The sequence below is a fragment of the Protomyctophum parallelum genome, assembly GCF_964188405.1.
Source record: "Protomyctophum parallelum genome assembly, chromosome: 3".
NCBI lineage: Eukaryota > Metazoa > Chordata > Actinopteri > Myctophiformes > Myctophidae > Protomyctophum > Protomyctophum parallelum.
This window is the reverse complement of record NC_139698.1, coordinates 9841997-9986175: the sequence shown is the minus strand read 5'-3', so window position 1 is coordinate 9986175 and position 144179 is coordinate 9841997. Positions and strand designations below refer to the sequence as shown.

The window sequence follows — 144179 nt, the reverse complement described above, 5'->3', positions numbered from 1 at the left end:
CCGTCCCTTGCACAAAACATTTTCAGACGGGGCGTCCAGATATCAATTTGAGGGTCCTTGACACGAAGTTTGAGAACTATTGATTTAGACAGATTGGCTGAAGCTGGTTCAGCTGGTGTGCAATTGGTTTGAGGGAGGTCTGGGAGGAGGGCACTGTAAAAAAAAAAATCATCTGTGGTGAATTTAGACATGTTTATCTCTATGAAGTGAACTTAACCCATTCTGACCGGGCACCCATTTTGGTGTCGGCATCATGTCGTGCTTTAGCTATTTAAAAATAGCAGATCTACAAGCTCATATCGCGCCACCGAGTGGCGCGATACGAGCTTGTAGGTCTGCTATTTTTGAAAAAAATCGAAGAGCGACTGACATTTTTTAGAATCTGATCTCAGGTCAGAATGGGTTCATCAGACCAGTGTGTGTCCGGCGGAAACCTCGTATGAATCTGATGTGCACGCTCTCAGAGTTACATTGACACTGGGGGTTTTAGAGTCTGTGGGTTAACTTCCCAGTGTTCTTGAGCAGGCGCTGAATGCATAACGGGCTACAAAGGGCACAGCCTTGCATGTGGAGGTCAGCCAGCAGATACACAATTTCCCTTTGCATGTCAATATATCATATCGTTGCTGTCGAGCAGAAACCTATTATCTCCATATTTTAACCCATTTAAATCGAAATATATTTTGTAAGTATTCTGAAAGAATATATATTCAAAGATTTGTGCCGCGTTTTTACGATTTTTCAAAAATAGCAGACCTACAAGCTCGTAGCGCGCCACTCGGTGGCGCGCTATGAGCTTGTAGATCTGCTATTTTTCAACACTAAAAGGGGTTCCAGTTTCTTTTGGTAAATCAACACCCTACTTGATTCATACTACATCGTCACACAAAAGCATCAAAGGTATAGCAGATCTGCAAGCTCTAAACCTGCCGCGAATCGACCCGTTTAGATTTTTTTTATCCTGAAAACGAACAGTTGAGGTTTCCACTCGACAGAAGATATCAATAAATCAGGGACCATGAAATAGAACTATGAAAATTATAGGGATGCACGATTCTGTAGAGGAACCCTTTTTGGTGTCTCAAGCATTATCTTATACTTTAGCTATTGAAAAATAGCAGATCTACGTTCAACCGGCATCTGGAATATCGGCCTTATAGAAATGCAATATCGTATCGAAACAGACAATTATCATATATTGGGGTTTAGCTGATATTACATTTTATAATATTTATGTTTGAATGAACACGTATCTCGCGATGATGAAGGCTTCAGATGCAATCATTGTTTTCCGGGGATGGAATTAAGTAAGTGAAGTCTTGAAATTGAAATTGAAATTGGGGGACTGGAACAGTATAAAAATGAATCTGATAAATGGGTACTCTCTCCTGACTGGCTGGCATTCTGCCCCCTACAGTACCTGAAAATGTGTTTTCTGTTTATTTAAGATTCGGAGAGACAATAGCAATGATTTTTGTTTTAACCAAACAATATCACTATACCGTACGTTGTTGGAACTAATGTGCATCACTATAGGCCTAATAAATCAGGTTAAGTCTGTACCTGCACCCAGAATCACACTTACTGCATACATGGAAGCAAATGGACCACCTGCTTCCATTTGAACACTCTCAGAGTTAAATGAACACTGAGGATTTTAACTGTGCAGCCTCATCAATCCACCACGGCTCAAGATCTCTCGATCTCTCTCTCTCTCTCTCTCAGACAAGCAAGGAGAGAGAGAGAGAGACAGGCAAGGAAAGAGACAGAATGGCAAGGAGAGAGAGAGACAGACATGAGGCGGGGTCTGGGCATAACCACACACACACCCACCAGTTCCCACTGCATGGGCCAGAGAGGGTCGTTGAAGGTGAGGGCGTGGTCAGTCATCTGCTCCTCAGCAGCTCGCCTGTCACTCACGTCCTGTGTCCTCTGGGGACCTGCACACACAAACACAATGTGTGTGTGAGTGAGTGCGCCGCGCCACACACACACACACACACACACACACACACACACACACACACACACACACACACACAGTCACACACACACACAGCTACCAGGAAGTCCCCAGTCCCCAACCAATGGTGAAAGGCCTCCCACAATCCCCCCCCCCCCCCCCCCCCCTCTCTCTCTGTAGCGATGTGTAATAGCACCGGTGCAGATTTCCATATGATTACCATATCATTAGCATAACATTATGGTAGGCCAGCTTCGGCGTGCAGTCTGTGTGTGTGTGTGTGTGTGTGTGTGTGTGTGTGTGTGTGTGTGTGTGTGTAGGGCTCCTCCAGGCCTCTGAATACATGTTACATTCTCTGACTCTCACTGCTTGGTGAAAACCACCAACGTAAATGTACCTTTTTATCACAACATCTTGGAGGCAAATGTTGGTACTCTTTACTCCACTAGAATTAGTATTATGACAGCGGTTAGTTACTAGTTAAGAGGTTCCTTTCAACATAAAAAAAAAAAAATAGGACAAATAGCAGATCTACATGCTGACATTGCGACGCTTATAGAGCCTAAAGGACTAAAGGACTCTTTTGTACATCAGTCTGTCCTGCTTTTAAACCAACATCGTTAAACCAGAGGATGTGTTCTTGTTCCTGTCCGTTTCTGTGATTTGTGTCCTGTAATGTCTATCATTTTGTAATGTAATGTGTCGGAGTCACGTGACGCAAGGGACAGGATGGCTGCTTGAACCTCGTGCTCCGGTAACACGGCTGGATTAATCCTTTAAAACTATATTTTTCAGAGTACACTTTCCGTACAATAGGGAGTTTACAGTTCAGTATTTAGTTTGGCAACTTTAAGTCTTTATCATGAGTCCTAAGAAGAAGCAGGGCCCGCGGGATACTAAGTCCAGTTCAGCGTCTGCTCCGCGCACACAGAGCCCAGAAATGGAGGACGCCGACAGTCACAAAGATTCAGCAAGTGAGGAGGAGACAGCTGGGGGAATTACGAACCAAACTCTTTTCGACATGTAATGTAATATGTCTATGTCTTGTCTGTATCTTGAATGGTGACGTCATGGACGCAAAACTAACTAATTCCAGTGCAAGCTGACAATAAAGTAGTATCGTATCGTAGTGACATGAGCGTGATGACTGATACACGAAACATACCTAAACATACCTTAACCACTACCTCAGTGACTCACTCATCATTATTTTATACTGCAGACATTTCAAAAAGCTCATTATTACTTGGTCGGCCAATCCAATCAGGGATTGTGTATTTTTACTGGCGTCGCTTGGCCAATCAGTTGGCAGCTTGTTGCTTATGTCGGTGGCCCCCCTCGACGGATTGGATTGGCTCCGTAGGTTGTCGCAAATTATATAGGGAACGTAATATATTCCGAACATTTGTAATGGATTTATATAGACATAATTCAGAAGTTTCAATGACTTGATTCATCTTTGTTATATTTTATAGAGGGAGGGACAGTACGTTAACAAGAGTCGGAGATAAGTTGCGCACTCTGCTCGCGTACAAGTAGGCCATTCATGGCCAACTTGTGTGGGAAGCGCAAGTTGGCAGCTCGACAGGTTTGACACATATAGAAGAAATTGAATACTTTTGGTATACTGAAAGTATATTTTCATGCCAAATTAATATATGCCTGCACTTTTACTCGGGTAAAAAAAAATGAATACAGTTCATTTACTCTGTGGAATACTGGAATTACTACTTTTATTTGCTGGTAAGTAACTTCTTCCACCGCTGCTCTATCGCCTTTTCTTCCCCTTGGCCACTAGCCTGACCTAAGCAGAGACATTTCTGGCCTAGATGGGAGGGTCGCGTCTCAGAAAAGCGCGCACCCTGATTGGATCTCATCGATCTGTCCGTCACCCCCGGCCCCTCCTCTCCCCCCTAGTGCAGCGCTACGTCACATAATTTAGAGCGACGCCCACCCGGAAGGGTTGACTCCCACTTTTAGACTGGTTCAGCCCACGGCTTTTTCCAGGCTTTCATCTTTCGCGCAGACGAAATGAAAGCCTGGCTATCGAGGCTACTTGGCCACTAAAGGCTCTCTCTCTCTCTCTCTCTGAAAAGGTGTGCGATGCTATTCTGCATATATATATACATACTAGTACGTGTATGTATAATATGGAGCGTATGTATATGTATATAATTATGTATAATTATATATACACTCCACATAATTACACACATTATGTATATAGACTGTTACAAAGGGGTAAGGATTGATACAGCGACACAGGAGAAGCAGAGAGAGAGAGAGAGAGAGAGAGAGAGAGAGAGAGAGAGAGAGAGAGAGAGAGAGATCAGGAGAGAGAGAGAGAGAGAGAGAGAGAGAGAGAGAGAGAGAGAGAGCACAGTGTGACTCATGGCTCACTGCAGTATATAATACAGCACTCAGACATGTGTAGGAACAACAGAATGCACACGTGTCATGTATTGTACAGTCGAATCCTTATAGCGTTCCTTTAACCATCTGTCACTTTGTACTGAGGGTGTATGACCCATTCTGACCTGAGATCAGATTCCAAAAATGTCTTCTACATCCTGACAGTTTTCGGAAAAAGCTATGTTTCTATGTCAGTGGTTCTTCGATTTTTCAAAAAATAGCAGACCTACAAGCTCGTTGGCGCGCTTATGAGCTTGTAGATCAGCTATTTTTCAATAGCTAAAGTATGTAAAAAGGTCCCACCCAAAATGGGATAATATGGAACCAAATGATACACCCTCAGAGTTAATTGGAGCAAGAATTGACAGGATTTCTTATTTTTTGCCGTACGTGTGCATTGGTTCTTAAAGTGGGGCTCTGGGGGATTTCCAGGGGAGTCTCCAGCAAAATGTGTAAAATACAGCATCACAATCATTGAATAGTTGTATCCATATTTGATTATACATCGTCATTTTTCGTCATTAAAAGTCCATAGACTTGGCTGCCGTATGACAGCATTTCCGAAAACCAGAACCCTCAAATATAGAACAGACAAAGCGTGGCACAAAATAAATAATTTTGACATTTTTAACACAAATCTCTCTCAGCTACAGATAGCAGAAACTCTACCGCCCGCTCCGTCGAGGCACACACAAACAAACAAGCCCTAATACCACCACTTTCACTGTACCTGTGTCAGACAACTTTATTATTTGTCTGATACAGGTACAGTGAAATTATCATGATGGCACTGGCAGAATGGCAGCACACCCAGACCTTTCCTGGTGGCCTGCCGCCTATTGGCCTGCATGCCTGAACAATCTTTTGTTTTTGTTTTTTATCATGGCGGCCCCCTACGGTCACAGCCCACCAGGAATATGCCCGGTACGTCCTGTGGCCAGTCCAGCCCTGTGTCCCTGTCTGTCCAGCTCTGTGTCCCTGTCTGTCCAGCCCTGTCTCCCTGTCTGTCCAGCCCTGTCTCCCTGTCTGTCCAGCCCTGTCTCCCCGTCTGTCCAGCCCTGTGTCCCTGTCTGTCCAGCCCTGTGTCCCTGTCTGTCCAGCCCTGTGTCCCTGTCTGTCCAGCCCTGTGTCCCTGTCTGTCCAGCCCTGTGTCCCTGTCTGTCCAGCCCTGTCTCCCTGTCTGTCCAGCCCTGTGTCCCTGTCTGTCCAGCCCTGTCTCCCTGTCTGTCCAGCCCTGTCTCCCTGTCTGTCCAGCCCTGTCTCCCTGTCTGTCCAGCCCTGTCTCCCTGTCTGTCCAGCCCTGTCTCCCTGTCTGTCCAGCCCTGTCTCCCCGTCTGTCCAGCCCTGTCTCCCTGTCTGTCCAGCCCTGTGTCCCTGTCTGTCCAGCCCTGTCTCCCTGTCTGTCCAGCCCTGTGTCCCTGTCTGTCCAGCCCTGTCTCCCTGTCTGTCCAGCCCTGTCTCCCCGTCTGTCCAGCCCTGTGTCCCTGTCTGTCCAGCCCTGTCTCCCTGTCTGTCCAGCCCTGTCTCCCTGTCTGTCCAGCCCTGTCTCCCCGTCTGTCCAGCCCTGTCTCCCTGCCTGTCCAGCCCTGTGTCCCTGTCTGTCCAGCCCTGTGTCCCTGTCTGTCCAGCCCTGTGTCCCACTGTCTGTCCAGCCCTGTGTCCCCGTCTGTCCAGCCCTCCTGTCTCCCTGTCTGTCCAGCTCTTTAACAGAAAATACATTTCCAGGTAGGTAACACGTTTTCAACCAATCAGGAGACCACTTGTTTGATCTATATCGTGTCTGAGTTCTCTATCCTGATTGGATAAAATTGGTATCCCCGACATGAAAATGCATTTTCTGTTCAATAACAAGTTGGAGAGACATGGAGACTCCTGTTACTGAACAAACATTCTATAGAAATGAGTACTATCACAATATAGAGCTTTTGAATGCTTATTTTAACCAACAGAAAATCACTTACCCTACCTTAAACTGTTTTATAGCCAAAAGAGTTTTTCTTATGATCTCGTCAGGAAGAAAAGTTATTCAAATTCTGAAGCAACAATAATTAAAACATTGATGTCTGTCAGTGTGAGTGGAACTTAAAAAAAGGTAGACCTAAAAAAGTGAAACGTTATCAATCAGCGTCAGTTACTGAAGGATACCGTGTCATGCTGACTTAAACCATTCTGACCTGAGATCAGATTCATACGAGGTTTCCACTGGACACACACTGGTCTGATTAACCCATTCTGACCTGAGATCAGATTCTAAAAATGTCAGTCGTTCTTCGATTTTTCAAAAATAGCAGACCTACAAGCTCGTATCGCGCCACTCGGTGGCGCGATATGAGCTTGTAGATCTGCTATTTTTAAATAGCTAAAGCACGACATGATGCTGACACCAAAATGGGTTCCTGTTCAGAATGACTTAAATGGGAAATTGTGTGGATTTTCCCCCCTTTTTTCTAAAAACTGCGTTCCCATAGACCGCATAAGCCAGCGCAATTTTCATTTCCAGTTTTATTTTTTTCGTTTTATTTAATCGCATCGCAACCGAGTGCGTACAGAACACAGTTGTGAACCCAATTGATATTAAAAAAGGCGTGAAAAGGCGATCTCGGTGCCGAGTGAGTTAATCATATTAATTACGTTGAGGATCTGTGCATGATGGATAAAAAGGAAACAACTAGTTGATCATTTTGTTTACGGAAAACAAAATTATATAAACAAAGTTATTAAAGTATATTGAATTAATTTTCTACTGTACTAGCGTTGACTCTACTGTACTAGCGTTGAGCCCTGAGGGACTACGTGGTTATCACATTCTGTACGGGAACCCTTTTTGGTGTTTCAAGCATTAACTTATACTTTAGCCATTGAAAAATAGCAGATCTACAAGCTCATAGCCCGGCACCGAGTGCCGCACCATGAGCTTGTAGATCAGCTATTTTTGAAAAATCTTGAACATGTGGCGCAAATCTTTGAATGTATATTCTTTCGGAGCGAACGTTTTTAACTCAAATCTTTGCTTCTGGGGGTTCCCTGGAACAACATATTTTCAGATGGGGGTCCGTGGCCAATTACATAAAATATTTGGGGTCCTTGACATGTCATTGACATGGTGAAGGCTTATGTTCCAGTATAACTCACTGCTTTCAGTAGTGTTGTTGTGGTGGTGTCTGCTGCTGATAGACGCCCGTTTGTCTCTGTAGTGACTGTGCTGCCTCTGGGCCCACCGCACCTGTGATACACACACACACACACACAAGCACAAATACATCAGATAATAGACCTTTATCGATCCTGTGGGGGCTGCCAGAGGCAGCACGGCAGTTAAGTTACAGTAAAGACTAAGTCGTAAAGTATATTGTGAGGTACGGTCAGTCGTAGGAAGAAAACATCACACAAAAAGAGAACCACCAAATGATGAAATAATATGACAGCATATCGTCGTCTGTGTCGGGTGGAAAGCTGTCCAAAACTGTATACTAACTTTTGTATTTGTATTTATTTATTCAGCACAGTATAAAAACAATACAGTGAACATAACATAAATATAAGAAGGGTAAAGTGCTAGGCTGAGGCAAAAAAGCCCAAGGGGCTAATACGAGGCATCTACCTACACAATGAAATATAGTGTATCCAGAATACAACAAAACTAAAAACATGATTTGAATACTTGGTAATCTACAGTACAGAACTTTCTTCTGTGTTGCTTTAAAGAGCTATTTATAGAGGACACCGGAAGAGAATTTCCCATTCATTTTTCCATAGATATTTCAGAAAGTATTTATTTAGAGACTTTGGGCCGAAGAAAATATTATAAAGAAGAAAGAAAGTGTATACACAGTGTTGTACAATGCCCCTTTTTTCTTCTTTCCAATTATTTATTTGGCCCAAACAACAATAATTGTGTTTATTGTCATGATTTTTGCCAGGAGCTGAGTTGGCTTAATTTGTCCGAGGCTTAAAAGACCGGGCACCCATTTTGGTGTCAGCATCATGTTATGCTTTAGCTATTTAAAAATAGCAGATCTACAAGCTCATATCGCGCCACCGAGTGGCGCGATACGAGCTTGTAGGTCTGCTATTTTTGAAAAATCGAAGAGCGACTGACATTTTTAGAATCTGATCTCAGGTCAGAATGGGTTCATCAGACCAGTGTGTGTCCAGTGGAAACCTCGTATGAATATGATCTCAAGTCAGAATGGAAATAAATAAATAATTTGTGAAACGTCTATGGAAAAAAATGAATGGGAAATTCTCTTCCGGTGTCCTGCATCATGGTCATTGTGAAAGAGGGCAGGACTGCGTGGCTCTCTGCCCTGCCTGTCTATCTGTCCCAAAGGGGGCAGGACTGCGTGGCTCTCTGCCCTGCCTGTCTATCCGTCCCATTGTCCTGGGATAAAAGGACCACCTCAGACAGAAACACGTATGCACCTCAACACGGCAGACACACAGTATACTGTACTTATAGCACTACACTTCTTTCACTGCACACTGCTTTGATCTGATAAGGAGCTGGTCCTAGAGAAAATGGCCTCAGTAAATCAGACAAAAGAGCACGCACACACCAGTGCCACCATGGTGCTCACAAATTTAAATTGAAGTGGAGGGGGTTGGAAATAAATAGCGTTCAGGGCCGTCGGTGGTCTTTTATGTCCTGAAAGCCTTGCTGCTTTATTCCCCTTTATGTTCTTCAATTAGACTCAATTAACAGGAGCAGGTCGGAGACGAGGCGAGGGAGAGCGACACACATGGAGGGGAGCTGTTAAGCTGTATAAACACACTGCATGTATCTAGATGGCAACAACAACAACAAACATTAGATTTATTGCTTCTCTAGTAAAATGCAGCCTGTTTCATGATGAAAAACCTATCAAATACATCAACAATCTTGGACTGTATACCTGCTGCTGATGTGTGAGAGAGGCTGGGAGCACAAAGTATGCAACAGAGAGTCTTTTAACCCTGTTAATGAACACATTGATGTTGAAATGTAATACTGAACTGAAATGTGAGGAGCACAACCACTTTTTTCCCCACATTAGAAAAGCATTAAATGCTGTGCCGTGGCTCAGCAGTCCAGGCACCTTGGCTGGTAATCCAGTCTGGCAGTGTGCCGCGGGTTCGACTCCCGATCCCGACGGCCTTTACTGCATTACTGCCATTTCCTGTAAGCCTACCGTCTGTCCCTCCATAAAAAATATAAAATAAAAGGCGAAAGCCACAACAACAAAAAAAGAAAGAAAAGCATTAAATGCCGGGCATGAGAGTCCTGTGTAGTGTGCCTGACACAACTTCAGTGATTAGAAATACATATTATACACAGTGGTCCAAAGTAAATACATTTACTCAGTCTCAAGAACTGTGCTAAAGTCAAATATTGGTATTTCCATTGTATGATTTATTATTCTATACTCTATACTACTTTTTACTTCACTAGAACAATTTGTCAGCTTTAGTTACTTAGATTTGTATCATTATCATCTATTCAAAAATAGGCGATCTACAAGCTTATAAGTGTCTTGTACTTTTACTCAAGTAGATTTCACCCAAAAAAATGAAAAAATAAAAAATCACCAGGAGGCCACAATAACCCACCTGACCTGGCGGAGACTGAGCAGCCACCGGGCACCCGTCGCGGTCATCCAATTAGTGGCTTACCGTAGGAAAGCGACATAAAATATATAAAAAAAAAACATCTGCATAAATTCAAGGCTTCATGGGGTGTGTAATTAATAATATTTTAGTACTATTTTGGGTGAACTATTCCTATAAATGAAAACTCTTCTCCCACCACCGGCCCCTGGTTATAGATTACACAAACACACTTGACTAACACAAACGACAAACAACACAGTACCTTGCAGGCCATGCACACACACACACACACACACACACACACACACACACACACACACACCCCCCCCCCCCCCCCCCCCCCCCCCTGCGTTTCTATACGTTGCCATAAACAGCCGGAGCACCCATGAGCAGAGATAATGGGGATTTGATTGGACGTGTGGCGGTGTACCTCGCACCTCCCCTTCAGTGGAGGAGCAGCCAGGACATGCTGATCAATACACATGATAGGGAGCTAATCGCTCTCTGTCAAAGCGGGCCCTGCCAGCTACTAATGGCACACACTCACTGGGGAACGTGTGTATGTGCGTGTGTGTGCGCGTGCATGCGTGCTCACTTGTATTCCTATTCTTCTGAGGGCCAAATGTCCCCACAGCCAAAAATAATATTTTTAGAGTTAAGATTACATTACACACCAGGAGCGACGTGAACAAATGATGAGATTATTTCACATGATGAGACCTTTATTTTGGCGACGCCTCATTCATACAGGTTGATGACTTTGTACGCTCCGAGAAATCGACCTCGTGTCAGAAGATAATCACGTCGCTTCATCACCTCGTCATAATCGTGCTCAGTGCGTGCACGTTAATGTGAATTCATCGCGGAAGGTAGAATAGATGTTAGGTTTAGGAGTTAGGATTGCAGTTGTGCCTTATATTTAGTCACAAATACAAGCTTCGTCCGTTATAAAATGTATGTCCTAAAATGTTGACGTCCTCACAAGTAGGTCATATAGCAATAGTGTGCGCGTGTGTGTGTGTGTGTGTGTGTGTGTGTGTGTCTTAATGGCAGATTGAGGCTCTTTAGGGAAGCTCGCTCAAGGTTGGGCTCAGGGGATGAGGGGCAATTGACCACACTGTCTGTGACACTGACCCCTCCTCTGTCTGCGCATTCATCATCCAGCCATGACAGGCAGGCTGCGCACGCATGCGCATGCACGCACCGACACACGCAGCAGTAAAAAGTGTAGGCTACACACAAATACAGGACAAAAGAAAACTGCAAGATATGCACACAATTGCAGAGCAGGAAACTCAGTGGCACGCATGCACGCACACGCACACACACGCACACATTTTTTTGCAATTCCTTTTTTACACTTTCAGAGTCAGTGCTGCCAGATGTACGATAATGATCATAGTTGTACGATAGTTTGACCCTCTGCATGATGTGCGTTCAACAATGACAAACATGCCTAAATGTACCATCATTTCACCACCATTATTTTGCCATATCATAAAAAGGTGCGTCGATTTATCAAAATTCCCTGGCTGCTGAGTCGGTATCCGGTTTGGCTTTTCACAATGCGGATTGAGAAACTTAAAACTGATCCCAGATCTGTACTTTAAGGCATGAAAACACTGGTTCATTAAGACTCTTCAGCTCAGATTGACCATTACCATTTATTGCAAAGCTATTGCATTTAGTATGGCGGTGTGTCTCTGCTCATGAGATATCAGATTATCTGTTTACGGAGACACATGTCTGATATCACATTTGTATCTCAGATTTTCTGTGCACCGAGACACATCTCTGATATCAGACTTTATATCTCAAATTATCTATGCATCGAGACACAGCTCTTATATAATATCACAACAACACACGCTGTTAATAGCAGACTCAAATGTGCACTTGCAGTTTGGGCAAATCCAAAGCAAACTCCACATGCCCCAGCATTATATTTCCCTGCCATAGTCTCAACCCCTAACCCCTGTGTCGGATCGGTAGTTAGACTGGCATATCCGCCGATATGACCCCGACGTGACCAAAAAGGGCCGATACCGATACAGTATCGGGACATCTCTAAACATAACCAAAAGGGATTTACGAGCATGAGCAACTATAGCACAAAAACAAAAGAAAATTACACACGGCAGACAGACTATACAAACGTGACAAAAGCCATCTCATGAAACAGCGAATAAAGGAAGTAACAGAAGGTAACTTGACGGAAGCAACAACATTCCCTCAGTGGACGGTTCAATACAATGTGAGCCATTGTGATGGAAATAAGTCTGCATATAAACACAAAGATGGCCACCTGAACCTGACATCTCTCTGCTCACAATGAATCCACGGCCAGATGGGGAGATAAACAGGGGGGGGGAGAGAGGGAGAGAGAGAGAGCAAGAGAGAGGGAGAGAGAAAGTGGTGGTCAAAAATGAAAGGGAGGAATCAAAGTACTGTAATTGAAAAGTGTCTCTCTACCCCCCCCCCCCCCCTCCCCTCCCCCCCACAAAAATAACAATGCTGTGAACAGATCGAGGGAAGGGAAGAAAAGGGTGAATAGTGAAAGACAGCATGAGACACTCTGAGGGAGAGAGAGAGGTAATGATGAGAGCAACAGACGAGAGAATGAGCCAGGGAGAGAGAGAGAGACACACAAACAAGCACGAGAATGAAAGATAGAAGTGTGTGTGTGTGTGTGTGTGTGTGTGTGTGTGTGTGTGTGTGTGTGTGTGTGTGTGTGTGTGTGTTTTTCTATAGTGTAGACACTAGCATCAAGCAGGTTTTTGCATAGCCCATGTGCTGGAGAGTTAGTGTCGAAATGACCAGTAATTGCTCCCAATGTGTAGGATGGTGCCTTGCATGGTTTCCATCTCATCGGTCTATGAATGTGTGTGTGTGTGTGTGTGTGTGTGTGTGTGTGTGTGTGTGTGTGTGTGTGTGAATGAATGGGTGAATGCAATGCACAATCTATGTAAAGAGCTTTGGATAAAAGCAGAGCTAAATGCACCATTTTGCTGCAGGGTTGGGGGATCCTTTTAGGATTTTAAACGATTCCAATTTCCTTAAGAATTCCCTCTTAACGACCGACTCCTTTACAGGTTCCCTTTGACGATTGTCATGTATTTCAAATATCCATCCATACATCCATATTCAACTGCTTATCTGTAGTCGGGTCGTGGGGGCAACAGCTCCACCAGAGTGCTCCAAACTTATATTATTTCTTTATTTTTGTTAAACACAGATTCAATCATACTGTACAACATGGTGCGTTGCATAAATGTTATTGCAATCGTATGGCGGAACTTTCAAGTCTGACAGGAAACGGGCCCCGTTTCCACCAAAATAACATTTAATTCTTAAGGTTCATTCTTGGAACTTTGGTGCTTTCACGGAACCGGCGGCCATTATTTTGAGTTCCAGGGTTCTGAACCAATTCCTTTTCAGTGTAAACACTCTGAACTGGTTCAACATTAGTCGGGAAACAAAGGAACCAAACTGGTTCAACCCCGGTGGAAAAGGAGCCACAGACTGAGGCTCCGGAAACCGGTTCCAACTGGGATGGATTCCGGTTCCTCAATGCACACTCTGGCCCCTTTTCCACCGGTTGGGAACCGGTTCAGTTCTTTTTGGATCTTATAGTCCATGAGCCAGCTAGAGCTCCAAAATTGGAATGTTAATTATGAATTGAGTGTGCAAAAACCATACCCAACAGACAATTGTTTCATATCAAGTAAATTAATACATGATAACCCTTCCAGAGTAGTAGCTTTTTCATATTTATCACACATGTTGTTGTGTGTGCGATAGGTGAATAGGTGAAAATACCACCACCATGAAACTCATAATTACCATGAAACTTCCCCAGTTGATTACTTACACGAGACGATGATTTATTGTATTACAAGTTTTCTGAAATTGTACATTTAAATATATGCGAAATCGGCATTATATAGGGGGAAAAGAATCACAAAATATATAAGCTACTACTATGGAAGGGTTATATTAATTTACTTATATTGACCCTATAAACAATTCATTATAACATTCAAATTGTGGAGCTCTGGCTCATTGACTAAGAACCAAAAATAACCCAACCCAACATTCACAACCGGTGGAAAAGGGACCTCTGTGCCCCTCATGTGCACAGATGCATGCAAACATGGCCCCTGCCTTCCTGTGAGTGAGTGAGTGAGTGAGTGAGTGAGTGAGGCAGGCAGGTGGAGGGCACAGCAGACAGCTGCATCTGTGTGATAGGAGGGGAGCAGACGCCCGGAGTTGCCCAGATATCAGCACTGACATTTCGGGCTCCGCTGCCCTCCTACACCCCCATCACCCCCACCCCCACCCACCCACCCCTGGGAAGGAGACGGCTAGCGGAGCCCTCCTGTCAATCAGACGTGCTCTTGTCACTTGGATGGAGCCTGGGCCTGGGCCCATGCAGGCTGTCTGCCTGGGCCCATTATAACAATGAGTGGTTGGAGCCTGGGCCTGGGCCCATGCAGGCTGTCTGCCTGGGCCCGTTATAACAACGAGTGGATGGAGCCTGGGCCTGGGCCCATGCAGGCTGTCTGCCTGGGCCCATTATAACAATGAGTGGATGGAGCCTGGGCCTGGGCCCATGCAGGCTGTCTGCCTGGGCCCGTTATAACAACGAGTGGATGGAGCCTGGGCCTGGGCCCATGCAGGCTGTCTGCCTGGGCCCGTTATAACAACGAGTGGTTGGAGCCTGGGCCTGGGCCCATGCAGGCTGTCTGCCTGGGCCCATTATAACAACGAGTGGATGGAGCCTGGGCCTGGGCCCATGCAGGCTGTCTGCCTGGGCCCATTGTAACAACGAGTGGATGGAGCCTGGGCCTGGGCCCATTGTAACAACGAGTGGATGGAGCCTGGGCCTGGGCCCATGCAGGCTGTCTGCCTGGGCCCATTATAACAACGAGTGGGCGCCGTTTACAGCCGCACGTCACGCCACGGCACGCCAACCTGCTCGCCTGGACGCACCGCTGAACCCTATCTGGACTCTGTCCTCTCCTCTCTACCTTCTGATCTCACTCTCTCTCTCTCTCTGTGTGTATCGCCCTCCGCCTCTTCATTCAATCTCTCTCCTCTGCTGCCATCAGCAGCCAGGCTGATAGAGAGAGAGAGCTAAAGAGAGAGAGAGAGCTAGAGAGCTAGATAGAGATATGACTGGGCAGAAGTCAAATGAGTACAAGATAGAAATACAGACGGAATGGGTATAAGACCCTGGCAGAGAGAGAGAGAGAGAGAGAGAGAGAGGATTAGATTGCCCTGAGACTTGGACATATATAGTGAGGGATTTGGATATCGTCGTAATATAACACAGCAGAGTGTTGTCAGGCGATGCGCCGCATTATGAGCTTATGCAGATTGCCAACTGTCACTATTTTTCTTTTATGAAAAAGTGTATTATCGAAATATATCGATATTCATGTAGGCTATTCGTAGAGAGAGAGAGAGGGACAGGGAGAGGGGGGGCTAAGAGAGAGAGTGGCCAAGACAGAGAGACAGAGAGGGTCCAACAGAGTGAGAGGCCAAGCGAGACAGAGCAGGGAGAAGAGGAGAGTTGAGATACAGCCTAACCCTCTCGCCTCTTCTTTCACACACCTCCTGGCCTCTCCCCCCTCCTCCTCCTCCATCCGTCCCTGATGCCCCCCCTCCCCTCCCCTCCCCTCACCCCTCCACCTCCACCACCCCCCCCATCTGTGCGGCTGTGCTCCATTGTGTCAGCCTTCAGAAGTGCTCTGTTTGAGTGGCAGGCCGTCACAGATCAGCTCTCCGCTAAAGCGGGCCTGGCAGGCCAGGGTGACGGGGCCAGGAAGGGATCTAAGTGGGTTTATCAGCACTTCTTAACCCACTCTGGACGGGAACCGCTTTTGGTGTTTAAAAGCATTATGTTATACTTTAAATATTGAAAAATAGCAGATCTACAAGCTCATAGCGCGGCACCGAGTGCCGCGCTACGAGCTTGTAGGTCTGCTATTTTTTGAAAAATCGTGAAAATGTCGCGCAAATTTGGAATATATATTCTTTTAGAGCGAATGTTATTTTTTTTATAACTTTATTTATAAGATTTTCAATTTTTTTAGACAAACAACCCCACATATACCCCACCCTCCCCGGTTCCATCACAAAACAAGAGAGCGAACGTTTTTAACGGCCAAATACATATAATGTTGGGGCTCGTGACATGAAATAGTTAGAGAACCACTGATATAGAAACATGAGTTCAAGTCCGTTGCTCTCCCCAGGTTGGCGGAGGGTGTGTAGAGCCCAGGATCACATTAGATAATTGACACAGGGGTGAAAAATGGGCTACAAAATCGTGGGATAAAAATTATATTTATATATAAAAAAAAGAAACATGGGGTTTTCAGGAAACGGTCAGGATTTAGAAGACGTCAGGCCTAAATGGATTAACGCCTCCCCGGCTCCCCGACACAAAGGAGAGGGGTATTAAACATCTAAAGTAAACCAAAAAAGCGTGAAAGCTCCTTATAGGGCCGCCGGATTGCGGATGTGACTGGAGTCTTAAAAAAAATGAAAAATGAAATGGAAAAAAAATAATAAGTAAAGGAAATAAAATAACACAAGCAAGCATGCACACACACACACACACACACACACACACACACACACACACACACACACACACACACACACACACACACACACACACACACACACACACACACACACACACACACACACACACACACACACACACACACACACACACACACACACACACACACACACACACACACACACACACACACAGTAAAGAATGTCGTTTCTATAATATTCCAATGTCAGTCAGAAGGGAGAGATAAGAGAAAAAAAGTAGAGAGAGAACAAGAACAGCAGCAAGCATCTCCAGAAGCCAACCTACAGAGCTAAACATTAGATATCTAAATGTTATACTACATCTAATACTACTACAATCTTTAGCCTATAAGGCTAAAGATTGTTTTCTCCGTCTCTGTGTCTTATTAACAAGACTATAGTTCAAAAGGGAGTTCCAGGGAATCCTGCAGCTAAATGATAGTTAGGAACCAAATTGACCCTTATGGGTCTGTATCTGAGAGAATAGGGTCCATTTGGTTCCATGTGTACACTCAGAATTAAATTAAGTTTAATTTGACATTTAATGTTATAATTCAGGTCAAACTGGGGGCCCTAGAGCCTCTTCTCTTATGGGGGTCCTTGGCATATATTTTCAAATGGGGGGTCCGCAGGCTAATGAGTATCATTTTGGGGGTCCTTGACATGAAAAGGTTTGAGAACCATTGGACTAGAGGACAACATGTGACCAGATTTGACTGAGAGCCCGCCATCGCGCAAACTTTTCACCAGAGGAGAAAAACGTCTTTAATTTTTTCAAAATGAGTTAATAGCACAGGCAAACTCTTCACATACTAACTAGAGCATGTCTGAAATAAGTGTCGGAGCTGAAATCGACATGTAAATATGAAATAAATGCTTACATGACTGCCTGCCTAAATATGTCCCAAACCGCCCCCTGGTCTCCACCGCCGGCCTGCTCGCTTTGCCCAAAAAAATGGCAACAAAAAAATACGGGGAAGCAGCTTTTTGCTTCTACGGGCCGTCGGCATGGAACAAGCTCCCACTGTACCTTCGTCAGGCAGCCTCTGTAGACATTTTTAAAGCTCAGCTCAAGACCCACTTCTACAACATTGCCTTTAATTGATCTTTTATTTTTTATTTTTCATGTCCTCACTGTACTGCATTACTGCTTGTTTTTTAATGTCGTTGCCTTGCTTTTCTTTTATTCTCCATTGTTCTGTAAAGCACTTTGAGCTGCATTTCATGTCATGAAAGGTGCTATACAAATAAAGTTTTATTGTCTCCACCAGGCCGAAGGCATGTGGGGAGAGTATGTTTTGCACTCCGTCCGTCCGCGTGTCCGTCCGTGTGTCCGTCCGTCCGTGTGTCCGTCCGTCTGTCCGTGAGCAGCTAATCTCGGCCACCGTTAACCCGGTCGATGCCAAATTTTGCACACACACTCCCTGGATGCCAACGATGAACCTCTGCCCCAAACTTTCCAGAACGGCCTGTTATAGCGCCACCAGGAGGCCGCTTTGTGCAAAACAAGTTTTTGCACAGTACACCTACAGATTTTGTCCAAACATCACGCAAATTGGTACACAGTCTCTCTAGAGCCATTCAACGAAACCGCTCTTTCACATTTCTCAGACTCCATCCTGATTGGTTAAGATTGGCTTCCAAAGTTCACAGGAGTGCTCAGTTTCAAACAAAATGCTGCAAATCATGAACACATCGCGTGATTTCCGTGAAATTGTGCACCCACATTCCCACTAGGCCGAGGACAAAATGCCACATGAACAATTTCAACTCAGACTCAAGGTGGCGCTATAACTGGCCGAAAAGTGCTTTTACCTCTAACTGCACGGATCTGTGGATAACTTTGTATGCCAACTCCCTAGAGGCCAAGGAAAAACCTTTGCCTGGAATTTTTCACATCTGCTCTTTATAGCGCCACCAGGAGGCCGACATATGTAAAACACATTTTCTATTATTACTCCTTTTATCCAAATTTCACGCAAATCGGTATACACTATCTCCATAGTCATGTGATCAACACGGAGCGGCACCATTTCCCATCTTCCATCCTGATTGGCTAAGATTGGCTTCCAAAGCTCACACGATTCGTCCATTTCCAAAAAAGGCCACAAATCACAAACACAGTGTGCAATTTCCGTTAAATTATACACGCACATTTTCACTAGGCCGAGGACGACATGCCACAATTTTTTCCTCAAAATCAGCCTCACGGTGGCGCTATAACAGGCCAATTCCTGTTTTTAGCTATAACTGCATCGATCTGTATACAACTTATGTATGCACACATGGAAAAACATTGTACCTGCATCCCTCCAACACGAACCTCCGGCCCAAATCTTCCTCAACAGCCTGTTATAGCGCCACCATGAGGCCACAACCTGACCTGCCCTGGTGGAGACCTGTGCCGATTAAACATGTAGCTAGGTGTAATGTTAGAGACCACAGAAGTGAACCTTTCAAGCCTGTTTTCTCAACTCACTGTTTTCTGCAAGACATTACTCTATAAGCCATATCTCCAAAACCGGTGGGTCAAACTGAACAACCCAATATGTCAATTTGAAGTTATGATTCCCTGCTTTCATATTATGACATGAAAAAACGAAAATTCAAAAAAATCCAATGGCAGTCCCTCAGTAGTCACAAATGGATACAGGAAGGCGCAACACTCTGCTAGTATGAGCTCATATCAGGACAAAACTCACTTTATACACATTATGAATGAAAGGTCATCGTCGTCTAATAGTCCAATCTTGACGTTCTTCTTTGACCAGATCAGGATGTACTCTCGCTCTCTTTCTCTCTCTCTACATTTCTCTTCATCTCTTGGGCACATGCTGTCCAGAGTATAGACGCAATACACAGTTACAACTATATCCAAACTGATGACAATAATTGTTGTGGGGGTTTCTTGCGATTATGAAAAGGCATGGGGCTAGGTGTGTGTGTGCGTGCGTGCGTGCATGGGTGGGTGGGTGCGTGCGTGCGCGATTCTCTTACTTTGGATCGAACCTGGGAGGATGATTGCTCTGCGATTGGCTATAGTTTGTAGTTACACCAACCCCAGACATTGTGTTATATAGCTGGTCCTGCTGTTGCTGTCCAGCTAAAAACTACTCCATGACTTTGCATTAGGAACATTGCCGTGTGTGTGTGTGTGTGTGTGTGTGTGTGTGTGTGTGTGTGTGTGTGTGTGTGTGTGTGTGCGTGATTAAAGTACACTAGCAGTTCCCCGTGGGTATATGTCAGACGGGGTCAGTGTCTGAGGCGTTTAACAAAGGTCAGTGAGGACTTCAGTCAGAAGGGAACTTGTATGCCTCCCTGTGTGTGTGTGTGTGTGTGTGTGTGTGTGTGTGTGTGTGTGTGTGCTGCTATGACGTGCACGTGAGCAACTGTTTGGCCAAACAAACTCCCAAGATGCGTCTAAGAAGGGTATGAAAGGACACAGAGAGGGAGAGAGGGAGATCAACTGTGTGTGAGACAGAGAGGAGAGAGTGAGGGGGTGGAGGGCAGAGGTGGAAGAAGTACTCAGATTTTAGCTTGTGGAGCAAGCTGGTCTATATTCAGACGCTGCACTAGCTAGTAGGGATGGCTTTAAGCCAATGTGCGCGCAATGCCTTCCCATACTCTGAAAGGGGCGTTAAGACTTCCGGCCACAAAATTCAGCGCAACCCTCGCTAACTTACCGTCACCAACTTACAGTGTAGTTATACTACTCACTACTACCACTCACTACTTTTCACCCAACAGTAACAGTAACAAACATTTTCAAATAATTGTATTGAGAGTACCAGTAAGACGCCTGAGGGCGAGAAGGCCATATATGGAGCGTGTCTTGATTGTACAGGGTTTGATGAGGTCAGATCAACATATGGAATGTCAGAACAGGTCAGCTCCATATATGGAGATCTAAGGGTGGCAGCAGGGGCAGTGTCTTGAGTGTACAGGGTTTGATGAGGGCCCAGGTAGGGCTGGGCCTTAATTTTCGGGCCTGTTGAGAACTCCAGTTTTCGCCGACTGCCGGGCGCAGCTGCACTAATAACATTGGGGCAGGCCCGTCTAGAGTTTAAATGGACAGGTGTCAGTCAAAACGGAGACATCAAAGAGGAAGGATGGATGGGGCAGGATCAACATATGGAATGTCAGAACAGATTATGACATAGATCCATATACTAATATTGATGACATCAGGGATCTCCATATTTGGGCTTAATTGCGACAGCAGGTCACATTTACTATGATCCCTGATTTACTATCACCCCTGATGATGTCATAGTGATGTCACGAGACCTGGGCACAATATATGGGAGCTCTCCCCATGTATGGGGATTTTGAGTGACACACGGACGGACAAAAAACTCACGGTTCCATATAGTTAACTGTGACCTTCGGTCGCGACAAAGTGCAATATTTACCTCTGAGATGTATAGTGGAGTAGAAGTTAAAGATGTTATAAGCAATATGTCAATATGTCAACATTTGAATGATCTTTTTGGAATTCAGACAGCCAGCAATGGGTAAAACGCTCGCAAAACAAATTGTCTCTGCATGCATGTGACACATCTAGGGTCGCAATCGGCATTCAAAGATTTTCCTAGAAGCTTTGTCATTGGTCAATTTGCCTGTCTACTTCCTGATTGGTTAGTCAACATCTTTGAATGCAGATTGTGGCCCCTACATGTGTCACAGAGACTACATTGTTTTTGGGACCGTTTTACTCACTGTCTGAATACCAACAAAAAAAATGGGTCATTAAAATGTTGACATATTATTGCTTATAGCTACTTTAAGTAAAAGTATCTAAAAATGTTACTTAAAAATGTACTTTTCACCACTAATGGATAGGGACTCTGGAGGCAGGTAAAGAGAGATGGAGAGAGAGAGACCATAGAGGAGAGGAGAGAGAGAGAGTGATCTTACTGTGTTCAGTGTCACATAGACATGTGCACTCTGAACACTGGGGAACGAGAAAAGAGATTTTGTGGATTTATAGAAGGATGTGTATTATCATCTCTGCTGGGTGGAAACCTCATATGTCCAAAACTCTTATTTTTCAGGATTCAAATAAAAAAAAATGCAAAAGTAGCAGATCTACATAAAGAATCATTTCGTGCAATGTTTCGAGCTTGTGGATCTGCTACTTTTGATGCTTTATTTTTGTGTGACGACGTAGTGTGATCAAGTAGGGCAAAAAACACGATAAAAACACAAAGTTAGAATATGGAGATACAGGGTTTCTGCCGGCCAAACGATATGTATACCACGTGTGATTGTGCGCATATAGTGTAGCCTGTGCAGAGGCACAGGCTGTGTATGCGTGTGTGCGTGCTTGTGTGCGTGCGGACGCATTTAAGCGTTTGTGTTAAGGCCTTATCGGCGTGTAGTCTCAGAGCCCTCAGATGTCTCTGCCGAGCTGTTTTCCACAGCCTCTGTAATTATGTAATTAGCAGTGCGATTAACACAATGGCTAATTGTTGCTTTGCCGAGAGAGAGGCTGCATGGGTCGGGATTACATGGTGGCAAAACCTACACTTTCCCCCCCGAGAAATCACAATGGACCTCTATTCAATCTCTCTCTCCTTCATGAACAATGTGTAGCTGTGGACCGTTCCATTCCTCCACGCGTGTGGGCTTCAGTCTGATCTCCTCCCCATATGGATAATAGTCTCAGCTCAGCTTGTGTTTATGGTGACTGACCAACAGATCAGAACGAGTTGTATGTACATATTGTAAGTTCAAAACCTTTACTTTTCAGGAAAGGGGGGCAAAAAGGAACATGTGCAGCGGTACACATAATGGGTGAGCCAGTGCACATGCGTCATCAACAACTGCATGCGAGGCACGTTTGTGTACCAAGAGCTGAATTGACAGGAATTTAGAGAATCCACACATTCTGGTGAACGTCCGGTAAGTATAGACTTAGGAATAAAACTAGTGTTGACTAATCATTACAAGTGGCTCTTATTTTGAAGAGGGAGTCAGATAGAGGAAGTCCGTTCCGGTTGTAAACAAGCTCCCATGACAGGCTTTCCCCTTTATTTTATATTTTTTATAGAGGGACAGACAGTAGTAGTCTGACAGGAAATGGGGAAGAGAGAGATGGGGGTGTGACATGCAGTAAAGGCCGTCGGGATCGGGAGTTGAACCCGCGGCACACTGCCAGGCTCGGGCTACCGGCCAAGGTGCCTGGACCGCTGAGCCAAGGCCCAGGCCTGGACCACTGAGCCAAGGCCCAGGCCTCGACCGCTGAGCCACGGCCCAGGCCTGGACCGCTGAGCCACGGCCCAGGCCTGGACCGCTGAGCCACGGCCCAGGCCTGGACCGCTGAGCCACGGCCAAGGTGCCTGGACCGCTGAGCCACGGCCCAGGCCTGGACCGCTGAGCCACGGCCCAGGCCTGGACCGCTGAGCCACGGCCCAGGCTTGGACCGCTGAGCCATGGCCCAGGCCTGGCCGCCATGACAACTTTGAAGTTGTTTTCATGCCGTTCAGAGCGCTAGTCGCTAACCCACATTAGCGACCATATTTTACAATATGAAAAACATGCATCTGCCAGCCATGCACTTAAACAATGTACACACTTTGGAATTTACATTAAACATGGAACCTCTGGAGCATTAGGCGAGTAATTGATGTTATCTGTGTTGGATCACCTTAGTATAGGATACGGCTGCAGACAGAGTTCATGTGCTATCTCTTGCTGGATAAAGTAACATTGTGACGTCCAGGCTTTCCATGGCAACGTGCACGTGGTGGAAAGTAACTAAGTACATTTACGTACTGTACTTAAGTACAATTTTGAAGTATTTGTATCAATTTCCAATACCTTTACTTCTACTGTACTACAGTACGTCAAGAGGCAAATATTGTATTTTTACTGCACTACATTTATTTGAAAACTTTAGTTATTAGTTAGTTACATTTTCATTATTATTACAAAACATAACATTAACAATACATTAACCACTTCAGCCCTATATATACATTTTGGCCATTTGAAAATAGCCGATCTACAAGCTCACAATGCGTCGCAATGCGACGCATTGTGAGCTTGTAGATCGGCTATTTTCAATCGATTTTCATATTTGAAAACGTGTGAAACGGGACATTCTGCGTAATGACTATACTTTCTACTATCATTTGCAGGAATTGATACTTTTACTTGAGTAAGAGTAAAAGTACTATTTTCCAACACTGGTATAATGTGAGGTTAATATAATGTAACGATGCCCAGCCAGATGCCATAATACCAGGCAGTACCTAATACAGTATAGTACAGTATACAGTACATAATACCAGGCAGTATACCTGATGCAACCCGGGGAAAAGAACCAGCCTGGTTCTCTTCTATAAGCAGGGCGAGGAGGAGGGGGACTGTAGTCGGACATGGGTGGGTGGGAACACACTGTAGCACACAGGCGTTTGTTTGGCAGGAGGCCAACTATCGTAGCTAGCACACTAATTGCGTTTGCCCCGCGCACAACCCCTCCGTAAATAAAAGTCTTCCATAAACCTATTAGAATATTGACTGTTTTCAACCGCCACCCCCCCAAAAGAATGCAATTAAAAGGCATGCTATTAGGGGCAGATTGGTGGAGGCGTATGTGGGACGTGATCCACGCGAACCGAGGGACGCTCTGTAATCGGGTTAACGTGAGCGATGTCGGGACAGTGTTTCCTTGGTTCTGAACTAAAGCTCTCACTAGGCGGGATTAGTCCACTCACATGAACCAGCGTAGACAGAGAACACACACCTCAATCGGAAAGGCAATTAAGAGCTCATTTAGAGTTAGACCGCTGCCACAGCCCCCCCACCACCACCCCCCTCCTTCCTTCATTTATAGTCCGTTGTATGACGGTGTTGCACGTTTGGGGTTGGGATCCTTATACGTAGGATTTTAATGATTCAGGTTCCTTAACGATTCCCTCTTAAAGGTATATTCAGTGATTTCACTCAAAAAACCTTAGGTTTCGTTTTTGGCTGGGACCTAAGCCTTTCATCCAATCAGGATAGAGAGCCAAAAACGAAACCTAAGGTTTTTTGACCCTAACTGCATGGGGACAGGGAGGAACTCCTTATATGGTCAGCACACTCTATAGTAGAGAGGATTATCACAACAAAACAAAAATATAAGTGATATTTGAATTAAGTGAAATCACTGAATATACCTTTAAGAGTCCGATTACGAAACAGTTCCTTCTATTGATATAATTTTGGCCAAAGTCTTAAAATATTATCCATCAGCCTTCATTAAAGTTTTTGATAGAAACAAATTCAACCATACGGTACTAAAGGTAGTGTAGATCATAGACTGTAAAAAATATGGACACAGCGTTCTCCGGGTCTAACATGAACGTAACATGAAGCCTGTCAGTCCTTGTATTGTAAGTCGCCATCTTTCTAGATCCGTTTTGGCCCAGCTGGCCCATTGGCTGGCCCAGACAACGAGGCGGGACTTCCCCCCTTCTTCTCCGTTGGTTTTTATTTTGACTCGAGTGGGAGGGGAATCCCGATCATAGACTGTAACGGTAGCCACGACCCTCAGAACATACGCGACTTTATGGTCATTTTAATTAATGGGACCATAATTTTCCCAAAAGAATATTATGACATTAGAAATGAGACTTTAAAGGTATATTCAGTGATTTCACTCAAAAAACCTTAGGTTTCGTTTTTGGCCTGGGACCCAGCCTTTCGTCCAATCAGGATAGAGAGTCAAAAACGAAACTTAAGGTTTTTTGACCCCCAGGGGTTAACTGGGGACAGGGAGGAACTCCTTATATGGTCAGCACACTCTATAGTAGGGAGGACTATCACAACAAAACAAAATAATAAGTGATATTTGAATTAAGTGAAATCACTGAATATACCTTTAAACTAGTGACTGGAAGCAGAAAGTATTCATGACCATGTTTATTAAGGTAATACAGTCTAGGTGAAGTTGGGCTCAAATACATGGACTTCTATGGGGCTATGGGTTTCTTTGGGTCCAATGACAGGCCATTATATGAACTTTCAGGAAATCCCGATTTCCTCAGTGGCTTCACATAATATCTGTCTGACTGCCCCCCTGGTGTAGATACAGTATTGCATACATACTATTGTCGTGGTTCTCAAAGTGAGGTCCAGGGACCCCTCTGGGTTACTCGAGAGGGTTCCAAATGGACCCTTACTGGTCTGTAACTCTGAGGGCTTACAAATGGAACCAAACAAACCTGCTCTCAGTGTTATGGTCCTTGAAGGTAAAAAGGTTTGAGAACCACTGGCTATTGTAATTGTATAGCAGTGTACACACACCAGCTCTGACAGTGTGATGAACCGGTTCCAAAAAACGGTTCCAATTTAATGTCATGGAACCGGTTCCGGTTCCTCCATGTTGGATCAAGTTCCAAAATCCCAACCTATAGTTGTGTACCAAAAATAGCAGATCTACAAGCTAGTCTACTCACATGAGCCAACAGTAAACAGTCACAGTCCTCAGCAGAAAGGCAATTAAGGGTTAATCCATACTGGACAATGTTTCTCTACAATGTTCTATTCATTTATGCTCTGACAAAACAATTGCAGATTTGAATGGCTGCATGTGTTCGGCTATAGGTTAAATTGGACCACACAGGGCTCTGTACTCTAGTCTGTACTTTTTCCAACGTCTACACCAGATCTGTTCGCCAAAAATAGCCAAGCTTGTAGATCTGCTATATTTGCTCCCTCAGAATACGGATGCTGGGGTTCTAAGTGAGAGAGCCACCACAGCTGGTGAAATTTGTGGCCTAATTGTGTAGAAGCAACGTCCAACTATGCAATTGTTCATTATCCCACGAGATTATTTGTGCAATCCATTAAATGAGGGATTCATTATCAAATATGGTACTTTTTTTTTACACTGCACATTCATTTTCACCTAAAGTTACGATGGTAGAAAAGTAATTAAAGTTACAGTTTAATGAAATCATGAACCACACATGGAGTCACTGGAAATTGCGCATAAATTACTTCAATTAATCACACACACACACACACACACACACACACACACACACACACACACACACACACACACACACACACACACACACACACACACACACACACACACACACACACACACACACACACACACACACACACACACACACACACACACACACACACACCTTTTCTATAATACTACTCTCTCTTTCTCTCAAATCACACATGCAAAGACAGCGCACATACACTTATGTCTGTGTGCGTGCAGGTACATTCATGAAGATTATTTTATGAAATTATTGATCTTGTTTTTATAAATTAAATCAATTAGTTCAATTAACTGTTACTCCCCAATTCCATAATGCTAAAGTGAATCTTATCTGTAAGCTCATGTGCTTGTGTTTGTATTAATTATTATAATATAATAGCAGATCTACAAGCTCACAACACAACACATCGCATCGCGTTGTAAGCTATTCCCAAATAGCAGACGTTAATAGATGTGCTCACGAGGTCGCTTCTGCTTTCATTAGGTTGCTTATTTCTCTCGCAAACTCTGGCAACACTGCTGCTGCTGGTCTGCTGCCTGGGTCATCATGGTTTGGTAAAAGGCCAGAGGCTCCACAGAGGGACTGGTAGAGGGACTGGTACACTCTAGTCAAAGGACAGAGCAGCTGAATGCCAATAGAAATACATGTAGCTGAGCTCATGTATCTCAATTTAAAATGTAGGCATTTAGCAGACAATCTTATACAGGGTGCCGTAGGATGAGCAAGGTAAACACCACAGCATCCAATGCAAAGAGTAAAACAGGATGACCGCAGGACGCAGGTACAGTATAAGCCAAGAACCTCGACTTAGCATCAGTCTAAAAACTGGTGGTTCTCAAAAATGATTTATTTCAAGGACTGTGTGAACAAAAAGGTCATTTTGCACACTAGGGCAGGCACGTAGATGAGGAGCAGGCAACCAGTGCATGAGACAGGGAAGAAATGGAGACCCCGCACACTGTCTTCACTCACAGCAAACAAGCAGTTTATTACAACGTTTAGGTCTAAACATCCTTCATCAGGTACCAGGTGGTACCAGGCTGAAGTGAAGACAGTGTGCGGAATCTCCGTTTTCCCCCCTTTCCTTATTTCAAGGACCCCCATAACTATAGACTATAGAGCGTGTAACAAAATGGAACCATAAGGGTCCAATTGGTTCCATTTTGTCACACTCTCAAGCGTCATGGAGACCCGTTAAGGGTCCAATTAATTTGGAGGAACTGTGAGGATCCCCTAGACCTCACTTTGAGAACCACTGGTCTAAGCAGTAATACAGTACAGTCCTATACTGTAACTGTGTGTCACTTCCCCTCCACAGAGAGACTGGAAGAGCACTCTAGTCAAGGGACAAGGGACAGCGCTGCACGTACCGTCCCCGTCCCCCCCACACGCGCACACACACAGTCTTTGCCCTGTGCTGTCATGGGATGTCACCGCGGGTGACAGTTTCCCTGGCAACGGAGCTGGGCGAGGAGGCTGCAGCATGCTCCGAGGGTTATGCAGAACGGTTTTGGCGAGGAGGAGGAGGAGGAGGAGGAGGAGGGGGAGGAGGCACAAACGGGTGCCTGGGGGGAACTGGGGTCCACAGAAGCAAGGTAAACATCCCCTCAGCTCTGTCGCACACAGACACACACACACGTTTGTATTCATATACTTGTGAGGACATAAACGTTTTGGAACGGCAACTTCACGAATGGCATTAGTATATTTATTTATATTTTTTGCCATTTTGAACCCAGACCTGGAAACCTGAGTTTAATTACGTGCCTTGTATCACGCACCCAAGACCGCTCACAACACGCAGTGCTGGTGCTTGGTGGATCGGCTGCGCAACAGCAAAACGCACACACGTATAAATCAACCCCCGAGTCTAAAAATCTATACAACCACATAACAACCATTTTACTAGTGAGGACCAGGGACATTCCTCACAATCACAAAGTCTATTCCTCTAGCGGATTCGAGTGAAAATCAACCGATAATCATCAGTAGGTTATTATATCACTCGAAGGCTCGCCTGGAGCCGACTGGCTGTGATTAGGAAACGCGGAGACGTCCGACGTGGCGTTGGTCGCGTTGTCCGACTACTACTAACACTAACCATAAATCTATAACCCTATATAACTCTAATCCTATCCCTTACCCCAAAATCAGTCTTAACCGGCCACGTAAGTTCCCTAACCTCATATCAGTCTTACTCTTAACCGGCCATGTAAGTCCCCTAACCTCATATCAGTCTTACTCTTAACCGGCCATGTAAGTCCCCTAACCTCATATCAGTCTTACTCTTAACCGGCCATGTAAGTCCCCTAACCTCATATCAGTCTTAACCGGCCACGTAAGTCCCCTAACCTCATATCAGTCTTAACCTGCCACGTAAGTCCCCTAACCTCATATCAGTCTTAACCGGCCACGTAAGTCCCCTAACCTCATATCAGTCTTAACCGGCCATGTAAGTCCCCTAACCTCATATCAGTCTTACTCTTAACCGGCCATGTAAGTCCCCTAACCTCATATCAGTTTTAACCGGCCATGTAAGTCCCCTAACCTCATATCAGTCTTACTCTTAACCGGCCATGTAAGTCCCCTAACCTCATATCAGTTTTAACCGGCCATGTAAGTCCCCTAACCTCATATCAGTTTTAACCGGCCATGTAAGTCCCCTAACCTCATATCAGTCTTAACCGGCCACGTAAGTCCCCTAACCTCATATCAGTCTTAACCGGCCATGTAAGTCCCCTAACCTCATATCAGTCTTACTCTTAACCGGCCATGTAAGTCCCCTAACCTCATATCAGTCTTAACCGGCCACGTAAGTCCCCTAACCTCATATCAGTCTTAACCGGCCATGTAAGTCCCCTAACCTCATATCAGTCTTACTCTTAACCGGCCACATAAGTCCCCTAACCTCATATCAGTCTTAACCAGCCATGTAAGTCCCCTAACCTCATATCAGTCGTAACCTGCCACGTAAGTCCCCTAACCTCATATCAGTCTTAACCGGCCACGTAAGTCCCCTAACCTCATATCAGTCGTAACCGGCCATGTAAGTCCCCTAACCTCATATCAGTCTTAACCGGCCACGTAAGTCCCCTAACCTCATATCAGTCTTAACCGGCCACGTAAGTCCCCTAACCTCATATCAGTCTTAACCGGCCACGTAAGTCCCCTAACCTCATATCAGTCTTAACCAGCCACATAAGTCCCCTAACCTCATATCAGTCTTAACCGGCCACGTAAGTCCCCTAACCTCATATCAGTCTTAACTGGCCACGTAAGTCCCCTAACCTCATATCAGTCTTAACCGGCCACGTAAGTCCCCTAACCTCATATCAGTCTTAACCGGCCACGTAAGTCCCCTAACCTCATATCAGTCTTAACCAGCCACGTAAGTCCCCTAACCTCATATCAGTCTTAACCAGCCATGTAAGTCCCCTAACCTCATATCAGTCTTAACCGGCCACGTAAGTCCCCTAACCTCATATCAGTCTTAACCGGCCACGTAAGTCCCCTAACCTCATATCAGTCTTAACTGGCCACGTAAGTCCCCTAAACTCATATCAGTCTTAACCGGCCACGTAAGTTCCCTAACCTCATATCAGTCGTAACCTGCCACGTAAGTCCCCTAACCTCATATCAGTCTTAACCGGCCATGTAAGTCCCCTAACCTCATATCAGTCTTAACCGGCCACGTAAGTCCCCTAACCTCATATCAGTCGTAACCGGCCACGTAAGTCCCCTAACCTCATATCAGTCTTAACCGGCCACGTAAGTCCCCTAACCTCATATCAGTCTTAACCGGCCACGTAAGTCCCCTAACCTCATATCAGTCTTAACCATAGACTGTAAAAAATATGGACAAAGCGTTCCCCGGGTCTAACATGAACGTAAAATGAAGCCTGAAATCCCTTGCATTCTAATGCACTGTAAGTCGCCATCTTTCTAGATCCGTTTTAGCCCAGCTGGCCATTGGCTGGCCCAGACAACGAGGCGGGACTTCCCCCCTTCTTCTCCGTTGGTTTTTATTTTGACTCGAGTGGGAGGGGAATCCCGATCATAGACTGTAACGGTAGCCACGCCCCTCAGAACATGCGCGACTTTATGGTAATTTTTTTAATAAATGGGACCATAATTTTCCAAAAAGAATATTATGACATTAGAAATTAGACTTTAAACTAGTGACTGGAAGCAGAAAGTATTCATGACCATGTTTATTAAGGTAATACAGTCAGTCTAGGTGAAGTTGGGCCAAAATACATGGGCCTCTATGGAGCTATGGGGCTTTTTGGGTCCAGTCCAGCGCCACAACAGGCCATTATATGAACTACCGATTTCAAATGAGGCTTCACGAAATATCTGGCTGACTGCCCCCCTGGTCTTAACCAGCCATGTAAGTCAGTTTCACAACGTTTTAGCTTCGGCGCCAGTAATTCCACTTCTGTGTTCCCTAATCGCAGCCAGTATACATGCAGTAGGTCCAGGCGAGCCTGCTGGCTCGATTGCATTCAAGTGATAAGTAAACTATAGTGATTCGGTTGATAACATTCAAAGGGGGTAGTTTCCCAAATTCTACTATACTTGGGGGGGGGACACTGACATATGGCTCTCACAAGTATAGCAATGCACAAAGTATGCACGCACGCACACACTCTCTTAACCCATTCTGACCGGGCACCCATTTTGGTGTTGGCATCATGTTATGCTTTAGCTATTTAAAAATAGCAGATCTACAAGCTCGTATCGCGCCACCGAGTGGCGCGATACGAGCTTGTAGGTCTGCTATTTTTGAAAAAAATCGAAGAACGACTGACATTTTTAGAATCTGATCTCAGGTCAGAATGGGTTAATCAGAACCAGTGTGTGTCCAGTGGAAACCTCGTGTGAATCTGATCTCAGGTCAGAATGGGTTAATTCTTCCTAATCAACACTAGGACTGATTAAAATGGCAACGCAAGCCAAATGAACTGTCATTTGCATATACATGAAAAAAAAGAAGAAAAAAAAAGGGAAAAAAAATATGGAGCCACCACTGGAGTGTGAACTCACCTCGACGACACGGACCATGTTGAACACATCAAAACAGCCACGTCTAAAACGCTCAGTGCTCTTAACCCATTCTGACCTGAGATCAGATTCATACGAGGTTTCCACTGGACACACACTGGTCTGATGAACCCATTCTGACCTGAGATCAGATTCTAATTTTTTTTTTTTTTTTTTTTTTTTTCAAAAATAGCAGACCTACAAGCTCGTATCGCGCCACTCGGTGGCGCGATATGAGCTTGTAGATCTGCTATTTTTCAATAGATAAAGCATAACATGATGCTGACACCAAAATGGGTGCCCGTTCAGAATGGGTTAATCGCTGTACTCTGCAAATCCATTCTCCATAGCATTAAAATGTGTGCTCGCTGGTGTAATGACAGCAGCCACAGCCACTCTCTCTCTATGCCCCCTAGAATCTAATCTGTACAGGCAGTTAACACGCTGTGATGGTGTCATGGTATACAAACTTGACCAGAAAGAGAAACCTCTTATATCCATATTGTATAACTTTTTTGTGTCACACAAAAAGCATCAAAAGTAGCAGATCCACAAAGCTCGAGCTTGTAAATCTTGCGGTGTTAGAATTTTGTATCCTGAAAAGTAAAAGTTTTGGACAGCAACGATTTACTCAAGTATACTTGAGTAATTATTACTTTTCACGATTCAAGTTCAAAAGTATAGCAAAAGCAGCTAATTTTGGATCTGACACTTTTTATGCTTTTGTGTGACGCTGTAGCATGATCAAGTGAGGCGTTAATTTACAAAAAATAAATAAAAAAAGTTTGAATATGGAGATAAAGGACAATATTCTGACGCCAACATGTTTAGTCAAGTACAGTAGTAGTAAGTTTTAACACAGGACTGTAGAGCATTTCTGCATGGTGGTAGAGAGCACTCCCTCACCTCTGCTGTGGCAGCCAGCCTCCTCACCAGGGCAGCTCTGTTAGGGCGCCCCCTGCTGTCCCTCAGGGTGAACAGACCTTGCAGGCTGCCAATCTGTTAAAAGCATGGAGAAGAGAACACACACTGCAGTCAGTCAGTCATGTCATGTCAGTCCAGGACCTAAATAACAGGCTATAGAAGGCCCACGTCCTGATGTCACTCCCTCATCCCCTGGTTGAGGGAAGTTTTTCCTCTATGGAGAATAAGACAGAGGTCCTCTTTGAAAAGTGTTTATTTTTGTGTTCCAAAAATAAATGCGTCTGGCCCTCTGCGATATTGTCCCTGTATCGTTTGACAGTCAGTCCCTCATATTTGATACAGTCTGTTTCTAGCGAAAATGTAACTAATTCGGTAGCAGTAATATTATATCCTCACAGTCACTTCGTATCTATGAGAGTGAACCAGATTTGTTTATTTTTTCAATCACAGTTCTTATATGAGGCGATGTAAAATCCCCCTATGGGGATTACAATACAAATAAAAAGTACATGAACCCGTGTACTTGGCACCCTCTACCGATATTGACGTCAGACTTCGGTGCAATAGGGGGACACAGGGGACACATTTGATTTGATTTGATTATTTGAGTCCCCTGCTGGTCAGCCCTGAAAGCAGGAAATCAAACACCAATTGCTGGTGGAAACCTCGTATGTCCAAAACATTAGTGAAAATAACAAATGTACAAGCTTGAAGAGCTGCTATTTTCACTATATATTTTTTTGCAACAATCTTGTATGATGAAGTAGGGCATTAACCCATTCTGAACGGGCACCCATTTTGGTGTCAGCATCATGTTATGCTTTAGCTATTGAAAAATAGCAGATCTACAAGCTCATATCGCGCCACCGAGTGGCGCGATACGAGCTTGTAGGTCTGCTATTTTTGAAAAATCAAAGAGCGACTGACATTTCTAGAATCTGATCTCAGGTCAGAACGGGTTAATCAGACCAGTGTGTGTCCAGTGGAAACCTCGTATGAATCTGATCTCAGGTCAGAATGGGTTAATTCACCAGGACATTAAAAAAAGTTGAAATATGGCGATGGGAGGGTTCTGTGAATCCTGGTCACTGTGGTCTCACACAGGTGATGTGATTGTGGCTCTCTATGACTGCTATAGAGTTCTCAAACTCTGCCCGGACCTGACCCGAGGTTTTCGGGCCGGGCTGAGCCTAAAATGTATGGTAATCAGTAGGGCCCCGTAGTGTATTTATGCATTATGAATACACATTACATTATGAATACACATTACATAGACTGGTGTTACACTTTTGCTCTGTGTAGAGTTCTCAAATTCTGCCCAAACCAGACCTGTCCGACTCGACGTTTAAGGGGCCGGGTCGGGCTTAAAACCTTTGCTAATTAGTCGGGCCGGGCAGGGCCTCGGGCCGGCCTTAATTTTCTGGCCCTTTGAGAACTCTACTGCTACTGCTATGCCAGCCTGACAAACATCAAAGGAGCCGATATACATTTTGCCCAGCATGCAGCTTGTACTGTAGGTATGGTCACAAATGATTTGCCGGAATATACCTCCTTCCCGTGATTATGATTGCTAGTGGCGGTTACCATCATTACTTCTATTGATTAATTGATTAACAGAGTAATATTTAACTTTTATCTTTTATCTCTTTTTTTCTTCTTCTTTATTACAGTTTTTGTACCTTTATTGTCTTTGTTTATTGTATTTTTTGTATAATGTTTTCCCCGTGTATGTGTGCACTATCCTATTATCTATATACATTTTGTGCATATATATACTCTTATATCCTCGCATCTGTTTGCTGTCTCTGGATGGGGGGAGGGGGGTGGGGTACAGGGGTGATAGAAAAAAGAAAACTGTTTTGACTGAATCGCCTGTCTGTCTGTATTAACCTGGTAAAAGGAATAAAAATAAAGTAAACACACAAATAATTTGCCCTCGTTCTGTCCAAACTATAGAGAAAGATGGGATGTTACGTTGAGCTTCCCTCGTGGACAATACGGACGACGTGCTGAATACGTTAAACAGAGGAGAGTACAGGGCACAGTTTGAGAAGAAGGGGCAGAGACGTGACGTTACACTGCAATGCCCCCTTGGCCTTGAGCATGAGGTCAACTATGAGAGGAGAAAAATGGTCCCGTTACCCCCTCATCCAACATGGTTCATGCCAGTGGTGATCAACATGGGGTGCAGGGAACCCCTGGGAGTTCCCAGACAAATTACTTAGTTAACAGTTTGACGGCTGCAAATTGTTTAATCCAGGGTTCCACCGCGCGTGATACGACATACGCGCATTTAATTGTGTGTTTAATTCGCCGTATTTTAATAATAAAAAAGAAACTCCGTCTTTGCTAGAGAAGAGACCTTCATGTTATGATGACGAAACCGGAAATCAACACATGCTGTGGGCTGCTAGGGCTTCTGGGAAATTGAGGCCAATGCAAATGAACGAGGTACAACGCCTCATGGAGGAGGGTCTTGTGGTGCGGTCTTGTGGTGCACCAAGATGGCACGTGGTGCGATCGTTCATAACAAACGGACGAAAGTTTTTTCGACGGATTTTCACGGATCAAAATCCCAAATACTTCAACGTATGCTCTAAAGGTAATAAAACAATCTCGGCAGCGTAGAATATTTGATTAAAATGCGGGTTAAACGTGATTTGCAGTAGAACTGTTTTAATATATAGCATAAAAAATCAGTTTAACCCCATTTGGAGATCAGGATGGGCTATTTTTGAAACATTTTTGAAAAATCTTGCAAAAGAAATTAGGAATTTAGATTTTCTTTTTTTTTAAACACAAATGTTCTCCTGTCAGTGACAGGGGTCCCTGCCACAAACATATTTACAGTCAAATACATACATACCAACTAACCCATTTTGGGGGGTCCACTGCCGTTAAGGATAATTGTTTTTAAGCCTCTCGGAAATAAATGAACAATTCACGATTTATACGATGTATGCATGTTTTATCATCCTTCATGACCCTCCCCCTCCCTTTTTTTTTGCACAACAAGATTTGAGCGTTTCCCCCTAGGCCATATCTGGCCAGGCTGTGCTCGGAGAGGTGGACCCAAATCAAATAGCACACAGTTTATCTAACCTTATCCAAGGCTTTTCATTTCCAAGCCTTTATAAACTCAATCGTATTGACCGCCTGGGAGAGTTAGAACTAACTAAGTGAAATTTACTCTGTGGCAATTGTGTGCAGGAGTACGTTCTCTCTCCCTGTGTGTGCATGCGCGCGCTAGTGTGTGTGTGTGTGTGTGTGTGTGTGTAGCTGATTCTATCTTCCCTTCACTTTCATTCTCTCTATTCTCTGTCCCTGAGGTGCATCAGGGCTGAGACTGCAGAGTAAATTGTCCCAAATTGAGTTCCTTCTTGCCGGCAGATACAGACCACATCCCGACCATTTAGAGAGACACTACACACACACAGAGAGAGAGAGAGAGAGAGAGAGACAATCACAGCGTGCACGTCGCGCGCTTGATCGTTTTTTCTCTTTAATTTCTCTCCGTTCCTTTCTGTCGCCACAGCTCGCCGTCCTTTGCTGATTTCCCTACTGTCTCTCTCTCTCTTCTTCTCTGCTCACATTATTCTCTCACTCCTCTCTTTTATTGTCTGTCTGTCTGTCTGTCTGTCTGTCTGTCTGTCTGTCTGTCTGCCTGTCTGCCTGTCTGTCTGCCTGCCTGCCTGTCTGTCTGCCTGTCTGTCTGTCTGCCTGCCTGTCTGTCTGTCTCCCCCATTTCTTTTGTCTGCCACGACAGGTGCCCGAGCCCTCTAAACCTCCCACTTGTTCCCCTTCCGCCATCTTTCCCTTCCTTCCCCTCTGTCTCTCTACCTCCTGTCTCAATGCCTCCCTCTCTCTCTCTCTCTGCCTCCCGCATCCCCCCCCCCCCCATTACATATTTCTCTTAATCTCCCTCCTTTCTTTTCCTCCACACTGCACTTCTTTCTCGTCCCCACATCAGTGCTTTGCTCCAGTACTGTATACTTGCGTACAATTTTGATGTACTTTTACTTTACTTGACCGTGTTCTTTTTTCAGTACTTCATTCTTCTACTCCGCTACATCAAACTGTGTTTAGTCGACAGCTTTAGTAGTTCATTTTCATATTTAAGGTTATTATATATTGTACTTGCTTGTAGATCAGCTTGAAAAATATTAAGTGCATTTTCTTTGGTAAAATGTATTATGGTAAGTATATTTTGATACCGGTGCTTTTACTTAAGGTGTAGTTCACCCAGATTTCTTTTTCCACCTCCAATCGATTACTCATCCCATGAAACCTTGAATTCATAGAGATTCTTTGTTTTTGAGGGGCGACAGCCCCTCCAATGTCCAGCTTTTGGTGTGTAACCCAAATGTTTGTGTAAACACAAGCATTGCATAACACAAACATTGACGACGAAGGACGCAAATTGTGATATACGATGATAAGGGAGCACCTCACTTCAAACAGGTGTTATTTTTTTAATTTTGGTCACATTCCTAATACAATATTCCAAACTTTGATTGATTGAAGTAAATAGGAAGCCAAGGCTAATCTATATAAAATAAATTATTAAAAAAAAAAACTCCAATACAAAACCACGTGACGCATCGTGAGCTTATAGATCGATCGGCTAGTTTTGCCGAAGGGATTTGGCGTTGACGAATACATGGTCATAAAGTACAGTTGTAACTGGAGTCCAGTCCTCTTAGACAACAGGGAGTTCATGTGAAAGGAATCTGAGTACTCCTTCCAACCCTGTTCTTACACATTTCTCTTCTCCCTTTTCTTTTACTCCCCACTGCTTCCCCCTTCCCTACATGTTCCTCTCCTCTCCTCTCCTCTCCTCTCCTCTCCTCTCCTCTCCTCTCCTCTCCTCTCCTCTCCTCTCCTCTCCTCTCCTCTCCTCTCCTCTCCTCTCCCCTCCCCTCCCCTCCCCTCCCCTCCCCTCCCCTCCCCTCCCCTCCCCTCCATCCATGGCTGCCCGGCTAGGCTGCTGTACCCTGGTTGACACACTCTACCCATCAGCCCCGGGACCCCCCGGGCAGAAGAGTCTCGCTCTGACAATAATCACACAGTAAGTTTAGAACGCTGGCAGCCTCCCTGAGCCCAGCTGAGCTGAACTGAACGTGCAGCACACCTCCCCTGACGCCTGCACACTCCATTACGCTCAGCGGGGGGGGGGGGGGGGGTGGCAAGGATGAAGTATGGGAGAGAAGGGGATGGGGATACGATGAGGTTATGTATTATATTAGGATGGGGGTGTTGGGAGGTAAAGGGAGGGGATATGATGAGGTTATGTATTATATTAGGATGGGGGTGTTGGGAGGTAAAGGGAGGGGATATGATGAGGTTATGTATTATATTAGGATGGGGGTGTTGGGAGGTAAAGGGAGGGGATATGATGAGGTTATGTATTATATTAGGATGGGGGTGTTGGGAGGTAAAGGGAGGGGATATGATGAGGTTATGTATTATATTAGGATGGGGGTGTTGGGAGGTAAAGGGAGGGGATATGATGAGGTTATGTATTATGCTGCGTTGAGTGCGTTCTTCACACGGGCAGATGCAAAAGGTACAAAGATGCAAAGCTACACCGCTGTTTGCAGCATGCAGCTACAAACGCTGGATGCATCTTTGCGTCTTCATGTCGCCGGCTTCCATTGACAGTGAATGGCAGACTGTATCTTTGCATCTGCCGGTGTGAAGGCAGCATTAGGATGGGGTTTAGGTATAGGTAGGGAGGGGATATGATGGTTATGTATTGGTATGGGGTGTATGTAGGGAGGGGAGGGGTGTCCCCAACAAAGTGTTTAGTAATGGGGGTTCATGGCAACATAAATATGAATTTGGAGGTGCTTGACATGAAAACGTATAACAACTTGAACCTCAGAATCCCTATTCTGGGGAGGAACATTTGCCAAAAATAGCAGATTTATACAAGCTAAAAATGCATCGCAGCTGCTGTGAACTTGTACATCAAACTTGTAGATCGGGCAAGTACATTATTTTCCCTTTTTTTTTAACATTCATGACTTCTTTAAAATCTTTGTAAAGTCAAAATATTAATACAATGAAAAAAATTGCAATTAGTCATTTGTACTTTTGAACACCAAATGAAAGTATTTGACAGAGCAACTTTGTTTATAGCGTAGTTGAGTAATATTTGTTTTAGATATCATTGTGTTTTTTCATATAATTAATGCCCTACAGTAGGTCTACTCATACTCAAGCATCAAGCAAATGCATCAAAAGCAGTTACTGCTACTTTTGCCAAAAAAAAATAAAGAATCCTGAAAAGTAAGAGTTTTGTTGTATTCCTAACTTTCCAGACCCTGTGAAGTTCTGTAATTATTATGTGTTGTTTACATTGTGAGCTTGTAGATTGGCCATTTTGGGTCCACGACAGACACCATGCAGATACAACTATGTTTTAAATCAGGCCTATAAACCAAACCCTAATCCTTACAAATCTAACCTCTATATTCATATCCCAACCATTTATCTTAAGAGGACCAGGATAATTGTCCTCACAATTCCTATTTTGCTAATTTTACTACCAAATACTTGTAGGGGACACTTGGCCCTTACAAGTATAGTGTGTACAGTGTAGTGTGTGTGTGTGTGTGTGTGTGTGTGTGTGTGTGTGTGTGTGTGTGTGTGTGTAGCAGATATACATCTAGTAGCAGATCTACAAGCTCAAAAGATGTCGCTTCGAGCTTGTGGATCTGCTGCTTTTGAGTGACGCTGTATGATCAAATAGGGCGTTAATTTATACAGAAAAAATACAATAAATACGAATATGGAAATCTGGTTTCAGTCTGACACACACACACACACACACACACACACACACACACACACACACACACACACACACACACACACACACACACACACACACACACACACACACACACACACACACACACACACACACACACACACACACACACACACACACACACACACACACACACACACACACACACACACACACGTGTGTCCTGGCGGAGCCAGGTTCACAGCGGAACAATATGAGGCCAATCAGGAGGACTGTTGGTATGGATCTCCCTGTGCTAATGAAGGCACTTTGAAAAGGTAATCTAATTCACCAGCAGCAATTAAGGCTGGGAGAGCCTTGTCACTATGAATTATCCCTTCCTTCACTCAGGACCGTGTGTGTGCAGCACGGACCGACGCACCGCCTGTCTGACACCCAACCACTGTCCCACGCATCAACCCCATCACACCGCAGTCACTCACTGACTGAGAGCTACTAATCATCCTGGTGTTCTATCTCTATGACTGTCTCTCCGTCTCTGTCTCTCTCTCTCCCATGCAGCGGTGGAAGGAGTACTTTTGGCCATGGGTGCTTGAAAAGCACCTGGACTACATTTGCACCCACCACTACTGACGACCGCAAAGACGACTTTAGTGGCGACTTTAGTGACGACCTGGTCATGATTGGCTGACTCCTATAGCGACCTTACTAACGACCTGGTCATGATTGGCTGCCTCCTATAGTGACCTTACTAGAGACCTGGTCATGATTGGCCGCCTCCTAAGCCAATGGGAGTCTGAACGGCATTAAAACCCATACTCTGAACGCCGCAACGCGGAGCGAGTGGCAACAGAAACTAACAGAAGCTGGTACCATCCAGCTTCTGTTAGTTGACCTGAGGTACAGGACAACCATACCAAAACACAGAATTAACTAAATAAATGTACGTCGGAAATGAACGAAAACGGGCGCTACAAGAGCTTGTTGCACCTGGCATGTATATGACAGAGTCATTGTTGTTTTTGATCGTTTTGCTAAAGATATCACAATGTAATTAACATTGAGTTAAAAGTTCTCATCATGCCGAATGTCCCAATTAATGTAACTTTTTATTTTTAAGTTTACATATTTCTTTAAAGATTTCTACACTGCTGGTTGTCAAAGTGCGGTCCGGGGACCCCCAGGGGTCCTTGAGGGAGTTCCAGGGGGTACCCAGCTAAATGATAGTTTGGAACCAAAATGGACCCTTATGGGTCTGTAACTCTGAGAGTGTACAAAATGGAACCAACATTTGTACACTTAACATTGATTTTACAATATAAATTGGGGTCCCAGAGATAGAAATGCCATTAAATGGGGGGGACCGTAGACTAATGCATGTCAAATTAGGGGTCCTTGAAATTAAACTTGTTGAGAATCACTGCTAGAGCCGTAAAAACTTCTCTTATGGAGGTCCCTGGCATGTCTTTTCAAATGGTAAATAATTAGTGTCAATTTGGGGGTCCTTGACATGAAAAAGTTTGGGAACCAGTGTTCTACACTCTCTGCCCAGCCTGCCAACCTCAGTTCTAAGCTATAGTGACCCTTGTAACAACACAGAGACAATAGACTACCAGAGGGTTAATAGCACGCCAGCGGAAGCGAGAGCATATAGTGATTTGTAAACCAATAAAATAATCTTTAAAGAAAAATCTATTTGTAAAACTAACAGCCAGTGCAGCCATGCAGGTGTAATGTGTACCGTCCTTCTAGTATGATGTGTGCTCTCCTCCAGTCACTAGAGAGTAGAGAAAGGTTGATTTATACTTTGCCGTGTGTCGCACACCAAAAATAAGCAATCTACAACCTTTTGGACATACAGTATGAGGTTTGTACCCGACAGAGGCGATATACAGTAGACAGATGGGTGTATTCTCAAGGGTAACAGGACAACTAATTCACCCCTTTTCCGTTTTCCTCAGTGAGGGGTGGGAGATGCAGGACAGCAGACTGCTGTACTTTGAATTTCTAACTATAACGTGTCACGACAGCAGACAGCCTAAAGTACAAATATAATTTATGAAAAGCTTCTACAGTGAAGTCAGTTCACAGAAGTTGTTGTAGGGCAGGCTATATGGGGATTATCTGACGAGGTACCATTTGAGTGGGCAAAACCTTACATATACCAAATTATACTAAATTGTTTATAGGGTCAATATAAGTAAAATAATATAGCCTTTCCATAGAAGTATATTTTTATATTTTTCCAAAAAGAATACAAACTGCCAATAGCATATTACAAAGTTGTCCCCCTCACTGGGGAAACTTCCAGGAGGAAAAACGGGCAAGCACCGGGGTGAGTTGTCCAGTATTCTTCTCAACGACATCGCAGTTATACTCTGTGTGCTTTGGGCAAAGATGCAATGGCCTGCTTAATAAACTGTGATCATCACCACTGACGGTTGACATATTGTAATATAGCAACATTTGCCATTATAATTGGACGTAGCGACTTTTAGTTGATAACGAAATGGAATCAATAACTGTAATTCAAACTAGCTCATGGAAGAAAACACAGATAGGAAGGCAGGCTAGGGCTGGGTGCAATAACCGCAATACCGCCATACCGCCGGTATGTAAAAAAAATAAATAAAATAAATTATGAAATGATTTTTTTTTTTTTTATGAAATGAAAAGTGTATCATAATAAACAGTGACGCACCCTATGCAACAATAACAAACTGGGGACGTATATGCACATGATGTGGGAGTGTCCAGATGTCAATAGTTTTTGGTCTAGAGTTTCAGAAGTACTATCTGAGGTAATGGGAACTAGAATTCCCCTCTTGCCTAATATTTTCCTGTTGAATGATGATTCAGCGATTGGGTTGACATTGACAATGCCACGTAGAAGACTCCTGCTCTTAGGACTGACAGCTGCAAAAAAAACTGCTCGTCCTCAGATGGAAACCTCCCCATAAACTTGAGATCTCACAATGGATCCTCTCATTAATGGACATGATCTCTCTGGAACTCTCTATAGCTCCATCCAATGGGGCACAAGAAAACACACTTGACATCTTATCCACTGCACTAGAAAAACTTAAATCATGCCAACGTCCCTGATAACTGTTATTTTCTCCTTTTTTTAATTTGATTTATCCAATTGTAAAATATCTGTCTCGCCTTATTTACTATCATTATTATTATTATTACTATTATGATTATTTTTGATGTATTGTAACCCTGTATCCGTTTTGCTGTTCAACCTGTGGGGTGGGAGGGCGGGGTGGGGGAAACCCCCTTTTTCTTTCTTTTAACAAAAAATTAAATAAAAAACTTGATCACAAAAAATAATAAACAGTGACGCTCAGTCAGTCTAATCATGCCAGCAACACAACAACACCAGAGGGAGTTAAAAAAAACCATGTGCAACCCAGATTCGGCACAAACAAGGATTGATCGATTGATTGATTGATTAAAATATTTATTAACAGTTTGCAGAATTACACTACATTTCAAGCACAACTCAATACAAAGACTGTTAACTGTGAGTGGACACTTGTTTACAAGAGGGTCCACCTAAATTCATTTCACTCCTATGCCACAAAAATGTGGAACGCCCTACCAACTGTCATTAAGATGTAAATCCCTTGACTCCACCCACCCCTTTCCCCCCTCACTGTATACGTTTTCCCCCTTTTTACCTCCTTTATGATGATTTCCTGTTTTTGGCTTTATAGAAGTGCAGAGTGTACAAAATGATATGATGAATTGAAAATGGTGGACCCTCTTGTAAACAAGTGTAATGCTTTATGGCAGGGGTATTCAATTAGATTAGGCCTCCTATGTGACACAGACCGAGTAGAAAAAAACGTGCCATTTTAGCATGATTATTAGTGAGGACCTATTATATGAAGATAGGTTCAAAAGTGGTCCTTTAATGATTACCGTCATTATGGTAATCTCACAATTAATATCGCACACACCATACCTGAAACTTTAAAATCCCATACCGCCCCAGCCATAAGGCAGGCGTCTTTTTCTTTGGCAGAATCCAAATATGGACGGCGGTCTTTGGTATGAGGATGATAAAGTTGAAGAACAAAAATGAATAGTGACCAAAGCACTCTTGTGGAAATGTTATAAAGCCTTTATAGCTAAAAATAATACAAAATGCACCTACGCATTGCGACACACATTGGGGTATCTAAAGAGCCAACTACGACCCCTGGGTATGTCACTAAACTAGAACAGAAAAAGAAGAATACAGAGTAGACTGAGTGATTCAAGGTCATTCTTTGGGATTTCCCAAAAAGCAGGAGTTCCCACTTTATCCCAAACCGTTCAGCTCAGGACCCAAACGATAAGTCTTTAAATGCTCAGGACTACGAATATGCCCAAATTACTATGTACCGTAGTATCTGGAAAATAAGACGCAGATATAGCAGTGCATCAGCTGAAACAGGTTATTGCTGAAAAGCCCCCTGAAGGTAATACATGAACATGACTATTCTAATAAATTATATACACTGCCGCCCGCTGAAGGCGAGCAAAAGCACACATTATGTAGTAGCGAATAAGACTAACTTGTCATTTATCACAGGTCTGTGTGCTGAAGACAATCTGACAATCCTCCCTAACCACTCTGCTTGGCAGGGCTTCTGTACTTCACAATCTGTATTTTATACTCAAAACATACTGTAGTGTACACGTACAGTATATAGGCTGGGGCTTAGGCGATTAACCAAAAATATATCGAAACCGACATTTAGAGAACCAATTTACACAGTTTAATCTTCTGCGTGTATAGGTTTAACGGAATAATCGAAAAGCAGATCCTACATTAACATTGGCTTAAGGGAGGACCGGCTTGGCTGGACCAGAGTAATATAGTAAGAGAGTGGCGACACTAGCGTTGACTCCCATTGTAACAATAGAATGTGGAAGTGCTCATTCTATCTCAATGGGATAGTTCCAGACATAATATAGGAGCAACGTTTGGAACTATAGCCCAATAGGCGCCCACTTTGCGGCGAGATCAAAGCGTGTCGCTACTCTCCTACTCTACACTCTGGGCGGGACAGACCTCCGATGTCACGATCATGTCACCATGACTCAGCCATAAACCATATAAGGAGTTGCCAATGCAGCTATGCCCAAATATGGAATGTGTTGTTGTCTAACCTCAATGTGTCATCATGGCATCAGCCACAAACAAATCACTCAGCTCCATACTGTATATGGGCACAAAAGGGGGCATGATCTTATTGACATATACTGATGACATCAGGGTATTAGGACCACATATCGACCCAAACACTAGATGTGAGGGCCGTGTGGCGGTCGAACCTCTAGTATCATTTATTTTTTACATTTCTTAAGGTCGATGCCCGTCTAAAAGTACCTTTATACATCAAAGAAATCAACAGAAGTCTAATAGATGTTCAATAATCAATAAAATGATTAGTCTACTCTGTTGTGCTGCATGGAGCATCCATGCTTCGGCGCATGCTCCGCTATGACAACGCGTCTCTTGTTATCCATTCATTTAAAGTGCACTCATATGTGTGTGTGTGTGTGTGTGTGTGTGTGTGTTTCTTCTTTTTTTGCAAACTGTTAATAAAGTATTCAATCAATCAAAAGTCTGTTGTCCCTGAACCTTCTTTTATCACAGTGCAAAAGCATTATTCAACCTGTCCTGTTGTATTGTTCCACCCGTTATCTTTACTATATTTGCCATGTCTAATAAAAAAAAAGAAACTTTTCAGTATTGCCTGTATTGTCTACAAGATTATCGGACTCCCCACACATATAAACAATAAATCCATCTCAATGTTTAGCACTCACACTAGCAAATGGCACTGACAAGTAAGACGCGCAAACGCTGGAAGCGAACGCAGCTCGTAAATGGCAATAACAACAATTAGAATAAATTACATACTTTTTTAAGGTTTTCTTTTTAAAGTTCTCTTTTTTGTGTTTTTTTAAGATTTTATTTTTAAGTTAAGTTTTTTTTAAAGTTAAGTTGTGTGTGTGTGTGTGTGTGTGTGAGTGCGTGCGTGTGTGTGTTTTGTGTGATACAGCTGCGCCCTCTGGTGGCGGGCGGGTGGTGTAACAGCGGGACAGACAGACACACGGACACACAGACATGATCTGCAGGGTCTCATAGTTAGTGCTCATTGCATTCGCAATCATACATACAACTCATACATACATACAGATCGTACATACAGTACACATGCCATCTGGACGAAGACACAGAACTTTGAAATGGCAAAAAGGTTGTTTTAAAGATATATTCAGTGATTTCACTTAATTCAAATATCACTTATTTTTTTGTTTTATAGTGATAATCCTCCCTACTATAGAGTGTGCTGACCATATAAGGAGTTTCTCCCTGTCCCCAGTTAACCCCTGGGGGTCAAAAAACCTTAGGTTTCGTTTTTGACTCTCTATCCTGATTGGACGAAAGGCTGGGTCCCACAGCCAAAAACGAAACCTAAGGTTTTTTGAGTGAAATCACTGAATATACCTTTAAGTAGGAGTTGTGTCCCCTTCAGCCATTGCTGCACTAAACACACTGCCTCGTTGATTTCACTTCATGTATTGTGTTGGTGTTATGTTGTTGTTTTGTACTATATGGTTATGCGTTTATCTGTTGAACCAAACCTGGACCTTTCTTTTGTCACATTGGTTCCAATGAAAAGAAGACTTCAGAGACAATGTTCCCATGGTGTTTTCAGGAATGAGTGGTGTGCAACTAATGATTTTAGATTTACAGCAGTGGTTCTGAAAGTGGAGTCCGGGGACGCCCAGGGGTCCTTCAGGGGGTTCCTAATAACTTCAAAGTTAACAGTAAAAAGAAGAGTATGATTACTTACTCTCTTCTCCAGGCTAAACATACAATTGCACTCTTTTGGAAAAATCCAGACAAACCAGACATCAAGCAATGGTACAGAGAATTATCAAATTGTCTTGCACTAGAGAAATTGACTTTAGCCATTAAAAGGAAATCTGATGTCTTTCAAGAAATATTGGGAAAGTTCATGCAATTTACTGTATGACAAGCAATCCTTTAAGACCTGTATTAGATAACTCTGTTACACAGTGATGTGGGGAGAAAAATTGTGACCATATCTGTATTGTTTGTTTTTCTTTTCTTTTTTTGTTGTCTACAATTTGTTTGTTACAATTGTCTTTAAATAATGTTTTTTAATATATATATATATATATATATATATATATATATATATATATATATTGTTTTGTTATTGTGTCTGTGTTGTGTGTCTGCTATAGTTTTGTGTTTGTTTATGGACATTTTATTAACAAAAAGCTATAACTATATATGTAATGTTTTATAAAATTTAAGAATGTCAATAAATATATTGTTAATTTCTTTACTTAACCTAGCACTTAACGTAACCTAGCATCTCGTTTGAAGATAAACGCTTCTAGAGAGACTTCAGATGTGACTGAAGTAACGGAAAATTATGCCTCCCGGTTTTTGGGGGGTAATGGCTTTTCAGAGTAAGATCTGCCTCATCTGTGTGGCACTATAGCCAAATAACATGCCACTATAGCCAAATAACATACTTGACATGGAAAGGTTTTAGAATATACCGATGTTTCCGCTCGTAAACTTTTATTAATCCATTCTGAACGGGCACCCATTTTGGTGTCAGCATCATGTCGTGCTTTAGCTATTGAAAAATAGCAGATCTAATAGCAGCTCATATCGCGCCACCGAGTGGCGCGATACGAGCTTGTAGGTCTGCTATTTTTTGAAAAATCGAAGAACGACTGACATTTTTAGAATCTGATCTCAGGTCAGAATGGGTTCATCAAGACCAGTGTGTGTCCGGCGGAAACCTCGTATGAATCTGATCTCAGGTCAGAATGGGTTAAACATATACCAACGTTAGAACAGTGCTCAGTGCAGGGGTTTGAACGCCTGTCATTACTGACACGTCAATCACAGTGAGCTCAGTTGGTCTACACTTTTCTGACAACATCTGTGGGACAGACGGAGGGAGAGAGAGGGAAGGAGGGAGGAGGGGGGGACACCATGGAGGATAAACAAAAACAAACAAAGACATCAAGAGTCATCCACGCAGTGTGTGAGAGCGCACCCTATAGAGAGCACAGCAGCTGCTGCGTGCACGTATGTGTGTGTGTGTGTGTGTGTGTGTGTGTGCGCATGCGTGTGTGTGTGTGCGTGCGTGTGTGTGTGTGTGTGTGTGTTTGCGTGCGCTAACCACTAACAGCCCAACAGGGGCTCACAATGCCACACCTCTCGCTATGGGAAACCATGGTGGAAGAACTCAGATTTATTTATTTAAAAAGGACCACTTCAAACATTCCTAGAGTACTGTACATTTGGTCAAAATGTTAGTAACACACTACATTGATTGATACTGCCTCCCACGATTCAGTCTAATGCAGCCGATGGCCGTAGAAAGGTTTCACTTCCCAAAAAACATGGAAAAATAATCGCCTAATGCCTATAGATAACGTGAGCATCGTAACTTAGTTTAAAAAGTCATCAGAAGTGTTAATATTGTAATCGTGAGGTAGCGATGATTTAGTAATGAGACCTAACATCGACGTTCTGTCACCTCAATCTGAACCTCCATTCTGAGAAAAACGCAGCAAAAGGAACACTTACAGAGCACCGAAGTCTGACGTCAATATCGGTAGAGGGCGCAAATCCACGGGTTCATGTACTTTTTATTTGCATTGTAATCCCCATAGGGGGATTTTAGATGGCCTCATACAAGTAATGTGTTTGAAAAATAAACATGTCATCCCGGCCGTTTCACTCATACGGACATGAACAATCAACTGACTGAGAGAAAACGCTATTGTTACTGCTACTAAATTAGTTACATTTTCGCTAGAAACAGACTATCATATATGAGGGACTGACGATACAAAGAGACACCTCCCTGACAATAACACAGAGACAGCTTGTTTAAGATGACCCCATGTTAATCTCCATGGAGAAATTACTTCCGTGAACCAGAACGAGGCAGAACACCAGAGGATGAGCGAGTGACGTCAGGACTTTGGCGCTCTATAATGAAAGTGGACGGCGGGGAAACATTTAAATGACGGACCACAGCGGAAGCGAGCGTTGCCTATAGCGACCGGTAAGCTACGGTAGATAGTAGCGAGACCATTCTGAATCACGAAGAAGAAGAAAAAAAACCTTATAACATCAATGGCAGAAATCAACATTAGGATTTATCACGTGAATCACATCAATGGCAGTAAGACTAAAATCAAAAGCAACTACTTCACGGAGAAACTTTCCTTCATAGTCGAGTAATATTTGACCAGGAGTATCTATCTATACTTTGACTCACGTACTGTGGTTGGAGCACTTTTCCACCACCGTCGGGCAGATTGCGTATCTCCATAATATTCTACATTTTCATGTTTGAATAATTTAACTGTAGTGATTCTACCTGATCGGTACAGTAGATCTGCTACTTTTGAATTTGAACAGTTTTGACATAATGAGGTTCCCCACCTGACAGAGACGATATAATTGATCCTTGCTCCATTTTAATATGTTAAGATATTTAGTCTAATCACTGGGTGTCGCAGAGGAGGGCTGTGTGGGCAGCTCAATTGTCAGTGGGCAGGTTTGGTCATTAAAAACAAAGAACAATGGCTTCCATTATAGTGTGGTGGATAAACACACACAGGACATTAAGTACAGTTATAATTCACGGCGATCTCGCCCTTGTCTGTAATACGGTTTGTCCTTTACCAAAGGCAATATTCCCTTTAAAGGACCACTTCACCACTTTTCAACCTACTGTATCTTCATATAATAGGTCCTCACTAATAATCATGAAAAAATGGCACGATTTTTTTCTACTCAGTCTGTGTCTCATAGGACGGCTGTGTGCAGTTTAGAAACCGTCTTCCAGTGACATCATCATGAGGCAGATATGTTTTTAAACAAGATTCTTTTACAAAAATATTTAGATTTTCATTATCGTGAGAACGATGGCTTCCATTTTCGCATTGCAAATTTTCAGGACTAGAAAGCCTGCAGTTTCTATTAGTTTGTATTCCCCATCGATGATGTCACTGGAAGACGGTTTCTGAACTGCCCACAGCCCTCCTATGAGACACAGACCGAGTAGAAAGAAATTGCACAATTTTTTCATGATTATTAGTGAGGACCTATTATATGAAGATAGGTTGAAAAGTGGTGAAGGTGTCCTTTAGCACCAGAAACACTTTTGAGATTTTCAAGTGGGCCCTGATCTAGAATGGGTTTTGAATCACTGTCCTAGAGGCATAAATTATTATTCTTCTATTGATTGAATACTTTCAGTCCGAAATGTAGACGGCACGATATACAGTCAGAAGGATGACACAAAAATGTCCCGCTGGGACTTGTTTCCATTGTAGTCCTATGTATTCAATTAATCAACATAGAATAACACATTTGCACAGTAATACGCATCAACAAAGTACATAAGGGAAAAGAACGGCGGCAGTGAATGACGGCTCCTTTCGAACGACTAAATACACAGCAAACACAAATACTAAAATACTGTCAAAACCGATCAAATATTCTAGGAACAACCTTAAGACATCTACGGTCTATAATTTGTATCTACAGAGAGTTAACCTCTCAGCAATCAAGCTTGATTTTTAAATGTACTGTATATGCGCTGGCATGTATGTGGTTTTTTTAATTAAGGTGCCAACGGTCATGAAAAGTACTCATCCCCATCGATGAGCCAGTGGGACTTAACCCATTTTCGGCGGGAACCCCTTTTGGTGTTAGCCATTACGTTATGCTTTAGCTATTGAAAAATAGCAGATCTACAAGCTCATATAGGTCTGCTATTTTTGAAAAATCGAAGAACCACTGACATAGAAACATAGCTTTTTCAGAAAACTGTCAGGATGAAGAAGACATTTTTAGAATCTGATCTCAGGTCAAAATGGGTTAAATTGAGGTCAGATCTACATCATAATGACCAAAACTGGTTTGTACTCAACAGCAAGAAAAATAAAGACATTATGCTCCTACGGAGTTAGACGGTAACAAATATCAATTTCCACCCAAAAAAAAAAACTACTTTATTTTCACTTCATTCCTTTATGCACTTGGTAAATCCCTTTCCAAATAAGAAAAATATAATAACGTATTATATATATTGTTGGGGCAGGGAAAGAAAAACCCCACTCTACATTGTTCAGCATATCAATTTCGCAATCTCTTCCGAGCTTTATGTAGCTCATAAGAACATTATGGACATGTTGAGGGTGTTACTGTGTCTGCTCCCCTTCTGTTCTCCAACCCCGGCCATCTTTACAACACCCCCCCCCCCCCCCCCCCTCTCTCTCCCCCTCTCTCTCTCCTCCCTCTCTCTCTCTTCCCCCCCCCCTGCTTCTCTCCATTTCAATATTGAAGAGAGTTTTATTAAGGGCTGGACTCGGGGGTGCCGAGGCGCTCTCAGTAATTTTCCTACAAAGTGCTTTAACCCATTCTGGGCGGGAACCCCTTTTTGGTGTTAGCATTATGCTATGCTTTTTAGCTATTGAAAAATAGCAGATCTACAAGCTCGTAGCGCGCCACCGAGTGGCGCGCTACGAGCTTGTAGATCTGCTATTTTTGAAAAATCGAAGAACGACTGACATAGAAACATAGCTTTTTTCAGAAAACTGTCAGGATGTAGAAGACATTTTTAGAATCTGATCTCAGGTCAGAGTGCTTTAATCCATCACACGGCCAACATGTGGCCTTTGCAGCCATACATCATCTCAGCCGAGAGAGAGTGAGACATGGAGAGAGAGAGAGAGAGAGAGAGAGAGAGAGGCATCGTTCGTTCTCGCTTTCCTCTTCTTCATCCTCTCTCTCGTCTTCCTCCTCCCCTCCCCTCCTAACCCACCCCTCCATCTTCCTCTCCACCACCATCTCCGTGCCCCCGGTTGATTCCTCCGTTCCTCCATTTACAAATGAGAGTTAGGTATAGATGGAAGGGGTGGGTGGGGTTGGGGTGGGGTGAGCGGCGCGGGGTGAGCGGGCAGTGCATGTGTGCACGTTTGCAGACTTTGCACACTTTCACATATAGGCACGTGTGTGTGTGTGTGTGTGTGTGTGTGTGTGTGTGTGTCTTGTATTACTATACTTTTGAGGGTCCATACAAGTGTCCACAGACTCCACACAAGTATAGTACTACAAAGTGAGAAATTTAAATTGCGAGGACCAAGAAAATGGTACTCACGAGAACAAAATAAAGAACATAAATTCATAAAGTACAATTAGTTAAAGATTCAGGTTTAGAGGTTAGGTGTACTTACTTATCCCATTCTGACCGGGCACCCATTTTGGTGTCAGCATCATGTTATGCTTTAGCTATTTAAAAAATAGCAGATCTAGCAGATCTACAAGCTCATATCGCGCCACCGAGTGGCGCGATACGAGCTTGTAGGTCTGCTATTTTTGAAAATCTAAGACACTTTTAGAATCTGATCTCAGGTCAGAATGGGTTAATAATGAAACTGTCAGGATGTAATAGACATTTTTTGAATCTGATCTCAGGTCAGAATGGGTTATTTGCACGCCATGCAGTGTGTCATGCACTGGTAAATAGCCCATCTACAAGCCGACAACGCTTCCAATATCGAATATCTTTCTCTCTGTCATTTCCGATGTGTTCCGAACATTTTGATGTCCTCACAAGTATAGAGATGCAGAGTACAATTGTGTGTGTGTGTGTGTGTGTGTGTGTGTGGGGGGGGGGGGGGGGGGGGGGGGGGGGGGGGGTAAAATTGAAAGAGATGGAGATAGGTGTGAGTGAATGACTGAGTGACTGTGTGTATGAGGCAGAGAGAGAGAAATGGAGAGATAAGGAAAATGGGGAACAGCTCGCCGGAATGAATGAAATTGAAAAAAGACAGAGGGAGGGAGGGTGATAGAATGAACACTGTGTATCTACTGTGCATGATGTGTGTGCGTGTGCTTGGGTGTGTACTCGCATGTGTGTACTTGGATTGAGGGCCAAATGTCCCCACGAGTATAGCAGAATTTGAGACGTTCGACAAGACGGCTTCGACAACGTGAGGACAATTATTGTCCAGGTTGTGACGAGGGAAATAGACAGTGGTTTTATGGTTTTAAACTATTCTGAGTTCAGGTTGGGGTTGGGGCATTAAAAATGTAGAGGGTTATAGGGTTAGAGTTAAGCCCGATTTATTATCAGTATAGCGCGTCAATGATGTACACCAGAAAACTGCAGATCTATAAAAGCACACAACGCATGTCGCAGCGCAACATTGTGAGCTTGTCGATTTGCTAGTTTTGGCTTTAGAGTAAAAAAATGGCAAGAATAATTGTAAAAATGGCATTCATAAAATCACTAACCGAAAATGTCTTCGCGAGTATAGTAATGCAAATGTGTCTGTGTGGCGTGTGTGCGTGCGTGTGTGCGTGCGTGCGTCTTGTGCGTTTTGTTCTTCTTAGCACGACGAAAGGAAAAGCTGGCAATAATAATATTATTACCATTATCATCATTAAAGGAGGAAAGGCGGTAGGTGGAAGAGTATGAAGGCTATAGGGGAGAGAAAGAGGTTAGGTTAGAAGAGTATGAAGGCTATAGGGGAGACAGAAAGGTTAGGTTATAGGAGGAAAGGCGGTAGGTGGAAGAGTATGAAGGCTATAGGAGAGAGAGAGAGGTTAGGTTATAGGAGGAAAGGCGGTAGGTGGAAGAGTATGAAGGCTATAGGGGAGAGAAAGAGGTTAGGTTATAGGAGGAAAGGCGGTAGGTGGAAGAGTATGAAGGCTATAGGGGAGACAGAGAGGTTAGGTTATAGGAGGAAAGGCGGTAGGTGGAAGAGTATGAATGCTATAGGGGAGAGAAAGAGGTTAGGTTAGAAGAGTATGAAGGCTATAGGGGAGAGAAAGAGGTTAGGTTATAGGAGGAAAGGCGGTAGGTGGAAGAGTATGAAGGCTCTAGGGGAGACAGAGAGAGGTTAGGTTATAGGAGGAAAGGCGGTAGGTGGAAGAGTATGAATGCTATAGGGGAGACAGAGAGGTTAGGTTATAGGAGGAAAGGCGGTAGGTGGAAGAGTATGAATGCTCTAGGGGAGACAGAGAGGTTAGGTTAGCGCGGTGCCATAATGCGTGGTCGTGGGTGTGGGGGAAGGCGTCAGTGTGCAGCTGGTGTGGCGCGACTGCCTGCATTGCGTTGCCATTGGTCTCTCTTGGCCTCGGCCAGCACCACCTGCCTCCATGCATCCTGTGGGTGCACCGCACCCCGCAACGCACCCTCCCCTCCTGCCCTCCAACACACCGCCTGCCTCCATGCATCCTGTGGGTGCACCGCACCCCGCCACGCACCCTCCCCTGCCCTCCAACACGCCGCCTGCCTCCATGCATCCTGTGGGTGCACCGCACCCCGCCACGCACCCTCCTCCCCTGCCCTCCAACACGCCGCCTGCCTCCATGCATCCTGTGGGTGCACCGCACCCCGCAACGCACCCTCCCCTGCCCTCCAACACAGCGCCGAGCCGAGCAGCGCTGAACCCGGGGCCCCCTGGCTAATGGAATGGGCCGTGACTCCCGACCATTAAGAGGATTGCCGTCCCCTCCTTGTGCCCATCGCTGCCCCCTGTACACCCAGCCAACCAGAGGGAGGAGGGAGGGGAGAGGAGAGAGCATGGTGGAGGGATGGAGGATCAGTGGTGGACAACAACTAAGTGCATTTACTCAAGTACTGTACTTAAGTACTTTAATGGAGTATTTCCAGTTTCCTACTCCACTACATCTCAGAGAGAAATATTGCACTTTTTACTCCACTACAATTATTTGAAAACTTTAGTCACTGCTGGTTACTTTGTAGATTTAGATCATTATTACAAAACATTATACACTATAACCATTTCAGCCCTATATACATTTTCGACCATTTGGAAATAGCCATAAGACATTTTCAAAAGATTGTTATACATTTGAAAACTTGAGTACATTTACTTTTGGTACTTTAAGTACTTTTTTTACTTTTACTCAAGTACTTTTTTAATTCCGGGCTTTTACTTAAGACATTTGAGTACTTTTTCCACCACTGTAAGGGATGCACAGAGAGAGACGAGAGAGACAGAGAGACAGAGAGAGAGAGAGAGAGAGAGAGAGAGAGTAGCAATAGCAGTAAAACTGTATTCAAAATGTTATACTCTTGTATAGTATTTGTAAGTATAAAATGACTTTATCGGTAAATTCACATATTTTGTAATAATATTCCAAATCTACAAATTACCTTGTATGACTAAAGCTGTCAAATGATGGTACACGTGACATTTTTATATAGTATTTTGGCATTGTGGAATTGATACTTTTACTTAACCCATTCTGAACGGGCACCCATTTTGGTGTTAGCATCATGTCGTGCTTTACCTATTTAAAAATAGCAGATCTACAAGCTCATATCGCGCCACCGAGTGGCGCGATACGAGCTTGTAGGTCTGCTATTTTTGAAGAAATCGAACAACGACTGACATTTTTTAGAATCTGATCTCAGGTCAGAATGGGTTAATCAGACCCAGTGTTTGTCCGGCGGAAACCTCGTATGAATCTGATCTCAGGTCAGAATGGGTTAAGTACCCCCCCCCCCCCCCCCTCCCCCACCACGACAACACACCTGGCCCTCCATCCAGGCCAGAGGAAGGCTTGACATCCAGCTTAGCATCTGACTGAGGCAATTTCTAAACGGATATTAGAATGTGTGACTGGGGGGCCAAAGGCCGCGTTACAGAGAGGCCTTCTGAGAATGTGTGGCACCGTCGACCATGAAACCATTTGTGATCTCATTTCATTTCATTCTGACCTGAGATCAGATTCTAAAAATGTCTTTGATTTTTCAAAAATAGCAGACCTACAAGCTCGTATCGCGCCACTCGGTGGCGCGATACGAGCTTGTTGATCTGCTATTTTTCAATAGCTAAAGCATAACATGATGCTGACACCAAAATGGGTGCCCGTTCAGAATGGGTTAAATCCTCCTTCCATACATGAGCGGGTCGCCCCAAAACCTTCTCTACATGAGCGGGTCCCCCCCCCCCCCAAAAAAAAAACCTTTTCTGGATCAGGAATCACTTGAAAATCTTGAAGATAGATGCAGGCATTTTTTCCAGAGCATGTTAATTTGAATAATCAATCACTCGATCAATTATACTTCAGGTCGAGTACTTTTACTTCGCTATATCCGAAAGAAAACCTTTAATTTTAATGTTATTTAGAAAATAATATCATTTAATATCATTAAAAATCTTGAGTGTTAATTGAGTCAATTATTTGGGAGCCCCACTTGCAATATCCTCACAGACCACCAGTGGGCCACGGGTCGCCGCGCTACATCAATTACACCTGCTTTACTCCCATGGAAAACAAGTGTGTGTGTGTGTGTGTGTGTGTGTGTGTGTGTATGTGTGTGCGCGCGTGCGTGTGTGTGGAGCAGGGTGGGGGTGGTGAGGAACGGCGGGTAGAGAGGGGGTGGAGGGGGAGGGGGGGGTGTGGATCGGAATGGGGATAAAATCTCCTGATGAGCCGATAGCACAGTCCACACAGACAGCACGCCAAGCTGTGCTCCGGTAATGTTATGCTAATGATATGGTAATACTATGGTAATCTGCCGCCGCTATTCCACATCGCTAGAGAGAGAGAGAGAGAGAGAGAGAGAGGGGGATTGTGGGAGGCCTTTCGCCATTGGTTGTTGGAGACCAGGGACTTCCTGAGAATATAATACTGGAGTTCCCAAAAAGCAACCAAGAAAATAACCAACTAAATGTGGAAACACAGATGTGCACGTAATAGGGGTGCGCGCACACACACACATCTCGATGCACTGCCAGCGATACGATACTTTAGCGATACATGGAATCTCCTGGCGATACGATGCGATACGATTCACCCCTCTACCGATACGATGCGATTTGATGGCGATTCAATTCGGATTTATATTAAAGCTCTATTAATTTCCCAAAACATGTAAAAATGCATTACATTTAAATTCAAAGCAATTTATTGTTTTACTGTAGGTTAGTATTATAGCTCTGCATCTCAAACAACCCAACTTATAGAATTCTGTAAGTAAACAAAGGGTCTGCTCTCTGCTGGTTGTGGAATTGTTAAATTACTAATAATCATAGGCTATAGTATAATTATTATATCTCAAAGGTCAATTTGAAGTTTTGAGTATAGAGGGTTCAAGAGATTAAAATGTAATAGCCTATCGTTCATCAATTAATGTTACCAACATATAAATAGAAAAGAAACAAATAAACAAAACAAAGATTACAGGTCACACTTGTAGTGCTGTCAAACAAGTCTATGTCTAGTTTAATCTGCAACAGTTTTATAATATAATTGCCTATGTATAGTGGGCGTCCCTACTTGATCTCTCACTCTAAGCTAAGTGGTCCTTGGCTTGACCTGAAAAACATTGAAGACCCTGGCCTGCATGTATTAACGTTATAAATATATCAGATGTACAAGCTCACAACGCGTCTCATCCACGCCCCGCTGTGAGCTTGTGGATCTGCAATTTTAGGCGTGCGACACCGTCTTGCTGCAGAATATAAATAAGGCTTCTATCCCAGAGAACAGCAGGGGAAAGCTCAAAGCTGGACAGTGGACGGTTGTAAACGACTTTAAACGCAAGCAGTACACCCTGCTGTGGCGTTGTTGTTGTTGTTGTACACGTGTGTGCAGACTGCAGAAGCTTGCTTTAATTACAAATTGATGATGATCGCGACGCGACCAGCAGTCCAGCACGCAGCGCTACAGTGAAAAGTCAACTGATCGACGGACAAAGCTACTCGGACAGCTATTTTATAAAGCTAAAGAGAGGTGGTGCTTCTTGTTTAATGCGTGGGGCTCACTTCTGTTAGTCGCGGGTGCTCTTTATAGTCTGAGTCTGTTTGTTGTCTCAACGTGTCTACTCTGTCTGCACCGTCGTACGGTAGATTCTGTTCACTGACTGTGGGCGCGTTCGGAAATACCACACCGGAGCACACTCTCCTATTAGTTTGCTCAGTGCGCTATTTCCGAACGCGCCCGCCCGTAAGCTGCGAGAGACCTTTTTTTTTTCTTCCTTTTCTGATGGTACGTTCAATGCGCCTCGGAAACACAGGATAGGGTGAAATTTACCATGAAAAAAATGGTGCAACCACAGATTTTACCGATGCAAGCACTCCGCAAACGATGCATCGAGATTTCACCCGTCAATTTTACCGATACACAGTGAATGAACCGATTCACTCGCATCGCGCACGTCATAATCGATGTATCGATTATTTTCCACATGCCACACACACACACACACACACACACACACGTTGAAGAACTCTTCCTTTTTGTGAGGGTACCTATACTACCTACCTACCCTAGGGGACACGGGGAGAACATGCAACTGATGACGCGGAGGAGAGAACACGCCCCCAGCTTTCCCAGCGGGAATCGAACCCGGGACATTCTAGCTGTGAGGCGACAACAATACCGACTATGTCACCGTGCGGCCTCAGAAACCTCCATATTGTAACTTTTTTCATAATTTAACGCCTTACTTGAACATACAACGGCGCACAAAAGCATCAAATCTACAAGCTCAAAGTGCGGTGCGGTGACCTTTTTCTGACGACATCGGCAGTTATGCAGCCGATGTCTCCCGATTCGAAATAATTCACAAATAGCAGATCTCACAATGCGCACTTGCGACACATTGCAAGCTTGTAAATTGGCTATATTCTTTGTCAATTTTCTTCATGGGGCTTGCTTAAGTGTTTAAATAAAAATAAATTCTAGTTAAATGTTCTCAAATAGAAAGTAAACCATCTATATATTTTGTTTTGTTTTTTCTTTTCAAATTGATTAGACAATTTTTGGACGAAGATATCAGTGGTTTAGACTGAGAATCAGTCTCTCTGAAATCGGACTCGGAATCCTGGCATGGGTTGTGCCCCAGCCATCTGCTACAGAACACAGAGTCGAGCTGTTAAAACGAATATAAACATCTGATCTAGATAATGGTCAGACATGGAGATGGGGGGGGATTATCCTGGAACGAGCGCCAACCATAACACAAACTAAAGTAGCACTTATAAATCTAGGCAAATATACTCCGTAGTAACCCTCGGAAAACAAACAAGTCGTAAACATGTAGTGTAAAATGCTTCATTATCCCATTCTGACCGGGCACCCATTTTGGTGTTGGCATCATGTTATGCTTTAGCTATTTAAAAATAGCAGATCTACAAGCTCATATCGCGCCACCGAGTGGCGCGATACGAGCTTGTAGGTCTGCTATTTTTTTAAAGAATCGAAGAACGACTGACATTTTTAGAATCTGATCTCAGGTCAGAATGGGTTCATCAGACCAGTGTGTGTCCGGCGGAAACCTCGTATGAATCTGATCTCAAGTCAGAATGGGTTATACTCCCTGGCAAAGACACCGTGCACTCGCACAGCAAAGCCAAACAACACCAAGCATCCTTGTAAACCTGTCTCTATAACCTCACATCATCATCAACCTGGAGTGTTTTTTTTTTTTTTTGCCCGTTTTGTTTTTCTTGGTATTTTACAACTGGAAATGAATATGTCAAGCCTCACAATGGTTGAGCCGCCATGACATTTTCCTGGATGCTGTGTGCATTAACCCCTTCTGGGCGGGAGGCCCTTTTGGTGCTTGAAGCATCGCGTTATACTTTAGCTAATGAAAAATAGCAGATTTATAAACTTGTATAACGTGTAGGTCTGCTATTTTTTTTGTTTTGTTGTGATAATCCTCCCTACTATAGAGTGTGCTGGCCATATAAGGAGTTCCTCCCTGTCCCCAGTTAACCCCTGGGGGTCAAAAAACCTTAGGTTTCGTTTTTGACTCTCTATCCTGATTGGACGAAAGGCTGGGTCCTACAGCCAAAAACGAAACCTAAGGTTTTTTGAGTGAAATCACTGAATATACCTTTAAATTATTAGTTGCGCAGATCTTTGAATATATATTCTTTCAGAGCGAACGTTTTTTAACTAAAATCTTTGCTTCTGGGGGGGATCCCTGGAACAACATATTTTCAGATGGGGGTCGGCGGCCAATTACATATCATTTTTGGGGTCCTTGACGTGAAATTGTTTGAAAACCACTGACGTAGAAACATATAGGTTTTAAGACATTTGTAGAATCGTCCTCGGGTCAAAATGGGTTAAATCAAAGCGACCGCTAATAGCTTAAGCGCGGGGACATTCGATTCCCCCCCCCCCCCCCCTGGTCCTCTCATAGGATATCACCACTGGAATGCCAGCGCGCGTCACACAAAACACCTCTTCCAAAAAACTGGCCTCGGGCTTTTGTCACACTTCTTATTTCATTTCAAGAGTTTGGAGAAGAAAAAAAATGAAATAAAGAAAGAAAGAGAAAAAAAAAAGAGTGCAGTCAGTGCTCTTGATATACGATATTTTTCTGCACACGTGCAGGCGCAAGTCACGGGTTTGACACGATCAAATTAAATTGGCTTTGTCTTAACAAAGGCCATTTAATGTCAGTGACATTTAGCGTCAGCCCCTGGCGACAGACAGACAGACAGAAAGGACAGGACAGGTGTAAAAGAGGACAGTCAGCACATTGTGGAGAGGGGGGGGGGGGGCTCTCTTCATGGATATCTCTGCTCCAGCGGAAACCTCTTATCTCCATATTCCTTTTCTTCGTAAATGAATGCTCTACTTGATCATACTAAAAGCATCAAAAGTAGCAGATCCACAAGCTCAAAACATGTCGCGTCGCGGTGCGTTTTGAGCTTGTAGATCTGCTACTTTTTTATTGAATGCTGAAAAAGTAACTGTCCTACAGACGCTGGACAGTGATGTTAAGTAACAACGTAGCCAACATGTACTCAAGTTGAAGTACTGTACCAACCTGAGTACGATATCAAGCCACTTTACAATTCCTGAAATTCCACTATACACTTCAGAATCATATTATTATGTTGTACGTTTCACTCCACTATACATTTATTAGACAGGTTTTTAGTTACTTTGCAGATTTTGAATATTCATATTAATCACAGGCATGCGTGGCAAATGTCTACACAGGTATAGTAGAATTTGATGAAGTATTTTGATCAGGATAAGTGTCCCATGGTCCTCACGAGAGTAATGTGATGTGTTATGGTTAAACAAAGGATTTGGGCAGTTATACAAGTATAGGAAAAGCTTCAGGTTGTGTTGGGTTCAGGGTTATAGGGTTAGACATTTAGAGGTCAGGTTTAGGGGTTGAGAGTTGGAATGGAAATATGACTGATTTATATACAGTACACCGGTGTCATACACTGACAATAGCAGACCCACGAGCTCACAGCGGATCACTATTTTCGGCAGGCATTCATAAAATGAGAGAGAGAGAGAGGTGAACTGTCCAATAAACTGGCGCGATAAAGGTCAAAGAGATGTTTTATTCATGAGCCAGGCAGAAGCAGCAGGTCCAAGGTTGAGTCGAGCGTCCGTTAAGATCCTCCAGGGCCTGCCGTTAACACCCTGCCTCACACCAGGTCAATGGACACTCCCCCCTGACGCTCATCAATATCACCTCCTTCAATGTCACTTATGACAATAACCTCAGCTTCACAGCGTTGGCTAAAAGGCTCTTAAGTGTACAGTATAGGTGTTTTTTTTATTCATCTGCTGCCACAAAAATTATAAAAGACTGGTATACACCCTAGTTGGCACCGTCCTAGAACCTTTGCATTCCTCAGTACACTGAGAAACAAACCATGTGCAACCCAGATTCGGCACAAACAAGGGACTAAATTATTTTCGCTCCTATGCCACCAAAATGTGGAACGCCCTACCAACAGTCATTAAGACATGTGAATCCCTTGACTCCTTCAAAACCGCTCTCAAAGGGCACCTATACGGACGGCTGCAATTCGAAACTGGCCCCGTTAAATCTGACTCCCCCCCCACCGCCCTCCCCCCCTTTTCCCCTCACTGTATATGTTTATTTTCCTTTTTGCTGCCTTTATGATGAATTCCTGTTCTGTTCTGAGTTTGTGCTTGAAATGTACTGTAATACTGCAAACTGTTAATACATATTTCAATCAATCAAAAAACTGTGAAATCCTTATCCATAACCATGTGTACACAGAATGTAACCAAATGGACCACTAACCTCAGCTTCACAGCCCTGGCTAAAAAGGCTGGAAGAGGCACAGTATAGGTGTATATTACAGGTCATCTGTCACGTAAATAATTAGTCTAGTATTACACTCCAAATAAAAAAAAAAAAAAGGTGTGGCCCTGGGTCTTCCTCAGTAGACAATGAAGTCCTTAACCATTTGTAACTTTGAGAGTGTTAGTAATAGGAATGTAACAAGGGTTACATTTGTACATTCTCAGAGTTGAACTAACAAAATCTTTTCACACTTTGTGTGGTGCACTGCACATCTACTGTAGGTGTCATATGCCAGCAGCCTCTCTACCTACCTACACAACCACATAAGCACAAGACAATAAAAAGGAAAATCCCCCAACTTCCTAAAATACAATTAAGCAGACACTCTTATGCAGAGCGACTTACAGGTGGGAGATCAGAGTATACGCAATGTGAGCATGAACCCTATAGTCAACAACAACCACGTCAACAACAAGGTAAATGCACACAAGTAGAACGCAAAGAGAACAATGTATGATTGTATGTGAATGCAGTGTTGCCATGTCTGCTTATTATAAGCGACTTTGGGCTCGTTTTTCTGTAAAGTCGCTTGTAAATATTGTCAGTTGCTGCTGGTTGCTTATTTGGGCTTGTTACCTAAGGTCCTTTAAACCCAGCGGTTCTCAAATATTTTCATGTCAAGGACTCCCAAATTAGTATGCATTTGTCCACTGACAAATAGAAGAAAATATAATCAGAATCGCTTTATTTTTTAGAGCCTGTATGACCAAATAACATCACAGAGATAGATATCCTTAAAATAATTTAAATAAAAACAATTACCTACCATGCAAAAAAAAGGGGATTTTTTCTTAACAGTTTCCGTGCTTTGAATGGATTACTCCAGGTTAATGTCGCTGCCATATCGGACATACGCGAGTTTTGTTTTATGTGTTTAATCCGCCGTAATGTAAACAAAAAAAAAGAAAATTCTTCTTCGCCGCGGAGAAAGGAGAGTAGGCGCATCTGTTGTGATAAAAAAAACGGAAATCGTCACATGCTGTGGGCTGCTAGGGCTTCTGGGAAATTGAGGCCAATGCAAATGAATGGGGTACAACGCCTCATGGAGACGAGTCTTGTGTGCGTCTTCCGGGGTGCACCAAGATGGTGGATGGTTACGATTGGATCACAACAAACCGAGGGACCTTTTTTCGCTGGATTTTCGCAGATTAAAAGCCCAAATAATTCAGCGTATGCTCTAAAGGTAATACAACAATCTCTGCAGTGAAGGGGGGTTGATTAAAAGTCAGATAAATCGTTTTCCGCAGTCAAACTGTTAAGGTATAGGCCAGCACGGATCACACATTACAAGACATGACAACTAGCCTTTTATCGTATTGATGTGGTGGAGTCTAACCTTACTTTCTGACTAATTGAAAGATTTCAATGAGTCAGATTAAACAGGCAATCATTACCTATAAGATATTCAGCTGTGGCCAAGTCATCTTATAGGGATCTCTCAGAGGTATAAACTGCAAGGGTGTGTGTGTGTGTGTGTGTGTGTCTTGTGCACTCATGTTTGTGTGTGTGCGCGACTGCGCGTGTGCATGCGAGAGAGAGAGAGAGAGAGAGAGAGAGAGAGAGAGGAGAGAGAGAGAAGAGAGATGAGAGGAAGAGAAGAGAGATAGAGAGAGAGAGAGAGAGAGAGAGAGAGAAGAGAGAGAGAAGAGGAGAGAGAGAGAGAGAGAGAGAAGAAGAGAGGAGAAGAGAGAAGAAGGAGAGAGGAGAGAGAGAGAGAGAGAGAGAGAGAATGAGATGTGTTGGTGTTCCTCTGTACTGTATGTGCACAGGTCCTTTTGATCAGATATGAAATATTCAGAAACGCTGCTGTAATTTGATGAAAGTCAGATATCCCTGGAAAAGCTAGATAGAAGTCAGCACTTTCAACCAGCTCTCGACAGAAAGCCCCCTGCCCTCAGTAAAGGGATTTAAAGAATGTAAATTGCCAGCCCAATAGGTGCAGGTAATAACGTCTGTTTTTAAAATATGCACTGACCTGGGATATGAACTCTAGTCCGTAGCTTTGGGCCAGGGCTCTGGCGGCTGGAACGCCTCCATCCATTTCAACTGCATAGAACACGTAGCGGTTGGTCCCGCGCTGCCCCTCTGTGGTCAACAGCAGCCACTGCAGCAGGCAGCTCCAGACCAGGGCGATGGCATTGAACATGAGGAGGGTGGTTATATTCTGGGGGGGGGGGGGGGGGGGGACGACGACGACAAAACAAACTTCAATCAGAATCAACTTTTTGGTGTTTGTTTTTTTTGCATAAGCTCCGTCATTTTTCTCGTGTTCCAGAAAGGGAGAATTAGTAAAAGGAGGGGGAGGGGACGTCACAGCAGTGAGAAGGAGCCAGGAAGACAAACATCTAACATTAAATGAGCATGTCAAAGAGAATATACAACGTACAATAAATATAAGTCAGGATATTATCTACTCTCATACTCTATACACACATAGCATAAGACCAGTACATGAGGTTAAGCATAAGGAATATACATAATTATATACACATAGCTATACAGCATGTACAGGAGGTTAAGCATACGATATCTATACATATATACACACAGCATGATAAGACCTGATACAGTAGATACAGTGTGACTACTCAGTGTGCGCTCAAGGTGTTTGACAGGAAGCCCCGCTCATATCATCATTGTAACATCCTCCAGACTCCAGACTAAGAGGCTCAATCCCTTTAGCTTTGATAAATTTAAAATCTTCAAACTGGTTGGGGTCATATACAAGACCCCTACATGGTCTGTGCCCGCCCCCCCCTAAGTGAATTCATTAAACGAAAGCCCGATAGGGGAATCAGTACCAGAGCGACAAACTCGAGGAGACTGCAAAGTGCCGCACCGGCAAACAACATTCGGCCAAAATGTCCTCTCAGTACAGGGTTGTGTATAGCATGAATGGCCTTCCTCTGCGTATAAGGGATTGTGCTACATTTCCCTCTTTTAAATACAATCTGAAAAAATTGGTTGCTTGAAAACCAAAGCTGCAACCATTTATGATTATTTTAGGTGTATTTCTTTATGCTGTGTTCCCTATGTAATGTCATGTAAATGTAATCCACTGTTTGACTGTCTGTTTTTCTGTTTTGTGTTTCCTGTGAGGACTGCGGATGAAAATTATTATTATTATTAGCAACTGTGCTATATCCGGTGTATTTACGTCCATGTGTTGTCCATTAATATGCATTGTCCTGTCCAAATAAACAAATAAAATAAAGTATGAGGTTAAACTTGAGGTGTGAAAGTGGTAACACATTGGTAGGTCCACAGAGCTGCAGGTGGGGGAGGTGGGAGTTCCAGAGCCACAGGAACGCACCCAGGGTGCCGGCCCGATTCCGGCGAGCCGCCCCGCGTCCGAAACGGTTGAGAAATGACAGAGTTACCGTGTGGCGGGCTCCCTCTACTCACTGTACCTTCTACTGTACCGTCACTGTACTGTACTGACCCAAAATCACCATATGTGTGTGTGTGTGTTGGGTTGCGCACAGGTGGTTAAAAACAACCATGCTGTTTCCGTGCACCCAGTCACCCACACACATAGCTCCGTAAGGGAGTGGTTGCACCACTCAAAAACACACAGGTAAAGTCAGCAGTCAGCACAGAGGAACAAATCACAGAAACCTCTTATATGCATTATGTCCTACTTGATCATACTACAGTGTCAGACAAAAGCATCAAAAGTAGCAGCTCTGCAAGCTAAAAACGTTTTAAGCTTGTACTTCTGCTATTTTGCCATTTTTTTTATTGGAATCCTCAAACGTAACAGTTTTGGACATATGGACATAATGAGAGGTTTCCACCCAACACAGTCGATATCCACCTTGAAGGGAGGCAAAACATGTCTGTTTCAACTTTCAAGTAAAATGTCTTCAACCACAAAAAACACAAAAGCGCCGTCAGCTCTGTTTGTGTTGATGATTATAGTATAGACTAAAAGGGCTTGTTTAGGAACACAATTTTGTAATCGACATTCAACAGCAGGCCCTATTGCATTATGTTGTGTCCCATTGCAACAATAATTAAAATGCTAAATCCCAAATCATACAAGAATAATTACATTCACGAATGTTCTATGGTATAGGCAATGTATAACTTTACTCAGCAAATGCCAAGACTTGCACATTTGCGAAATAATAACAGTTACATTTCAAAATCCCCATCTCAGAAAGCTTTAGTGGAGAGAGTGATTCATTATCTAAACCTTTTAACTTTGTCAGTTCTTAAAACCGTTTGCCCACAGCCATTATACTTCAAATCCACAGTGGATGCAGCCACCCACAGCCACCCACCTGCAAGCCGGAGAAAAGTGAAGCGTCCAAGAGAGATCTCTTACCCTGTTGCAGAACTCTGGCTACAGCTAGGGCCCCCGAGCAAGACAACAAGACTCTCTACACGCAGAGTCCTAACCCACACATTTAACACATTCTGACCTGAGATCAGATTCACACGAGGTTTCCACTGGACACACACTGGTCTGATTAACCCATTCTGACCTGAGATCAGATTCTAAAAATGTCAGTCGTTCTTCGATTTAAAAAAAAATAGCAGACCTACAAGCTCGTATCGCGCCACTCGGTGGCGCGATATGAGCTTGTAGATCTGCTATTTTTAAATAGCTAAAGCATAACATGATGCCAACACCAAAATGGGTGCCCGGTCAGAATGGGTTAATCTCTCGGCCTTGATGCAAATGCTTTGAGTGAACGCACTACGCAGAGATGCAGCAGCATGCACTCTTTACGCTAAGAACTAACTTATATCTTTATGCAAAACCAGGCGTTTTGCATAAAGATTATTATACTGTAACAATAATGGCTTTGCATATACAATTGGCTTTGTTCGTGTTGGAGAGCAGGGCTTCCCACCATAGGCATCTTGCCTATTAAAACATATGGATATGATATAATGTTCTCCAACCCGTGGGCCCTGAAACATGACAAGTCATGATCATGACAGTCATGCATGCAGCAACTTCAGACTGTTTTTTCGAAGCTGCAACAGTTACAGAGAAAACGTGTAAATAAACGTTCAGATTTCAAATATAAAGTGCTCACCCTGGGGCCACGGATGTTAGAAATGTCCTGATACGGCTATTAGCACATGTTTAATAAAAAGCATTTATTTTTATTATTAACTGGGTGCATTCGGAAAAACCACAGTTGCACAGCGGGAGCGCACTCGCCTATTAGTTTGTATTGGCAGTGTGGTCAGTCTGCGTATATCGAACGCACCCAGTGAATCAGAGTGCAACCCACCTCCCAACCAATAGGGGCGAGTAGTTGAAAGCCTATGGCGGAAATAAACAGCTCAGATAAAACAACTTTTTATTAAACAACACGGAATTAGAAGGAATTAGAACATTGATTTTGACTGCATTTGTACAATCGGCCTCAAAACATGGCAGGCGAGAGGCTGCTAAGTGGTCAGATGGGTAGCCCGCAAACGCTTTCGAGACTTTCAAACGGGCCCTGCATGGTCAAGAAAAGGTTGGGAACTACCGTCGATACTGTACAACCAATATCCAGTGTTATCTTAGTTCCAGCCACTGTGTTCTGTTGTCTTAATTTCTCATTAAAGTACAAGCTGCAAACAAACAGCAGGATTTCACGGTCTCCCTCGGTTCTGTTGAGTTGTGTAGCATGACGTTCCCCGGCTGCCTCCTCCTGCAACACTTCTCCCAAACAACAGCTAGAGTGGTCTGTCTGACCGCTGTTTATTATAAGTCTACAGTACTACGGCATCAGTCAACTCCAATCTCGCAAGCCCCTGAAATGAAATCGATAAGCTCCACTTGGGGACCGACCCCCAGCCAGTCCCAGTGAGAGGCAAGAGGAGCTCACTGTGCCCTCTCAGCAAGAGAGCGCTAGGCCCCGGGCACATACTGTGCAGGGCAGAGAGAGAGAGAGGTGTGTGTGTGTGTGTGTGTGTGTGTGTGTGTGTGTGTGTGTGTGTGTGTGTGTGTGTGTGTGTGTGTGTGTGTGTGTGTGTGTGTGTGTGTGTGTGTGTGTGTGAGAGAGACAGACAGAGAGAGACAGCAGATGAGGCATGGAGGGGTAGAGTGCAGGAGCAGCACATTGAACAGTGTCACGGCCTGGGGGCCAACTGGGACACTGATAAAGTACCTGGACATTTTTATAGACAAACTACTTATTTCCATCCTCATATCGCTCGGGAAGACTGATAACTTTATATTCCTCACGGGCAGAGGAATGAAAAGGACCCACGGGGAGGAGGGAGGGGGACGGGAGAGCCTTTCAGGAGTTTAATTGATCAAGCTGAAGCCACAACGGTTTTTTTTTTCCATCTTTCTTTCTTTCTTTCTCCTTAAGATAAAACTGACTAGCACTCTCCTCTGCACAATACTGAGATCTTTTAGAGACCGGACCCAAAGAAAGAAAAAAAAAGAGAATGTAACTCATTATGTAAAGTCATTACAGCGGGGTTCCAAGCTATATACTCCACAAAAGAGAGTTAATGCTGGAATGTAGCTTACATGATTTTCCAGTCAGAGGTCAGGGTACTTACAGGTCCGGCCAGGCAGGGCCAAATTCATACTGCTCCTATAGAACAATTAGATGATTGCTTTGGAGTCAGACTTCAATGGCATTATATTTTTATGGGTAATATCTGTCAACTTGCAGACAGGTAATGCATCTAAGAGATGCTTTGCTGTGGGGAACATACTATTTGTTTTCATTTTTTGTCATCAAATCTGGTGCCAGTTTCTATTGTAGATCAGAACAGTATGCAGCATTTGTCACACCAGAACCGGAATCCGTCTGAAAATTGGTTCTCAAAGTGGGGTCCGGGGACCCCCAGTGGTCCTTGAGGGAGTTCCAGGGGATCCCCAGCTAAATAAGTTAGGAACCAAATGGACCCAAATGGTAGCCTACACTCTCAGAGTTAAATTAACATAGATTTTTATATTAGAGTGGGACTCTAATGAGATAGAAATTACATTAAATGGGGGTCCTTAGCATAATGCATGTCAAACTGGGGGTCCTTGAAATGAAAATGGTTGAGAATCCTTGGCATATGGTCTCAAATGAGGGGTCCGTGGGTCCGTGTCAATGTGGGGGTCCATGAAAAGGTTTGAGAACCACATGGTCTAGCACAGCTGACATGCTGCTGCTGGTGGTGTTCTAATTAGGGGGTCCTCAGAAATGTTTAACCACCTTAACCCTATTTTATTATTTTGGACAGTCTATTCAAAAATAGCAGATATACGAGCTTGCTACACATATAACTTAATTAGATGGATTACCTATTTAAAACATAAAACACCCTCCAATGTAAACAAAACTCATATTATGGGGGTCCGGCACTAAATATTTTCATGGCTAAAATACACATTAATGTGGGGGTCCTTGACACGAAAATGTTTGAGAGCCACTCACTGGCAGCACACTAAGCTGTTAACTGTGTACTGTACACCCAAAGTCCCAGACAAACAATCCTTTGCTTCAGTAAAAAACTAAAAAAGGAACACATGGGTCTTCTTTCAAACGAGGATTCACTAAAAACGCGGTGGGAGGGGGCGAAGAAACAGGTTGAAATCACACACTGACTCCCCTCAGTGTGCCTCTGTCTGTACAGTGTAGTCAGTGTGCTGTCTACAAAAGGAATGAATGGGTTTGTCACTTTGTCCTAGTGTAGCAAAGCAAAAAGAACTCCATTTACCTTTTCACATCCCGAAGATAGAAGGGCGCTTTCACGCAGACACGTAGCCTAGTATTCCTTCCTGTTGTAGCTGAGCTCACAATAACATAATGGATAATGCATCGCCAAAAAGAAGTATATATCCCGTTTCTCTCTCTTTTTTTGGTTCATGTATTATCTGCTCTAGTCAAACAAAACAGCTGTGCAAAGAAAAAAACGATCATTAACCGTGCCATATCGCCTGCATTTAACGTGTAAAACAACGGGCTGTATATAATATAAATCGAGCAGGCGTGGGGGAACATCCTTCGCGTGTCCGAGGAAGGATTTTTGAAAAGATGTGAGAAATGCATTAGAATGCAAGAAACGGTGTGTGATGATGGCGAGGAGAGGGACTGTTGGCAGAGACAGATCTGCATATGGAAATTAGGGTTAGCCGGGATACAATTTTTTACTTAACCGATGCACTGGTGTTTTTAATTAGATGGAGGAGACGTCCCTGCAGAGAGCTGACGGCCACTTGAGGAAAGTGACTTTGGGGCGCGCGTGCGCGCACACACACACACACACACACACACACACACACACACACGCACACACACACACACGCACACACACACACACACGAATCTTATTCTGAACTTTTTCAGTTTATCATGAAAACCCCTGAAATATGAATTCACACAAACATCTAATAACAAACAACCTCAGCAAGTGTCGCTTTTATGTGAAATTAAAACTATACCTAACCTGAAGCGGTACATTTATATATATATATATAAATAATAAATATCTCTTATTCTCTTCGGTTTACTTACAGTATAATGATTTGTGCTGAACATCGCAGATCTGCAAGCTCACAACGCCTCGCGAACCCGACGACGCGTGAGCTTGTAGATCTGCCATTTTCGGCGTGGCCACGCCTACCGCACAAACTTCCGACCAATCGTCGAGCACGTCGGTCGTCCGTCTGATGTGCGCATGCGTGAGGCAAGCGCGCGGGAGAGAGCGAAAACGAAAAAGGCAAAACAAAACAACAACAGAGAGAGACACAGCCGTGCTGTCACTGAAGCTGGACTTAATACAGCATATAAACTGCACAGATCACCGTGTTTCTACCACATTACTGGATATATCACACGCACACAACAAGCACAAAAGGTTTGGCCCCTGATCTTTGCTATTATAATTAATTAGATGTTGTTTCTCAATGGAAAGCTGTAGCTATAAGCTCTGTAGCCATGTTGATATGCGACTGTTTACTGTGGGCTTTATACTTCTGCTGCAGTGGAAGCATAGACCTGTAAGACCAGAGTGAAAGACGTTGTGAGCTTGTAGGTTGGATGTTTGTGATTGTGAATATAGCCCCACGTAGCCTATAAGATAAGGCTGAATAATAGGCACATGCTCGCAGCCTCGCACTAAATGTTTCAGGGCAAAAATTTACAATATGTAACACACACACACACACACACACACACACACACACACACACACAGAGAGAGAAGTACTCTTTTTTACGAAAGTAAAAGTAGAAATACAACAATATCAGAATTCCGTTACAAATAAAAGCCCGCACATTATTCGCATCAAAATATAGCCTGCAATATCAAAGTAAAATACTCTAGCCTCGCAGTGCATGGCCTCAGTTAGCCGCAATTTGCAACTCTAGATTTTTTTTACAATCTGTTGAATCTAGAGTTGCAACACCCTCCATCCACTTCCTATTCATGATTTTCGGTTTCTGATCTGCTGGTCTTAAATGACGTTAAACTCACCAACATGGCAGCTGTAGTCCAAGCTTGAATTATCCTCTTTCAATCTGCCGAGCTTGTTTTTCATAAAAATCCCCCGTAGACATGTTATGAGTTACTTTCTGTCCAAAATATTCCAAGAGTGACATTTCCGAGCCGTCATTTGTATTTTTGCAACGTGCCGTAAAACAAGATGTGAGGGGGAGCGCTTGTTTAATAGAATCTTACCTGCGCAGGTAAGACACCCAAAGAAGAGGCAGACACAGTGCGACGCCCCATCACACACAGCCTTCTATTAAACAAGCGCTCGCCCTCACATCTTGTTTTACGGCACGTTGCAAAAATACAAATGGCGGCTCGGAAATGTCACTCTTGGAATATTTTGGACAGAAAGTAACTCATAACATGTCTACGGGGGATTTTTATGAAAAACAAGCTCGGCAGATTGAAAGAGGATAATTCAAGCTTGGACTACAGCTGCCATGTTGGTGAGTTTAACGTAATTTAAGACCAGCAGATCAGAAACCGAAAATCATGAATAGGAAGTGGATGGAGGGTGTTGCAACTCTAGATTCAACAGATTGTAAAAAAATCTAGAGTTGCAAATTGCGGCTAGGCCTCAGTGTGATTATTAGTATGGCTAAGCGAGGCTAAAAGTACTCAAATTATAAGTACTCAATTCTCACAACATGTCGTGTTGTTGTTTAGTCCTAGAATGGCTGTGAATGTGATATATTATATGCAGTTTTATTCCATATCGTCACTGCTAGCACTCCTTACTTTGTAGTTTGTACTCACCTCATCAGTCGCAGCTCTATAGTTTCATATCCATTTGAAGGTTCTGGCAGAAAACGTGTGTTTTAGTCAAATATCTCCACTTTCCCACAAGTTTCACACGAACACATTTCATACAGTGAGGCACGCTGACTGACGCAACAGACAGACAGGTGTCATTAATTACCTGCACCGGCGTGACGCACCTGTATTGTGCCATTATGCTATAGAAATGATTCTAAGGCTAGCCAGACAGTTTATATATTATATAACTCTATGGGCTGCTAGACCTACCAGCTTCCTCTTCTAAGGAAGTTTCCCCTGGTCTCTCTCTCTGCCATTTTGTTGGTTCCAAACATTTCTACCGTAGCCAACCATAGAGTATTAAAATTTGGAGGTAAAATAAAATGCGTAAGTGCAAACGAGCGCTCAATGTTAAAGCCCAGCTGCACGGGGTTTCCTCGTCATGAATCCACGGGTCCGCCTGCAGTCCTTCCTCTTACCACTAGGGCCCAGCGCTTCAACATTGGAGTGCCTAGCTGGCCCCTTGGGGGGTAGCCAACAAACCCAGTGATGCACTCATGGATTAAGGATGTACCATGTACGCAGACATAAGAAACAGATTGTCCACAGGTTCAATGTCATTTTGGTTTGCATTTACTTTCCAAAGTGCAGTGAATGATACATTAGAAACAGTCACATCTTCTCTTCCTTGTTATGGCATGATCTCTGTGCTGTCTTTCTCTCTGTCTGTCTGTCAGGTAAAAAACATTTGTCCACCAGGTGCATGCCGCTCCCCAATCACCCAGGCCTACATATGCTCTCCATCAATCAATTAGGCCTGGGGAGGCGTGCCCTTGGTGTCCAAACAGTGATTCAATTACATAATAATTAATAACCCATCAAACCAATACCCAATAATGCCAAATTATTACTATAACAATTGTGATAATAATAATAAATACAAAACAGTGAGGATGGCTTCTACAATATATATTGGCCTATATATGCATTCATATAGCACCTTTCTCCAAAGCGCTTTACAATGACTGTACTTCACATTCACACACCGATGGCAGAGGAAAGTAGGAAACCATGCAAGGCACCAACCTGGAGCAGTTAGGGGTTCAGTGTCTTGCTCTAGGATACTTCTAACTCCCTCCTCATTCTGATATTCTATTTGTAATTTCGGAGCTCCGTTTATAATCCGAGTTAAACTTTCTCATTTATATTGAGGCGTGTGTGTGTGTGTGTGTGTGTGTGTTCTAACTTTTATGCTTTTTGTTCCACCCAGAGAAGCGGCATGTCGGACGACTTCGGCCAGTCTCTGACCCCGCCGGTGTCTCCCTTCTCGGACGATCACGTGTTGAGCGCGTTGAGCAACTTGACCCCGTCACCGCCGGCCTGCTTCTGCTGCTCCCATGAAGCTACGGGAGAGGAGGGCCCCTGCTCCCTCCCCTCAGAGGGATACGCGGGGAGGGGCTCCCTAAAACGGTTAGGTTCCTGTCTCTGTCGGGGGGGCGAGGGGTGGACACGCAAAGTGTCAATCAATCAATCAATCAGTTGAGGAGATACACAAGCAGGTTGTCAAACTTGTCATATATTCTATTCGGTCCTCTTCACTAGGGCTGGGCAGGTAACTGATCACAACCGTCATTGATACCTATAACCGACTTAATCCTGCTCATGCAGGTTAATTGAATAATTGAGAAGCAAGTTTAAGCAATATTTTGTATATCAAGGAATCAACACTAAAATATTTTTTTTGTAAGTGATTAAATTGGTTAATCTGATTCATCACTGTATTTTACTTCATTGTACAATGATAAAATAGTAAAAATAGCCCATCTGCAACTACAAGCTCTCGGCAAGCTCTTGTGACTGTGAGCTTGTATATCTACTGTACAAATTTGTAGATCTTTAAACAATCGTCCATTAATCTAGGCAAACGTTTGAAATAACGTTTGATTTAAAATAAATGTTGATTTGTCATCATACTCCTCAGTCCTCACTATCCTCGGTCCTTACCCACCTGTTTTCCTTTTGTTCCACTAGATAGAAAACAAGATTATAGCACTCTGAGGGCTGTATTCTGCGTGTCTTAAGTACCAGGTCTTATTCCCTAACTTGAGTAAACTAAAGACCTGGAGGCGTGATCAATGCCATTTGGCTATTCTGAGTGGCCTCCAGGTCTTTAGTTTACTCAAGTTAGGGAATAAGACCTTAAGACACCGCAAAATACAGCCCCGAGTCTCTGACTCCCTGTACTGTTGTGTGTAGGCTGCTGCTGCGTCTGGACCCAGCCCCTACGGACTGTGACACAGACACGGTGGAGGTATTTGGCTTCCTCTGGGTAACCGAGACCGCGCTGGTGGAATCCACCAAGCTGCTCTTTGGCCTATTCAGGTGAGTCTGTGGTCTGTGAGGCCATACAATACCATGTTTCTTTATTATCAGCTCTCACTGAAATTTGTCTTGTTGCGACTCGGCAGCCATGTACTGTACTGTATGCAACACATGATTATAATACACATATTTGACACAACACAGAGAAACGAAGCAAACAAATTACATCAAAGCAATGTCCAGCGTTCAGCCTACCCAATTCTAAATTAAGCCTCAACATTGACTGATGAACAAAGGACCTCTGTAGTCTGACCTTATATGACCTTGTATTTTTGGAATGCCGTCCTACCCAAATGCAGAAACATATTATTTCCCATTCAAAACATGGCTAGTGTCTTTTTACACTAAAATAATCCTCCTAGCATCCGAGAATATTTGGGAATGGGACGGCACATTGTCGGACTTCAGGTCAAGGTCAAGTTTATGTATACTGTATGTCCCAAGCTGGGCAATTCATTTTACAGCAGATAATAAAAGCTCTAAAAAACACATTACAAACAGTAAAACACACACAAATAACAACAGACATACGTATACATTATCACAAGATACACAGATTACATTTAAATATAATGTGCAACTAGTCCCAGAACCAAGTGTAACTACCCACCCCTGAAACGAAACAGCAGCTACCTCCTCCTGCTTCCCTTGTTGATGGCCTGAATGGAGGTAGGGGCCATCAGCAAGGGAGGAGGTAAATGGTAAATAAATGGTGCATTTATATAGCGCCTTTATCCAAGGCGCTTTACAGAGATTGTGCATTACATTCACCCATTCACACACACATTCATACACCGATGGCAGCGGAAACCATGCAAGGCACCAACTAGCACATCGGGAGCAATTAGGGGTTCAGTGTCTTGCTCAAGGACACTTCGACAGTAACTCTGGGGGAGCCCGGGTTCGAACTGGCAACCTTACGGTTACCATCCAGGCACTCTACCCCTGAGCCACCGCCGCCGCCGCCTAGGAGGTAGCTCCTATGGAGGTAGCTGCTATGCTCAGATATTTATTTATGCAAAAAGAATACATGTGCTAAATACATTTACCCCTAAATCATTTTGACACGAGTGTCGGGGAGGGCAAAAACAACTAGCAAATAAAAATAGTTTTTAATACTGTTTAGAGAAGTTGTCCAAACATATTTATGTGGAATGGATATTGTGAAAAATATACCAATGAAAGATTATATATAAAACACACGCACGCACGCACGCACGCACGCACACACACACACACACACACACACACACACACACACACACACACACCTTGTGTCACAGTATTTATGATTGTAGCGTAATACAGTTTGACTGCTGCTGCGGATCTTCAACATTATTAAATAAGACTCCTACTACTACTGAGACTCTGAGAGTGCGGATTTTATTCTCTTTCTATAATACGTTTTCTGTGAATCTGCACCCAGAACAGGCCTGAACCCTTAAAGACTGTCTGAGTAATACAACCTGCTCTGAAGGTCTGCTTTACAGAACTCTGACCGTTTAGCCTTGGAGTAGAAGATTTCAAGTTCTTTCATTGAATTTTTATTTCTGCACACATGAATGTCATCCAGTGGTCTCTCACAACACTTTGCTTTCTGAAATGTTTCAGACAAAAACTCTTCAAGCTTGAGACCCTGGTTCGGTCCAGTTCCCATGATTTTGGTAAGCATTTTATATGTTAAACATTAAAGGATGACTTCACCCACTTTCAACCTTCATATAATTGCTCCTCACTAATGCTCATCATATAGTATGGCACAATTTGTTTCCACTTGGTTTGTGTCTCAGAGGAGAACTGTGGACAGTTCAGAAACCTCAGTTACCTACAGTACAGTAAGCTCACAACGCCTCCCATCGTGACTCGTTGTGGTAAATGGTGCATTTATATAGTGCCTTTATCCAAGACGCTTTACATAGATTGTGCATTACATGTACCCATTCACACACACATTCATACACCGATGGCGGCAGAAACTATGCAAGACACTAGCCAGCACATCAGGAGCAATTAGGGGTTCATAGTCTTGCTCAAGGACACTTCGACACTAACTCTGGGGGAGCCCGGGTTCGAACTGGCAACCTTGCGGTTACCATCCAGCCACTCTAACCCTGAGCCACCGCCGCCCACACCAGTGTGAGCTTGTAGATCGACTAGCCGATGTATATAGGTTTGAATTGATCGTGTGTTAAGTCACTTCGTTTGGGCTTATTTTCATAGAAGGTTGCTTATTTCTCTCGCAAAATCTGACAACGCTGCTTGTGATCATGTACCCAAAAATGACAGTGTTGCAGTATTAGTTTATTCATTTAGAAAAATGTAAATGTAAATAACATGTAAATGTTTGTCCCATCATCAGGTCAAGCGCCCAGCCTTCATTATGAGGCAGAGGAACTCAGACAACAGTGTGTGTACTTCCTCCAGTATGTCAAAGTCTTCCTGTACAGGTGAATTATGAGAAACGCCACATTCACTTTCTTGGCTTTTTTTTCTTTTACCACAAATCAAAGTAATCAAACTGATTTATTCTATAAACACTATATGTGTTCTATGTCATATCTCCATATTTTAACTTTTTGTGTTTTTTGTTAATTAACACCCTGCATGATCATACTACAGCGTCAGACAAAGGTATCATCATAAAGCTAGTACTCTATATCTGCTACTTTAGCTATTTTCAAATTTGAATCCTGAAAATTAACTGTTTTGGACATATAAGGTTTCCATCCGACAGATGTCAATGTGTGTTGTATATGCACTGGAAGCAAGTAATTTATGATAACGACATGACATGATATTTAAATAATTGTACATAGATAAATGTACATAAACAAGAGCTTGTGACTAAATAATCAGGTCGTTTCCATGTGACAATATTTTGTATGTTCTTTTTGGCGTATGATCCTTCTAGGTACCTGGAACCGTCCGACAGCCTGGCAGGTCCCTCTCACCCCTACGAAGAGCTGGAGGCCCAGCTCCCCTCAGCCCTGCTAGAAGAACTGTTCGGGGTCACTCTCCTCATAGGGCGACTCAAAGACCAACCGGCCAGCGTACAGACCAGCGCCTTCACCATCCAGAACCAGCAAGGAAAGGTGCTGCTGCTCAACAACATTGGCATGATGCCATGTCTTCTTCACTCATGTAGTCTATCATTCTAGAGCCTGTGGCTGTAGCCTCAGGCACCATTTTGAGACAGTGTAAATGGGTAATATATTGCTTGCAGGGTAAAGTTTTGGTAACTGCTGGACAGTCACAAGGAGATAGACAGACAGACAGACAGACAGACAGACAGACAGACAGACAGATAGATAGGATATTCTATATAACTCACATTCCTCTGTGTCTTTCTCTAGATATTTCCTCCCTCCTGGCATTTGTTGCACCTGCACCTGGACATCCACTGGTCCGTGTTGGAAATCCTCCACCTGCTTGGACAGAAGATGCATGGTAAGGCATTACATTTTAAACGTCACCTGTAAGCCATGCATTTAGCTCATTCTCTTCCCCCCAAAAAAACACAGTTAAAGATGTAAAGTTCCTGCCCACCACCTCAGAGACTAGGCGTTTAATTCCTCCACGGAGCATAATCAGACTTGGCAGTTGGCCGTGTTGGCGGGAGAGTGTAGCAAACTAGCAAAGCAGGGAGGGTGATGTCTGTCACTGCACTCTGGACTCCCATGGGTTGGTCCTGTTCAGTGTGGGCCACTATAGGAGGAAGGCAAGGCCGTTGTATTTGTGTGACACATTTAAACAACGAGGCTATTCAATGTGGTTTACCCAGAACATCAGGCAAAAGAAACACAGTAACTATACAATGACATTAAGAAGGATGCATAAAAGAAAATAAGTAAAAATAACAGATGCAGCTACAGTGCAGAAGAGAAAGAAACAAGACGAGGTCTTTAGTTGTGTTTCAAAATAAATAAGAGTGGCAGCAGACCTGCCGTTTTCTGGGAGCTATTCCAGATATGTAACTAAATGCTGATTACCCACTTTTGTTTTCCATTTTAGGGACATAAATCTGACTGTATTTGTAAATTGCACTGTCCCCTTCTTTTCTCTGTTGCGTAACAGCTGAGGATTGGTAGTTGGTGGGGTGGGTGGGAGAGGGTGAGCAAGCTGTCTGTGTGTATATATGCATCTGTATATTGTGTACTGTATGTTTTTATGTTTCTTGTTCATGTGTCACGGGTCCCCCTTGAAAAGTAGATGCTGCATCTCAAGGGGCTATACCTTCAATAAAGATCAGAAAAAGAAAAAAAAATCTTTTCCAGCTAACCTGATAGGTCTGGGTGGTTCATGATATCACACAAGATCAGAGATGTATTTTTGCCCGGCTAACCCGCAAATATTATGACATGAGAGCAACATAGCGTGCTCCTCCTCAGTGTCAGGTGAAAAGAGGTGGTTTTGACTGAGACACGTGATCGTCTGTGCTATGATTATGAATAAATATCTGTACATTTAAGCCACCCTGAAGATGGTTCTAGGTTCTAGGATGTGTAGAGTGCCGTTCACAGTTCACACCATATAACTGATGATAACTATAAAGACTCCAGTGCATGGCAGAATGGTGAATGGTGAATGACACGTGAATGAGTTATCGTTACAGTTACAGTATACTCTGTGGGAACTGGAAACGTCTCTTTTATTCTAGCGGCAGCGAGGATAACATCTCTCTGTTATTATTGCAACAGGAATGGTCTTTTCTTTCTCTTTTCACGCCACAATATAACTTTTTGCACCCTGACCTAACCCATTTTAGGCGGGAACCCCTTTTGGTGTTAGCATTACGTTATGCTTTAGCTATTGAAAACTAGCAGATCTACAAGCTCATAGCGTGCCACCGAGTGGCGCGCTACAAGCTTGTAGGTCTGCTATTTTTTTAAACTGTCTGATTTAAGACATTTTTTTTATCTGATCTCAGGTCAAAATGCGTTAAAGAACCACCATTCTTCTGTGCGTTAGAATCTGATCTCAGGTCAGAATGACCTAATCTGCATCTGTTGGAATTGGCCTTTTCTTTTTCATGATCATTCCTCCCCCCTGCAGGCCAGGTGGTGTACGCCCACCGGGTCGTGGACCTGACGGGAGAGAACCTGACGGATAGCAGCCTGTTTGAGGAGCACCTGTGCAGCCTGCTCTGTGACCTCACTGGCCTGTCCTTAGGCAAATACAGCAAGGTGGGCGGCTGGGCCTCTGCTCTCCTCTCTCCATCTGTGTGTGTGTGTGTGTGTGTGCGTGTGCGTGTGCGTGTGCAATCAATGTGTTTTTTTCCCTGTTTGCAATATCCGTTCATTTATTCTCCTCTGAAACATGATATTTCAAATCTAACTTTAAACACTCGAAGCCTCGTTTTATACGATGTTGTCGCACCGAAATAAAATGTTAACGACGTGGCCAAAATATGGATGCCAGGTTTAAGGAGTCCGTAAGCAGGGAGTACCCTAACCAAGTATGTGTAGGACAGGCCTATAACTATGGTATTATGTATTACATATTGTCAGACTGCATTTGACTGAGATCGACATATGAAATAAATGCTTAAACATGTAGCTAGGTGTAATGTTAGAGTCCACCGAAGTGAACCTTTCAAGCCTGTTTTCTCAACTCTCTGTTTTCTGCAAGACATTACTCTATAAGCCATATCTCTGGTGGGTCAAACTGAACAACCAATATGTCAATTTGAAACTATGATTCCCTGCTTTCACATGACATGAAAATTAAAAAAAATCCAATGGCAGTCCCTCAGTCAAATTTAGTCACATTATGTAAAACCACCCAGCCAAATTAGAAGATAAAATGTATGCGAGACTGACGGATGAACAGAAAAATGTGTGGTATTTTATCATGAACATTGGTGAGGACCAATTATATGAAGATAAGTTGAGAAGTAAAACATGTGTTCAACAGGTGAGGCCTACGGAGGCTCTGAGCAGCCATCACTACCTGTGCACCTGCACCAAGGAACTGTGGGTCCTCCTCATGCACCTGCTGGAGCACAGGAGTAAAACCCTGCACACACAGGTGACGTTTGTTTTTTAAATGCTATGATGAATTGAATATATAGGACCACAGTGGAAACAAGTGCGCAGGACCTTTTGCCAGGTGTGAAGCCACCTGGCCTACATGTTGCACGCACCACTACTAATGACCATAAAGGCTACTCTAAACACGAGCGGAATGAGAGTGCCCCTCACTTCAAATGTGTTTGACAAAAAAAGAGACTCCTGCACATCCAAAAAGACCCGTGGGAGGCATAGACATCAAAAAGAGAAAAACCTTCCAAGGAAGGGACTGCACACTCCAGGGAACAGAGACGGACAACTTACTGCATCAACTTATTTATTATAGCACGACGCGTTTCGCCGTGAGTTCTTTCTGACGCACCTGACGAAGCTCACGGCGAAACGCGTCGTGCTAAACTAAAGATTCAACTAAAAAATATTGACTTAACTTGTGACTATAATAATAACTACACTGGATCCATTGGAACACAGTTTTTTTTCTTAGCCTAAAAAGTAAGAGTTTAGGTCACACATGGCGGCGTCCCTACCGGCGTCATCAGCGATAATTAATAATGCTTGTGTTTATCCCCCCGGGCAGTCTTTCTGGAGCTACATGAACGCCCTGCTGCGGCCCCTGGTCGAGGGGAAGCCCCCGGCAGAGCAGTACAGCGGGCTGCCCACCCACTGTAAAGACCCCCTGGGCTTCACCTGGTGGCTGCTCACCCATCTGGCACAGCTGGGACAGTACAACCGCAACGGGAGCCTTCACAGCGAGGTGGGCTCCGTCTGTTCGTCTGTCTGTCTGTCTGTCTGTTCGTATGTCTGTCTGTCTGTCTGTTCGTCTGTCCGTCCGTCCATTAACCACTTAAGCAGAACAAAAATACATCACATGCAAGGATGCACCTGGTACGTATCCTCAATGATGTATCCCAAACTAATGTGTAAATATAACCGGGATAAAAGGCATGCTTTCCCAGTTAGGGTACCTAAGGGTTTTAGGTCTGTCTTTCTGTTTGTTTGTTTGTTTGTTTGTTTGTTTGGAGCACAGTATGTGTAGCATGACCTATTGATCATTGTGGTCATTCACACTGAACAGTCAGCTAATTGGGGTCAGACACACACACACACACACACATACACACACACACACACTTAACCGCTCAGTTCACACTTTGGTGTGATTTTTAAAGAAGTGATATGCATGTGAACAGCCAAACATAACCTACAAATGAACAGCATGAATAAATGCAGTGCCCCTATCTTCTTTTTTTTTCTCCATCCCCCGACACATTTTTGGAAATTCATTTGAATAATTCATGCCTAAAACAGTGCTTGTTGTCATTGCAAAATGTGAAGTACTACTTGGAGCAGGCTACCTAATCCTCCGTCTGCTTCAGCGAGCTGCTTAAAAAGCAGAGGTGGACACTAGCAGGAATTGTGCTTTTACTTAAAGGACAACTTTTGTTTTTTTCAACCAAGGTTCATGTTTTAGGTTGTTATTAGAGAGAGTAAAAGATGAGTGTTAATTGTTTTTAATTTGCTGCTTTCTTTAGTTTTAGGGATTTTAGCTGTTTTTGACAGGTGGGCGGGGGCATTCGAGCATGGGGCTAAATATGTATTTTTTTTTTAGTATTGGGGCGATTTCTTTTTTAATTATTTACTATAGTCCTAATAGACATCAGGAAATTGCATCTGGCCACAGAAGATCACATGATCTACTGAATGTGAAGGTAGCCTACTGGGGGGAAGCCACGCTGTGTGTCTAGTAGGACCATAGTAAATAAAATAAAAATAAATCTATAAAAGTTTGTAAAAAAAAATACATATTTAGCCCCATGCTCGAATGCCGCTGCCCCCTGTCAAAAACAGCTATAACCCCAATACGAAAGAAAGCGGCAAATGAAAAAAAAAATAAGACTCATCTTTTACTTTCTTTAATAACCTAAAACATGAACCTTGGTTGAAAAAAAAACTAAAGTTGTCCTTTAAGTTGACTTGAATTTCTTTTAGGTTGCTTTGCTCGAGTATTTGTATTATTGGACTCATCACTTAAATCAATTAGTTCAATGGACTGTTACAGAGCCCAATAATGAAGCCTGACATAGAAAACGCAACGAAACAAAAAACGCTCTTCTAACACATTGTACATTATCACAGAAACAGCTGGACGATAACTGGAGCTTTGTGGAAGAGTTGCTGAAGTTAACTTGCAGCCCTAAGGTAATTATACTGTCAATATAATATAATGATAGATACTGAATACTCCTGTTCCGTGTGTGTGTGTGTGTGTGTGTGTGTGTGTGTGTGTGTGTGTGTGTGTGCGAGCGTCTCAATGACCCTGAAGGCTTATGCAAAAGGCTAAAATGTAATATAAGATGTTATGTAGACAGATGCCATGTCATTATTGACCTGGCATCCATAGTGTGTATAATTTAAATTACTATTTCATTACTATTTCTATCCATTTGATGTACTGTATCACCTTGTGTTGTCCTTGCTTATGTAATTCGATCTGTATTAAGAGCGTCTGCTAAATGCCTAAATTGTCAAATTGTATTACTATTCTTGCGAGGGCCAAACATCCCCACAAGTATAGCAGAATTGTGTCGTCACGGGAAAATGTTTGTTTTTAGAGTTAAAGTAATTAGGAAAAGATACATCATTGCTATAGTGTTGATGACCTCACAAGTGTGTGTGTGTGTGTGTGTGTGTGTGTGTGTGTGTGTGTGTGTGTGTGTGTGTGTGTGTGTGCGTGCGTGCACATGCGTGTTGCATGAACAGCTAGGCCTACAGGAGGAGCAGGTCAGGATGCACGTGCACTGCTGTCTCAGTGTGTGTCTGCTGTGGGAAGCCAACACCAGCACTGTGTCCACCCTGTGGGACTACTACAGCAAGAACCTGGTGAGGACTCACTATTATTACACAATAACACCAGTACTGTGTCCACCCTGTGGGACTACTACAGCAAGAACCTGGTGAGGACTCACTATTATTACACAATAACACCAGCACTGTGTCCACCCTGTGGGACTACTACAGCAAGAACCTGGTGAGGACTCACTATTATTACACAATAACACCAGCACTGTGTCCACCCTGTGGGACTACTACAGCAAGAACCTGGTGAGGACTCACTATTATTACACAATAACACCAGTACTGTGTCCACCCTGTGGGACTACTACAGCAAGAACCTGGTGAGGACTCACTATTATTACACAATAACACCAGCACTGTGTCCACCCTGTGGGACTACTACAGCAAGAACCTGGTGAGGACTCACTATTATTACACAATAACACCAGCACTGTGTCCACCCTGTGGGACTACTACAGCAAGAACCTGGTGAGGACTCACTATTATTACACAATAACACCAGTACTGTGTCCACCCTGTGGGACTACTACAGCAAGAACCTGGTGAGGACTCACTATTATTACACAATAACACCAGTACTGTGTCCACCCTGTGGGACTACTACAGCAAGAACCTGGTGAGGACTCACTATTATTACACAATAACACCAGCACTGTGTCCACCCTGTGGGACTACTACAGCAAGAACCTGGTGAGGACTCACTATTATGACACAATAACACCAGTAGTGTGTCCACACTGTGGGACTACTACAGCAAGAACCTGGTGAGGACTCACTATTATTACACAATAACACCAGCACTGTGTCCACCCTGTGGGACTACTACAGCAAGAACCTGGTGAGGACTCACTATTATTACACAATAACACCAGCACTGTGTCCACCCTGTGGGACTACTACAGCAAGAACCTGGTGAGGACTCACTATTATTACACAATAACACCAGTACTGTGTCCACCCTGTGGGACTACTACAGCAAGAACCAGGTGAGGACTCACTATTATTACACAATAACACCAGTACTGTGTCCACCCTGTGGGACTACTACAGCAAGAACCTGGTGAGGACTCACTATTATTACACAATAACACCAGCACTGTGTCCACCCTGTGGGACTACTACAGCAAGAACCTGGTGAGGACTCACTATTATTACACAATAACACCAGCACTGTGTCCACCCTGTGGGACTACTACAGCAAGAACCTGGTGAGGACTCACTATTATTACACAATAACACCAGTACTGTGTCCACACTGTGGGACTACTACAGCAAGAACCTGGTGAGGACTCACTATTATTACACAATAACACCAGCACTGTGTCCACCCTGTGGGACTACTACAGCAAGAACCTGGTGAGGACTCACTATTATTACACAATAACACCAGCACTGTGTCCACACTGTGGGACTACTACAACAAGAACCTGGTGAGGACTCACTACTAGGCCTGACACCATTATCATATCATCATCATCATCATCATACTATAATTCAGTCAACGTCTGTGTGTCACTGTGACTGCCGTAGCTCCTCACTGCCTGCACCAATTCACACAGGCATTGACCATAATAATATGGAGGGCGTAACGAATTTGATTTGACACATTAATGATTAATAATGAATGAATAATAAAAAAGCGAAAACGCACCTAGGGCGCAGTACCCCCCGCGGCCACAAGGCAAGTATTTCACAACGGGTAAGTGGCTAGTTACAGAATAATCGCCTAATCACAAGATGCTCCACATCCAGCTATATATAAAACCTTTTCAAGTCAAGGATCCCCACCCAAAATGATATATAGGCAGCGGTGGCCGAACGGTTTGCGGAGCGGTCTTGATATCGGAAGGTCGCTAGTTCGTATCCCCGATTCCCCGGACCGGCACGTTAAAATTACCACCGCTGAAGTGACGGGGGGGAGTTTCCCTGGTTGGACGTAGCACGTGGAAGGAACACGTTATTCCAACCAGTTCCTTTCCCCTCCATCAGGCGCCCCAGCTGGCCAGGGGGAGGTAGTTTAGAGACAAGGATTACTGCATGTCTTTTGTGAGGGTACCACTACCTACCCTCAATCAATGTTAGTTGTGGTTGTTCCCTGCAGAGCGGCTCCTTCACGGTGCCCTGGCTGGGGCTGTCGGGCCTGGGCAGTCTGTGTAAGACCCCCCTGGCTCTGCTGGAGCAGGCCCGGTCCTCCTGCTCCCCGGGCCCGCTCCGCTCCCCGGGTCACGCCCAGCTGTACCGCACGCACAACTCCTTCCACATGTTCCTCAGAGTGCTGGCCCTCTGCCTGGGCCAGGGCAGCGCGGGCGGAGCCCCGCAGAGGCAGATCAAAGGAAGGTAAGGCCAGAGATATTCCATCAACCCATTTTGGCCTGACGTCGAAAATTTTAAAAAAAAGTCTTCTAAATCATGACGGTTTTCTGAAATACCTATGTTTCTACCTATGTTTCCAAATTTGCCACACGATTTTTCAAAAATAGCAGACCTACAAGCTCGTATCGCGCCACTCGGTGGCGCGCTATGAGCTTGTAGATCTGCTATTTTTCAATAGCTAAAGCATGACATGATGCTAACACCAAAAGGGGTTCCCGCCCCAAAATGGGTTAAAAGACCCAAGACCAGATCCCACAAATGTCTTCTAAATCGTCAACAGTTTTCAGAATACCTATGTTTCTATGTACGGTGGCTCTCAAACTTTTTCATGGGACCCCCGAACATATATTGTTCCAGGGAACCCCACAGAATTAAAAAGTTAAAAAGAATTTACTGTGAAATAATATTACATTCAAAGATTTGCACACATTTTCACGATTTCTAAGCTGTGTTCATGTTCACTCTTCCATTGAAGCACTGGGAAAACTGTCGCGCCTTTCTTCGTCCTTTTTTCCCCCAAACTTGATTACGGTAGCGGTGGTCTAAAAAACATTTGACAGAAAAAGACTCGCTCACCGTATAAAAAAACAGAAGTAAAACTCCTTAGACTGACTTTTACTTCTGTTTTTTATACGGTGAGCGAGTCTTTTTCTATCAAAGTTCCACTCTTCCATTGGAAATAATAGACTCCAATCTGCTTCCGGTCTCCTCTAAGATCCGGCTAAGATTTAGGGATTTAAGATGTAACCGTACCAGATAAGACCTGAGGCAGATTCTACAATTGCTACAATTACTTCAAACTAAAGCAATAGTTCGCAAACTTTTCTGTGCCAAGGAACCCCAAAGATAATATGTATGTCTGGGTCATCTTTCTACTACAAAATTATGCCGTACCGGGTTTTGTGATGTCGTATGCACATGCATAAAATGAGTGGCAAAGTGAGTTAAACATTGTTTAACGTCGTTTAATGCAATCAGTCACATAGGACTTTTCTGGATGTGTGGGCTGTCAAGGCCAGGAAGTAGGTTTCCAGTAGGCGTTCCTGGATAACTTCCAGGTATTATGATGATGATGTCCCACACATACCCTCTATGGGCAGAATGACCTTTGTTTGCGTTTAATACATAAATAGTGACTTTGAGACTAGCCGGTTCACCTTACAGTGTAACTCAATATGGAGGCTATTTTTGGATTCTCAATTTCTAATCGACGACACAACAGAGCGAGACATCTTGCCAGTTGGACTAGTTCCATCATGACAATGCAGCCAATGCATTTCCAATGGAAGTCACATGGTTTGACACAGCATTTTTGTTGTACGGCTTTCGGCTGTGTTTCGACTGCCCCCCCTCACCCTGCTCATACAAGAAAAATGTTGTGTCAAACCATGTGACTCCCATTGGAAATGCATTGCTAGCTTGCATCAGTAAACAAGTCTCATGCATCAGCTATACATCAAGGTGTGAGTCAGGCCTATAGGTGCCCAGACGGTTGAGCTATAACCGTCCAATGGGCCAATAGTGGCATTGTTGTTGTCGTTTTCTTTTGCCTTTGATTTTGAATCGTATGCTGAGTGCCTTCCTCGTGTGTGTGTGTGTGTGCGTGCGCGTGGTATGTTTGCACACTTTCATGTAAGCACGACTCGGTGCGTGCATGTGCGCACGTGCGGATCACGTCTTTGAATGGTGTGTGTGTGCAACTGTGCATGCCAGGTGTGGCACACACACACACACACACACACACTCTTTGATATTTGCTGAGCCCCCTGGTAGGGCAGGTGTCTCAGGAGTCAACCAGCTGCTGTCCAACTCCCAACGCAGCCAGGGAGCCTCCCGTACAGACCCACCACACCACCCAGCCCGAGACCACCTGCTCCTCCGAGCACACACAGAGCACACACACCGTATAGACTTCCACTGGTGGAGAGCAGAGCACTGTACTCGGGTAGACCAAGTAGATCAGAACCTTTTTATGTAAAGAACGAGTCCGCATTGTGTTGTCTTGTTGTGTATAAATGGTAACTGGTGCATTTATATAGCACCTTTTATTCAAGTCGCTTTACATAGATTGTGCATCATCATACATTCCTCATTCACACACGCATTTATACACTGATGGCAGGGAGGGAAACCATGCAAGGCACCACCAACCTGCACATCAGGAGGAATTAGGGGTTCAGACAGTGTCTTGCTATTAAGGACACTTCAACACAGACTGGGGTGGGAGCCCACAGGGATCGAACCGGGTACCTCACGGCGTTCCCATCTGGCTGTTGCTGTACCGGCCACTCTACACCTGAGCCACTGCCGCCTATACAATACATACATGCTGTTATTGCATTTTATTAAACCTATTTTGGGCGGAAACCCCTGTTGGTGTTTTAACCCATTCTGACCTGAGATCAGATTCATACGAATTTTCCACTGGACACACACTGGTCTGATTAACCCATTCTGACCTGAGATCAGATTCTAAAAATGTAAGTCGTTCTTCGATTTTTCAAAAAATAGCAGATCTACAAGCTCGTATCGCGCCACTCGGTGGCGCGATATGAGCTTGTAGATCTGCTATTTTTCAATAGCTAAAGCATAACATGATGCCAACACCAAAATGGGTGCACGGTCAGAATGGGTTAAGCATTCTGTTATACTTTAGCTATTGAAAAATAGCAGATCTACAAGCTACGAGCTTGTAGGTCTGCTATTTTTGAAAAGTCGTGAAAAAAGGGGGCGCAAATCTTTGAATATATATTTCAGAGCGAACATTTTTAACTAAAATATTGGCTTCTGGGGGGTCCCTGGAACTACATATTTTGAGATGGGGGGTCCGTGGTACAATAGAGATAATTCTGGGGGTCCTTGACATGAAAAAGGTTGAGCACCACTGACATAGAAACATGGGTTTTTCAGAAAAATGTTTTTTTTCTGGGAAAACGTACGTATGATGCTATAGCTAAAATCTAAAGATTACACGGATGCTTGTCCGGATGGAACGGGTTAAGTAAACCCAAACTAAGACCACCTGCTCCTCCTCAGCCTCCATTAGCCTTCTGTGTGTGTGTCTGTGTGTGTGTGTGTGTGTGTGTGTGTGTGTGTGAGGGCTACCAATCCTGAAAAGCTGATGTGCACACATCCAGAACCCAGCAGCCTCGGACCGAACCGCCTCATCCCCATCCCGTCCCGGTGTCCAGGGGGCCCGGCTGGCTTGGCAGGGCGCCAGGGGGAACGGCGTGAGCCGCGGATAAATCCGCCTTAATGACTTCCCTCTGTCTGGAACGTGCTCAGCAGCACTGCAGACACGAAAGGCTAATTAGCTAACGAGCGTGGCGGTTAATTCTCCTTAACGAAGCCGCATCGGTTTCCAGCACGGATATAGAGAGAGAGCAAAGAGACTGCAGGGAGGGGAGGGGGGGGAGGGAGGTGTGGGGGCGGGCGGTGGAGGAGGATACTGGCAGCAAACTGGACCGGACTGGGACCCATCCAGAACCCTCCCCCTCTCTCTGTCTCTCAGGAGAACGCAGGGCGTGCCGACTGTGCCGCGGCGGCGGCGGCGTTTTGGGCAGCGTTCCCGGCACTCCTGGCCGGGCCTCTGTGGGAGGCCCGTGGCGACCGCATTAATGGGATCGAACTGGGAACATGTTGATCGCCAACACTGGGGGACTTGGGAGCATCTGCTCGCCTCCGGAAAAAAAGCTGTCCGTGATAAACAAACACACACACACACAGACACACACACACACACACACACACAGAGGCACGCACAAAAATACTAATAATCCTGCCTTGGCTCGCCGCAGTGTGTTTTTCCTGTACTGTCCCCGTCATTTAGTTCCATCATAATACCACCCATTCAATTAGGCCTGAGCAATAGAGCCATGATATGACATTGATATCTCGTGCTGTGAGACTGGATATCGACCTGGGATTGTATAATATCGTGACATACAGTACAGGCCATTCAGGCATTTAGCAGCAGAACGGCAATCCAGAGCGATTTACAGTCAGCAAGAACAAAAACATGGTAATACATCAAATACATATGATGACGATGAATCATATGTAATATAAGCTAAGAACCTAACAGTGGAATATTTGCACGCATTTTAACATAACATTATGTTATGCTTTAGCTATTGAAAAATAGCAGATCTACAAGCTACGAGCGGCGCGCTACAAGCTACATAGCTTTTTCAGAAAACTGTCGTGATGTAGAAGACATTTTTAGAATCTGATCTCAGGTCAAAATGGAATAAGCTAAAAGTGGAATATCTATTTAATGAAACTACCGGTATGCGTATACAAATATAACTTGTAAAAGTGCTCCTCGGAGCACAGGTCTCCACCAGGTCAGGTAGGTTATTGTGGGCCAGCAATGTTTGGGAATTCGCCAGTCAGGATGGATTATGAAATAATTGGACGAAACTCGGCCTTGCGGAGACGAAAACGCGTATGCTTCTCGAATAGTCAATTTACGGTTGATTGATTAACCCACGCGAGCAAGATAAGAGTCTCTTATTGGTTCTAAATAACTGGTTTTGGATATTTGTGGGTTTATTTGCCCAGCTTTTACTATTTGACTGTTCAGCAAATGGAAATGGAACTGAACTGTTTGTATATTTTAACCTGCTCTCTGTCTCTTTCTTCTTGTTGTATCGCCTGTGTGTGTGAGTTTTGACCCAAACAGCAGCACCTCCTCCCCTGTGTGGGTGGGGGTGGGGGTGGGGGTGGGTGGGCTGCATCTCCGTTTGTAAGCCTTCTGAGTGTCCAGCTGCAGGGCAAACAGCCAGGAGGTGTGTGTGCGTGCGTGTGTGCACGCTTATCATAACGTCACTGAAACCTCTTATCTCCATAATTTAAGTGTGTGTGTGTGTGTGTGTGTGTGTGTGTGTGTGTGTGTGTGTGTGTGTATTGATCTCTCCCCGGTGTTGCAGTAAATTGGCTGGGCTGCAAAAGGAGCGACCGAGCGCCCCACCGCTGTGTGTCTGAGTGTCTCTGACATTTAACATGATCTTTAAAGGCATTTCTCCACTGTGCCCGCAGGACCTATAGCAGCGAGCTGGGTGCTCTCTCTCTCTCTCTCTCTCTGTCTCTCTCTCTCTCTCTCTGTGTGTACGCCAGGCCTCTAGTAGCAGCGAGGGTGAAAGAGACAGGTGGTGGTGGTGGTGGTGGAGTGAGGAGGAGGTGGTGGTGTATCTCGTTGCTGTACGGGCAGAAAAACCTCTTATGTCCATATTCTTAACTTTTTAGTGTTTTCTTTCGTAAGTCAGCGCCGTACTCCAGCACACTCCAGCGTCACACGCCAACGAATGCGTCGTGAGTAGCGTAGTATCCACGAGGTCCAACCGCGGCGCGAAGCAGCGCGATTCGAAACGCGTCCTCCGATCCGCTACTTCTGCCATGTTTGAATTTGAATGGTGAAAAGTGACCAGAGTTTTGTGCACATACCAGGTTTCCACGCCGACAGAGACTGTATCTGTATGTATGGAGGGGAGAGTTCAGTTTGTGAATCACTGTTGTTGTTCGGTTTGGAGCTAAATGGGCTCAGAGGAGCAGCTAGAGTTGGGCTGAGGATAAATGGGAAGAGAGAGAGAGAGGTGAGAGAGACAGAGAGAGAGAGAGAGAGGCATGAAATGTTGAACACTACCGTTTACCTCACATTGACACCGGCTACCTCACTCACTCTTTGAACTGAGCCTGAATGGGGTCTCTCTCTCTCTCTCTCTCTCTCTCTAACTCTCTTTTCAATTAAAAGGATGAGAAAGCATACGTTTACATTGCTAAAGTGTACCTAAGGTACGAATAAATATTGAATATAAATAGGAATAAAATAAACGTGTAATTTGTAAACAGAGCTGTGTTGCATTAACACTTTGAGTAATACGCAGCTGTCTTGTTAAACTATAAATAGATAGCATTTTCTGTCAGAGATAGTTAATTATACATCCATACAGGAGAGGTTCGCTTGTATATAGTTTGGAAAGTTGACGGCAGCATTTAGGCCTAATAAAAAAAAACTTTGGTTTCCGGTTGCCGACCGACTCTATTAAATATGCGCGACTCATATTATTTTATTGGCATTTGGTGGAAAAAAAAAAAAATAAAAAAATAAGCTCAGAATGCGACCGAGTAAGACCCAAAAGGTCTTTATTAAAATTAAAATTATCTTTGATGAGACCATTGGGACGCGCGAAGTCAAAATAAAGTTTTCTTTCGTCTAAAATATCACGTGCGCAAATGTTTTGGAATGCGTCATCGCGAGGAGACGCACAACACAACAGTGACAACATACAGCATGGACCTGTGCACGGTGTCTGTGACTGTCCACTGCCCGTGCAAAGCAAAGCACCGCCACAGATCATACGATTGAGTACAAAAACATTTGAAGACATAATTAAGGAGGTGAAACCGTGCCGGTGTCGGTTTAAGTCCGCAGAAGGGAGACACGACCGAGCGGATAAATGGACTATCATCTCAGCCGACATACTCTCCCCCCCCACCCTGGAGCCTCTAGGCGCCCAGGCTGGGTGCGTGCTGGGCATGTTTGACTTTCGGTATCTATAGCCCTGAGATGCGAGGAGGATCTGCCCCGTCAGAACGTTAGCTAACGTTAGCTTAGCCCCATATATGTGCTCGGAGCTACAGAATGAGCGTAGGGAGAGGAGAGGGCACATATGGGGCTAACGTTAGCTATGTTTTTGTCTTTTAATAACTAGCACTATAGCTATGTTGATGCCAGCAACACGTTCTAACTTTTTATGTCAAAACATGAATGGGCGTAGGGAGAGGAGAGGGCACATATCATATATGGGGCTAACGTTAGCTATGTTTTTGTCTTTTAATAACTAGCACTATAGCTATGTTGATGCCAGCAACACGTTCTAACTTTTTATGTCAAAACATGAGCTGGAAAGCAGAGGTTGTTTTACGTTAGGTGGGTTGTTGCTGACACCACCGTTACCTAAAACTGGATGGCCAATAAATGAAGTACACGTGATTTCACAATGTTTACAAGCATGAAAGATTCATGCCACCCCAAAACACAGGCGCAACTAAATAAAATAGGGGGCTTGCAAATGTAGTCTTAGACCTGCCATGATTCCACAGTTCAAATGAACTGAGTTGCAGGCAGGAGGAGGGGCAGCAGTTTGACGTGACTGTGCATTTCATTACTGTCAGAGCCTTCTAGTTACTGTAAGACAGTACAATTTACAATTTAGGCATTTATCAGACGCTCTTAATCCAGAGCGATTTACATTAAGCAAGAACAAAAAGCATGGGAATACATCACATAAAAATAATTTATCATGAAACATGCGTATTAAGTATTCAACCAGTGTGTGGACATTCTATTCAAAGTTTTCAAATGTTTAGCTGTAGGCATGTAGACGTAGTGTTATGTGTACTTGAACCATTCATTATTTAAAATATGGTATTTCAGGCAAATATTGAAGTTATTAAAAAAGAAGCCTATCCATCATTGCCGTAGGAAAAAAAAAAGTTTAAAAAAAATCCTCTCTACCCATCCTTCCCACGAAAAAATAAAATAAAATAAATTCCTTGCTACCCAACTTTCCCACGAAAAATAAAATAAAAAAATAAAATAAAATAAATTCCCTACCTACTCAGCCCAAAAATGACAGCCAATCGGAAACCAAAGTTTTTTTTTTTTAGGCCTTACATGTTTTTGCATATGTATGGGCTGAGGATAAATGGGAATGAGAGAGAGAGAGAGAGAGAGAGAAAAGGTATGAAATGTTGAACACTACCGTTTACCTCACATTGACACCGGCTACCTCACTCACTCTTTGAACTGAGCCTGAATGGGTGGGGTGTCTCTCTCTCTCTCTCTCTCTCCCCCCCTCCCTCCCTCCCTCTCTCCCAGGATCTACTCTAAGTTCTCCCAGAAGAAGATGGTGGAGCTGTCGGAGGCGGGGCTGCAGAACTTCCTGCTGCTGTTCGTGGTGGTAGCGAGGCAGGTGGAGCTGGAGGACGTGGCGGGCAGGGCGTCTGAACTGCTGGGGCTGCTGCCCCCTAGCTGCCCCCCCGGGCACCGCAGCCTGGTCTGGAAGGGGCAGCTGGCTCTGCTGCTGCTGTTTCAGGTGCATCTTTTAGCCTAGGGATGGGTTTTTTTTTTTTGATTTTTCAAAAATAGCAGACCTACAAGCTCGTATCGCGCCACTCGGTGGCGCGATACGAGCTTGTAGATCTGCTATTTTTAAATAGCTAAAGCACGACACGATGCTGACACCAAAATGGGTTCCCAGTCAGAATGGGTTTAATGCCTCAATATAAAAATGTAATGCAGAGTTCAGAATCGATTTTTATTTCTTTATTTTACTGACCTTATCTGGCTGCATTGAAGTGGGTGATTTCACTTTTCATGGTTTATATTGTTCATAATTGTTTTAAAATGTTGTAGGATATAAAAAGCAAAGTAACTTGGTGGGGGGGGGGGGGGGGGAATGGCAAAACGGAATATTGAATCGCAACAATTGCTGAATAATAGAATCGCAATATGAATTGAATCAGCACCCTACTGTAGGTATAGGTACCAAGATGGTATGGAATCTAAGGTAAGTGAATCGGCCCACCCCTAGTTCTCAGCCGTCACCGCTGATTTCACTCATTTGGATTCTACGGAAGTATTTTTTACGGAATAATGCTGCAGACCGAAAATAGCCGATCTACAAGCTCACAGTGCATATTGGTTATTTTTTAAGAAGATCGATGCTGAAAGAGTACCGAAAGTGTTCAAACTACCAATAGGATAGATTATATTTAAGAGTGTTTTGAATTGGACAAACTAGCTATGGAATGCATGCTCAGAAGCATCTTCCATAAAACCCTAATGGTCTCCGGTATTTCATAAACGCAAAGGTCAATCTGCGATGTCTTCAACTATACAACGTAGAACATAGCTTTAGATAAATGAGAACAAAACATCATGAACCTCATCTAAAGGAGTGAGCATCGGCCGTTGTGTTGTGACCTAGCCTGAACCGATCGAATAACCAATAAATAGTAGCGTGTAGTTAGTAGATCTCAACAAAAAAGTGTTTGGGGGGCCGCGAAACCTTTCTCAAATAGAGACTCTGGGTGGATGATGTCGCTGCACGCTCGCAGTGCGCCAGCACAGTCTCATTTGAAAAACATGTATTCTAATGAGATTTCATCGTTCGTTCGCTCGCTCGCTCGCATCGTTGGCAGTGTAGACGAGGTGTCTACAATGTATTGTACACTAACACAATAATAGTAGACTAGCACAATAATGTAGACTCTACATTATTGTGCTAATTACTCAAGAAACGATTTATCTTTAAGCCATTCTGACCGGGCAGCCATTTTGGTGTCAGCATCATGTTGTGCTTTAGCTATTTAAAAATAGCAGATCTACAAGCTCATATCGCGCCACCGAGTGGCGCGATAGGTAGGTCTGCTATTTTTGAAAAATCGAAGAACGACTGACATTTTTTAGAATCTGATTGCGAACGCAGTGAGCCACTTACTATGACAGCAAGGGCTGAATGTCTGTGTGTCCCACTGTTACACCACCCGCCCGCCACCTGAGGGCGCAGCTGTAGCACACACACACACACACACAGGGCGCAGCTGTAGCACACACACACACACACACACAACCACACACACACGAGCTGCGTTCGCTTCCCGCGTTTGCGCGTCTTACTTGTCTCAGGTCAGAATGGGTTCATCAGACCAGTGTGTGTCCGGCGGAAACCTCGTATGAATCTGATCTCAGGTCAGAATGGGTTAAACCATCCACTACTACTAGTCCAGTGATGAAATGCAGACAGCATTGTGACAGCAGCGTATGCTTTGCCCTTCCTTCCTTCCAGGAGCGAGGCCTGGACGTCGGCGCTCAGGCCAACTGGCTGGCCTCGTCCTTCAGCAACACGGCCAAGGAGTTCTACAACAAGGACACGGACGCGTCCCGCCGGCTGGCCCTCTGGGGCCCGCTGGCCTGCTACCTGGACGGCGTGGCCGAGGTGTTCGAGACCGGCGCCTCCCTGGGCCTGTCGGAGGACCGGCTCCTCAACGAGGGCTTCGGTTGGCTGCTGCCGGCGTGCCGCCAGTCGGAGCTGAGCTCCGCCCTGGGCTTCCTGCAGACCGTCCTGGCCCAGCTCAGGTGAGGCCCGCCGTCTGCTGCAGGGGCCAAAAACACTCCGTTATGTGAATAATCAAGCACAGGTATTTTATATTAACCCATTCTGACCTGAGATCAGATTCATACGAGGTTTCCGCCGGACACACACTGGTCTGATGAACCCATTCTGACCTGAGATCAGATTCTAGAAATGTCAGTCGCTCTTCGATTTTTCAAAAATAGCAGACCTACAAGCTCGTAGCGCGCCACTCGGTGGCGCGATATGAGCTTGTAGATCTGCTATTTTTCAATAGCTAAAGCATAACATGATGCCGACACCAAAATGGGTGCCCGGTCAGAATGGGTTATACTATCAAATAAAGGCAAAAACATATCTTAAAAAAATGATAATAATTGAATATCAACATAATTTAACCCCATAAGTGTTATTTTACTGCTACTATACTTCATCACACAGCACAAGTGTGAAAATTGCAGATCTGTAACAAGCTCACATCTGATCCGATTGTCCAGAGCCACGATCGGACCAATCTCCACAGCCCTATCGCTGAGGACATGAAGGAGTGATGCACAATCTGATGGCATAGATCATTTATTTAGTAGGATTGGTTAAATCGATCAAGTGTGAATAACTGTTGCACTTGTGACTTACTAAATAATAACTATATTTATATAAAATAAATATAAAATATAGAGGCCGTCAAACACCGTCAAAGTTATCCCACCCCTCACACACAAAACCATCTAAAGTAGCAGATCCGCCAGCGTATACCCAGCGTGTAGATGTGCTATACTTTTAAATTTGAACCCTGAAAAGTATAACAGTCTCGAACAGAAACAGGGATATAATACAACTAATTTATTATCACAGAAACAGGGATATAATACAACTAATTTATTATCACACACAAACTCCAAACACTCCTCGTCCTCCTGTATCCTCGTCTGCTTCTTCTGTCCAAATCCTTATTCTCCCTCTCCATCTCTCCTCATCCTCTCCTTGTATTTTCACCCTCTCCTCTTCTCTCCTGGGGGATTAAAGCGGGGTGCGATGGTACGCTGCTTTTGGGGGGGGGGGGGGGGGAAGAGAGCTGCCGCTGATCCCCTTTAGTGCTGGGAAGTAACTACAAGTACAGTTTACTCGAGTATGCCTACCTAAGTACAATTTTGAGGCGCTTTTACTTTACTTGAGCATGTTGTCCATGTCTTTGTATATACTTTACACTTCTACTCCGCTACATCTCAGAGGCAGTTATTTGGAAACCTTACTTACTAGTTAGTCTAACTATGAGACCCTGCAGATCATGTCTGTGTGTGTGTGTGTGTGTGTCTGTGTGTGTGTGTCTGTCTGTCCCGCTGTGACACCACCCGCCCGCCACCAGAGGGCGCAGCTGTAGCACACACACACACACACCAGAGGGCGCAGCTGTAGCACACACACACACACACACACTGCGTTCGCTTCCTGCGTTTGCGCGTCTTACTTGTTACTACTACGGTAGTTGTACTTTGTAGTTTTAAGAACATAAAACGTACACCGGCTACTTCTTAATGGCCGATCTACAAGCTCACAACGTGTTGCATTGTGACGCATCAGGAGCACATATTTTGACGCCAACACTTGAGTACTTTTTATTCAAGTAACATTTCTAACACATTTCTTTCACTTGCAACAGAGTCTCTGCCAGGTGGAAACCTCATATGTCCTCATATATTGTTAGTTTTCAGGATTCAAATTCATAAGTAGCACGATTCACGATTCAAGCTTGTGGATCTGCTACATTTATGTATTTTTTATACTTTGTTTGTTAATTCTTTCAGCATAACATAACAGATCTGCTACTTTTGAATGATACTGACACTAGTGTGACCAAGTATAGGACGTGAATTTGACGAAAATTACAAAAAAAAGCTGGTGAGATATGAGGTTTCAAATGATTATTATTGTATACCGGTCGTATTGCTTACTTTTACTCAAGTAAATGGCAAAAATAAAAAAACGAATCCGAGTACGTCTGATCCCCCTGTACACAGAAGCCTGTACTTAGCCCATTCTGAACGGGAACCACTTTTGGTGTTAGCATCATGTTGTGCTTTAGCTATTGAAAAATAGCAGATCTACAAGCTCATAGCGCGCCACCGAGTGGCGCGCTACGAGCTTGTAGGTCTGCTATTTTTGAAAATTCTAAGAACGAATGACATTTTTTAGAATCTGATCTCAGGTCAGAATGGGTTCATCAGACCAGTGTGTGTGTGTCCAGTGGAAACCTCGTATGAATCTGATCTCAGGTCAGAATGGGTTAGGGGGGGGGGGGGGGGGGGGGGCTCCCACCGCGGGGCTGCTTGATCCTGGAGGCCGAGAGCCGCGGCAGCGCCGCAGCATCCCGCTAGGCCCACAGCGCCTGGCATTAGCCCAGATAAGCAGCTGAAGGAGCTGTAATCTCATTTAGACTGGAGATGATCCCCCTGTCTCCCAGATGAGAGAGCGGGAGGGGAGCGGAGTGCGAGGGAGAGAGAGGGGGGAGGGAGAGGGGCCGGGGTGAGCAGTCGTACCACCTATACACCCCTCCTCCGCCCCCTCCTCCAATAGCACCCCACTCCACTCCGCCGCAGTTTGCTGAAACGCACACGCACGCACACACACACAAACGTAGGTAGTGCTATATTTGTGAGGACGTCAGCATTTTAGGATGGTGATTTCTTATTTTTATTTTTCCTTTTTTACTGGAATCTTAAAGCCGGAAATAAAGCCACAAGCTCGTCGTGTTGTGTTGTGAACTTGTAGATCGGCTAAGTTCCGTGTGCAACACCGTCGTCAACCAAGCATAGATCAGGGCTATAACTCCAACCCTCCCTAAACCTGTAAGCTCAAAATGTTGAGTCCTAAAACACTAAACCCATTCTGAGTCTGTTCCTAATTTGTAAGTAAGCTATTTTTTTCCGTTATCATAAAACAACCATTTTGCCTGTGCCTGTGTCTTATTTTCGCAAAAACTTGAGAGGACATTTGGCGCTCACAAGTATAGTGATAGAAGTGTGCGCGCTCAGCTCAGCGCGCGCGCACACACACACACACACACACACACACACACACACACCTCAGCCGCTTCTTTCCCCTTCCAGCAAGGTTGCGTCTAATCCAGGGAGAGCTGAGACAATCGATTAGAGTCTGAATTCATTAGCCTGGTTACTATGGGCGGAATGGAGCCTTTCACACCCATCAAGACTCATTGTACAGCACGTCGTCAGAGACCCCACTTAATCCTCCTCGCCGAGGCTTCTTACAACCTCTACACACACACACACACACTCACACACACACACACTTACATGCACGCACACACACACTTCTTACAACGTCTACTCACACACATGCGTGCACACACACACACAAACATTAAAGTGTTTGCACACGCACACTTTAACTTACGTCTACATACACACATGCGTGCCATGCCGTGCACACACATGCACGCACTTCTTTCGTCTACTCACACACACGCGTGCACAGACACACACTTCTTATAATGTGCACACATTCCTTATACACTATTAGAGACCCTGTTTAACCCCCTCCCTCCAGTCCCTACCCAGCTGCACTAACATGCATGCACGCACACACACACACACACACACACACACACACACACACACACACACTTTAGAAAAGAGCAAAAAAAATACAACAACAACATAGCATCTGATCTCAAAATCTCTAAATATAAATCCTGACCTAAGTTTTCTGGAAAAACTGATCTCAAAATCTCTAAATTAAACCCTGACTAGACTCAGTAAACTGGACCTCAGTCGGCTCTGTTCTATACTGTCCTGTCCAGAATAGATTAAACCCTGACTAGACTCAGTAAACTGGACCTCAGTCGGCTCTGTTCTATACTGTCCTGTCCAGAATGGATTAAACCCTGACTAGACTCAGTAAACTGGACCTCAGTCGGCTCTGTTCTATACTGTCCTGTCCAGAATAGATTAAACCCTGACTAGACTCAGTAAACTGGACCTCAGTCAGTCGGCTCTGTTCTATACTGTCCTGTCCAGAATGGATTAAACCCTGAGTAGACTCAGTAAACTGGACCTCAGTCGGCTCTGTTCTATACTGTCCTGTCCAGAATAGATTAAACCCTGAGTAGACTCAGTAAAATGGACCTCAGTCGGCTCTGTTCTATACTGTCCTGTCCAGAATGGATTAAACCCTGACTAGACTCAGTAAACTGGACCTCAGTCGGCTCTGTTCTATACTGTCCTGTCCAGAATGGATTAAACCCTGACTAGACTCAGTAAACTGGACCTCAGTCGGCTCTGTTCTATACTGTCCTGTCCAGAATGGATTAAACCCTGACTAGACTCAGTAAACTGGACCTCAGTCGGCTCTGTTCTATACTGTCCTGTCCAGAATGGATTAAACCCTGACTAGACTCAGTAAACTGGACCTCAGTCGGCTCTGTTCTATACTGTCCTGTCCAGAATGGATTAAACCCTGACTAGACTCAGTAAATTGGACCTTCTGTTCTTGGACTGCTTTGTTCCATCTACTGAACCACCAAAACGTTCACTTGCTACGAGCTCGTAGATCTGCTATTTTCATCTAATGTATCCCCCCCCCCCCCCCCCCCCCCCCCCCCCCCCCCCCCCCCCGTCGCCATATTAGGGATGCTACTTGATTCAAACGGTAACTTGTAGCACAAACAACACAGTGAAACACACAACAGGTCAATCTATACTTACTGCCCCCCATGTTGTTGTCCATCATGCACCTATAGGCTCCACGGTGATGGTGTTGTGCTGTGTTTCCTACCTCTTTAATCCATTCTGACCTGAGATCAGATTCATACGAGGTTTCCGCCGGACACACACTGGTCTGATGAACCCATTCTGACCTGAGATCAGATTCTAAAAATGTCAGTCGTTCTTCGATTTTTCAAAAAATAGCAGACCTACAATGAGATATGAGCTTGTAGATCTGCTATTTTTAAATAGCTAAAGCATAACATGATGCCAACACCAAAATGGGTGCCCGGTCAGAATGGCTTAATCTAAATGCAATCTGAATTAATTTCCCCCTAATGGCTCTGAGAAGAAAGGCCCGCCAGACCCCCCCCCCAGCGAGAGGCCTCGACCATCACAAGGGCTCCAGTGCACTTTATCAAGCCAAGGAGATATGGATTAATTGTCTCCCTGTAGTGAGCACACATCCAGCACAGTGTGTGTGCCAGGCAGCCCCTGTGAACTACATGTGTTTGAGAACATGCTTTACTTTACTCCAGTATTTGTATCTTTGGAGACGTTTTGTTTAAAAACACTTTGAGGGATCTATTTTAATATATGACATATTATACCGAGGCTGCCGGGATAGTTTAATCACCTTTGGAGCATACAGTATACACCGAAGTATTTGTGCCTTTGACCCATCCGCTCGAAAACACTCCAATGATTTGTTATTGAGCCCACAAAAAGGCCACTTCCATGATCCGGGTCATAGACAAAGAGCAAAGCGAGCTAAGACTGTCTCTATGCCCTCGTTGGCTTTGCATTGGACTCAGTGACTCATAACGTGTGTGAAACTGGAGGGAGGTCCATGAAATGAATACGTTTAGGAATCACTGCTAGAGCCGTACAAATCCTCCCTTATCGGGGATTCGGGGTCACTGGCATATGTTTTCAAATGGGGGCCTAACAAACGAAAAGGTTTGGGAACCACTGCTTTAGATCGTGTCAAAGGTCATGTCTTACCTAGCCTCGATACCCAGGCTTTCATTTCGTCTGCGCGAAAGATGAAAGCCTGGAAAAAGCCGTGGGCTGAACCAGTCTAAAAGTGGGAGTCAACCCTTCCGCGTAGGCGTCGCTCTAAATGATATGACGTAGCGCTGCACTAGGGGGGAGAGGAGGGGCCGGGGGTGACGGACAGATCGATGAGATCCAATCAGGGTGCGCGCTTTTCTGAGACGTGACCCTCCCATCTAGGCCAGAAATGTCTCTGCTTAGGTCAGGTCATGTCTTACCTAGAGACACAGGATCGGAGACACATTTTGACCATAAGGTCGAGATTGAATTAATCTCCTGAGAGCATCAGGCTCTACTGTATTACCTCAACGGCAATCTGAGAACCCATCGTCAAAAAATAAAGGAAAAACAGCACCCTCCTTTTCCTTTTGAATTTGATGGAGTCAACTCAACGGTAAAGATGTTATAGCGCTTGGCAGGAAACCGGGTTCAAATCTGGGATAAAAGAAAGTGACATAGTGCAGCTTTAACTGTTTAAGTGCCAGGGACGTAATCCCGTAACCCCGACGTCTTTGCAATGAGTGCCAAAGACGACAAGACGTAATTTAATTTTTAAAACGCCCTCTCTTTTTTTATAATGGGAGAATTGGCACTCAGAGCCTAAACTGGTGACCACCAGGTGGCGCTGAAGGAGTTTTAATGACAAATATTGTACTTTTGACACCCACTACATTTCTAGGATGGGGGAAAGTACAAGAATTAAACACTTGAACTCTTATTTAAAAAAAATGCCCAAAATGCATTAATTGATCCTTTTTGTTTTTAAACATTCCCCTTTTTGGGTGAAGATGTTTTTTAGTTTTGAATACATTTTCTTAATAGTATTTAAAGCAAGTTGCCAAGTACTCTAACTGCATTTAAACTCAAGTACAACTTTGGCAGAGCAACTTTTACTTGTAGTTGAGTTCATATTTTGTCCAGAAGTATCTAGTACTATTGACTCAATTCCTGAAGTTGAGTACTTGAGGTTCATGAGAGACTAGGTTTGGAGCATTAATGGAGGTCATGCAGTTTGGATTCATTTGAATAAAAGCCAGTGTTTGTAATAGGCAGCTATTAGTGTCCTCACAACCATTCATTTACAGTAGGTGTATTACTATTCTTTCTCTAGCGGGAGCACTCGGCTGTCTCTGCCTCACACACGCACGCGCGCACACACACACACACACACACACACGCACACACAAACACACTTAAACACACACACCTCAAAAGGTGAAACACTAACTTAAGCGCTCTCCTCTTATTTCACGGCCCTGGCTCCCTCCCGTAACACGGTATCTTGTTAGAGTGGCTAATTCCCCAAACTTCCCCATCTCAGATCTCGGGGTTACAGGGCCACTACATTTGCACATTAATGGCGAGAGAGAGAGAGAGAGAGAGAGAGAGTGTAGAAGAGTTAGACGTCCCAGAAGGCCCTCTGTGTTACGGCCTGGACCACGCTGACCCAGTTAACCAAATAAAGAGAGAGACTATACTATATGCTCTCCCTCCCTCTCTCTCTCTCTCTCTCTCTCTCTCTCTACCGTGCGCGCTTTCCAATTCGTCCCGCCAAATTAAACATAATTCCTCTTCCTGGCAATACCTCGGTATCTCTTCGTGATTAATGCGTTTTCTTCTGATACAATTAACGGGTAATTATGTAGCCTGGCGAATGTAGCCGGGGCATCATTATGTCTATTAAGACCTGCATGGAATCCGCACACATTAACCCGTTTATACCTGAGAGGACGCGTCTGTGTGTCAACCTTATTCCTTTTAACCACTTCAACCATTATTCTAAACTCTATAGCAGATCTACAGGTTCGCTCAGTGCCGCGCTACGAACCTGTAGATCTGCTATTTTTGAAAAAATCGTGAAAATGTGTGCAAATCTTTGAATATAATTATTCTTTCACAGCAACTGTTTTTTAACACAAATATTTGCTTCTGTGGGGTCCCTGGAGACAATATATTTTCAGATGGGGCTCGGCGGCCAATTACATATCATTTTTGGCGTCCTCCTTGACATGAAGTAGTTTGAGCACCACTGACATAGAAACATAGATTTCTTTCAGAAAACTGTCATGGTTTAGAAATACATTTAGTAGAATCTGGTCTCAATGGGTTAAGAGAATCACTCTGCCGCCCGTCAGGCGGATAGGGAGGAGGGTCCGAGCGGGGGACGCGCTCCTTGATGGCCATCGCCATGGTGCGGAGGCGAGCGGACAATCAGAGCCATAACCCATTCTGACCGGGCACCCATTTTGGTGTTGGCATCATGTCGTGCTTTAGCTATTGAAAAATAGCAGATCTACAAGCTCATATCGCGCCACCGAGTGGCGCGATACGAGCTTGTAGGTCTGCTATTTTTGAAAAATCGAAGAACGACTGACATTTTTAGAATCTGATCTCAGGTCAGAATGGGTTCATCAGGACCAGTGTGTGTCCGGCGGAAACCTCGTATGAATCTGATCTCAGGTCAGAATGGGATAATTCCCCACATCTATTCCTTCCCATGGCCCTCTCTGGTGCGCAGAGTTCTCACTACTAACCCAACCCCCGGCACTAGAGTCAAAGTGTCAGGTTTGATATCAATGCATTACTGTATTCATAACATCGTTGCTGTTGGGAGGAAACCACCTAACTCCATTTTTGAGGTTTTAGATTGTATTTTTAATTTATTTTGCATAATTCAGTGCTATTGAGAGAGAGAGAGAGAGAGAGTTGTTTCGAAAATATTGAACCAATGAAAAGTAGTGAAAACTTTGGAATTGGAATCCTTCCTAGAAATGGATTGGAATCAAAAGTGCAATATTTATGTTGTACTGTAGTACTGTAGAAGTGAAGTATTCACAGTTCCGATTACTAAACTAGAGATACTCAAGTACTTTCACTTCAGTACTCATGGTAAATTCGGCCACTGGTCTCAAATAGACAAATAGACTTTTTTTGGGGGGGTTTTCCCCGTCGCTTGTCTGTCTCCTCTTCCTCCGTCACAATGGACAGCCCACCTGTTTCACCTGTAGCTCTGCGACCTTCACCCGGAGGTCGTTGGTGTAACACACACCCCTGTCCCATGGCTGAACCCGGCCCCCAAAACACACACTACAGTTCACTCTGCGCACACACACACACACACAAGGGGGTCCCCGAGGGTCTCCAGGGGCCGTAACTCTACTCAGGACTCTGCCAGCACCTGGAGAGGGTGACCCGGGGGCCACTGGGACTCCTGAGACAGACAGGGGGGCCTCAGCACAGGAGAGAGGGTGACCCGGGGGCCACGGGGACTCCTGAGACAGACAGGGGGGCCTCAGCACAGGAGAGACACAACATTGATGTCTAACAACACAATCCATGTCTTTGTGTCAGTGTCAGCATGCACTGACTGACTGGGCTGGGATCTGGAACAGAGTGGGTGTGACAGTTCATCTATTTATCTAATATCCCAAATAGCAGAACTTCAGGGTCATTTCCGGTGCACCACACCTATTAAAAAGATCATTGTTGAGTGTAAATTTCGGGCAGCATGTCAAGGCGATGACAATTTACAATTACAATTTAGGCATTTAGCAGACGCTCTTAACCCATTCTGACCTGAGATCAGATTCATACGAGGTTTCCACTGGACACGCACTGGTCTGATGAACCCATTCTGACCTGAGATCAGATTAAAAAAATGTCAGTCGTTCTTCGATTTTTCAAAAATAGCAGACTTACAAGCTCGTATCGCGCCACTCGGTGGCGCGATATGAGCTTGTAGATCTGCTATTTTTAAATAGCTAAAGCATGACATGATGCCAACACCAAAATGGGTGCCCGCTCAGAATGGGTTAATCCAGAGCGATTTACAGTAAGGGTAATACATGAAATACATGGTCATCAAGGATCATAAACAAGCTATGGACGGTAAGGACCTAACATCCGACTAACAGTATAATATCTGTACAGTGTTACATACGTTTAGCCTTTACCTACGTGATGACACCTTAGGGTTTCAGTTCAAAATGGTAACACATAACTTTTTTTATACAATTTCCTGTCCTAAAATGTTGATGTCCTCACAAGTATACTGATACAAACGTGTGTGTGTGTGTGTGTGTGTGTGTGTGTGTGCGCATGCATGCTTGTGTGTGTGTGTGTGTGTGTGTGTGTGTGTGTACGCGTGCGTGTGTGTGCGTGTGTGTGTCGCCTATGCCTTGTCTTCCAGGAGGGTCCATCATCAGCGCAGCGTGCAGTCTGCTGCCCCCCCCTCCGCTTGGGGTGGTCCCGGTGCTGGTGGTGGTGGTGGCGTGGGGAAACAGCGCCACCTAGCGGTGGCAGCGGCCCTGTGGTCTCACTTCTTCCCCTTCCTGCGCAGCCTGCGCCTCTCGCAGACGCCCCCCACGCAGCTGGCAGACGCAGCCGCAGGTCAGTGTGAGCAGTGAGGGGGGGAAAGTATACTCATTGAAATGTATCAATACTGCAATGTAGGACTATACGTAACATAACTGTATACTGGAATTCAAAATGCACTTGAGTAAAAGTGCTAAAGTATTGGTATAAAAATGTAGTTAAAGTACCAAGTATAACAATGTACTCATTATACAAAATGAAAATAGCAGATCTACAAGCTCACAATGCGTCGCATGCTATTTTCATATGGCCGAAATATATGTAGGGCTGATGTGTTTAATGTATGTGTTCTTGTTTTGTAATAATCTACAAAGTATCTAGTAACTAAAGTTGTAGGTCGTCTATTTTCAAAAGATGTTTTATTGTTTATATATTTTGAAAACTTTAAATGGCACATTCTGCACAATGAGAACTTTTACTTTAAATACTTTTTAGTTCCCCCCCCCTGAGTGGTGACAGCTATGGGTGTCCCTGGGTCCCTGAGTCTGTCCCTGGCTGGGTGGCACCAAAAAAGCGTCAGTGTTGCACAGCCCAACACACAGACACACAGGCCAGGGAGGAGAGCTTGTACAGTACACTACAGTACAGTACGGCACAAGTACAGTACAGCATAGGCTATAACCACTCAGGGCCCAGGATGAGACTAATATCCACGACCACCCAGTGATTTTAGTAGAGCTATACGCCAGGCTAACTTTGACCCACAACTGGTGAATGCAGGCTTTCACCCTGCTGGTCCTGGACCTGCCCTCCAGTGTTCTCTATGTTCCTAATGCTTGGTGTTCTACCCTACAGGCTTCACCCTGCTGGCCCTGGACCTGCCCTCCAGTGTTCTCTATGTTCCTAATGCTTGGTGTTCTACCCTACAGGCTTCACCCTGCTGGCCCTGGACCTGCCCTCCAGTGTTCTCTATGTTCCTAATGCTTGGTGTTCTACCCTACAGGCTTCACCCTGCTGGCCCTGGACCTGCCCTCCAGTGTTCTCTATGTTCCTAATGCTTGGTGTTCTACCCTACAGGCTTCACCCTGCTGGCCCTGGACCTGCCCTCCAGTGTTCTCTATGTTCCTAATGCTTGGTGTTCTACCCTACAGGCTTCACCCTGCTGGCCCTGGACCTGCCCTCCAGTGTTCTCTATGTTCCTAATGCTTGGTGTTCTACCCTACAGGCTTCACCCTGCTGGCCCTGGACCTGCCCTCCAGTGTTCTCTATGTTCCTAATGCTTGGTGTTCTACCCTACAGGCTTCACCTGGCTGGTCCTGGACCTGCCCTCCAGTGTTCTCTATGTTCCTAATGCTTGGTGTTCTACCCCACAGGCTTCACCCTGCTGGCCCTGGACCTGCCCTCCAGTGTTCTCTATGTTCCTAATGCTTGGTGTTCTACCCTACAGGCTTCACCCTGCTGGCCCTGGACCAGCCCTCCAGTGTTCTCTATGTTCCTAATGCTTGGTGTTCTACCCTACAGGCTTCACCCTGCTGGCCCTGGACCAGCCCTCCAGTGTTCTCTATGTTCCTAATGCTTGGTGTTCTACCCTACAGGCTTCACCCTGCTGGCCCTGGACCTGCCCTCCAGTGTTCTCTATGTTCCTAATGCTTGGTGTTCTACCCCACAGGCTTCACCCTGCTGGCCCTGGACCAGCCCTCCAGTGTTCTCTATGTTCCTAATGCTTGGTGTTCTACCCCACAGGCTTCACCCTGCTGGCCCTGGACCAGCCCTCCAGTGTTCTCTATGTTCCTAATGCTTGGTGTTCTACCCTACAGGCTTCACCCTGCTGGCCCTGGACCTGCCCTCCAGTGTTCTCTATGTTCCTAATGCTTGGTGTTCTACCCTACAGGCTTCACCCTGCTGGCCCTGGACCAGCCCTCCAGTGTTCTCTATGTTCCTAATGCTTGGTGTTCTACCCCACAGGCTTCACCCTGCTGGCCCTGGACCTGCCCTCCAGTGTTCTCTATGTTCCTAATGCTTGGTGTTCTACCCTACAGGCTTCACCTGGCTGGCCCTGGACCTGCCCTCCAGTGTTCTCTATGTTCCTAATGCTTGGTGTTCTACCCTACAGGCTTCACCCTGCTGGCCCTGGACCTGCCCTCCAGTGTTCTCTATGTTCCTAATGCTTGGTGTTCTACCCTACAGGCTTCACCCTGCTGGCCCTGGACCTGCCCTCCAGTGTTCTCTATGTTCCTAATGCTTGGTGTTCTACCCTACAGGCTTCACCCTGCTGGCCCTGGACCTGCCCTCCAGTGTTCTCTATGTTCCTAATGCTTGGTGTTCTACCCTACAGGCTTCACCCTGCTGGCCCTGGACCTGCCCTCCAGTGTTCTCTATGTTCCTAATGCTTGGTGTTCTACCCTACAGGCTTCACCCTGCTGGCCCTGGACCTGCCCTCCAGTGTTCTCTATGTTCCTAATGCTTGGTGTTCTACCCTACAGGCTTCACCCTGCTGGCCCTGGACCTGCCCTCCAGTGTTCTCTATGTTCCTAATGCTTGGTGTTCTACCCTACAGGCTTCACCCTGCTGGCCCTGGACCTGCCCTCCAGTGCTCCTCAGGACCTTCAGCCCAGCCCCGTTCAGGCCATCATGCAGTGCTTCGGCTGGGACGACATGCTGCACCCTCTGCTCGTCACCCGCTACCTGCCACACCTGCTGCAGAACAGGTATACAACACCTCTTATCACTATAGCGCCCACAACGTCACTAACTGGTGGATTATAGTTTGGTAAACTGAAAAGAAAGAGTTTAGTTGTCCTGTCCTGTCTTGAGTGGTGCGCCCGCTGCCTGTGTGTGTGTGAGGGAGGGGGGAGGACTCAGTGGCAGAGCCTGCACTGAGCGACATGCAGTCGCTCTATACATCTCCGTACAAGGTTGTGTTACCGGATTTGGCTGCAAAGCAGACCATCGACTACTGCCATCGGTGAAAGTCAAGTTTTTTTACCGATGCGCCGATGGCAGTTAACAAGGCAAACATCGGCCCCTACTGATTGTCGGCCGATTGCATCGGTGCACCCCTACTCTAAAGGAATGGGGGGTGGTTCATGTGTTTGAGCCAATAATTGGCCGTGTGTGTCTTTATGTATGTCTGTTTACAGTAAAAACTGCTGCAATACCTAGTGTCACTGTTGAGCAGCCTAACACACACACACAGACCCATTGACCACTGCATCACACACACACACACACACACAGCCTGCAGCACTCGGAATTAGCATATGTACAAGCTCTCAGCGAGGCACAAAGTGATGCGCTTGTGAGCTTGTAGATCTGCTAGTATTTACTACATAATAGTAATCCACCATTCCCCCCCCCCCTCCCCCTCAGTGAGCTGGTGTCCTCGGTGGGTAATGCGTCTGCGGGCTCCGTCAGGGCCTGGTTCCGCTGTGTCCTGCAGCAACACCTGCACAAGAACACCGACGGGTCGGACAGCAGAGCAGGTACAGTACGCTGCACAGCTGTGGCTCACACAACCATCTGAGATCCATTTTTCAGATCGGTAAACCAATATTCTCCAGCGGTTTCTCCTTGCACGGCCCCGCCCCTCTAGCCCATTCTGACCGGGCACCCATTTTGGTGTCGGCATCATGTTATGCTTTAGCTATTGAAAAATAGCAGATCTACAAGCTCATATCGCGCCACCGAGTGGCGCGATACGAGCTTGTAGGTCTGCTATTTTTGAAAAATCGAAGAGCGACTGACATTTCTAGAATCTGATCTCAGGTCAGAATGGGTTAATCAGACCAGTGTGTGTCCAGTGGAAACCTCGTATGAATCTGATCTCAGGTCAGAATGGGCTAGACCAGAAAGCAGGCTGGCTATAGGCCAGGCTACAGATCCACAAGCTTTTTTGTCGTAGTATCAGTCGACGGAATCTACACTGTTGAGACCCAAAGACCCAAAGGAGAAATTTGGTGTCGCCAGGACCCATGTCTCTAGGAGCTATTTTCACTACTTATTATTATTATTATTGTGTATGCTATTTCTTAAAAAAATATACGAAATATACAACATACAAAAACAACCATACAATATGATAGTATTATTTGTCTTCCAGGTAGAGCCATGGATGAGCAGCTGTGTGAGCTCACCAGGCTGGTGTTCAGGCTCCCTGAGGTGGACAGTCTGCTGCAGAGAGCAGGGGTCACCCAGCCTGCCTCCAGACTGGAGCCCTGCCCCGCCCTGGGCCTCTTTGTCAAGGTAACCTCCATAGACTGGAGCCCTGCCCCGCCCTGGGCCTCTTTGTCAAGGTAAAGTCCATAGACTGTAGCCCTGCCCTGCCCTGGGCCTCTTTGTCAAGGTAAAGTCCATAGACTGTAGCCCTGCCCTGGGCCTCTTTGTCAAGGTAAAGTCCATAGACTGTAGCCCTGCCCTGGGCCTCTTTGTCAAGGTAAAGTCCATAGACTGTAGCCCTGCCCTGCCCTGGGCCTCTTTGTCAAGGTAAAGTCCACAGACTGTAGCCCTGCCCTGGGCCTCTTTGTCAAGGTAAAGTCCACAGACTGTAGCCCTGCCCTGGGCCTCTTTGTCAAGGTAAAGTCCATAGACTGGAGCCCTGCCCTGGGCCTCTTTGTCAAGGTAAAGTCCATAGACTGGAGCCCTGCCCTGGGCCTCTTTGTCAAGGTAAAGTCCATATACTGGAGCCCTGCCCTGCCCTGGGCCTCTTTGTCAAGGTAAAGTCCATAGACTGGAGCCCTGCCCTGCCCTGGGCCTCTTTGTCAAGGTAAAGTCCATAGACTGGAGCCCTGCCCCGCCCTGGGCCTCTTTGTCAAGGTAAAGTCCATAGACTGGAGCCCTGCCCTGGGCCTCTTTGTCAAGGTAAAGTCCATAGACTGTAGCCCTGCCCTGCCCTGGGCCTCTTTGTCAAGGTAAAGTCCATAGACTGTAGCCCTGCCCCGCCCTGGGCCTCTTTGTCAAGGTAAAGTCCATAGACTGGAGCCCTGCCCTGGGCCTCTTTGTCAAGGTAAAGTCCATAGACTGGAGCCCTGCCCTGGGCCTCTTTGTCAAGGTAAAGTCCATAGACTGGAGCCCTGCCCCGCCCTGGGCCTCTTTGTCAAGGTAAAGTCCACAGACTGTAGCCCTGCCCTGCCCTGGGCCTCTTTGTCAAGGTAAAGTCCATAGACTGTAGCCCTGCCCTGGGCCTCTTTGTCAAGGTAAAGTCCATAGACTGGAGCTCTGCCCTGGGCCTCTTTGTCAAGGTAAAGTCCATAGACTGGAGCCCTGCCCTGCCCTGGGCCTCTTTGTCAAGGTAAAGTCCATAGACTGGAGCCCTGCCCTGGGCCTCTTTGTCAAGGTAAAGTCCATAGACTGGAGCCCTGCACTGGGCCTCTTTGTCAAGGTAAAGTCCATAGACTGGAGCCCTGCCCTGGGCCTCTTTGTCAAGGTAAAGTCCATAGACTGGAGCCCTGCCCTGCCCTGGGCCTCTTTGTCAAGGTAAAGTCCATAGACTGTAGCCCTGCCCTGGGCCTCTTTGTCAAGGTAAAGTCCATAGACTGGAGCCCTGCACTGGGCCTCTTTGTCAAGGTAAAGTCCATAGACTGGAGCCCTGCCCTGGGCCTCTTTGTCAAGGTAAAGTCCATAGACTGGAGCCCTGCCCTGCCCTGGGCCTCTTAGTCAAGGTAAAGTCCATAGACTGGAGCTCTGCCCCGCCCTGGGCCTCTTAGTCAAGGTAAGGTCCATAGACTGTAGCCCTGCCCTGCCCTGGGCCTCTTTGTCAAGGTAAAGTCCATAGACTGGAGCCCTGCCCTGCCCTGGGCCTCTTTGTCAAGGTAAAGTCCACAGACTGGAGCCCTGCCCTGGGCCTCTTTGTCAAGGTAAAGTCCATAGACTGGAGCCCTGCCCTGCCCTGGGCCTCTTTGTCAAGGTAAAGTCCATAGACTGGAGCTCTGCCCCGCCCTGGGCCTCTTTGTCAAGGTAAAGTCCACAGACTGGAGCCCTGCCCTGCCCTGGGCCTCTTTGTCAAGGTAAAGTCCACAGACTGGAGCCCTGCCCTGCCCTGGGCCTCTTTGTCAAGGTAAAGTCCACAGACTGGAGCCCTGCCCTGCCCTGGGCCTCTTTGTCAAGGTAAAGTCCATAGACTGGAGCCCTGCCCTGCCCTGGGCCTCTTTGTCAAGGTAAAGTCCATAGACTGGAGCCCTGCCCTGCCCTGGGCCTCTTTGTCAAGGTAAAGTCCATAGACTGGAGCCCTGCCCTGCCCTGGGCCTCTTTGTCAAGGTAAAGTCCATAGACTGGAGCCCTGCCCTGGGCCTCTTTGTCAAGGTAAAGTCCATAGACTGGAGCTCTGCCCTGGGCCTCTTTGTCAAGGTAAAGTCCATAGACTGGAGCCCTGCCCTGGGCCTCTTTGTCAAGGTAACCTCCATACTGTACTGTACATGAGCACAATTAAGTCGGTCCTTGGGTCTAAATATTGATTTTGGTTAATTGCCCAGCAGTACAGTACTAGCAATGTCTGCTGTCAAATGCAGTCAGAACATTGGCTACTGTCTGTGGAGATGATCAGTGTAATGTGACATACTATACATTCCATCCCTACTGTATCATGTTCCATTTCCCAAAGTCTATACATGTCAAATGTACTCAAGTCAAATTCAGCCTCTGACAAGCGTGCACTACCGGTATATATTATGAATTACTGTATGTGATGTATGTCCTCAGTGTAAACGCTGTCACAGTCATATCTAGTTCCTGGGAAGTCCCGTTTACGATGCTCTGGTATCTACTTCAAATACGGAAATTCCGGCTCGCATTTCCATGCAAATTTCTGTCAAATAAATTTAATTCCTTATCTGTTCATCTCTCTGTACATTCTCCCCCTCTCCATCTCTCTCTCTCTCTCTCTCTCTCTATGTGGCTGTGAGGATATTATTGCGTGTGTGGTCTCCCAAATCATTGGCAAATTATGATTTGTTTTTAAATAATATAACCGTAATATTAAAAATAAATATGTAAAAAAAGAAAAAAATGCATCTGTGACATGTTGTGAGCTGTGTACAAATTGTACATCATTGTCTCTCAAAATAGTGTCTGGGGCCCCCAGGGGTCCTCGGACATTTTAAGTCAAATCTTTGCTTCTGGAGGTGTGTATTTTTTATGGGGGCCGTAGTCAAAAACATATCCTTTTGGGGGTCCTTGACATGAAAATAATTTTGAACCACTGGTGTATATTGGCTATTTTGAGTGCCTGACACCGTGGTAGTATATAAACAAGGCTCCCTCCCTCCCTTCCCTCCCTCCCCCCCCCCCCCCCCCCTCCCTCCCTCCCCCACCCCCCCTCCTTCCCTCCCTTCCCTCCCTCCCTCCCCAGGCTGTGGGCAGCGTGTACAGTGGCCTGACGGTGCTGTCGGAGCGCTCGGCCATGGTGACCAGGGCTCTGGACTACATAGGAGACGTTCTGAAGCACATCAAACCATACCTGGTCAACAAGAACCAGGAGGGCATTCAGCTGGCCCACTGGGCTGTGGGTAGGTACTGGGGACACCTCGCCCACTGGGCTGTGGGTACTGGGGACACCTCGTCCACTGGGCTGTGGGTACTGGGGACACCTCGTCCACTGGGCTGTGGGTACTGAGGACACCTCGTCCACTGGGCTGTTGGTAGGTACTGGGGACACCTCGTCCACTGGGCTGTGGGTACTGGGGACACCTCGTCCACTGGGCTGTGGGTACTGGGGACACCTCGTCCACTGGGCTGTGGGTACTGAGGACACCTCGTCCACTGGGCTGTGGGTACTGAGGACACCTCGTCCACTGGGCTGTGGGTACTGAGGACACCTCGTCCACTGGGCTGTCGGTAGGTACTGGGGACACCTCGTCCACTGGGCTGTGGGTACTGAGGACACCTCGTCCACTGGGCTGTGGGTACTGAGGACACCTCGTCCACTGGGCTGTCGGTAGGTACTGAGGACACCTCGTCCACTGGGCTGTCGGTAGGTACTGGGGACACCTCGTCCACTGGGCTGTCGGTAGGTACTGGGGACAGGGACAGGACATGGGACAGCTTGTCCACTGGGCTAGATCCTGTTTAACCTTTTCTAGACGGGAACCCCTTTTGGTGTTAGCATTATGTTATGCTTTAGCTAATGAAAAATAGCAGACCTACAAGCTCATAGCGCGCCACTTTTGTAAAATCGAAGAACGACTGACATGAAACATAGCTTTAGACATAGACATAGAAACATAGCTTTAGATAGAACGACTGACATAGAAACGTAGCTTTAGAACGACTGACATAGAAACATAGAAGAACGACTGACATAGAAACATAGCTTTAGACATAGACATAGAAACATAGCTTTAGAACGACTGACATAGAAACATAGCTTTAGAACGACTGACATAGAAACATAGCTTTAGAACGACTGACATAGAAACATAGCTTTTTCAGAAAACTGTCAGGATGTAGAAGATGGGTTAAATGTAAATGGCACGTTAAATGACTTTACTGTGGAACCTTAGCGGTGGAACATGGACTGTGTGTGTGTGTGTGTGTGTGTGTGTGTGTGTGTGTGTGTGTGTGTGTGTGTGTGTGTGTGTGTGTGTGTGTGTGTGTGTGTGTGTGTGTGTGTGTGTGTGTGTGTGTGTGTGTGTGTGTGTGTGTGTGTGTGTGTGTGTGTGTGTGTGTGTGTGTGTGTGAGCCCGGGCGTCTCTCTCTTGCATCATGTATGCTGTGCCTGCTTGCGTTCACAGGGAACATCGTGAAGCACTGGAGCCCCCTGCTGGCCACCTCTAAAGCTCAGCAGCTGCTGTTTCGCATCATAGACGGCATGCTGCTGCCTCACAACCCCACACAGCAGGACAGAGCGCTGAGGGACAGCCTGCCCCTATATCTGCAGGTCAGTTCACCCATTCTGACCGGGCACCCATTTTGGTGTTGGCATCATGTAATGCTTTAGCTATTTAAAAATAGCAGATCTACAAGCTCATATCGCGCCACCGAGTGGCGCGATACGAGCTTGTAGGTCTGCTATTTTTTGAAAAATCGAAGAACGACTGACATTTTTAGAATCTGATCTCAGGTCAGAATGGGTTAATCAGACCAGTGTGTTGTCCCGTGGAAACCTCGTATGAATCTGATCTCAGGTCAGAATGGGTTAAGACAGCATGCCCCTCTGTCTACAGGTCAGTTCAGACAGCCTGCTCCTCTTTCTGCAGGTCAGTTCAGACAGCCTGCCCCTCTATCTGCAGGTCAGTTCAGACAGAATGCTCCTCTATCTGCAGGTCAGTTCAGACAGCCTGCTCCTCTATCTACAGGTCAGTTCAGACAGCCTGCTCCTCTATCTGCAGGTCAGTTCAGACAGCCTGCTCCTCTATCTGCAGGTCAGTTCAGACAGCCTGCTCCTCTATCTGCAGGTCAGTTCAGACAGCCTGCCCCTCTATCTGCAGGTCAGTTCAGACAGCCTGCCCCTCTATCTGCAGGTCAGTTCAGACAGCCTGCTCCTCTATCTGCAGGTCAGTTCAGACAGCCTGCCCCTCTATCTGCAGGTCAGTTCAGACAGCCTGCCCCTCTATCTGCAGGTCAGTTCAGACAGCCTGCCCCTCTATCTGCAGGTCAGTTCAGACAGCCTGCTCCTCTATCTGCAGTCTGTCAGTTCAGACAGCCTGCTCCTCTGTCTGCAGGTCAGTTCAGACAGCCTGCCCCTCTATCTGCAGTCTGTCAGTTCAGACAGCCTGCCCCTATATCTGCAGGTCAGTTCAGACAGCCTGCCCCTCTATCTGCAGTCTGTCAGTTCAGACAGCCTGCCCCTATATCTGCAGGTCAGTTCAGACAGCCTGCCCCTATATCTGCAGGTCAGTTCAGACAGTCTGCTCCTCTATCTGCAGGTCAGTTCAGACAGCCTGCTCCTCTATCTGCAGGTCAGTTCAGACAGCCTGCCCCTCTATCTGCAGGTCAGTTCAGACAGCCTGCCCCTCTATCTGCAGGTCAGTTCAGACAGCCTGCTCCTCTATCTGCAGGTCAGTTCAGACAGCCTGCTCCTCTATCTGCAGGTCAGTTCAGACAGCCTGCTCCTCTATCTGCAGGTCAGTTCAGACAGCCTGCTCCTCTATCTGCAGGTCAGTTCAGACAGCCTGCCCCTCTATCTGCAGGTCAGTTCAGACAGCCTGCTCCTCTATCTGCAGGTCAGTTCAGACAGCCTGCCCCTCTATCTGCAGTCTGTCAGTTCAGACAGCCTGCTCCTCTATCTGCAGGTCAGTTCAGACAGCCTGCTCCTCTATCTGCAGGTCAGTTCAGACAGCCTGCTCCTCTATCTGCAGGTCAGTTCAGACAGCCTGCCCCTCTATCTGCAGGTCAGTTCAGACAGCCTGCCCCTCTATCTGCAGGTCAGTTCAGACAGCCTGCTCCTCTATCTGCAGGTCAGTTCAGACAGCCTGCTCCTCTATCTGCAGGTCAGTTCAGACAGCCTGCTCCTCTATCTGCAGGTCAGTTCAGACAGCCTGCCCCTCTATCTGCAGGTCAGTTCAGACAGCCTGCCCCTCTATCTGCAGGTCAGTTCAGACAGCCTGCTCCTCTATCTGCAGGTCAGTTCAGAGCACAGCCTGCCCCTCTGTCTGCAGGTCAGTTCAGACAGCCTGCTCCTCTATCTGCAGGTCAGTTCAGACAGCCTGCTCCTCTATCTGCAGGTCAGTTCAGACAGCCTGCCCCTCTATCTGCAGGTCAGTTCAGACAGCCTGCCCCTCTATCTGCAGGTCAGTTCAGACAGCCTGCCCCTCTATCTGCAGGTCAGTTCAGACAGCCTGCTCCTCTATCTGCAGGTCAGTTCAGACAGCCTGCTCCTCTATCTGCAGGTCAGTTCAGACAGCCTGCTCCTCTATCTGCAGGTCAGTTCAGACAGCCTGCCCCTCTATCTGCAGGTCAGTTCAGACAGCCTGCCCCTCTGTCTGCAGGTCAGTTCAGACAGCCTGCTCCTCTATCTGCAGGTCAGTTCAGACAGCCTGCTCCTCTATCTGCAGGTCAGTTCAGACAGCCTGCTCCTCTATCTGCAGGTCAGTTCAGACAGCCTGCCCCTCTATCTGCAGGTCAGTTCAGACAGCCTGCCCCTCTATCTGCAGGTCAGTTCAGACAGCCTGCCCCTCTATCTGCAGGTCAGTTCAGACAGCCTGCCCCTCTATCTGCAGGTCAGTTCAGACAGCCTGCTCCTCTATCTGCAGGTCAGTTCAGACAGCCTGCTCCTCTATCTGCAGGTCAGTTCAGACAGCCTGCTCCTCTATCTGCAGGTCAGTTCAGACAGCCTGCCCCTCTATCTGCAGGTCAGTTCAGACAGCCTGCCCCTCTATCTGCAGGTCAGTTCAGACAGCCTGCCCCTCTGTCTGCAGGTCAGTTCAGACAGCCTGCCCCTCTATCTGCAGGTCAGTTCAGAGCACAGCCTGCCCCTCTGTCTGCAGGTCAGTTCAGACAGCCTGCTCCTCTATCTGCAGGTCAGTTCAGACAGCCTGCCCCTCTATCTGCAGGTCAGTTCAGACAGCCTGCCCCTCTGTCTGCAGGTCAGTTCAGACAGCCTGCCCCTCTGTCTGCAGGTCAGTTCAGACAGCCTGCCCCTCTATCTGCAGGTCAGTTCAGACAGCCTGCCCCTCTATCTGCAGGTCAGTTCAGAGCACTGTTGGTTTTTGGCAGCACATTTTGATTGTAGTTTTTTTTTGTCATAGTCTCTTCAATAGTTTTCATTTAGTTTCAGTCACAGTCATTTTAGTCACCTGGAATGTTTTAGTGTTAGTCTACTTTTAGTCGACTAAATATCATAAGATTTTAGTCGACTGAATCTACAGTTGATTTAGTCCGCTAAAGGTCCATCTTGGTGGGCCTTGATGCCATCGTAATGATTGTTTTTTACACTTGCTGTAAGTGGCGCTCGGCGCTCCCAAAATAATTTGGCGACCCCCAGGTTGAGATAGAGGCTCAGCCTGTGGACGGTGTGAGGCCGGTAACGTCGCCCCAGGGCACAGTCTCCTCGGAGTCGGGTTGTTTACTTTAGAGGCTAAACCTGTGAAATCCCCACGGCGTTTCTCCATTCATTTGTATGGTGTGACGTAGAGAACCCCACGTGTGTGACTGTGTGCTGTTTTGGCTCGTCCCTCTCCGATGCGGCGGGGAGGGATTATTATGAAAACTGGCCACTAGCCAACAACTCCTTCACAAAGATAAGTTGCATTAGAGAATATTTTCAATAGTAGATGCCAGCGTGATACTCTAAGCCTTTAACTCTTCATTGTCAGGCCCGTTGAGAACTACATTAAAGCTAATCTGCAGATAGAGTGGTACTGTATAACCATGTACAGTACATTAACCCATTCTGAACGGGCACCCATTTTGGTGTCAGCATCATGTTATGCTTTAGCTATTTAAAAATAGCAGATCTACAAGCTCATATCGCGCCACCGAGTGGCGCGATACGAGCTTGTAGGTCTGCTATTTTTGAAAAATCGAAGAGCGACTGACATTTTTAGAATCTGATCTCAGGTCAGAATGGGTTCATCAGACCAGTGTGTGTCCGGCGGAAACCTCGTATGAATCTGATCTCAGGTCAGAATGGGTTAAGGCTAAAGTCACCTTTGAACACCAACCGCTGAGTTACTTGTCATGAAAATCTACTTATCGCTACAATCGCTTGTTGTAGTGTTGAAAAATACACAACAGCTTTCCCGTTGTAAACAAATAGGGACTCAATTTCCCATAAAGACGGCCGTAAATGTCCTGCACCCATCCTGATAAGGTGTGTGTGTGTGTGTGTGTGTGTGTGTGTGTGTGTGTGTGTGTGTGTGTGTGTGTGTGCGTGCTCCACCAGGGCGTGTCTGTGGCCTCCAGCCTGTCTCAGAACCAGGGTGCGTACCTGAGGAAGCAGCTGGGCAGCGTGGTCAGCCGCTACCTGGACCACTTCCTGCCCGCCACGCCCTCCACCGGCGCCGTAGCCAATCACCCGGTGCTGCTGGCCGCCTGCGAGGCCACGCCCAGCCCCCAGGGGGCAGCGCTGAGGAGGACCGTCCTGCATGTGCTCTGGTTGGTACTAGTATTACTATTATGTTTAAACTTTAGCTGTTGAGAAATAGCAGATCTACAAGCTCACCGAGTGCCGTCCTACAAGCCTAATGAAGCATACAATTATTTTCCTGCTGATACCGATGAAACAAAATGAAATTATACCATGTTACTCCATTGATCCAAGCCAGAAAACAATTTCTTCTCCATGTTTTACAGTGACAGCTTCCTGCAGTTCAAAGGCCACGCCCCTCCGCCACGCCTAGCGTCCGTCCTGGCCTTCCTATTGGAGCTGCTGAGACGGAACAGGGACTCTGACCCCGCCCTCCTCACCGTGCCCCTCCCCTCCGTCTTACGCTGTCTGATGATGGTCAACGAGCCACACGGTGAGTCCGTGGAAACCTTGTATGTCCAGGTTGTCCACACAGGACGCACTTATAACCACTTTTCATTTTCGCTTTAACAACATATGTTTAGAAATAGGGAGAACGACTGATCTGCAAGCTCCCAGTGCGTCGCAATCATAGGAGGCCTTAAGTATGTTTCACCAGTTTCAATTGAAACGGGCCTCCACCCTCAGGGGGGGGGGGTCTCCACCCTCACAGGGGCCTCAACAAAATAATGATGTCATAGGTATATGGGGGCCTCATATTCTTGAAACGGGCCTCCAGATTCCTAAGGCCGCCCCTGAGAACACACAAACACACTAAGCTGACCATAGGGGGCGCTAGATCCCCTCAAAGAGCCAGAATGCAAAATGCTTGTCATTCAGCCTCACTTTGAGTTGCTCAGTGGACTGTCTATCACACAGCGATATGGAGAAAAAGATCACACCCGCGTGACATGAGCGGCACTGTTATCACCATACATCACATTCCTTGCTCAGCCAGTCAGCTTGAGCACATTCTGCGCATGCGCGCATGCACACACACACACACACACACACACAGCCTCAAAATACAACACAGCTCAGTGTTAGGGAACGCTGTAGTGTGGAAGACCCATAGATTCATAGATCCATAGACCCATAGACCCCAAGGTAGTAAGTAATGAAGTAGTGAAGTAATAAATATAGCAATAGAGTTCAAAGGGTGCAGATGAAGAACAGCTGCACTAATTGGCGTCGTTAAGGCGTGCATGGCAACAGTTTGTGTCTCGTGTGATTTCACACCAGAAGATATAAGATGATGCACCGTGTTGAAAATGACTGTAGACGTCGAGAGAGAGAAGAGAGCGAGACAGACAGACAGACAGACCGATGTTGTCTTGGACCGTTTCCAAAGCAGGAGGACCAAAGCGAGCCTATCATGCTGCTGTAGCAGTGAGGAACAAACTGTATTCCTTTGGAGGCTACTGTGATGGAGGGACCAACAACATGGAACAGATGGATGTCCATGTCTTCAACACAGTGTCTTTATGCTGGAAGAAGTTACCTCCAGTGGAACCAGGAAGAAGAGACGGTCACCTTGAGGTTCCATCCTGCATCAATTGCTGGGGCCACACAGCTGTGTTGGTTGAAGATACAGTCTACATCTGGGGAGGATACTGGTATCCTCCCCTCCGTGGGTATGGGGAGTTCTACAATGTTCTTTATGCATTTGATGTCGACGCCCACAGATGGTTCCAACCCAGGGTTTCTGGGACTGTTCCAGAGGAGAGGTGCTACCACTCAGCCTGTGTGTTGGAGAAGGTCATGTTTATCCATGGAGGAGACACCAAGCTGACTAAATTCACTAATGACATGTACAAGTTGGACACCAGCACAATGGTCTGGTCTGTAATTCACACCAGAGGAACTCCATCTCCTCCTTCACGCCGTCGCTCTGCCACCATCATTAGGACAAAGATGTTTGTATTCGGGGGCAGGATGTACCAGGGGGTCTGCAAAACCATCAGAGTTTTTGACACAGAGACAAACGCCTGGCTGGACACACCTTCTGCACAACTTCTACCAGAAGGACGCTGTTGTCATTCAGCATTTATCTACAATGGAGAGATGTACATATTTGGTGGCTGGAACGGTAAGCAGACCTTCAATGATGTGTGGAAATTCAGTCCAGAGACCTTCTCCTGGAAGAAGGTTGAGCCCAAGGGGAAAGGACCATGTCCAATGCGTGGTATGTGCTGTTGCATTGTGGGAGATAGTATCATCCTCTTTGGAGGATACAAAGGAGATCAAAATATCTCTGATGAGCTGTTCATCTTAGACTTGAGTCCTTGTCTTAAGACGTTATGTAAGCTAGAAGTTATTCAGTACGCTCTGGACCAATCAGAACTCCCACACGACATCAGGTGGGAACTGGCAGCCATGGCAACCAACAAAAGTTTTCGCAAAACTTAAAAAACAAACATCTTACAGACTATCTGGTACACAGCAAGCTGGAATCAACACACCAGCACGCCAGAGACCAGAATACTTCAAACCCAAACAAATAGTTAAAAATAGAACTACAAAACGCATGTTGGAGATTAAACAACAGATAACAGCCAGCACCAGCAACTGTGTTTATTTAATCACATGTGAAAAATGTGGCTTACAATATGTCGGAGAAACGAGTAAAACAATAGCTGCAAGGCTGAGACAACACAGATACATTAACAATGCAAAAAAGGACTACAAGGATTGTTCAACATTACATGGATCATGGCATTGAAGCCTAAAAGTATCTGGACTTCAACACAATCCCAACTGGACAGCAGGACAAAGACGTTTTAATGAAAAACAATGGATCAAGAACCTCAACACGGATTTTCCTGGAGGTTTAAACATGCCAAAATTTTAGATAAGTTGTTTTGATTTTGTACCAAAACTCCACAGCCATATACATGCTAAACACAGCCAACAATCAATGGAAATCAGACTTTAGCTGCACATTCCACACCAAGCCAACCTGGGACACGAAGCAAGAGTGTACAGTGCACTGAAGTCCCCTCAGTCAACCGCCGCCACTCTTGGCCCTCTCTCTCTCTCTCTCCCACTCACTCACTGCCTTGCTCTCTCCCACAATGTTAATGCTAAGTTAGTAAAGTTACACCTATTTTATGTAAATAACATGGTAAAATGTGCAGCATTGGGAGGTAAAGGGGAGACACTTTCATTGTGAAGGGACGACAGGATGAGGAAAGGTGTTACTCTAATTGTCGAGAGTCTTGAAACGGGCCTCCAGATTCCTAAGGCCGCCCCTGGTCGCAATGCCACGTGTTTTGAGCTTGTAGATCTGTTACTTTAGCTACTTTTGCGCGACAATCTTGTATGTTTGGAAAAGTGAAATACGAGGGGAGATACAAGGTTTATGCCCAACATCGACAACATTATACTATCGTTGCTGTCAGGCTAACTGGATCTGAAACGATTATCCCCAATGGCAGTTGCAAGGAGCTGCATTGGTGTGACATGTCCATTAAACTGTTTTGTTGCAAGGAGCTGCATTGGTGTGACATGTCCTTAAAACTGTTTTGTTGCACAGAGCTGCATTGATGCGGTTTGGGCCTAACACCCTACTTGATCACACTACAGCGCATCAGCGCACTACAACGCATCACGTTTTAAGATTATGGATCTGTTACTTTTGCTGTTTTTGAATTTGGAACCTGAAAAGCAACAGTTTTGGACATGATCATGAGGTTTCCACCCGACAGCCACATTCTTTCACCTCATGGAGTCTGTCTCCCTGCACGCTGTTAGCATGCCCAGTGTTCAGTTTCAACGCAGTAAATGTCATCAAAATGACTTTGTTTCCTTCCCAGTGAGAAAGAGCAGCACAGATGTCTTACAGCTGGTGGTGGAGAGATGTGCTGCTGTGAGTACAGACGCACCGTGTGAGCAGCTTGTCTCTGTGCTACGGTAAACACAACAATGACACTCTCATATAATAATACTATTAATAATAATAATAAATATAAATGGGTCAAAGTGTTAATAAAAGTGATTTACTGTAGAACTTTTTTTTAAAGATTAACAAGATATTTGTACATGTTTCTGATACAAAGTAAAATGTATTTTCTTTTCACAGCTATATAATTGAATTGAATTGAATTATTTCAAATTCAGGATTTAATACATTTTGGAATTGGAATCCTGAAAAGTATTTTTAGTCGGTTAATAATTAACACTTAAACTGCCTCCCCCTGGCCAGCCGGGGCGCCTGATGGAGGGGAAAGGAACTGGTTGGAATAACGTGTTCCTTCCACGCGCTACGTCCAACCAGGGAAACTCCCCCCTGTCAGGTGTAAAGGAGCAACTTGGACACTCAGGCATGAAGGAAGCATGAGTTCAAGTCCGTTGCTCTCCCCTTGTCCCCCATATATAGGGAATAGGTTGGTGGAGGGTGTGTAGAGCCCAGGATCACATTAGATGATTGACACAGGGGTGAAAAATGGGTTACAAAATCGTGGGATAAAAAATATGTAAAAAAAGAATAAACACTTATACTGCCACCGCTGCCGAGGCCATTTCAATGCTGCACACGCTGGACCCACATCCTGTTTTGGGCGTCCATGTTAATGCTAAATAAATAGCGAGCTAAAATGAAGCCATCCTTGCTCTAGAAAGCGCCAATGTTTCCATCTAGACCACCGGATAATCAGCAAAGTTTCCTTCCAAACCACGGAGAGCTCCGTAGATTTTGAGTTATTCAGCTCTTTAGTCAGCCTGTATATAATGGGAGGTGGACGGCAGCGCGGTTGCGCAACCCGGTCTAGGGATCGCTAAAGAAGGAAAGGCCAAGCCAATAATAATGAAAAAATAGAATAGAAAATCAATAATAAAGCTTATCAGACGGAACATTACACCAGAAGAGATGGACCTACTGTACCTTGCCTACATACAGTATGTGAGTGTTTGTCCCACAGGTGCTTTGCGGAGGAGAACGAGGGAACGTATGACAGACAGGTGTTCAGTGTGCTGGAGACGGTGGCTGTCCTGGACCCGTCTGTGGTGCTGCTCCTCGTCCCCCACCTGTCTGTCTGCCTGAGGAACACGGAGCATAAGAGGGGACTGGGCCGGAACGCTGCACTGAGGTGTGTTAAAAATACTCGCATACAAGTAAACATTGTACTTAGAAAATCACTTTTGTTCAGTAACAGGGGTCTCCATGTCTCCAGCTTTTGATTTAAAGCGCACATAACATGCATTTTAAAACTGCTTTTAATATTTAATAATCATATTGTCTATGTCCCTCAAAGTTATTTCTAATGGTTTGAGCCTCAATCACCACTCTGATATAACCAGGCCTTGTCAATTCTTTCTGGACTTTTAGATGCAGTTTTAGATGCAGTACCACAATGTCCTGAGGTGGTGGGGGTGCTGATATGCAGATTATTTAATATTTGAGTCATTATAATACTCATGCTAGATAAAACCAGGCTTGTTTCCATTCCATGCCAGCTTGGAAAATCAACAATGGTGGACATTGTAAACAAAGTGGAAATGCAAATTTGCAACTGAAGACTGAAGAACAGGAGGAATTATACAAAGAAGGGTGACATTGATGACATCACGATGAGGCCAAAATCAGTCGAGCTGTTTCTGAGAGCAATTTCCATTAAAACACCCATATGACATGAAGGCCTGATTGTTCAAAATTGGTTATTTGTGGGGATAGAAAACACACATGGGAGCCCCAAAAACATAAAAGAAATTGAAAAAGTTGAATTTTATGTTATAGGTCCTTTAACAAAAAAAATGCATTTTCAGGTCTGGATACCAATTTGATAGTATACCAACCTTTAAGTACAGTACTTGAGTAGATGTACTGTACTTGGTACAGTATGTACTGTATAAAGTACTCATGGCTACTCTTCCTTTGTGAACAGGAGTGCGTACAAGAAGCTGTTGAGTCTCCTTGGGGACGGCGGCCAGGCAGAGATCATCAGTTTGGAACAGGAGTAAAAGTCAGACATCTGTGACACAAGGACAAGGACACTGACCTCTGTGACACAAGGACATCACACTGACCGTACTTCACCTGAATCCACAGCCTGCGTTCTCCTCACCTCCGTTTCAGTGCAAAAGGACCAACCCATCCACAGCCTGCGTTCTCCTCACCTCCGTTTCAGTGCAAAAGGACCAACCCTAGCTCAAGCAAGGATAATATTATCACTGAAACGGTTGTGAGTTCATTGTTGTGAGTTAAAGTGTGCTGACAGACTAGTTAGAGCAGTGAGGAGAGTGCCATATCTTACTATCTTATCCCTAAACGTATTAGCCATATTCTACTATTAAAAAAAAAAAACATTTTAAAATAGTTCAACTACCGGTAGCTGATCTATGGAACTCGTAGATTGGCTATTTGAACTATTTTAAAATGGTTTCAAAACGGTAATTCTTTTTAGGAATAGTTTAGGGATAAGGCAAGACAGTGCCCAGATTCTCAAACTTTGATTCTTCAATGATCCTAGAACTCAGAGAGCGTTTTAGTTTTCAAGTTGCAGCCAAGCGCGAGTGTTATTTACATCCACCAGCTGTTTAAAAGCCCTGAAGACACGCTTTCTTGCAGCTTAAGTGTGCTTATACACCCAAACCAACAACAGCAAACAACTACTTCCAGTGGCTGTGGTTAACGAACGATTCAACGCTGGGTTTGTTCCGACAGACACAGCCAGGGCAGGAGGATGAAAAGAGCAGCGCTTACTCTCCCAAACGTTGAACGGTTTCCAGCGTCGAGCTGCATCGAGGCACGATGCTCTGCACTGGGAAGAGAAGAGTTTACACAGTGGATTGTGTCGTTTATAAAACCACAACCTTAATTATTATGAATTATTTATCGTATCGTTTTGTTTGTCCGTTTATTTCATTATTTCTAACATTCATCTTTTTTCTTTACCTTTTTTGCGACCTTGCTGGTTTGTGTGTGTGGGATGGTGTAATATGTTGTATACAGTACATGGAAAAATAAATAAAAAGGAAATTAATTTAGCATGGTAGACTGTATGGCACTGCCAGCTCATAAGGTGTGCTCAGTGGACACAGTAGTTATAATGCTTGGTGACTAAAGGCTCATACATAGTCTGGATTTACGGTGGTGGGGTGACCACCGAACTACAACATGACGTCACGAGCCGCGGTGAAGAGCAAACCACCGCCACCGCTCCAGCCCTTCGCTCTGTTTTTACTCACCACCGCTCGACGTTATTTCAGCTCCGGTGGTCAGCTCACCACCGGAGCGGTGGTCACCTCACCACCGAAAATCCAGACTATGAATAGGCCTTTAATGGTCTGTTTGACCCCACCTTGAGAACCACTGGACTAGAACATGAACACATCATGCACCTTTCTGATGGTAGCTTCGCAGGTGGCGTTAGTATTTTGCAGAGTTCCAAATGGATTCTTCCAAAAAGCACATTTGTCACAATATATTTATTGTACACGATGTAGGGGACGGACGTGTGATGTTTGTACAGATACATTATTGAGCTCATTGTGTTGAGAAAACATATCACTGTTCTCACCTGTAGGCCTTTTCTGTTTCAGCTTCATAGAAATGGATACATTTGATATGAATAGTTTGTTAAAACATACAGTAAGGAGATGCTGTGGTGATGGGTCTCTATTTTTGAGATTGGGATGTGATGATGACACACACTGTCACTGACAAGCTCAGACAGTCAGGAAAGAAAATAAAAATAAATCAAAGATCACTTCATTTTCCATTTTGTTGCCATCCAGGAGATTGCCTTGTATCTCCATATCTTTTTGAAATAAATGAGAGGGAGAGAAATAAAATACCCGTATATATATTTAAGTTTTTTTTATATAATCATACAAGTGTCACTTGTCTTGTCAGTAACTAAACAAAAAAAATCTAATTTAAGCTATAGATTGTCGATGTACAAGCTCTTAGAAAATAAGCAATAAAGTTTAAAAATGTACAGGCTTTTTTTTTACGTGCTTGTCACTGCTAAATAACTACGCTGGATTAATTAGAACACAAGTTTTTTTTCTCTGTACTAACCGTTTTGGACATAGGAGGTTAATCCACCTGATAGTGACCATCGCCGTTTGTGGCTTTGTTAACTAATTTTGGGCGTTAGCATTATGTTATGCTTTAGCTATTGAAAAATAGCAGATCTACAAGCTCATAGCGCGCCACCAAGTGGCGCGCTACGAGCTTGTAGGTCTGCTATTTTTGAAAAATCAAAAAGTCAAAATGGGTTAAATTCATGGCGATCTCCTGCAACCTGCAGCTCTCATGAAGTTCACAGCCAATCTGTCCTGTCTCCCACCAATCACCAGCACCCGTTCTGTGTCATTGATGGTCATCATCCAATCACCAGCACCCGTTCTGTGTCATTGATGGTCATCATCCAATCACCAGCACCCGTTCTGTGTCATTGATGGTCATCATCATCTATTCTATGGCGTCTGTCCAGGGGAGCCGTCTGTCTGCAGTGGTGGAAAAAGTACTCAATGTGTAAAAGTATCAATACTGCAAAATAGAACTACTCTGTTACAAGTGAAAGTCCGGAATTTGAAATGTCTACTCGAGTAAAAAGTACAAAAGTATTGGCATCAAAATGTACTTAAAGGGACACTTCACAATTTTTGCAAAAATGTATATGTTAATTAAGCTTTAGAACACTTTCCTGGGGGTCTTTATGTGTGTAATATGTGGTTTTAGATATTTTAGATTGTATCAGTGAGCCCAGTGTGTCTGATGTCATGGACACTGGGCTCACTTACTTCCTGGACTACATGTTGTCTCAGTAAGACAGCTCTCCCCCTATCCACAAGGAGGAGCAAAGAATTATGGGAATTGTAGTCCAGGAATGTAGTGAGACCAGTGTCCATGACATAAGAGACACTGTGCTTACTGCTATCTAAAACCACATAATTATATTACACACAAAGACCCCCAGGAAAGTGTCCCTTTAAGTCCCAAAAGTAGGAAGTAAAGTTGTCAGCCTACATACCGTTGTGACTAGTACTAAAACCACAAGGAAATGTACTCCAGTCTGTAGCCATTTGTTTGTATATATACACATTTATTCTGCAAAGATGAGGTGATGTGCACATTTTCTTCCATTCCACGTTACGCTTTTGTCGAAGGAGGAAAGTGCCATATTCCCCCCCCCCCCCCCCCCCCAAAAAGTCACTTTGTGCCACGTACTGTACGCTGCCAGCTTGTACACATCTGCTATTCTTTAATAGCCAGTGTATAAATGGATAAAGTGGTTACAATGATTGTGATTAGTCGGGTAATATCTGATACTAACGTGACCGCAGAGAGCAAAGGTCAGTTTCTCAGTGGATTTATCAAAGTTAAAAAAAACTAATTGAGCGCCCATGCAAAATTAGTGAGAGCCCCAAATCCATATGGCCACCATTAACAACCTGTTAAAGCATTTTGGGCGGCAACCCCTTTTGGTGTTAGCATTATGTTATGCTTTTAGCTATTGAAAAATAGCAGATCTACAAGCTCATAGCGCGCCACCGAGTGTCGCGCTACGAGCTTGTAGGTCTGCCATTTTAGAAAAATCGACTTACATAGAAACTGTCAGGATGTAGAAGACATTTAGAATCTGATCTCAGGTCAAAATGGGTTAAGGCAATTCTTTCTAAATGTCATTATGCTTTAAGTGGGCTAAAATCGGCCATATGCATCATCACAAAATGTGATGAGGTCGTCACATTTGGGCCATGGCCGAATTTAGCCCAAGGAGTGTTTTTTGTGCAAAACTAATGCTTGGAATGGATTCAGAATGATTTTTTTTAGAAAATGTTGCCAGGTTGTTAATGAAATGCCATATGAATTTGGTGCCCTCACAAAATTTGCCCGCATTTTTACGAGGGGCATGGGGGTTCAATTGGTTTTGAATCTTCATAGATGATAAATCCACTGAGAAATGGACATGGAAATGGTGCTCCGCGGTCACAGAAGTATCAGATATTACCCAACTAGATGCTCTATTAACAAATGTAGCTGGAAATCCTCTGGGTCATATTCATATGATATATCTGTTGAAAAATGACATATTGTAGTGTTAGGGTTTAGGCAAACTTCTCTTACATGGAGGTATATAATATATACAGTGGATATGTTCTGATTCTGAATGATAACTGACCAGACAATCATTTTAACAGTCTTAGGTCCTGAGCTTGATAGAAAAAACAAATACACAGCTATCCATCATTGCTACTTTTTCTTTCTTAATTTAATGTTTTCTCATAATGGCTTTCATCAAACCCCATTTAACCCACAAATTAACCTATCTACTACAAAGAAACAAGCAACTTTTTTTTTGCAATAATGTGAATTTTGCTCCACCAGCAGCGATAAGATATGTACGTATAGGTTTGAAGTAGATGATGTGGTCCGTTGGCATGAGTCATCACAAAGTCAATCACTGCTTATACCTACAGTATCTAGACAATTGCACCTGTAGCCCTGTTTTAAATACAAAACCTTGGAGCTATTGCACTCCTGTAAGTAGTAAGTACAGTTAAGCACTGTTCGCGGCAAGCACAACAGAGCGATAACATTGTCATTTTAAAAACGGTTCTAACTGAAGTGTATGGCAGAGTCCACACCACACCACAACTATAATGACGGTATATAGTTGCTGACAATATCATTTGGATCACTTTCAGAGTGTTTTTTTTAGCCTGATTCCCAGCCTGATTCTCTGCGTTTCGTGATTTGTTTTGTCACTGTGGGCAAAGTGGGCTGGAAACCAGTCTTAAGCGTTTTTTATTATAGGAGGATAGAAACAACGACAGCCGTTTTGAAATCCCTCAGAATGTTTTGTTACCATTGGAGACCTCCGGTACAACGATATTACAATAATCAAGAGTCAGATTAACCATAATATCGTCTCTGTTGGCTGGAAAACATCACGTTACTTTTCAAGATTCAAAAAGTAGCAGATCCTACAAGCTCAGATCAAGTAGGGTGTTAATTTATATATACACAGTATATTTAAATATATAGCCTTTTGCATGCAGAACCCAGGGAACGGCAGCAGTGGGGCGGCAGTGGCTCAGGGGTAGAGCGACCGGATGGCAACCGCAAGGATGCCAGTTTGAACCCGGGCTCCCCCAGAGTTGGTGTCGAAGTGTCCTTGAGCAAGACTCTGAACCGAACAGAATTGCTCCTGATGTGCTGGTTGGTGCCTTGCATGGTTTCCTCCGGCATTGGCATCTAACTTTATTAGAAAAAAACAATTAACCCATTCTGACCGGGCACCCATTTTGGTGTCGGCATCATGTTATACTTTAGCTATTGAAAAATAGCAGATCTACAAGCTCATATCGCGCCACCGAGTGGCGCGATACGAGCTTGTAGGTCTGCTATTTTTGAAAAATCGAAGACACTTTTAGAATCTTATCTCAGGTCAGAATGGGTTAATAATGAAACTGTCAGGATGTAATAGACATTTTTTTAATCTGATCTCAGGTCAGAATGGGTTAAAACTGTGGCTTGGTGTGCTTTGCTGTCACCGTTTACAGAAATGCATCGTTCTCCAACGTGTGGATGGACCATTCATATCCTTACAGTCATAGTTATGGTGCTTGGTGCACCATAACGGCCCTTCAGTCTGGCTTCTGTTAAATATCGTTGCTGTCGGCCAGAAAACCTCCTATCTCCACATTCTAACGTTGTGGTTGTTTTTTGAACACCCTACTGGCCTACTTGATCAACAGACTACAGCTCACCAGTAACAGTAGGCAGATCCACAAGCTCAAAACGCGGCACAAAGTGAGGTGTTTTGACTGAGCTTGTGTATCTGCTGATGTTTTTTGAATTTGTATCCTGAAAAGTAAGAGTTTTGGACATATGAGGTTTCCACCCGACAGACGATGGTCGTGTGATATTCTTCTGCTGTCTCCAAGTAGCTCGATTTTTCTCTTTTTTTTATCCCAAAATTTTGTAAACCATTTTTTTCCACCCAGTGTCGATTGGACGTATAGCACGTAGCAGGAACACGTTATTTCAATCAGTTCCTTTCAACTCCATCAGGCGCCCCGGCTGGCCAGGGGGAGGCAGTTTACAATGTCTCCTCACTCATTAACATTGGGCTTTAAAAGTGTCTGTTCAATGATCTCCCTTCCGGCTTTTATCATCTTCATCTGGAGATTCTTCGTTGGACATCATTAGAGTGGTTTCTCAGTTCCTTGGGCAGGAGGCAGGCAGGCATGGCTTAATAAATTGTTTGCTGGGTTTCTTGAAGAAACGTGTAAAGTTAACATGGCTGTTCTTGTACACAAGTAAGATCAGGAAAAGTATAAGACACTGCTATTGGATGTTGGACTGCAACGAAACTGTCTATTTACATTTTTAGGCATTTAGCAGATTCTCTTATCTAGAGCAACTTACAAAGTGCAAGGCTGGAGTAAAAGGCCTACTTGAAAAATGGGTGGCCAGATGGGTGGGCCGCGTGCATTCTCCGAGCATGTTGATCAATCAAATTGATTGTGTTCTGGCTTGGATCAGTGGAACTTAACATAGGTATACTTTTAAGTTCCTATGTATCAGTATCACTATGAATTTTCAAGGTTTTGAAGAAAATAATATTGCTTTAATTGTTTTGAATTAATATGAACGTATTGACAATGAAATCATATTGTTTTGCCAATTATTTGGAGATACATTTTTGGCCAAAAGGTTGTGAATCGCTGTTAATATAGTGATTTGGTACATAATGGACATGGACAATTTCCATTTTGAGACTCATACTGTATATAAATTATTATTGACTATGAAATGTCATGGTTGTCATAAGGTCATTTAAACCAGTGTCTTCCCCACAAAACTGTGAAGAATTTCACAGAAGAAAACTCCACAAACAAATTCCATAAAGGAGTTTTTAAGAAATTGCGACGCCGTTGTGACCTTGAAGATCAGCCACTTTCACTATATCACTTTGAGATCCCGTTTTTTTTTTTAGGACACCAAATTATAACGTTTGGGGTCTTGAGCTGAACATATTTCGTGGGACGTCCTGGTTTTAAACGGCTCCTATCCTGTGGTGAGGTACTTGTAGGGTCTGCAGGTTGGTTTTAAACGGCCCCTATCCTGTGGTGAGGAACTTGGAGGGTCTGCAGGATGGTTTTAAACGGCCCCTATCCTGTGGTGAGGAACTTGGAGGGTCTGCAGGATGGTTTTAAACGGCTCCTATCCTGTGGTGAGGAACTTGGAGGGTCTGCAGGTTGGTTTTAAACGGCTCCTATCCTGTGGTGAGGTACTTGTAGGGTCTGCAGGTTGGTTTTAAACGGCTCCTATCCTGTGGTGAGGAACTTGGAGGGTCTGCAGGTTGGTTTTAAACGGCTCCTATCCTGTGGTGAGGTACTTGTAGGGTCTGCAGGTTGGTTTTAAACGGCTCCTATCCTGTGGTGAGGTACTTGTAGGGTCTGCAGGTTGGTTTTAAACGGCTCCTATCCTGTGGTGAGGAACTTGGAGGGTCTGCAGGATGGTTTTAAACGGCCCCTATCCTGTGGTGAGGAACTTGGAGGGTCTGCAGGATGGTTTTAAACGGCTCCTATCCTGTGGTGAGGAACTTGGAGGGTCTGCAGGTTGGTTTTAAACGGCTCCTATCCTGTGGTGAGGTACTTGTAGGGTCTGCAGGTTGGTTTTAAACGGCTCCTATCCTGTGGTGAGGAACTTGGAGGGTCTGCAGGTTGGTTTTAAACGGCTCCTATCCTGTGGTGAGGTACTTGTAGGGTCTGCAGGTTGGTTTTAAACGGCTCCTATCCTGTGGTGAGGTACTTGTAGGGTCTGCAGGTTGGTTTTAAACGGCTCCTATCCTGTGGTGGGGTACTTGTAGGGTCTGCAGGTTGGTTTTAAACGGCTCCTATCCTGTGGTGGGGTACTTGTAGGGTCTGCAGGTTGGTTTTAAACGGCTCCTATCCTGTGGTGAGGTACTTGGAGGGTCTGCAGGTTGGTTTTAAACAGCCCCTATCCTGTGGTGAGGAACTTGTAGGGTCTGCAGGTTGGTTTTAAACGGCTCCTATCCTGTGGTGGGGTACTTGTAGGGTCTGCAGGTTGGTTTTAAACGGCTCCTATCCTGTGGTGGGGTACTTGTAGGGTCTGCAGGTTGGTTTTAAACGGCTCCTATCCTGTGGTGAGGAACTTGTAGGGTCTGCAGGTTGGTTTTAAACGGCTCCTATCCTGTGGTGAGGAACTTGTAGGGTCTGCAGGTTGGTTTTAAACGGCCCCTATCCTGTGGTGAGGAACTTGTAGGGTCTGCAGGTTGGTTTTAAACGGCTCCTATCCTGTGGTGAGGTACTTGTAGGGTCTGCAGGTTGGTTTTAAACGGCTCCTATCCTGTGGTGAGGAACTTGTAGGGTCTGCAGGTTGGGACAGGTGGTTTTAAACGGCTCCTATCCTGTGGTGAGGAACTTGTAGGGTCTGCAGGTTGGTTTTAAACGGCTCCTATCCTGTGGTGAGGTACTTGGAGGGTCTGCAGGTTGGTTTTAAACGGCTCCTATCCTGTGGTGAGGTACTTGTAGGGTCTGCAGGTTGGTTTTAAACGGCCCCTATCCTGTGGTGGGGTACTTGTAGGGTCTGCAGGGTGGTTTTAAACGGCTCCTATCCTGTGGTGGGGTACTTGGAGGGTCTGCAGGTTGGTTTTAAACGGCTCCTATCCTGTGGTGAGGTACTTGTAGGGTCTGCAGGTTGGTTTTAAACGGCTCCTATCCTGTGGTGAGGTACTTGTAGGGTCTGCAGGGTGGTTTTAAACGGCTCCTATCCTGTGGTGGGGTACTTGTAGGGTCTGCAGGTTGGTTTTAAACGGCTCCTATCCTGTGGTGAGGTACTTGTAGGGTCTGCAGGTTGGTTTTAAACGGCCCCTATCCTGTGGTGGGGTACTTGTAGGGTCTGCAGGTTGGTTTTAAACGGCCCCTATCCTGTGGTGGGGTACTTGTAGGGTCTGCAGGTTGGTTTTAAACGGCTCCTATCCTGTGGTGGGGTACTTGTAGGGTCTGCAGGTTGGTTTTAAACGGCTCCTATCCTGTGGTGAGGTACTTGTAGGGTCTGCAGGTTGGTTTTAAACGGCTCCTATCCTGTGGTGAGGTACTTGTAGGGTCTGCAGGTTGGTTTTAAACGGCCCCTATCCTGTGGTGAGGTACTTGTAGGGTCTGCAGGTTGGTTTTAAACGGCTCCTATCCTGTGGTGGGGTACTTGGAGGGTCTGCAGGTTGGTTTTAAACGGCTCCTATCCTGTGGTGGGGTACTTGTAGGGTCTGCAGGTTGGTTTTAAACGGCTCCTATCCTGTGGTGGGGTACTTGTAGGGTCTGCAGGTTGGTTTTAAACGGCTCCTATCCTGTGGTGGGGTACTTGTAGGGTCTGCAGGTTGGTTTTAAACGGCTCCTATCCTGTGGTGGGGTACTTGTAGGGTCTGCAGGTTGGTTTTAAACGGCTCCTATCCTGTGGTGAGGTACTTGTAGGGTCTGCAGGTTGGTTTTAAACGGCCCCTATCCTGTGGTGGGGTACTTGTAGGGTCTGCAGGTTGGTTTTAAACGGCCCCTATCCTGTGGTGGGGTACTTGTAGGGTCTGCAGGTTGGTTTTAAACGGCTCCTATCCTGTGGTGGGGTACTTGTAGGGTCTGCAGGTTGGTTTTAAACGGCTCCTATCCTGTGGTGAGGTACTTGTAGGGTCTGCAGGTTGGTTTTAAACGGCTCCTATCCTGTGGTGAGGTACTTGTAGGGTCTGCAGGTTGGTTTTAAACGGCCCCTATCCTGTGGTGAGGTACTTGTAGGGTCTGCAGGTTGGTTTTAAACGGCTCCTATCCTGTGGTGGGGTACTTGGAGGGTCTGCAGGTTGGTTTTAAACGGCTCCTATCCTGTGGTGGGGTACTTGTAGGGTCTGCAGGTTGGTTTTAAACGGCTCCTATCCTGTGGTGGGGTACTTGTAGGGTCTGCAGGTTGGTTTTAAACGGCTCCTATCCTGTGGTGGGGTACTTGTAGGGTCTGCAGGTTGGTTTTAAACGGCTCCTATCCTGTGGTGGGGTACTTGTAGGGTCTGCAGGTTGGTTTTAAACGGCTCCTATCCTGTGGTGGGGTACTTGGAGGGTCTGCAGGTTGGGACAGGTTGGTTTTAAACGGCTCCTATCCTGTGGTGGGGTACTTGTAGGGTCTGCAGGTTGGGACAGGTTGGTTTTAAACAGCTCCTATCCTGTGGTGGGGTACTTGGAGGGTCTGCAGGTTGGGACAGGTTGGTTTTAAACGGCTCCTATCCTGTGGTGGGGTACTTGGAGGGTCTGCAGGTTGGTTTTAAACGGCTCCTATCCTGTGGTGGGGTACTTGGAGGGTCTGCAGGTTGGGACAGGTGAAGTATGGAGCAGGGAGAAAACACGTGGCTATCCCGTTGGAGGCGAATGGCAGCGTTGGTCCATAGAACACCTCCTCCTTCCCCTCTTTACTCACATCCAGCACCTGCACACACACACACACACACACACACACATTTTAATCATTTATTTAGATCCACATAAGAGATACAATACACGGACACAAATATGTATAAGGTGCTGTACAGAATGCAATCAGCTAACCCCGGACAAATACCCACACACTGTACACAAGAATAATGCCCCATCATCACCCATTTTCTACATGTATGTACTCCAAATGTATTTTATTTATGTTGAAATGCCACTAGGGGATAAAGTCCCTTGAGTTGCAGCAACGTTTCAAGGGGGTCCCCCGTATATACTGTATCAGTGGGCCTCATTCACAAAACCTGTTTTTTTTTTGAGGGGCGCTAGCCCCTCCTATAGACAGGTTTAATGTTTGTTTTGACACCATTCATCATTACATCAACAACCAAAGGTATGGCTCCCCCATATCTTGCAAGTATGATTGAACCCTACAAACCCTCCCGCACACTCAGATCAGCCAACGCAGGGAAGCTGGAAGTACCCTCACTAAAAACGCCGGGACAACGCTCCACACGTCCCAAACTCTTCTCCCTTCTGGCTCCAAAACTGTGGAATGCACTTCCCATTGCAGTCAGATCTGCAGTATCACTCCCAATCTTCCGCCGTAGTCTGAAAACCCACCTTGTCAGACTCCATCATGGCCCATAGCACTTACCCTACCCCCTTAGATAGCATTTCTGTAGACTTAGATAGCATCTGATACAGACTTATAGCATGTTATGTAGACAGCACTATAATTGCATTGTATATAGTCATAGCACGCCATAGTACATATGTATAGCATAGTAGTATATATATATATATATATAGTTTATATGTATAGTCTCATAATATAGATATTCCACTGTTACTTTCTTAGCTTACGCATGTTTTATGATAAATGCTTTTTTGTGATGTATTCCCATGCTTTTTGTTCTTGCTTAATGTAAGTCGCTCTGGATTAAGAGCGTCCGCTAAATGCCTAAATTGTAATTGTAAATTGTACATCACCTAATCATCTTAATGTAATGTACTTTTTGATTTTACAGACATAAATCTTCTCTTTTGGGGGTCCCTGGCACAAATCTTTTCCTGATGGGGGGGGGGGGGGTCTGCAGCCAAATAATTTGAGGGACCTTGGCATGAAAAAGTTTGAGAAGCACTGGTTTACTTTATGTACCATAAGCCCTCTCCCTCCATCATCAATAAAACGTACACTGTACAGCATTAAAGCTGTCACGGCCGTTATATATAAATATAAAAAACTACCACATCTCTCACCTGAATACATGCCAGAGGCTCGTTGGTCCAAATGGAGTATCCACCCACCACATAGATCCTGTCATCATGCACGGCCACGCCAGCTTCGTTCTGACCTGGGGAGAACACACACACACACACACACACACACACACACACACACACACACACACACAGAGAGACAGCCATGATTCACTGTGACACACAGTACAGTGAGAGAGAGAGGGGGGGGGGGGGGGGGGGGGGGGGGGGGGGGGGGGGGGGGGGGGTGGGGGGGGCATTTCTGAACTCATGGCTCCATCATGTCCCCTGAGGATTAATGGAGGAAAACAGACAGTGTGTGTGTGTGTGTGTGTGTGTGTGTGTGTGTGTGTATTTGGGAAAAAGTAACTCAATAGTTTTACTTGGGTAAATATACTGCCAATGTAGAACTATACTAACCTGACTCCGGAATTCAATATGCACTTGAGTAGAAGTACAAAACTATTGGCATGTGTGTGTGTGTGTGTGTGTGTGTGTGTGTGTGTGTGTGTGTGTGAATGCGTGCGTTTGTGCATATGGGGCTGACCCATCGGTCAGCAGGCTGAAGGTGCAGCGTGTCCATTGGTCCAGGTCCATGGCATAGGAGTGTGTAGTGTGTGTGTGTGTGTGTGCGGCTGTGTTCATGTGTGCATGCGTGTGTGTGTGTGTGTGTGCGTGCGTGCGTGCGTGCGTGCGAGTGTGCGTGCGTGCGTGCGTGCGTCAACACCATAGACTGTAAAAAATATGGACAAAGCGTTCTCCGGGTCTAACATGAACGTAAAATGAAGCCAGTCAGTCCTTGAATTGTAAGTCGCCATCTTTCTAGATCCGTTTGGGCCCAGCTGGCCCATTGGCTGGCCCAGACAACGAGGCGGGACTTCCCCCCTTCTTCTCCGTTGGTTTTTATTTTGACTCGAGTGGGAGGGGAATCCCGATCATAGACTGTAACGGTAGCCACGCCCCTCAGAACATGCGCGACTTTATGGTCATTTTTTTAATAAATGGGACCATAATTCTCCAAAAAGAATATTATGACATTAGAAATGAGACTTTAAACTAGTGACTGGAAGAAGAAAGTATTCATGACCATGTTTATTATGGTAATGCAGTCTAGGTGAAGTTGGGCCCAAATAGATGGACTTCTATGGGGCTATGGGGTTTTTCTGGGCCCAATGACAGCGCCACAACAGGCCATTATATGAACTTTAAGGAAATCCCGATTTCCTCAGTGGCTTCACTAAATATCTGTCTGACTGCCCCCCTGCTCCACACCCACCGGTCAGTATATATATATAAATATCTGTCTGACTGCCCCCCTGCTCCACACCCACCGGTCAGTATATATATATAAATATCTGTCTGACTGCCCCCCTGCTCCACACCCACCGGTCAGCAGGCTGAAGGTGCAGCGTGTCCATTGGTCCAGCTCCATGTTGTAGGAGTCGATGTGACGCACCAGAACGCGGTCGTTGTTGAAGTCCAGGTCGTTACCGCCCAGAACGTACAGCCGCCGCCGCACGGACGCCATCACGTGGTACACTCGCCGCTGCAGCATGGGCGAACGAGACAGCCACTGGTTCTGATACAGAGAGAGAGAGAGAGAGAGAGAGAGAGAGAGAGAGAGACAGAGAGAAAGAGAGAGAGAGGGGGGGTGGGCGGGGACATCAATGTTTTGATGTAGATTTTTCAAAATAGTAAAAGTCATGCCTAAAAGGTTTAGGCATAAGGTGTCCTTTAATGTTTGTATTTGTTGATTTTTCCTCCTATGTTCAGATTTACGTCCTACACAAACATTAAATTCCTGTTGACAATGAATGGAGAATTGACGTCATGTGTGTCTGAGTACGATGATGCTGATGTATGATGATAAGAGCGCCCCTCACTGCACACGTCTTTAATGCCACGTTGATGAAATGAATAGATATCATAGGACCACAATGGATACAAGTCCCCAGGACTTTATTGTGTTATCCTTACATGCTGCAGTGCTTACCTTTCTGACAATAACGTGTTCAATCAATCAATGAATTTATTCTAGATCCTCTCTCTAGAACTACTTTACATTATGAAGAAGAGCAACTAGTCAAACACATTAGGAGAACTGCTGCTATGTGTACTATTTAAAGAAACTTGCTGCCATAACAGTGCCATTTGTTTAAAAAAGATGTACTCCACTACAGTACATGTACAGTACATAATATAACTATTCCTAACAGCAAAAGAACACCTTTGTGTCTTTTTACTAGGTTCAATAGTATTTTATATAGGGTGTTCAATTGCACTGATTTATGAAAAAAAAAAAAATAAGAAAAAAAACTCCACAATGGAGTTACAGTATGTGGTTTCCTCCTGAGAGAAGAAAAGGATCTATCGTGGGAACGATACTAAGGAATCAAATCGATAAGCAGCATCAATAAGTTGACCGAAATCAATCAATAATAATTAACAATCCCCTGTCCCTAGTAGTACAACGCAGCCGTATGAGCGTGGGTTGCCTTTAACGGAAGTGATGGAAGGATAGGCAGAGATGGAGCAGCTAAGAGAGAGAGACAGAGAGAGAGAGACAGAGAGAACAGATATAGGAGCGATGGGGTGGCTGGTTGAATAAGAACATTAATATTTTAGCATATATCCATGCATGGGTAATTGATGTATGCTCACTGCTAGATAAATAATGTGACACTGACTGGGGCCTCTCTGGCTCCTAGCCTCCTACTAATGACTTCCCTCCTCCACTTGTAATCATACGTTTCAGCCTCTCCGCTTTTATACACCCAGGAACACCGCACACGGGCCCAAGCCCGCTGAAGCTTGTTCTGTGTTGCACGTGTGCGTGTGCGTGTGTGTGTGTGTGTGTGTGTGTGTGTGTGTGTGTGTGTGTGTGTGTGTGTGTGTGTGTGTGTGTTCGAGAGAGAGAGAGAGAGAGAGAGCGAGAGTATGCGAGTGAGCGACCGTGTGGACGTGTGCATACGTGCATGTATTTGCGGGAATGTTTGTGTGGCAGTGTGTGAAAGTGTATTTGATTGAGGCAGGGAAAGTGCGTATGTGTGTGCATACGTGCGTACGTGCGTGCGTGCGTATGTGCGTGCGTGTAGTTAGCTGACGGGTGGCCATCTGTTGAGGGTAGAGTGGGTGGGGGTTGGTGGGGGTTGGCGTTGCACTGGCAGGTGAAAGTAGATTCATGGTGAATACAAATGAGTCTTTTTCTCGCTCTGTCTTCTCTCCCACTCTTGTTTTTTTCCCTCACTCCCTCCCTCACTCCCTCACTCAGTCACTCCCTCCCTCCCTCCCTCACTCAGTCACTCAGTCACTCAGTCACTCACTCCCTCCCTCAGTCACTCACTCACTCACTCCGTCAGTCAGTCAGTCAGTCAGTCAGTCAGTCAGTCACTCACTCACTCCGTCAGTCAGTCAGTCAGTCAGTCAGTCACTCACTCACTCCGTCAGTCAGTCAGTCACTCACTCACTCACTCACTCCGTCAGTCAGTCAGTCAGTCAGTCAGTCACTCACTCACTCACTATTTTAATTGCCACCCCCGTCCCACTCCCTATAGCATTTTGAATTCAACTTCAAAATTCAGTTCACTTTAATTAATATTTCCACCACTTTTAATTTATTTATTTATTTTTAATCTTGTTGACGAATGGAAACATGTTGTTGCATGATGTGTCAGAGTTGAATGAAATGAGCAGTGATGAAGGACGATGACTGGAGGCTGACGGTACCTGTTCTGGGTCGTACACCATCAGACGGTTCTGGTACTGGGCTGTGTTTGTGACGCCACCTGAAACTCAAACAGGCACCACATTTAGTTGCTGTCGGACAGAACCCCTCCTCATTATCTCCATATTATAACTTTTCCTTTCCTTTTGTAGATTAACGCCCTACTTGATCATAATACATAGTTGTGTAACGATACATTTTAACCCATTTACTGTAGGCCTGACGTAAAAAAAAAAAAAAAAAAAAGTCTTCTGAAAGAATATATTTGTGCCGCATTTTCACGATTCAAAAAAAATAGCAGACCTACAAGCTCGTAGAAAAAATTTTGTCTACAAAATTTTAATCTAAGTAATTCATCCCCTCTTTCTTTTATCTTCTAAAATCGCTAAATACCCAAGCTTCAAAGGTTGAGCCGGTCAATCTGCTACTTTTGCTATTTTTGAATTTGAATCCTGAAAAGTTTTCAGGATTCAAATTTGTCTAAAATATCATCTCTTATCCCTAAACTTCTTTGCTTTTTTTTTTTTTTTTTACAATTTTGCTAAAAAAAAAAAAAAGAATAGTTAAAATGGCCAGTCTACAAGCTCACAATGTGTCAATGTAGATTGGCTAGTTGAACTATTAAAAAATGTTTTTCAAAATAGTAAAAAAAAATCACACCAGTGTGAACAAAGTGGTGCAACTCCCGTCTATTGGTTCTCTGTATTGTTCCAATTTGTATCATTCCAATTTCTTCTCTGTATCGTTCCAATTTCTTCTCTGTATCGTTTGCGTCCAGCAGGTGGCAGCCATGTCACATACTTCTCTCGTTCCAATTTCACGCATGCGCACACCACTCGTGCTCACACAGGTACATCACAAACAGGTACACAGCTACACGGACATTGCATGCTGGATGTAGAAGTGGTTGCACCACTTAAAAAAAAAGGCAAATAAGTTTAGGGATAAGGGGTTTAGCGGCGACGAAAATGGAGCCCTACAGTATGTGTTTAGCTTTTTGCCTGAGAGGAGTGGAAAATAATCTACTACTAGTGTGAATGTGTACGTGTTCACACCTGCTCATACTGCGTGTGAATAACAGTGTGGGCGTATCGTTAGCTGTCTGCCAGACACCTTTTATATCTCCATATTTTAAGTTTTTTTATATTTCGTAAATTAATTTCCTACTACAGTGTCACACAAAATAATCAAAAATAGCCGACGTACTGCTATACATTTACACGCTATATCAACAAGAGCTTGTAACTAAATAATACCTTGTATATTTGATCCAATGCAAAATGGGGTGCATACTTAGTTTAGACTAGTGGTTAGACATGGGTTAAGGTTAGGTTTAGATGTGCTGCCCCGTGGGAGGTTAGGGTTAGGGTGAGAGTTTGAGAGGTTGTAGTTGTAGGACTAATGACTGGTCTAACCAATGACTAGTCTAAACCAAATACTTTCTAAACTAAGTACTGCACCCATGCAAAACAAGTACTTTCCAGTTTCCTAAAAAAGTAACAGTTTTTGTAAAAAAAAGAATTGCGTGATTGAAGAGGAGATCTAGCGTTTGACCCGCACGGAGGGTACATCCGTTAAATCGGTATGGAACGCTCGGAATGGATATTATTTTTCAGTGACGAATGGATACCGTGTCTACATCTTAAGAACCCTGGCTAATGAGACAAAGCCTTAAAACATTATACTTGACCTCTATAACTAAAATTACAAAATATAAAAACAACATCAATATTTTATTTCTTTCACAATCCATTAAAGGTTGATGATGTCCATGTGTGGTCTAGCTCTATGGAATGTATGGAATGCATAGGCTAATCAAAACAACTTAATACGGTTAATATGAGCATCAAAGCAATATTTTAAATACTTTTCATTAGCATATGCACCCCATACATGATTTGTGTTCAAATGTATCTGAAATATTCCACATTTATCAAGACGTAAATCCCTGGAACATGTGACACGTTTAAACCTAAACACCATGTGTGTAATAATAAAATGCCAAGTGTTCAAATTCTAAACACCTATATGACTGACTTTGATTGTAAAAACTAAACACGTTTATGTGTTTAAAAAGTGTTACAGGGATTAAACATGTTCTTCTGTTTATAATCTAAACACTGTGACACGTTTAAAAAGTGTTACAAATATGTGTTTAAAACTGTTTATAACCTAAACGCTTGGGTTTAGTGTGTAAGCGTTATATTGCATGTGTAAAGTGTTGGGCCTGATTCTGATTCATGCCTCAATGTTTTGCGCAGCGTCACAACACAGCACCGTTGTGAGCTTGCAGATCTATTTTCAAGCACATTTTCCTTGATTTCAGCATTTCTTTTACCTGATATCCAGAGCAGGCCGTCGGCCACACAGCCGGCGTGGCAGGACAGCGAGCGGTCGAACGGCTGGACGAACGTCCACTTGTTCCTCTCGGGGCAGTAGCGCTCCACCGAGGGCAGCACCTGCCGCAGCTCGTTGCGTCCGCCCACGGCGTACAGGTGCGGCCCCAGCGCGCCCAGCACAAAGTGTTCCCGGCAGGCCTTCATGGGGGCGATGTCCGTCCAGCGGTCGCCCCGCGGGTCGTAGCGGCACGCCGTCCGCACGGCGCACGTCCTCCCGCTGGCGGGGTGCTCCGCCTCGCCGCCCGCCACGAACAGGAAGTCGCCCATCACGGCCACGCAGTGGTGGCTGCGGCCGGCCGCCATGGGCGCCAGCTCGCTCCAGTTGGAGCCCACGCTGGGCGGCGGCGCCACGCCCAGCGCGCCGCGCTGCTGCTCCGGGTTGAAGTAGCGCAGCTCGCACACGCGGCTCACCTCGCGCTTGCGTCCCCCGGCGATGTAGAGGGTGAGGGACTGGTAGCGGGGCCGCGTGCGCGCCGACTGCTGCAGCGGCTGGGAGAAGGTGGCGTGGTGGTAGTCCAGAGCCTCCTCCACCATGGAGGCTGCACTGGGGCTGGACTGGAACACAGCCAGGGGGCAAAGGTCAGGGGGCAAAGGTCAGCAGAGCTCACTGATAAAATGACAAAATGTTTCATTGTCGGGCAGGGTGGAGGGTGGTACTAGGTGGTGCTAGGTGGTATTAGGTGATGCTAGGTGGTGCAGGAGGGTGGTGCTAACCTGCATCAGGGGGTGTGTGTGGGTCAGGTGGTGCTAACCTGCATCAGGGGGTGTGTGTGGGCCAGGTGGTGCAGGGTGGTGCTAACCTGCATCAGGGGGTGTGTGTGGGCCAGGTGATGCAGGGTGGTGCTAACCTGCATCAGGGGGTGTGTGTGGGCCAGGTGGTGCAGGGTGGTTCTAACCTGCATCAGGGGGTGTATGGGCCAGGTGGTGCAGGGTGGTGCTAACCTGCATCAGGGGGTGTGTGTGGGCCAGGTGATGCAGGGTGGTTCTAACCTGCATCAGGGGGTGTATGGGCCAGGTGGTGCAGGGTGGTTCTAACCTGCATCAGGGGGTGTATGGGCCAGGTGGTGCAGGGTGGTGCTAACCTGCATCAGGGGGTGTGTGTGGGCCAGGTGATGCAGGGTGGTGCTAACCTGCATCAGGGGGTGTGTGTGGGCCAGGTGGTGCAGGGTGGTTCTAACCTGCATCAGGGGGTGTATGGGCCAGGTGGTGCAGGGTGGTGCTAACCTGCATCAGGGGGTGTGTGTGGGCCAGGTGGTGCAGGGTGGTTCTAACCTGCATCAGGGGGTGTGTGTGGGCCAGGTGATGCAGGGTGGTTCTAACCTGCATCAGGGGGTGTATGGGCCAGGTGGTGCAGGGTGGTTCTAACCTGCATCAGGGGGTGTGTGTGGGCCAGGTGATGCAGGGTGGTGCTAACCTGCATCAGGGGGTGTGTGTGGGCCAGGTGGTGCAGGGTGGTTCTAACCTGCATCAGGGGGTGTATGGGCCAGGTGGTGCAGGGTGGTGCTAACCTGCATCAGGGGGTGTGTGTGGGCCAGGTGGTGCAGGGTGGTGCTAACCTGCATCAGGGGGTCTGTGTGGGCCAGGTGGTGCAGGGTGGTGCTAACCTGCATCAGGGGGTGTGTGTGGGCCAGGTGGTGCAGGGTGGTGCTAACCTGCATCAGGGGGTCTGTGTGGGCCAGGTGGTGCAGGGTGGTGCTAACCTGCATCAGGGGGTGTGTGTGGGCCAGGTGGTGCAGGGTGGTGCTAACCTGCATCAGGGGGTGTATGGGCCA

General features: G+C 45.0%; 3 protein-coding genes across 4 annotated transcripts in view; 1 reads left to right on the top strand and 2 right to left on the bottom strand.

Moving 5' to 3' along the window:
• Positions 1–2508, bottom strand: part of LOC310856530 (PC3-like endoprotease variant B) — a gene marked incomplete at both ends in the record, with an annotated part of 134370 nt that extends 131862 nt beyond the window's left edge. The window contains 2 exons of the mRNA XM_083762002.1: positions 1834–1940; positions 2499–2508. Of these exons, the coding sequence (XP_083618128.1) occupies positions 1834–1940; positions 2499–2508 (117 nt within the window). The remainder of the gene's footprint in view (positions 1–1833; positions 1941–2498) is intronic.
• A 67757-nt stretch (positions 2509–70265) lies between these two features.
• Positions 70266–124545, top strand: mms22l (MMS22-like, DNA repair protein). The gene is made up of 26 exons (XM_083760700.1): positions 70266–70380; positions 73042–73241; positions 74028–74153; positions 75765–75817; positions 76513–76600; positions 77065–77245; positions 77507–77600; positions 79206–79336; positions 80067–80180; positions 80760–80936; positions 82319–82381; positions 82943–83062; positions 85140–85375; positions 93294–93510; positions 95266–95555; positions 105520–105719; positions 108202–108352; positions 109014–109126; positions 109744–109886; positions 112987–113143; positions 114368–114513; positions 118459–118670; positions 118869–119035; positions 122397–122493; positions 123501–123668; positions 124464–124545. Exons 2-26 carry the CDS (start codon positions 73051–73053, stop codon positions 124537–124539), a joined length of 3711 nt encoding a protein of 1236 aa, XP_083616826.1. The 5' UTR covers positions 70266–70380; positions 73042–73050; the 3' UTR covers positions 124540–124545.
• A 10312-nt stretch (positions 124546–134857) lies between these two features.
• The window catches only part of klhl32 (kelch-like family member 32), a gene marked incomplete at its 3' end in the record, with an annotated part of 76204 nt that continues 66882 nt past the window's right edge, over positions 134858–144179 (bottom strand). Inside the window, exons 8-12 of one of the 2 annotated variants that reach the window (XM_083761723.1) lie at positions 142347–142962; positions 140011–140069; positions 137671–137863; positions 136285–136379; positions 134858–135019 (exon numbers count right to left, since the gene is read on the bottom strand). In XM_083761723.1, the coding sequence (XP_083617849.1) occupies positions 134858–135019; positions 136285–136379; positions 137671–137863; positions 140011–140069; positions 142347–142962 (1125 nt within the window). Of the gene's footprint in view, positions 135020–136284; positions 136380–137666; positions 137864–140010; positions 140070–142346; positions 142963–144179 lie in introns of both variants that reach the window. The other variant, XR_014569074.1, reaches the window with a different exon arrangement.

Excerpts from the sequence above, each read along its gene's own strand:
- mms22l (XM_083760700.1), top strand. The coding sequence starts at position 73,051 with ATGTCGGACGACTTCGGCCAGTCTCTGACCCCGCCGGTGTCTCCCTTC. Across the intron at positions 73,242-74,027 it reads GGGAGGGGCTCCCTAAAACG|GCTGCTGCTGCGTCTGGACC; the intron begins GTTAGGTTCCTG and ends TGTTGTGTGTAG. Across the intron at positions 75,818-76,512 it reads GTCCAGTTCCCATGATTTTG|GTCAAGCGCCCAGCCTTCAT; the intron begins GTAAGCATTTTA and ends TCCCATCATCAG.